We start from the raw sequence: 121,275 nt of genomic DNA on the forward strand, positions 1-121,275 counted from the left end.
GAAATAGAAGCTGATAATGCCACGTTGGAAGGCCAAGTATTTGACAATGACTTGGCAATCCTGCAGGCACTCATGGCCATAGAATACCCCAAGATAGACCTCTAGCACTAGCCAATAGCAATCGGTCTAGGAAAAAGAAGGAGGGTGTGCAATGCCAAAAGGCCAAGATAGAGCACTTCAACGAATTCAAAAGAATGCAGACCAAAGTGGTGGAATTGTACTTGACTTGAGAATGCTCTCAACGGAAGCAAGAATGGAAGAGGGAGAGAGACAGAGACAGAGAGCCACACAAGTTTTGGTGGGTGCAGAACCACCCTAATGTTCTTTTTCATTCATTTATATATGTGTTTGAGTATTATACATAACTGGGGTTAAGGCACAGTGACCTTTAACCCCCACAACCTCCCACTTAAAGGACAATGTTCCTTTAAGGGAGAACAACCAGTGAGCATACTATCCAATGCCCATCAATACACGACAATACTCAAACTGCTGACTAGGTAGACTCTTCGTCAGCATATCTACTGGGTTATCATCTGTATAAACCTTGACAAGCTCTATGCGCTTGGCCTCAAGCACCTCCCTGATGAAATGGTACCTGACCTCAATGTGTTTGGTCTTTGCATGAAAGACCGGATTCCGTGCTAGCTGAATAGCACTCATGGAATCACTATGCAATGTCGGTACATCTGTATGAATCCCAAAATCTCCCACTAGCCGATCAAGCCATATAGCCTCCTTGCAACCCTCTGTGGCTGCAACATACTCAGCCTCTGTGGTAGACAAAGCAACACACTTCTGTGCACGAGACATCCACGACACTGCACCACCTGCAAAGGTGAACACATAACCGGAAGTGGATCTCCTACTATCCACATGCCCTGCATAGTCTGAATCTGTGTACCCAAGTACACGCATGTCTCCTTTACCAAAGCAAATGCACATCTCCTTGGTACCCTTCATGTACCTCATGATGCACTTAACTGCCTCCCAATGCCTCTTTCCTGGATTAGCCATATACCGGCTAACAACTCCCACTGCAAATGCAATGTCTGGTCTAGTAGCTATCATAGCATACATAAGTTTCCCAACTGCTGATGCATAAGGAACCTTGGCCATCATGGCCCTCTCCTCATCTGATTTGGGACTATCTGTATGACTCAGTTTCACATATGGAGGCAATGGAGTACTCACTGCCTTCCCCCCCTCCATATTGAAACGCTGCAATACTTTTGTAACATACTCTTTTTGTGAAAGCCAAAGGAGTTTCCTACTCCGATCACGCGTGATGCGCATACCAAGAATATGACCTACAAGTCCCAAATCCTTCATATCAAAGGCCTCATGCAACTTGGCCTTTAATGCATCTAGCTCATAAGTATTCTTGCTAGCCAATAGCATATCATCCACATATAGTGCCAGGATTATTAGGCTATTATCCTTAGCCCTTTTAGTGTAGAGGCAGTGATCAATTTCACTCCTTCTGAAACCCTGGGACCGAATGAAAACATCAAACTTCTGATACCATTCTCTAGGCGCTTGCTTAAGACCATAGAGACTCTTCTTCAGCTTGCAAACTAAATGCTCTTTGCCCTTTTCTTCAAAGCCTTCCGGCTGCACCATGTAAATTTCCTCATGCAAATCCCCATGCAAGAAAGCTGTCTTGACATCCATTTGCATAAGCTCCATATCCTCTACTGCCACTAGTCCAAGCATGCATCTAAGTGTGGTCATCTTCACAACCGGAGAGAATATCTCATCAAAGTCCACACCCTTCTCTTGCTTGAACCCTTTAGCAACCAAACGGGCCTTGTACCTAGGCACATCATCACCTGTGACCTTCATTTTGTAGACCCATTTACATGGCAATGCTTTCTTTCCATGTGGCAAAGAAACCAAGTCCCAAGTCTTATTCTTCATAAGTGAACTCATCTCTGATTGCATAGCATACTCCCACTTGCATTGATCCTCACGCATCATAGCCTCTCTATAGCAAGAAGGCTCCCCGCAATCAGTAAGCATCACATAGTCTACCCCTGGAACAAACCTATCAGGCGGTCTAGACACTCTAGATGATCTTCTCAATGGCATTTCAGCTTGCTGTCCCACTTGCATATCAGCCACATTTGACTCATCATTTCCACTAATAGATGATCCATCATTTACCCTTGATTGTATACCTATGGGAGTACTTGGTGGTACCATTTCTTGCACATTTGGTGCATGGAGAGCTTGCTGTCTATCAACATAGGCAGGTGGATTCACATCCTGGAAAGTGATTCTCCTCATTTCCACATCCCTCATGGGTGCCTTATGCATCTTCTTCTCATTGAAGACCACATCATGGCTTCGTATGATCTTCTTTGCTTCTGGATCCCAGAGACGATAGCCCATCTCTCCACTTTCACTATAACCTAGAAAGATGCATTTCCTAGACTTAGGATCTAGCTTCTTTCGAAGCTCTTTTGGCACATGTGCATATGCCTCACACCCAAATATACGCAAATGAGAGTAAGAGGGCTTCTTTCCACTCCATGCCTCTTCAGGAATACCACCATCCAAACTCTTACTAGGTGATCTATTGATCACATGCACTGCAGTCTTCATTGCCTCAGCCCAAAAACCACCAGAAAGACTTGCATTGGAAAGCATGCATTGCAACCTTTCTTGAATGGTACGGTTCATCTTTTCTGCAACTGGATTTTTCTCTAGAGTACGAGGGGATGTAAGCTCCCTCTTAATCCCACGAGTATCACAGAAATGCTGAAAGTCATGAGAGAGATACTCTCCACCATTGTCAGTCCGTAGGCATTTAAGCGTTCTACCTGACTGATTCTCAACCAAGGCCAGCCATTTCTGAAATACCTGGAACACATCACTCTTCCGAGCTATAGCATAAGCCCACACTTTCCTAGTTGCATCATCAATGAATGTCACATAGTATTCAGCCCCGCCTAATGACCGTGTAAGCATGGGACCACATACGTCTGAATGCACCAAATCAAGAATTTCAAACTCTTTCTTTCCCCTTCTTTTATGGGCTGATTTAGTCTGCTTCGCATAGAGACAGTGCTCACAAAATTCAAAATCAGAGAAACTCAAATGCGGTACATAACCCAAATGGCATAAGAGTTTCATTCCATTCTGGCTCATGTGCCCCAACCTGCAATGCCACAAAGAAGTGCTTGGTTGCTCGGTTATTGCAACAACATGATCAAATACCCTTGATACATGTAAGGGATACAAAGTCCCACACTTGGCACCCCTGGCCAAAAGCATAGAGCCCTTCTGAATTTTCCAACTCTGAAAGCCAAAAGTGGTGTGAAAACCAGCATCATCTAGCTGACCCACTGAAATAAGACTCTTGGTCAGCTTAGGTACATGTCTCACATGTTTCAAAACAAATGCAGACCCATTTGCAAAAGAAAACTTTATGTCACCTACTCCCACTATGTCACATGCATAGTCATTTCCAAGATGCACACAACCTGTCTTTCCACTATCATAAGTGGAGAACCATTCCCTATGGGGAGTAACATGGAATGAAGCACCAGAATCCAAAATCCAATCCTGGGAATATGCATTATTTGAAGTGGTAAGCAACTCTGCAGATAAACTAGACATGAAGAGAACATCATTGTCACTATCACGTGTGACTGCATTGATCTCCTCGATCTTCACTTTTCCTTTGTCCTCCCTTGGACTCTCTTCCTTTTGATTTGCACCCCAATTTGCATTCTTTTTCTTATCCTTTTGCTCTCTTTTCAGCTTGTAGCAATCCTTTTTCATATGGCCCTTCTTGCCACAATGGTAACACTCAATGTTCCGTGCCCTGGATTTGCTACGAGACTTCCCTCTTTCTTGGGACTTCCCCCTGAATTGTGATCTGCCCCTTTGCACATTTAAGGCTGCATCCTGCTTGTTGCCATCCATAGACTTCCGTCTAATCTCCTCGGCCAACAAGCTACCCACAACATCATCAAATTTCAGTACTCCACCAGGTGCAGAGTTACTGACAGCTGTACGGAAGGTATCCCATGAGGATGGCAATGAACATAAGAGAAATATTGCCTTAGTCTTCGCATCAAAATTCATTTTCTGAGCCTGAAGCTGGCTGAAAATAATATTGAATTCATTCAAGTGAGAAGCAATGGAGACCCCTTCCTTCATCTGCAGCTCAAACAACCTCTTCATGAGGTAAACTTTATTAGAGGCAGTTTCCTTTTCATAAGTGGCACACAGTTTCTTCCACAAATCTTCCGTAGTCTGCTCATTTACTACTGTGAAATAAACTGACTCTGCAAGATGAAGTCTAATAGTAGACTTTGCTAATGCATCCAACTCATTCCAATCATCCTCAGACATATTTGCAGGCTTGGCTTTAATCCCTGCCAAGGGTTTAATCTGCTTCTTTTGAATAAGCACATCCCTTATCTGTTCTTTCCACAAAGAAAAGTTTGTCCCATCAAACTTTTTAATGCTGAAAAACTCCTTTTCAGGCATGGAAGAGGATGCCACGATGCAAATAAAGCAAAATCCCAAATGCTAGTGCCTGCAAGAGAGAATCACACCAAATACCAGGTGCACCCAAATGTGTATGCCACAATAGAGTGAAATATCGCCAAAACTCAAAGCTCAAAGCATCTGACTCATGTGCATATACTATGCATCCATATGAGCAAATCTGGCCCAAAAGAAAATGCTAATAAGTGCCAAATGACTCAAGCATAAACACTGTCCACTGGCATATGCATCAATAATGTCTCATCCAAGAGAGCATAGCACTATCAGTGCATCACCTGCAATGTTTCAAAGCTGTCCCTCAGCATAAAATAGCATCCATGTGCAAAGCGTCCATAAAAAATAGCATCCCACAAGGCAATTTGGGCCTATCAGCACATCCAACAAGGACCGCAATGCATCCAAATGGCCTATAAATCATCCACTGCAACCCAATGCATACCACGAATGAGCGCACATTGCTCAAACTGCAACCAGAGTGATCTACATAAGGTATGCTCAAGAAATCATAGTCCCACGGTAATGAGCGCTACTGAAAATAGAACCTGAGATGCTTCAAAACATGGGCGCCATTGCATAATCGGACTCAGCAAGAAAATCTGCAAATATCTTTCTTCTGCCAGAACTCCAAAATCCCAACCGATGAATGAGAAATGGGAGTCAACACTTATCCACTGCCATGTGGCATAAATCTAAGGTTTCAAAACCTTAGCATGAAAAATGCATAACAGAGAGACGAAATCGAATACACAGAGATTTATAACTCTGAAAATCCTCCACCGAATCACGCAAGAACTGATAGGTAGGGGTTTTTGGGCATCTGGAACGCAATGGGACAGACGGTTTTGGAAACCGTGGTCTCAATCACTGGGGCCAACACACGGACTAAAAAACGTTTTTGGAAACAGAGCTATCTGTAAACTCCACCGGAGTGCGAATGATGAGCAACATAGAAGTTTTAGGACCTCCTGAGTCCACCGGAACTGATAGATCTGCAAATGGTTGCTCTAAACTTGAGTTCCAACACCCGGGCAAAAAACGCAGGAACTGATACAGTGAGTCAGAAATCCACTGAAATGATCCCAGATTCAAGAATGAAGGTGTTTCCAAGCTCCTGAAGTAATGTGGACACCAAAAGCAAGCAATAGTTGCCTCTACAAGTCAATACAGAGTCTCTGTCATCGAACGGAACAGGGAAAAGCTCAAAAAACGACTTTTTCTTTGAAAGCTCTTAACAGGCTCTCAAAACCACTTCGCAAAGCCAAAGTGACTTTTCCAAAGGTTCCTCCAAGGTCTCTGCACACTCGGATGCAAGTAAAGTCGCCCACAAAGCTTCCCATAGAGCTTCTCCTTCCTCTCACAGAGCTGCTGAGCTTCAAGCATTCACGCACGCTCAGCTAGATCACCCGAGCTCTGATACCAGTTAAGAGTGCTCTCAACGGAAGCAAGAATGGAAGAGGGAGAGAGAGAGAGACAGAGAGCCACACAAGTTTTGGTGGGTGCAGAACCACCCTAATCTTCTTTTTCATTCATTTATATATGTGTTTGAGTATTGTACATAACTGGGGTTAAGGCACAGTGACCTTTAACCCCCACATGACTAAGCCCACAAAAGCACCTGAGGTCCCTGGCATGTATACATTAGCGATGACGAACAGCTCACTCTAGAAGAAGAAAAAGACTTAAAAGAATTGCTAATGGAATATAGAGATTGCATGGCTTGGTCCTATAAAGAAATGAAAGGTATTTCCCCTGAAGTTGCAGTACATACCAAACCAATAAGGGAAGGATCCAAACCAAAGGTATGCAGACCTTATAGGACAAATCGTAAGTATGGCACCCATGTCTATGAAGAACTATAAAAATTATTGGATGCTGGTTTCATTTATGAGATTGAGCATACCGATTGGATGTCACTAATTGTGATTGTTCCTAAGAAAAACAAGAAGCTTAGAATATGTGTGAATCTCAAGAATGTCAATGCAGCAACAATTAGAGATCACTATCCCCTACCATTGACTGAAAAAGTTTTAGAAAGCGAAGCAGGATCTGAAGTGTGTAGCTTCTTGGATGTGTTCAGTAGGGGTACAAGCAAGTACAAATTGCACCTCAAGATTAGACAAAGATAATGTTTGCCATAGAATGGGGCATTTTTGCATTCAGAGTCATGCCATTCGGCTTATGCAATGCCCCATCTACTTTTCAAAGGGTCATGTACATTGTCTTCAAGGAATTTCTCAACAAGTTCATACAAGTCTTCCTCGACGACTTGTACGTACACTCAAGAAAAAAATATCACTTGAAATGCCTTAAAGAACTACTAAAAAAATGCAAGGAGTATGGAATCTCTTTGAATCCTCTAAAATGCCAATTCTTGGTCACACATGGAGTAGTCTTGGGACACAGTCTCTAGACAGGATTGCAACGGACATGGACAAAATAAATATCATCATGGAACTTCCCCCCCCCACTAAATTCCAAGGCAGTCCAAGTCTTCATGGGCCATGCTAGATACTATAGAAGGTTCATACTGAGGTATGCCAAGATTGCAAGACCCCTATATAAGCTCCTAGTCAACTTCATATGGACAGATGAATGCGAACAAGCATTCAAAACCCTCAAGTGGAGATTGATCACAGCCCCTATTCTAATGGCACCAAATTAGGACATAGGATTTCATGTACATAGTAGCGGTTCCAATTATGCAGTAGGGAGTGTGTTATGTCAACCTGGCGAACACCACAAAGACTACACATTATACTTTACAAGCAGACACCTAAATGATGTGGAGGTGAATTACACCACAACAAAAAGAGAAGCCTTGGCAATGATCTACAACGTGAAGAAATTTTGACACTATCTATTGGCTACTGACTTTATCTTCTAACAAATCATCAAGCCTTATTATATCTTGTGAATCAGCCATGTACCATAGGTCGGATCACTCGATGGCTTCTACTGCTACAAGAATTCAATTTCGAAATCATGGTGAGAAAAGGAGCTCAACATTTCATTGCCGATCACACGTCACGATTAAGGAGAGGAGAAGAGCGAAAAGGAATAGAAGATAACCTACCAGATGCCTCATTATTTCAAATGGACATTATGCCTGACTGGTGTGCAGACATCATTGGGTACTTAATGGCAAGAAGACCATGTCCTAAAATAAAAGCAGTGGATGCCAAAAAACTAATTCTAAAAGCTGCACCCTATCAACTCATTGCAGGGAAACTATACAAGATGGGCAAGGACCAGGTTTTAAGGAGATGTGTGATGCCACATGAGATCATGCCAATCCTCAGTGAATCCCATGAAGGCCTACCTCAGTAGATCCACTATGCAGGAAGCTTTCTCATTTCTAGAGGCATAAGAAGAATATCCAAAAAAACATTTGGATGCAAGATTCTCTAAGATTCAAGATTTATTCCCACCTAACACAAAGTCACAGAGTGGGGGAATACGACATGATATGATTCTGGATCCCATATGCAAGAGGCAGCTAAGTTTTTGGCTGAAATTTTCAATCATACAAGAGTGAAAAAATTATATGTTAGTAAAAACTCTTACACTCCTTTGTAGAGCAAAACTATAAGATGGGGCTCAACACATATCGTTGCTACTAACCAATCATGTATCCACTATACATAATGGCAAAAGCTACATCGCCCATCTATTGGCCATTATAATTAGGTTTGCAATAGAGCAAGAGGAAGACTCTACACCTCTTTCAACACAAGATATAGAGGACTTTGAAACATTGATATTATCACCAGAATGGGAATTAGAGCCTCCACCTACTCTCAATGTGGATAACATGGATGGGCAGCGGAAATCCGAACACATTCTAGAGAATGACAATGTGGAACTCTGCCAAAGAATCTTGCAACTCAGTTCATATTGCTACCGCAACAGAAGGACTCGAGCATGGAAATCCAAGAGGATATCATGCCACATACTGACTTTGCAAATGAGCCAAATAGCCTCTTGAAGACTCACAAGTCACCAACATTGATGAATCCACGACTCTGAAGTCACAACCCCCAAATGTCTCTAGTGCCACCATACAACAGACTGTTGTTCAAGAAATAGATCAAAATTCCATATGGCCACATGGGAGTCAATTGTATGTCCAATACAAGCAAGGCCATAGCACATTCCAGATCATACAACATCAAAGTCAATAGTTACAACAATGGTCTCAATTATTTGCTACCATGGTGTTAGATGAGCAGAAAAGAGAAATGGAAAGGCAGATTGTCCCATCACTCCAAACCAAGTTGCAAAGTGCCAAGACTGAAATTCATAAGATCAAGGAAAGCATGGCAAAACAAATATAGCAATAGCTCTTTGCACAAAATGCTCTAGCATAAAGTAGAAAGGATGTCCAACAAGCCACGGTTTCTTTCCAAGAAAAACACATATAGCTATCTGATGACTTGAACACAAATGAAGAGGTCGAGTTATCCCTCTCCCAAATGCAAGTCACTTGTGATGATATCAAGAAGGAAATCATGCACTTAAATGAAAGATTACTACTTAAAGAGGATCAACTCCATGCCACAATAGACACAAACAATGAGTTGCAGAATAGCCTCAAAGAAGGTAAATATCAAATTCAAGCACTAGAGAAGGAATGCATGGCATCAAGGGAGATACTTGTGAACACCAAAGTAGAACTTGACGCTCAAGAGCAAGAGATATTCCAACTCCGCGTGCTTAACAATCAATTGCTAGGGCATCCAAAAGCAGCTCAATAATTCAAAAGTCTAAAGCTTGCATATACCTCCACACTGGGGTAAGTATAAAGACAAGTGCATAGAGTGGCAAAATCAAAAAGCAATGATTTCCAAGTTGGAACTTCAACTACTAGGTCAAGCCAATGACGATGCGGAGGGGTCAACACAAGATCTTTTGCTACAAGGCATCACTACACCATACCAAGAGCTTGTTGCAGTCCTCTAGCAAGAGGATCACGTATTGTGGAAACACTTACAAATCAAAATGTTACATGCGGTATTTGGTCTTGATTGGACTAGACCAGTAAGCACAAAGACTCTGCGAGATCTATGCCAGTAGATGGATGAAGAGGAGGAGAATGTGTTCTATCTGGCTGATGCAAGACTACTATATGAATGCTTGATGGGAAGCCCCCTCTTCGGGTAGTAGCCGGCCTCCTACCCTTACTACAACAATCACCAGCAACTTCCATGGGATATAACTCCCCAAAAAATCCAACATTAAGGATGTCAATGCCTACTAGAAGTGACAAAGATCTGCCAGAGAAATATGTGGTCTACCTTCAATCTAATCTCCCCTATCTTGCCACTCTCTATTTTGATCTTCTCACATCCCTCCCTACTAACTCTGGTACTATCCTCCATACCTTTCTTAGAAATCCACGCTAACCCATATTCCTTACCATGCCTCTTTTCCCATGCCTCTCAACACTATCACCTAATCCAAGAATCTAACTGCTATCATCCAATTACACCTAACTTTTTTCCACCACTTGGCAATCCATCCCTTGAGGACTATCAAGTTGCTAAATCCATTTGCCCTGCTCTCCCTCCACTTTCCACCAACATCCCTACTTCTACCTTCTCCAATTCAGTACTTGCTTCAACCTCAAGCTTTTCCCCTATAATCTCTTCCTCTCCCCCAACACCACATATTCCTCCGATCTCCCTTGAGTTTTAAATGGAAGACACCGTTAATGATTCCATCAATGAGCTTCAAGAATTGGATAATCCAATTCGCACACCCGCACGGGAGTTGCAACAAGATATATATAGGATTCCCATTCCTGGTAATCCCATTGGTGATTTTTGGAGGCAATACCTAGACATGTAGTCAAGAGGAGGATGGGACCTCTCCAAAATTTCAATGAGTATGTGCCAAGCACAAATCACTCTAGACATTAACATCAAAGTAGAGATACATCGTACTTGGCGTAGACCAAAGCAATGAAAAGTACCTCCTTGAATACTTACAAGCTCCATCTTCCTTTTGCACGCATCCCACATTTGATGCAGTACCCCATCGCGAGGCCATCGCTACCGGTGGAATGCCAATCATCATGATTCAAATAGTGCAGATGCTCCTCACAATTGGCCATTAATCAATAGAGACTCTAAAATCAAATGAAAAAGCTAGGAAACACTCATGAGAGCCTTGGACAAACATGCATCAATTATGCAAGGCAGTTTTTACAAAATACTCAAGGAAAGTGCAATATACAGTGAAGCCTTAGCAATAATCCTGGAGGTGTCTCTCACCATTGATGATCATTTGCCCAACCTTAACTTCAATCCAAATTAATAGATAAATGCACAAACAACAGGTCGCCTCTTTCAGAGAGGCATATCTCTTCAAGGGCGTTATGTGTGCTTGTTAGAAAAAATGGTTGATACTGGCTTCTTAAAAACTGAGCAAGCAATCTACGGTGTTCATGGATTACAAGGAAAAGATCAATAACAAGCTCACTCCATCTATCACCGCCACTATCTTTACCATATTCATAGGGTAAAGACAACTGTAGCACAACATCATCTATAGACTAAACCATAACTCGAGGACAAGTAATCAAATCGGTCCAGGGGAGTTGTTAACCCTGTGACAACAAGGTCCAAAAGTGTAGTCTAGGACAACAACGATGAGAGCATTGTGAGTGTAGAGTAGCGGCAAAGCTTCGCTTGTAATATATTGAGCCTAAAAGATGGTATGATGAACTTAAAAGGATGAGGATAGCCAAAATCCTCTCTATAAAAGATCCAATCATACTTGCAAAATTAGGATCTAGACAGAGAAAGACTAAAAGCCTACACTTTTTAAGGTCCCCCCACTTTGTGTAGAGACTCAAAGGTCCCCCCACTTTGTGTAGAGACCCAAAAGGTCCCCCCCAAAAGTGGAGGGACTCTTGTCCAAAAGATCTGAAGATCCTAGGAACAAAAGAGGTCCCACCACGGAGGTACCTACAGATTGTGTAGAGACCAACATATATAAATATCTCTCAATGGAATGAAGCTCCCACTCTTTGGGGTTGAGTGTTCAAGCTTACTATTGTATTCATGGGATTGATCTCCATTGCGCCCATGCTCTCTTACGCTATCATGTTCTAGCATGCCCTTTCCCTTACACTCCCTACCCTTGTACTCCCTCCTCCTCCTCCTCCCTCCTCCTCCATCTCATCCTCCCTTTTCCTCCACCCTCCTCCTCCTCCCTCCACCCTCCTCCTCCCCCCTCCTCCTCCACCCTCCTCCTCCACCACCCTCCTCCTCCTTCCCCTCCTCCTGCTTCCTCCTCCTCCCTCCTCTCTCCTCCTCCACTCTTCTCCCTCTTCCTCCTCCTTTCTTGTCCCTCCTTCTCAACCCTTACCCCTCGAATCCGTGAAGGAGGCTATCTCTCCACTCCTCAACCTTGGACTCCTCCTAAACCCTATAACAACCCCCTCTGAACCCTAGAACTCCTAGTTAACTCTCTCAACCCTGTCCCCCTTTTGAACCCTGAAATCCCCTTCTAAACCCTTGAACTCTTGTGGAGGCGAGAGAATCCATCAATCGTTATGATCAAGACCTCTTTCTCACCCATGCACATGTGAGATCTGCTTTCCATGCTTTAGCCTACACCTCTCACTGGAATACTACCCCAGGACCTATGCTACATTTGTGGACACCTATGCTACAATGAGCAACGATGTGACTATAGGTGACCAACACCCTCGAAACTTGCACTTGGGAGAATCAGTGACAACAGAGAGAGAGAGAGAGAGAGATTATTATTTTGAGCTACTATGTCTTTGAATTTTTTGAGGGAGGCAACAGAGGAGAGAGAGAGAGAGAGAGAGAGAGAAATTGTATTTTGAATTGCTATTTCTTTTTGTTTGAGGGGGATAGGAGGGGAAGAGAGAGAAAGAGAAGTAATCTATATATTTTGAAATAATATTTTGTTTGTTTGTGTGAGGGTGTAGGTTAAAGGGGAGAGGGGGAGGAGACAGAACAAAGAGAGGTAAAGAGAAGGGAGGGAGAGAGAGAGAGGGGGAGAGGGGAGAGGGAAGAAGAGCTAGAGAGAGAGAGAGAGAGAGAGAGAGAGAGAGAGAGAGAGAGAGAGTTATGAGGAATGATTACTATGTTTTTTTATGGGTGAAATATGAGAGGAAGAGAGCTATTGTTAATCATATGAAACAGGCAGGGACTTTGGACATGGAAAATGATAGATATTGAGGTAAATTACAATCTATTATACTAAAGAACGTCAAGGATGAGCATGGGGAATGGATTCCTCAGTGGAGAGAGGGAGCAGAAGGGGATCATAAAGACAAGGAGAGAAAGGGAGGGAGAGAGACGAAAAGAGAGGGAGAGATGGAGACAGACAGAGAGCGAGAGGGGGCAAAGGAGAGGGAGACAGAAAGAGAGGGAGAGGGAGAGTGAGAGGGGCAGATGGAGATGGGAGAGGTGGGTGGGGGGGGGGGGGGGGGGGCTTATTTTTATTGTTTCTATTTTTTGGGAAATGGTCCCTTTATGTAAGAGCATTACTAAATATCATTTTCAAATTTACTGTTCATGCTCCAACTTCCCGCAGCCTTCTTTTTCATCTTCCCAAGCATCCTCCCACACTCATGGCTTCCCCTAGAGATTTACCCTATCTTTTGCAAGCCACTCAATCTTGAATCACACTTGAGATCTTTCCTTCTTGGTTGATTATCCCTCTCTTTATTTTATTGATAGACTTCTTCATGAGCGGTCTCTCATTATGGCTACCTCCCCTCACCAATGGGTCCCATTGGATATTTTGAGATCTCTTGACTAGAGCGCTAACTTCAAGAAGACTCCTAGTAGGGCCATGGATAATGTCCCTCTCTCTTTTTATGAGTTCACTACTACCCTCGGGGATGCTTCGTCTTCTCCCATTCATTTAATAGAGAGAGATGCAACCCTTGCTATTCTCTTCACAACTAGCAATTTTGATGAGGATGTCCAACAACAACACAAGGGTCCTTTTGCATCCACAAGCAATGGAGCAAGTCTGTCCACAAGTGGTGGAGCAGTCGAGGTGAACCTAGACATACAACCTGAGGAGCATGTGTAGTGGGTCTCAGCGGTGACTCATGTGTCATGGGGTAGTTGAAGATATGCCGATGAAGTCTCCACTCCTAGCTACTCCTTGTGGGAGCAATGCAAAGCAAGAGTTGTCCACAAGTCACTCAAGTGGCGTCCAGATTGTTGCAATGCGGTTTCATGGGAGAAAGGGGGAAGTGGAAGAGGGGAGGGTAGAAGGAGGGAGTAGGAAGGGAAGGAGGAGAAGGGAGTGAAGGGGGATAGAGTGACAACCACAAGGGCACTATGAAGAAAACAAGAGAACATCCAAAACACTCTCTTGGAAGAGAAGAGGGAGCTTGTATTCAACTTGGTGCAAACAACAATGAAGACCAAAGTCAAACATTTGGTCTTTTATACATGTCACCTTTTGAAGGGAGGACCAACCCTTTTCCTTTTAATCACTCTCCCTCACATTACAACCAAGGGTCTTGTGCTTGTAGGGTGCCAAGGCATATTGCTATTCTTACCAACTCTCCTTACTGGCGGAAATAGCTGTTGGGGTAAGTATGATCAAGGGCTTGCTCTATGGTGCATGTGTGCATCTAGGGGAGTCACATGTGTGTTTATGTGTGTTGTAAAGGCACATCAAGTGCTATGATGTGTTTAGTGTGTGACCTAAGTGATGATGTAAGACAAAGAGAATCCCACTGATGTAGGGATTGATTCCCACTGATGTAGGGACTGATAGCCACTATGTAGGGAAGGTATTACCTTCTCCCCCTTTCTATAAAAGAGAGTCTTTTCTCTCTCAATCATATAGAGATTTCATTGTGTTCTCACACCTCTTGCAAGATGCATCTATTCTATCCTACAGGATCTTACAATTGGTATCAAAGCTCTAGGTTCTAGATCTATCCTAGCCTAGAATTAGATGCTATATCAAGCATAAACTACAAGTTTCTTCATCTTGTCCATTTTCCTCCTCCTTCCCCAAATATTTGAGAGCTTTGTTCTCTGCCTACAAACAACCATTTCCCAAACCCTTTGAGCTGCAAACTCCTCTTATATGGGCAAACTTCCAGCTGCAAGTATTTGCTAAAATTTTGACTGTACGTGAAATGCTAACACTCACACTCCTCTACGTACATTCATGCAATTCTGCCTCTGTACCTACCTATCTGCAAATTCCTCTAAGCCCGCATTGGAAAACACTAAGGGCAAGCTACTGCTAGAATCTGAGCTTATTTAGACAGCAGATGGAGGAGAAAATGATGAAAAACTAGTCGACTTTCAAGCTACTGGCTATGGCACCTGACGCAACATTGCACCTCTCCTTGCTGGTAGCCCTTGGTATAAGGCCCTTCTTCCTGCATAAAAATCCCCTTGAATAGAGCTATGAGCTATGAGAATTGCACCCTCCAAGTTCAGGTCTCTATTTTGGATAGTTTTGACAATGTTATGAGTTTGATGCTACATTAGATACTATTTTAGCATTTCTGATGTTTTAAAGTGATGAATAACTTTAGTACAACTATGGATATCGCTTTTCTTTTAGTTGCTACACCTGAATTTGCTTGGAATGCTGTCATTTAGCCACCTTTATGAAGCATGCAAGTGAAAACATCATTTCCATAATGTTTTTTGGTTGCAAGCCTTTGCTATTCTAAATGCTTGTATTTTGAAGCTCTTCAACTCTTTCTAGCCTTGTAAGAGAGTAGACACTGCCCATTCTGGGTCAGACCCTCTCATGGCTACCATCTTGAGTGTGGATAAGTTCAATGGTAAAGGCTTTTACACATGGCAGATGAAGGTTAAGTTTGCATTGATGAGGGAAAACCTTTGGGGGCTTGTCAAACCGGCTTCAACTTCTTCTTCAACAACCTCTAATGTTGGAGAATCCTCAGCTCCGACACACCTGGCAAGAGATCTTGCTAGAGAGGAGAAAGCCTATGGCATCATTGCTCTTGCCTTAGGAGATGACTATATTCATCACATCTCTAACTTAGAGTCTCCTTCAGAAGCTTGGCAAAAGCTTGACATTATTTTTGGTGCTAGCTCTCACATCTCAAATATCACTTAAGGTTGCTTTCTTTGAATTAAAGATGGTTAGTGGCACTCCTCCGGCTGCCATGTCAATCTTATGCAGAGTGTCATGACTCAACTTGCTTCTATCAACTCTCCAATCACTACAGATGATGCAATGGCAGTATGCTCAAAAGTATGCCTGAAGATTATGATCATGTTGTTACCACTTTGAAAAATCTTCCTAATCCTAATCTTAAAGGTCTTATTTCTGCTCTTCAAGAAGAAGAAATGCACATGGAACTTCGGAGAGGCAATGACACAACCTACCAGAGAGGCAATGACACAGCCTATGCCATAAAAATTCAAAAGGGCAAGTTTTCACCTTGCAAACATTGTGGGAAGACTAATCACCTCTCAAAAGATTGCTTCAAGATCAATCCATGCAAACATTGTGGCAAAAATAATCACCATGAAAAGTATTGTAGAGCCAAAAAGGAAGAAGCTACGAAGTCAGAAAGTGCCAATCTACTTTCATTTGATGAGTCTCCACATGATGAAGACTATGCCTTTAGGCACTTTGTCTTTTTGTTTATCATCACTTGGTCAAAATTTTGAGGTTCTCTGCCTAGAGTAGTACTCCAAAAAGAATATGTTATGTAAATCACCTCTGGTCACCATATGATGGAGACTATGTGATATGTGTTTTGACTATCCCATTTCTGTGAAACTCACACCCTTGGGAACCCTTGCTAGCATGAGATCCTTGCCATAGATTAATCCTTGACCACCATGAGATGGCATGAGAAACTATGAGACTAGATGAATCCTTGACACTGCAAGAGGCAATCCCTTGAGGGGGGTTTGTTGGGGTAAGTATGATCAAGGGCTTGCTCTATGGTGCATGTGTGCATCTAGGGAGTCACATGTGTGTTTGTGTGTGTTGTAAAGGCACATCAAGTGCTATGATGTGTCTAATGTGTGACCTAAGTGATGATGTAAGACAAAGAGAATCCCACTTATGTAGGGATTGATTCCCACTAATGTAGGGACTGATAGCCACTATGTAGGGAAGGTATTACCTTCTCCCCCTTTCTATAAAACAGAGTCTTTTCTCTCTCAATCATATAGAGATTTCATTGTGTTCTCACACCTCTTGCAAGATGCATCTATTCTATCCTACGGGATCTTACAATAGCGCTTGTGTTAACCATATTAGAGTGCTTGGGAAAAGCCTGGCATTAGGAGGTGGTCCTAGTTCCCAAATAGCGCTTGTGTTAGCCTCACCACTCCTAGTCTTAGGTGATTTGAGGCTCAAACTCCCTGAGCACCCTCACACCTTCACCTATTTGGGGTTCGAACCTCGTAGACAAGGCTCAAAACCTGGAGTGGCAAAGCTTAACTTTTATAAGACACCACACAACAACCCTGCACGTTGCCTGGAAGCCCTTACTTTGGAATATTTGGGGGACAAACTCCCTGAGTTTGAGCTGTACTCCTTTCACGGCTATTTTTGTTGGCGTAGCTATTTCCTGTGGATGTGGAGCTAAAAAGTGCAAGGCGCATGCACTCCTCATGGCCCAGAAGTGTGCATCTCCTTGTTCCTGGTATGCACCTAGAGCAGACTATGGGTATTTGGGGATTAAACTCTCTGACTTTGAGCTATACTCCTTCCATGTGCACATTGCTTGTAATCATTGATCTTGGTGTATTTGGGTATCAAACTCCCTTGAGCTTGTCCATTGAAGTAGATCATTTGTCCTGGTCACCTTTACTTACTGATTACCCTACATTTGGCAGTTGTACTCTATGGATGTTAACATGCCCCCTTTCTTGTTGTTGCTGATCCATCCTCAGGTCAGCCATGCTACAGGAGGTTGGTAGTGAGAACTGATTGCAGGATGGTGTAGCAGTACAACTGCCTTAATGTGAGGCGAGTGAGGTACGAGTGGTACTTCCAAAAATGTGTGGCATGCATATCCTCGTAAGTGGGGAGGTGATGCCTGTGAGATTGCAGATGCGGAGGTAGAGGTGGAGGTCCTGGAACTGAGTTGGACCGACGTCAGGGTTGAAGACAATCTGGTTGGTCAGATTGTGAATGCGGTGATCGATGGGGCAGTTGTGAGCAAGAAGATCGCAGAGAAGTAAGAGGATGAGGCAGTTGAAATGGACGGTAACGACGACGGTTAGATCTAGCACTGAGTTGTACGTGTCGTTGAATGACTGGAGGTGGAAGCAAAATCCCTCCTGCTTCATTTCTTTTGGAAATTTGTACTAAGGAAAATTGTACAACACATCAGGGTCTTGTTGTTGGAGAACTTGAAAGGCAGCCCAAGTCCAATGTCATTCCATGGGCATGTAGAGTGGGTGGATTTGACGATCGATGGGCGCATTGGGGTAGTAGCACCAAAATTTCTCTAGCTTCAAAAATGGGAGTCGCCAATTGGCTGTTGGCTGTAAACTAGCATCTGCATTGGTTGCGGGGATGGGGGCGTCGAAGGCGAGGCTGTATCCTCCTCTCATGTGCTTAGGATGCACATGACGCCAGTCATCGAACGACTACGCTATGAACTGTGTGAGGGGGTGCACCTCAAGAATTTCATAGAGTTGGAGGTGGGAGCCCTTGAGTTGACACTTCCAATGGTGCATTAGCGCACTATCTGGTAGCTCTTGGAAGGGCTACAAGTCTGGATGCCAATTAAAATCTTCAGGGGGAGAAACTAGCAGGGATGGTGGAGCTTCATCATTTGTTGCAAGCAACATGGGCTCTGGCTCTATGGGGCCTGCAAGAGTCATGGCATCGATGCTTTGTACAAAATGTGCTGCTTTGAGCAGCGTGTTGAAGGCTTTGTCAAGGAGGTCAACCGGAGCATTAGAGGAGATGGACTGGGAGGGTCCATGCTGTGCGGTGGTGGTGTTGGAGGCATTAGACAAGTACTCGGGCAATGTTGTTTGAGGGAGAGGAGGTTGGGCAGCTTGTTGGGTGATTGGGTGGGATCTTGGGGAGGTGGTAATGGAATATCTACAGGGGGCAGTGGTATTAAAGAGGGTGATTGCATTTTTTCCCTCATCCTCGGTAATTTCCTCTGGGTATGCTACGTGAATTGTTGAGGGTCGGTAGGTGGTGGATTGGTAGGCCGCAAGGTGTCCTTGAGCTTGGACTACCAAGGCTTGACTGTAGGTCTACATCCAATTTATGTCTGCATGCAAACTTGTCAGAGTGTAGACCAATGTGGCATGAGGTCCTCGGGCTTTGCGAGTTGCATCACTTCATCATCCGTAGGATAATTAAGGGACTCAATGATGATGCAGCACCAAGCTTGAAAATTAAGAAGAATGGGATGGGCGGATAGGGTTTGGAGATCGGAGGGGTGGAGAAGAGATAGAGAAGTGGGTTGAAGGTCAAGAGAGAAATAGGACATGGCTAAGATGGGGCAGCAATGGTCGGGATTACGGCAGAGAATGGTTTGGAGGATGTTAGGAGGAAGTGGAGTAGTGAGATCGAGGTGGAAGCTAAGGTTTTGTGCACAGAGTGCATCGAAGTGCATTTGCAGGGTTTGGGCGATTGTCCGTGGTGCAAAAGCGTACATGGCTAATTGTGCAGACACCTCCTTGTACATCTTGAACTCATGCTGCTCGTGGTCTTCCAACCCTGACTCCTCAGATTGGCCAGTGGCATGCTGTCTTTCAATTTCTTCTTGGAGGGAGAGCATGAGGTTCCTCTCGTGCCATGAGATCCTATAAGGAGCAGATCTGTTGGTTGTGGGACTCTTGTGTGTGGGCGTACCATTGCTCTTCTTGTGCTTGCTGCTCCAACATTGTGCACAGGGCTAATTCTACCATGTCCACCTGGTCCATGAGTGTCTGGACCAAGGATTCATTGGTGGCAAGGTCATCCTTGACTTTCGTCAGAGTGAGCTTGAGCTCTTCCACCTTTGCCCAGTATTCTTCAGCTCGATGTAGTGCGGCATGGCCCGCCACTTGTGCTACGACCATGGTCGACTGGCTTTCATGTGCATAGAACTGGGCTTGGATGAGACCAGAGGAGAGTTGTGAGGCTTTCTCTTGCCTCCTCTACAAGATTATGCGGGTGACCTAGGGTAGTTGTGCCATGGCTTCAAAGAGGTGCATCTCCATCATGTCCGCGCGTGACAACTGCTCGGCCATCATCTGGCTATAGCCACTTGTTGCCCTATATTGGGGCATGCTGCAAAATTGTAAGGCCTCCACTAGGCCTCCCATGGAGTGGAAGAGGTGCCAGTGGCAAAGGATGCTGTGTCCTAAGGGGTAGTGGAGATTGAGATGAAGAGTGCAGCGGGGGTGGTCGACGTATTTCAACTCTTATATGGAGGCCGATTTTGATGGTGTCATGGCCCTAGAGGTCTTCAATGAGAATAGGCCCTCCTTGCACAAGTTTGCCCTTATCTTGAGGACTTGCCCACTACAAGCGTAGTTGTCGTTGCATGAATTCATGCAATTGGCAGTCCTCATATTGGTTGAGTGGCTGACTTGTTTCCAGTTACACTTGAGTTACCAGAGTGGCACTTGGCATTGTCCTCGCTCTGTTGGGCCTTGTTTCTGTCTCTTCCTACTCGGTCTATATGGGATCGGTGGTGGATTTCTTGGCGAGGCCAAAGCCAACTGGCGGATGCTGACTTTTCAAGTAATAGAGGATGACCATGTACAACATGGGATTGTCGATGACATCTCTGTGGGTGCTGAGATCATCTCTCATCTGGCTACAGTAGTAGTTAGCCCAGTTTGTCTCCTAGAAGTTCACCATTCTCAGCAAGATATTGGGCACAACGAACTGATGATGGTCCGTGTGCTTCACTTAGGTGAGCCATTGTAAGGCTCTTGTTGGTCGCTCTACTTTAGGCTTGTGGATGGGGGTGAACTGGATGCAGCCTCTACACTTGTGGCGATCGTAGTGATAGATCATCTTTTGGAAGTCGAGCTTCTTTTTCTGCTTGGAGTATTTCTCTACACCACTGGCAGGTTGAATGCTTCCTGCACCGTGTCTTGATTGATTTGATAATGGTGGGGATTACCGGCTGTGTCACTCAAGACACCAATGTTGGTATTGCTTTCATACTTCTTCAGAAACTCCACTAGCCAGAGTCATGTCCAAGTGGCATGGAGACAGCCTGCTACTCTTCCCAAGCCTGCAGCCTCCACAACTGTCGGGTCTTGGAGGGTGGCATATGCTGTTGATGTGTGGTAGTGGAGGATGTAGTCATGACCCTCATAAGCGAAGCGCGAGTGGATCATGCAAGCAACTAGCTCTTGGAGTGATGCTTCTCCCAATGGCGAGTGCGCGCGAGTGCGCTTGTGAATGCACGATCTTGTACTCGCCTACGATTGGCGCCGAGGTGCATTTTTGTGTTCTCATGGGAGGCATGCCTACTGTAGCTGGCTCTTCTTGAGTAGCATGTCTGGTGGAGCTGTCTTCATCCTGTAAGTCCTCCACATGTCTTTTAGTCAGCATGCAAATTGTGGCAGAAGGGGTGCTTTGAGAATCTGATGGGCCAGTGGCCTCTGGGTTAGGGCGAGGGTGGAGACCCAGGTTAGCTTCAAACTCAAAGAAGTCATGTTTGGATTCCATTGCAAACAGGAGGGGCAGTTGCATGAAGAGGGAATCGATGGACAAGGAAGAATAGGAGGACATAAATTTGTTGGTTGGGATGTAGTAGAAGGGGGTAGGAAACTATTAAATTTATGGATAAATTTTGACAGAGTTATGGGGTAATAGCTATGGTGACGACCCGACGGGGTAGGCCTACTTTTATAGAATTCTATCCCCCCGACCGGCGGGATACTGGTATGGCAAAGGTCAGTGCTGACTTTGATGGCGATGGTCGGTGTTGACTTTGATGGCGATGGTTGGTGCTGAACCTCGATGGTGGTGACAGTCGGCGTGGAGTGTCCTAGGCCATGATCGGCATGGTACTGGAATGGCGATGGGGCAATACGATTTGGGATGGTGATGACTCGGTGGAGTACTGTGATCGTGACATTTGGTGCTGTACTTTTTGGCGACAATCGATGGCATATTTTGGAGATAGTCGGCGGCAAACATTTTGGCGATGGTCGATGTTGTACTGGTTTGGCGACAGCCGACGGGGTAGTGATTGTGTAAAAATAGGGAAAAGAAAAGGAAGGAGGAGTGGGGTGGGGGAAAATGTGGACTGAGCAAAGTGCACTTGTGCAGTGCAACGTGATGGCTGCTGGGGCAAATCCCACAATAAAAGCCTTTCTCATTGTCTCCCAGTTGATCTTTTCTTCCAGGGTGAGAGCCCTATACATTGACTACCTTGCGATCCATGCTAATGCCGAATGCATTGGCCACTATCTCAAGGTCACCTAGTGCACCAAAGGCTTCACAAACCTACTCAAATCGTTCCACGTGGGAGACCGGGTCTCCTTCTCCAAGGAACTTGGTCATTAGCTTGGAATGGCTATGGGCTTCTTGAGGGATTTGCCATACCTATAGGGAACACTAGGGCGGGTGGAGGTAATGTTGCCCCCTTTCCTAGAGCGTTCACCAAAATATGCATTGCCTCATCAGTCAACACTATTTGAGCAGCTGCCGGAGGTGATGTTGCTATGGGCCTGATGGGTCGATGGGCTGGCCTTAGGCTTGGCCTAGGTGGTGGTGTCCATGTAGTTGCTGGTGTCGGCATTGGGATAGAAGTACCCATGCCTACATTTATTGGTGCAATCGGTATAGACGGGAAGGGACGAACTCCCGGAGGCAGTGGGTTCTAGGGCATGGTAACACTGGTTCCATGCAGTGGGCGGTAGGGTGGGAACTGCAGTGCCCCAAAGTTGACGAAAGCTAGTGGGTCCGAGGCTGTTAGAGGGTCATAAGGCATTCCACCTTGGAAGTTCCTAGTATCCCCTCGACTCAGGTCTTGTCTTCGGAGCTCCCTCATCCATGGATCTTCATCATCCATGTTCTCCCATTGGGGGGGTCTGGCATAGGCGTAGGGACTAGATCAGTGAAGGTAGTTTCTGTCCTAGTCTGGGGCTCAGGAACTGTCTATTGCTGGCCTTCCCTTCCTGTGGGACATGCCGACGACGGGGTTCTCCATGTCTGTTGACTCTGTTCGTCCTAAGCGGCCAAATATGTTAGAGAATGTACCTCTAAGCCTGGATGCAACCAAAGGTGCAGGAGAGTTGGGAGAGGCTATACTTGTGATGGGGGCTTCTGAGGCCCTTAGACCCAAGGGGTCTAGCATCACTCCTTCAAGGCTCTCTGTTTCGTGTGAACTAGATGGAGTTTCTGGATGGGGACCTACAAACGAGTGAAGGCTCAGGATCGAGCTTTCGAACTTCCAGCTAGGACGAAGAATGGGCTGAGCGTAGCTCAGAGTGCTTTCTTCTGGCACAGGACCCTTTAGCAAAATCCTTCCGGACCTCAAGTGCATGTGGGATGACTCTGTCTAGGGACACCTAAGCTGAACTGAGGTTTTGGAAATTTCTATTAATTCTTTGGCTACCCTAGAGGTATCGCATCAGTCAGTGGGATAACTCTATAGCATCGGTCGGTGGGCTATGGGTATAGCAATGAATGGTGTAATATGGTTTTGGCAGCAGGCGGTGGCATAACCTTTCAGCAGATGATCGACGGAATAAGGAATTAGCACCGATCAGTGTGATGAATGTATCGCGACGATTGGTGGGATAATGATTGACACGATCGATCAAAAGGGATATCCCCACGAGCATAGGGATACTAGATAACAACAAGTGGCAGGATAGGGAATCGGTGGGTCTTACTTACATGCCAGTCAGTAGAATAATATAGTGACGGGTGGTGTGATGGAAGTAACATGACGGCGGAGGGGAACGATTATGACTACGGGCATGGGGGTGGGTTTATCGCATCGGCGACAGGTAGTAAGATAGCAACGATCGATGGGGAACCACTACAACATCGGTCAACGACTTGTCAGATTGATGCAGAAGTAACTCTGACATGCATTAACTCTGGGAGGTGGGGTAAATGGTAGTTAGAGGTTAGGTCAATGGGAAAGTTATATGGCATCGGGTCAACACAAGTTGACTGACGAGATCCGGTTAACGTGCTAGCCAGCGGGGAATCTGGTCGGTGCGATATGCTACAGCGCCGACTCGGTGGGATAGTCATACACAATTTCACTGACTAAGATTTGATGATTTCTAAGGATTTTGCAGTTTCTATTCATGATTTTTTGTGATGGGGGGGGCTACACTACCTAATCTACCTACTCAATGAAAAAAAACTTGAAAACAAACATTTTTTGGAAGCCAAAATGCAAAAACTCAAAAAAAGGGAGTTCTAGAACATAAAACTACTTCAAAACTTAATAAGAATACTTAGTTTTATTGTTTTTCGAGGTGATTAGACCACACATACACCTTAGCAATCAAGCCTACTAAGTTCCTATCAACTTGAAATGACAAAAAGCATCAAAGGCAAGCTCCCCATGCTCACAAATGGCATTCCTACAAGAAAAAATAGATTTTCATCCTCTCTCTCTCATCCAATCATTTGGGATTACTAAAAAAATGCAGTGGGTTTGGGATTTACTATAAAAAACAAGCACAATGGTTGTAAAACAAGCACGATGGGGATCTACTATTTGGGATTGACATTGAGCAAGCATAGTGGTTGTAAAACAAGCATGGTACAGATTAACTATTTGGGATTTACATAAAATAAGTGCAGTGGTTGTAAAACAAGCACGGTGAGTTTGGGACTTATCCATTTTTTATAGAATAAATGGAATACATTTTTGTGAGAATGCATTTTCTTATACTGTCTTAGTCGTCCACTACTCCAAGACACCCCATTATGTGCTCATGTGTGTCTAAATACATTTTGAAGATACTCTTGCCCTTCTTTCATCTAAGGGAAGCTTGCAACTGGAACATAATAGCTCCTACTAAATGAGAGTACACAAATGTTTGTGGACTCTTATGTAACAATTCATAATTGTGATTTCTCTTGGATGTTTTTTTGTACCATATAGATCCAACTACTACATCCCACTTCTCGTAGCTGTTCCCCAATGATCCTTAAATGCTTCCTCAACCTTGTTCTTGGCCTTGGTACATTGCAACAAAAAGTATGGGTCATCTTTCTCATTCTTCCCAGAGTTAGTAACAACTGCAAAGTTATCCCCCTCTTCCAGACAGTGAGTGAGGTCATCAAAAGACTCCCCAAACTATGGTGAGTCATCATTTGTCTCTCCATTTTTTGTCACTCCATCTTCATGTAGAGGGAAAACTTTAACTCTCTCCCATCTCTTCACAGTTGTAATGTCCTCAATTGTCATGATCGCTTGTGATGCACGCATTGCAGAGACAAGAAAGTTTTCTTGTGAGCTGGTTATTTGAAAAGCCCCATATGTTGTGCAAACTACAAGTTCCTTTAATGGCCTCACAATCATGTCTATTTCTCCTTCGCACTTCATTCATTTTCACTTCATGGAACCCTCTTCGCACAACACTATTCCTTAGGCTTTGTTTACTATATGTTGATTGTGCCCCTGTGGAGAAGTTGGCTATGAGCCATGTTATAGCATCATGGGTATCATTGAGCTTTTCTTGAGGGCATTTTAGTTGGTGATTGAATAGAGCTCACTTAATAACAATACCACATCCATCATGTTCCCCCTTGCCATGGCTAGACCTAAAGAAATTCCACGTCATGTTTAAACCAGTCAAAGATTTAAACTTTGAGACAAAGTAGAATCCATGGGTTGATTTAAACTGAGAGAAGGCACCATCTGACCACACCCAATGTTGTTTTATACTTTCTTGTACATGGGGATCATTATTTTTTAGCCATTCCCGATGCAATAGAAAAGCATGTTGCACAAATAAGGTGTCATGTTCCCTATCATCCAAAATGTAGAAATGGTATGTATTGCATTGACCTGGACTCTTGAGTCAGCAAGCAGATTGGCATCAATCGTACAAGGAACAAGAAAATGAGATTGTACATGATATGCACTAGAATTAATATTTGCTTGTTGTACTAGTGAGCACTTTGTATCTCATCTTGTTCTTGAAATGAGTAATTTTTTGCAAAATCTATGATAGAGAGTGTCAGGGAAAAATTTGGCAGACACTTCCTGAATTGCTTATCTTGCCAGCTAGCCGTGAAATTATGAAGCACATACTTTAGGATGGATTAAACCAAGTGCTCTACAAGCTCCCTCGACTGACTGCTCTTATACGATAGCTACCATCTCTTTTCTTCCAATCGTTCAAGATTAACATGTTCAAATCTCCTCCATTTTAGAGCAATATGGGGCTCTTCCCTCATTTCATTTGGGTAGACATCATATTGCCTCTTCTTCATATTGTAATCCATGCATGTGCCACAAATGCATTCAATGTAGTGCCACTCAGAGTCTCCCTTTGGATAGACTATTGGCTCCCATAGAGACCTTAGGCTACAAAACTTGGTCTCCCTCACAACACATGATGAGGACTCGGGTGGCCTACAAACTGCACATTCATCTATGAGACATGGGCATCTATCTTTATGGATCAAATCTCCAACAAGCCCAGATCTCAAGGCATTAAAAATTTCCTAGGCTAGGTTAAAGTCTATGTGTGTTTTACAACAACACACATTCCTGTCTTTGACTTTCCTAGGGCTTACATAGCTCAAAGCTCCTTTGCCCAACGAAAGGTCAAGGTTATGAGCCATAAAAGTGAGATACAAGTCCATCTTCTCACCCGACATGTGGAAAATGAAATTTTTTTGAAACCAAAACACAATCTAATCAAGCTAACTAAACTAGTCAAGCTACTAGAAAGCAAAACAATTTCCAATTTCAACCACTGGGCTGGTTTAGGATAGTAGACACATAATTGTACCAGCTTGGTGTTTTGACCACAGGGCTGGTTTAGGACAATCACACCACTAATCAAGCTAATCAAGCTACTAGAAACAAAACAACAACTAAACGACAATCACATTAACTAGCTAAATTATATTACTGTTCTAACCATCGGGCTGGTTTTGGACCATCATAGTCCAAGCATGACTAAACAAGCACATAAATTGAACTAAAACAATTTAATTAAGTACTAGTAAAATAGACTAAATTAAATACTAGAAAACACAACAATTAACCACCAGGCTGGTCATCAATCATTTTGGTGAAATATATATATTTATTTATTTATTTTATGTTCAATCATGGTGGTTTAGGGAAATCACATAACTCCTACAACTTGAACTAGCTCAGTGATATATTGCATGATGCTCCAACCATCGGGCTGGTTTAAGACAATCAAATAAGTCCAAGCTAGCCCAGTTACTAGTATATGACCTAAACCAGCTTAAAATTTAAACTTAAATAATTTAACTACTACAAAACACACTAGTTTCAACCAATCATTGGGCCTCTCCGAGAAGAATTTATGTTGTGTGATGCACTATCAACTTGCACTTTGGCTATTAAATTTTGCAATTTTGATGCATCTTGAAATGGAGATTCTCCACATGCCCTTCAATTACTTTTTGAATATCACCAAAGCAAAATCCACTAGTTTCTTCCTCAGATTATGAGATATCCTAAGAAGAAGGTACCACATCCACAAAATTCTCTCTCTCTATGACTAACTTTGAAACTCAAACATCAAAATGTATTTAATTCAACCTAGCATATTGAATCTCCAATTTTGGTCCTCAAATTATGGGTTGTCAAATACATCTATGAGTTACAAGTCCTCAAATCACTATTGAAAAGATGATCAATGTTTATCTTATACTTTCCCCAACTAAGGAGATTTGAGCGCTATCTCAATTTTTTTCTTCATTGATTAATAATGGCCTTCAAACAAATATCTTTGTCCCTTAATTAGTTCCACGTACTAGCTCATCATGATGAGGTTAACTTTGAGTTTCTAGGCAACTGAATGAATGATCTATTTTTGGTTCAACCTGAGAGTAGACTTATGGAGCAAGCACAAATCATGTAAGTCATAATTGTCCTTCCAATATTGAGTTTTTTTGTTAAAATGACATCTTCTTTTTAAGGGAAATCTTTCCAAAATGAAAGCAGCAAGTATATAAATGTTTCCATTTCAAAAGTAACAATACTCTAGAGAATAGTTTACTTTTGTTATGTGTTCTTCTTATTGTAATCTCTCTGCTTAAGTTTCGTGCTACACATATCCCATTATGTACATATGAGCATTGCAATTTGTAGAGACTTCTTTCATTGTTCCAAAATGAAAAACTTAAAAAGGAAAGTTGTTGAAATGAAGAATTAACAATTGGTGTAATTAATTATAGGGCACATTGCAAGGAGGAGTAGAGAATTCGAATTTATAAAAGGGTCACCCCTTTGTAAGCTTGATTTTGCACCATCATTGTATGTGATTTTGGGATTTGGTAATTTGTTGTGCCAGGGCTAGCTCATTCACTAGGACATTTTTGTGCAATTAGCATTTGCATCCTAAGGTATCAATGTTGAATTATGTACATGAATGTAGTGATCCCAAAAATTGGAAATACCATTTTGAAATTGCCCTAGGGTGACTCTTTGTTGCATACTTTTGAACATTATTACAACCATAACTATGAATGATGATGGTCATGCATTTCTTGTGAGAAATCAAGAACATTGCAAAAGACAATAATGAGTTTTGTAAGTGGATGGAAAAGTTTTTGTTTCTATCGCAATGTGATGGGAAGCATACTATGGCATAAAATATGTACTACACACAAAGTGCACCCTACTGCACTACTAAAATTGCACACTATCGCACTACTAGAATTGCAAGTGTACATTGTATCTTGTCAAACAATAATTTTCCCTTTGCATTTCAAGCTCATGAGAGAATGTGAGAGCACACATAAGAGAGACTTATAGTAATTCAATTTGAGATAAGGATATTCATAGAAGTAAGTGGATAGGGTTTGTCCCATTGGTCTACATGTGTCAGTCCCAATCGTGGGACAAGCTCCATGAAGGATAGATGCACTAGGCGAATAGGTCTCCCAATTAAAAAGAATTTAAAAAATATTAATTAATGGAAAGGTAGGGCAGGAGGGTGGTAAAACCAAGAGTCCCTCTATTTATGGGGGAAGGGCCACCTTCCTCTCTTATTAACGAGAGTAAGAATATAAAACTCTTTTACAATAAATTATTCACAACATTTCATGTAGCCTAGGAAAGACCTTATGGGTGGGTGAAATTTACAGTTGGAATCCCCCTCTTGCATGAAAAATTAAACCCTTTTGACCGAAGTTTAATTGGGCTATTTCCACTTTTTCAACTAAGAAATCAATTGAATTTATCCATTGAAAAATAAAGTCTTTTTCAATTAGGTTTTGCCTTAGGTCAACATATATGTATGAAAATTATTATTGATAGTGGGGCCTTTAGAATAGGTAGATGGGAAGGAAACTAATGGAAGAAGTAGGTGAAAGCCATTAGGGGGAAATGAATAATTGAACTCATTGTAATTGAATCTCAAGAATAGTGAAGAGATTCTCATCCTTCAAATAGATGTTGGAGAACTCCTTTCCACCATGTCATAAGGAATTGTACCCCATCATTGCAAGGCCATTTTATTTGACCATAAGGTGGTGTTTTTAGAGATAAGATGTGTTGTGAAACATAATTGTGTCAAATTCATATGTTTCTCTCTTTGGAATTAGAGTCTTGTGCATATTGTGGAAAGTGGCATCTATTGTGGTTGAGCTAATATGGCATGCAAATTTGGTACTGTAGCTAGCATTTTGAACAAGCGTCATTCCTTGACTACTTTTCCTACTAGCTGATGTCCTCTGGAGTTATCTCTAATCATGCATTCATCTCCATCAAAGATGACTCAGTATTTGTGTTCAATCATTTGCCCAACTGATAAGAGGTTCTTGCTGAGCTTCGGAACATAGAGTACATCTTTCACCAATCCTCTTATACCAGTGAAATTGTTCATAGGGACAATGCCTTTCCCTTGATCTGGATTCGGTGTATTCTCTGCCGTTTTGATGACGTTCGTCTATCCTTCTAATGATTTCATCTCTATAAACCATTCCTGATGTTTGTCATATGAGATGATCCACCTTTGTTGATGTACCAAGGATCCTGATCTCCTTGATCAACTTGGTAACTACATTCCCCTTTGAATTGCAATCCATGTCAAGATACAATGTTTTAGTCTTTTGCATATTCTCCCTTGTAAGAAACATATTCTCAGGTTCATTGGCATGATGACTATGACTTAAATGTCCACCACGATGATTTCCTCTTCCTTGAAAATTCCATCATTGCTACTGTATTGATTGCCTTGGTCGAACTGCTTCTTGCAGCAACCTCTTTCATAATGTTCAAACTTATGATAGTAGTTGCACTGAATGTTTGACACGTTGGTGGATGCATTCCCTCATCCTTGGAATCTTCCTTTATTGGAATGATTTCCTCTTTGCTAATGCTGATGTTGCTGAGGATGATGCTAATGCCGATTCTGACTTTGATGTTGACTTTATTGGATAACCACTTCGTTGAAATGATCTACCTCTACCTTTGCCTCTGCTTCTATCTGAAGCTATGAATGCTGAAATGACCTTTGCGTGCATGAATGGCTCGCATCCTGAGTTTTGCACCAAGTAGCATTACTGTAGTTCTTTCAATGTTGGAATTTGCCGTTGAATGGCAATACTCTGGACTAGATTCTAGTATCCTTGTCCTAGTCCATTCAGGATGACTTGAACCATTTCTACTAGATTCATGGTCTCTCCTGTTACTGCTGGCTGTTGTGAGTTGACTGTCAAAATTTGCTGTTGAATGGTTGAAACGTAAAATGCAATTCTAACACATACCATAGCATCAAAAATTGAATATGCTCGGAAACTCATGAAAAGACAAGAGGCAATCACTGGGTACAATCTCCCTCCTCAAGGTGTGTGGCTCGTGATCCCACACCAAAAGTATTTATAATATTAAAATAAGAGCATGAGCCATTGATACAAACATCTCTTGAACATCCCTTTTCCATACTTTTCTCTTGAGCATCCTTTTACCATACTTTTCTCTTTGTCACTCCTTTACTCACGTTCTCATCCAAATTTACATGCCAAAAGTGGAAAGGCTTTTAAGCACTCTTTCTTTAAAAAAATGTAATGACACTTGGCCATTTAATACACTTCATAGCACTAGCATGAAACCATGGCATTTAGCCTTTATTCCTTTGAGCTTGTTTACTCACATCTGTCCATATCATTTCTTGTACTCAATAAACCAATTCATCATTAGTCAAATACTTAGCACAATGATATACATAAAATGATCAGCCAATCATGCTAAGTAATGGTCTTAATAAATGACTTACCCATTAATGTGAGTATTTCTTAATGGCATCACCCATGATACTTATTAATGGCACATGTTTAGTTAGGCGTATCTGACTAAGCGTCTCTGACTAAACCAAAGTATTAAATAGAACCCCTGCCATGTCTAGTGCAATCCTATAAATACTTTACACCATTTCGAACAAGAGTTTTGAGAAATAATTTCTCGTAACATCCCTCTTGCTTAAGGTGCAATTGAGCTTAGTTGTGATTTTGTTTATATGAGTTAAGGATATTAGGATGGTCTCTAAAAAATTGCTCAGGAAACCACTCTGCAATTTCTTTTGGATAATTTTTCTTTCCTTTGCGCATTGTTCTTTGTTGATCATCTAGAATACAATCAGGCTCAAGAACTTCAACTTCATCCACAATTAATAAAATAACTAGCCCACGGCTTAATATTCATTATTTTACAATCTTGGCCCATGGCCACATAGAATACACTGTGCAACACCTCGATCGGTGCCTTGCACTCACTCTAATCCTTGCCATTTGTTCCATCACCTGTACTCAAGCCATTAATTATATTAGTTATTAACAATCAGTTGAACGAATCATCGAATCAACTGATCCTAATGTAATTATGCTCAAAGTACAATAATCAAACTTAACACTAGTGACATCAGTATTAATAGGGAATCCCCCACAATACCAACCATCTAGCATGGCAAATCATAGGCTAATTAGGCATCCCCAACTAAACCACACAAAGCATCCACTAGGACCCCCACCACGTCTGGTGCGCTCCTATGGAATACTTTGCCATAGTCATACTTGACTAAAATAAAATAATATCCAAAGCAAGAAAGATCAGAAATAGAATTTTCATAACATCCCTCTTACTTGGATTGCAACTGATCTCAGTTGCATGTTTGATTATAAGAACTGGTGAGGTTTAGAAAAGCTTGAAAGAACCGCTCAAGCATCCACTGAGCATCATCTCTCAGATGATCCTTAAACTTGATTAAATATCTGACATAAATATTTGTGTTTTCTTTTCAGATTATGATTAATGATCGGATTCAGATATCATCATTGAGATGGTCATAAAGTATCATTAAAAGATCTTAAATCCTCTCATTAACCAAGAGATAGTAAATTTCTTAACAGAATCGAAAGAGTAGATATTCGCCTGTGTGGATGGTAACCACCAGCCTAATGCTCCAGATGCATTGATTGCTGCCATCTCGAATCAATTTCTTTTGACCATTACCGACGATCATGCCCAAGCTTCAAATGATTTCTCTGCACTCAAACTCTGTGATCTTTTTCAATTAGAAGCCTACAATGCCCATGTGCAACAATTGGTCTATCGAGCTGGTATTTTTGCAAATACCTCTGCTGAGCGGCATTACTTGTACAGTTTACCTCATCGATTGGGTAAGTCATTTATGTAAAGACCATTACTTAGCATGATTGTCTAATCATTTGATGTATATCGTTATGCCAAGTATTTGACTAATGGTGAATCGGTTTATTGAGTACAGAAAATGATATGGGCGGATGGGAGTAAACAAGCTCAAAGGAATAAAGGCTAAATGGCATGGTTTTATGCTATTGCTATGAAATGTATTAAATGGCCAAGGGTCATTATATTTTTGATAAGGAAGAGTGCTTAAAAGCTTTTCCACTTTTGGCATGTAATTTTGGATGAGAACATGAGTAAGGAGTGACAGAGAGAAAAGCATGGTAAAAGGATGCTCAAGAGAAAGGTATGGAAAAGGGATGTTCAAGAGATGAATCCGTGACTTTGTATCAATGGCTCATGCTCTTATTTCAATATTATAAATACTCTTAGTGCGGGATTTCAGTGGTATCAAAGCAAGGCTATGCTCCAAGGGCTATTGAGAAGTTGAAACAAAGCTCCCTCGTGCTAAAATTTCCAAGAGAGAAAATGATACTGTCGTACCTTGAAAGTCCAAGTCAAGGCGATAATGCATAGTTTTAGTAGATAGGCACAACAAGCTTTGAGCAGCGGTAGCCAGTGTCAGTTCGTTCGAGAAGATGCATAGTCTTAGGTCTGCCATGTGTAAAGATAGATTCCTATAGGCTATACTATGTAGCTCTTATTATATTCAGAGAGCCATAGTCCATATACTCCCCGAACTCCAAGGAAAAACACATTGTTAGTTTTTAGATATACTCAGCAGTGCCGGTCTTGAATCATCATCTGTAATTGCAAAACTCAAAAGAGGGCTGAGTATTTTTGCCTTATCAAATGGCACGCTATCAAGTCTACAATCCAAATGTAAGCCATTGAAGGTCCCTTCACACAAAGGAGATATACATTTATTGCCCATATTTCTATTTGATGTTTACATATGGTATGTCTTGTTGAAATTGTTCAACTGAATTGGAGAAAATTAAAGAGAAGAAAAACCATATGGTTAGTTTAGATAACATGATGACATTCTTGCTAAGCAAGGGGGGGATACCTGAATCTAGCTAGAAATATATTTTTCAGCTTTGATAAATACTTTGTGATACTGCATTTATGAATAATGAAAAAGATGGTTATGCTAGGTGATATCTTGTATGTATTTTCTAGCAGAGCTGAAGAAAATACATATTGGATCACTACTAGCTACCGAGTTACATTAAAAAATTTTGGAGTGTGAAAAGACAATGGTGTACATGTATTTTTTCTACTAGCCAACAAATTAATATATGTTACTTATTGTTACTCTTATAGTCAAAAAAAGACTTACAGAGTTAAGTGTTATATTTGATATTGTTTCTCAATATCATACTAGTATGGGACTGTACAGATGTTGAGAAATATGAAAAATGTAATGCTTGGGCTTATGCCTCAAGTAATATAAGCATTGAATGAATGTGATATAGTAGAAATTATTTCTATGCATTTGACTCAGCTCCAGGGTGCTTTGGGGTAGAGGAGGAGGAGCTAGCCGACATGAGAGATATATGGATCAGTGGAGAGAGCTGACACAATATGGTTGGATGAGGGACACAAAGATCGTACACGATGTGACAGGAGACCATAGCATACACGATCGTGGTTCGACCTGTTTCAGCTCTCCTCAGGGGAGATCGATTGAGACGAGGCATCACCCTTGACATAGCCCGTAACACATATGGAAACCTCCCATGAAACATTCTAAAATTAATGCTACAAAACCTTCTATAATACAAAGAGGTGGACAAGAGAAAGTGACTTAGGTGCTTGGGAAAGAAAAGAGAAGAATCTCATAAAGACGATTCAGCATCACGTAAAGTACGAGGCCACTCCATCAACATATTTTTGTCAATAAAGGCAAAAAGTGCAATTGGATCTAAATATTAAAGATCAAGAAGGTATTTTCAAGCCACAAAGAAACCAAGCCATGAATTGGAAAGCACTTGGGTACAAAAGCAATTCAAGTGACATGAATTTACAACAAATCTCCTACTTTAACGGATGGTAGATGATAATAACTATACGAGATTTTTTTTAAAAGAAAAGAAATTACTTATCTCACTCTTGAAAGGATAAATCATACATTTGAACTGGATACACACAACTTTCATCCGTTTATATTCTTATACAATTAGTATCTTTACTTGTCTTCATTCCATTGTATTTATATTCATTACACCATCATGGGAGATCAACCACAACCACCCATGCTCCAAGAGCAATTAGATGCACTTTAGGCACAATTAGTACACGAGCATGAGCATAGGAAAAGACTGGAAAGGAAAGTCAAGATTAAGAACATTTAATCAGTGATGATGAGCCATCTGACTTAGACTCCAACGATGATCGTATTCTAAAAATAGTAAAAGCCATCATTAAAGCACAAAGTTCAAAGAAAGGAAATAAATAAAAAGAAAATCTCACATTCCAAAATTTTTATGTGCATGTACAATTTTATCATGGATTAGTCAGTCAGATGATTATTTTTTAGGAGAGATTTTCTCTAAAAAAGACAAAATTAATTGTGCTACAAATCATTTAGTTGAGAGTGCCCACTTTGGTAGAATGTCACTAAGCATAGTAGAAGATGGCCAAACACTTGGAAGTCTTTTCAGAGGCTTATTAAGAAAGATTTCCTTCTTGCACATTTCAAGGCAAAATCTGGGCAACAATGGGACATTTTCAAATAATGGTAGAGAACCTGTTCTTTGGGGCACAAAATCTAAATCTAATTTTGTGCCACAAAGAACAGGTTCTCTACCAAAGAACAATGGCAAAAACTTCAAGAAGAGAGAAATACAATGTTACAAGTGGAACAAGGTGGGACATATAGCAACTGAATGTCCAAAAAGAAAGAAGGCTTCAATGGCAAAATCACATATGATTAAGGACAACGCAAGAGGATAACATGACACCAAGCCGCTTCAAAGGTAAAGGTAAGTATAATTGTCATGCTCTTTTGAAAATGAAAGGTTTTATTAATGGTAAAGAAGTTGCTATTCTGCTTGACAGTGGTAGCATGCATGACTTCACCTCGGAAAGAGATTTGTCAAAACTAAACTTAGAGTCATCCCCATATCGCTATAAAATTAAGGCTGCTTTCACCAAGATGAAGTATAATTGCACTAGAGAAGTCAAGGATCTAGAGATTTCAATCAACTATAAAGATAGGCAAGACTTCCTAGTAGCATCCCTACAAGGACTTGATATTCATCTTAGGAATGCCCTAGAGACATCGGCATAATCCTAAGATAGAATATGACTCACATCAGATGTGGATTGAGAAGGACAAGCAAGAAATATGTCTGAAGAGATTTATGAAAATTGAAATCAGTCCTTTACCCCAATCATACACAAGCTAAGAGAGCAATTAGAAGATGTGAGAAAATATATTTGATTTTGGTAAATACGATGATAGCTACTCAACCAAATACTAAGCCTACTCACCAAAAGTTTCTTCTGATTGTTTTTTAGAAGATTTACCATTAGCAAAGAAGGGAACTCATTTTGGGGTCCTCTAAGAAATTCACTATTTACCTATTTTTGTTGCACTCAAAATATGGGAAATGCCATAAAATACGGATACTTACTGCAAAAATTTCAGTCTAGTACTCATGCTGCACATTAAATGCATATATAAAATACTTGATTTTTTGTGCAGAATTTGATGATTCTGACATCGTCAGCCTATTTAGAGCAAGCTAAAACCCCCAAATTGACCCTAAAGACACTGAAAACAGATGCCTGGAGGCCTAGAACACGATAAAACTGCTTGGAATAGGGGATTTGCACTAAAACGCGATTTGGCCAACTGGCACAGTGCGAGCTTGCCAAACTTGTGTGAGTTGGCCAAATCACGTTTTAGTACAAATCCCCCATTTCGAGCATTTATGCCTTTTTTTGGGTCTCCGAGCATCAGTTTTTTATGTCTCCAGGGTCGATTTGGGGGTTTTGCTTGCTCCGGACGCGTTGGCAATGTCAGAATCATCAAATTCTGCACAAAAAATCATGTTTTGAAGACCACGTATGTCAGACATAATAAAAGAAAAATATTTTGAATATGACTTATTTTATATTTTCACATGGTTTTTGGTATTTTTCCAATGTTATGTTGGCCCTCTTTTGATTGGTTCAGAGCCTATTTTTCTAAACCCTAAAAGGCTCCAAAATAAGCTCCCTTTTTTCCTAATGCACCTGGATTACCATGTTCTTGACTTGAAGATCATAGGATAGAAATCCTACTCGGTAATACTTCTCCTTTGCAAAGAACAAGTAGAGTTATTAATACAAAGAGGACTGATAAGGTCCTATAGTTCTCCTTATGGAGCACCTATCTTGTTAGTCAAAAATAAAAATGAAACCTATCGAATGTGCATACACTATCGTGCACTAAATAAAATCACTATGAGAAACAAATGTCCAATCACTAGGATTGATTATCTTTTGGACAAATTGAAAGGGGCCAAGATCTTTAGTAAGACCGATCCTAGATCTGGTTATCATCAAGTTTGTATGGTAGAGGAGGATATACACAAGACTGCCTTTCAAACTCAAACAGGGGCATTATGAATTCTTAGTTATGCCTTTTGGGCTAACTAATGCCCCAGCTACTTATAGTACAATAATGAATCAGATCTTTCTTAAACACCAAGATTCTATAGTAGTATTTTTTATGATACTTTGGTGTGTTTAAGTAAAGTCATTGAGGAGCATAAGGAAGATCTGGAGTTTAGTCTTTATATTCTTAAAAGAAAATCAATTATATATAAATCCTGAAAAGAGTAGTTTCTTTCAAGATCTTATGCCCTCAAAGAAGCCAACCTAAGGGCCTAGAAATGCTATCTTTAGAATCTAACTTCATATATTTGCTACATATTTGGGTCACATAGGATCAGCCGATGGGATTTGAGTAGACCTAAAGAAGATCGAATGTATAGTCACATGGCCTAAACCCCGAGATATAGATGAATTAATATCATTCTTGGGATTATGTTGCTTTTATAGGAAGTTTGTCAAGAATTTTGCATTCATTGCACATCCATTGACAGAACCTTTTAGAAAAGTTAAGCATTTTTTATGGACCGAGCGTCAAGATAAATCTTTTGCAGCTTTGAAAGAAAGCTCCTATGTTGCAACTACCAAATTTCTCTAGACCATTCTTTGTTAATGCTAGTGGATATGGAATTGGAGACATCCTTATGCAAGATGGACATCCTATAGCTTGTGAGAGCTAAAAATTAAAACTAGCAGAATGTAATTAAAGTACTTATGATAAAGAATTAACCGCAGTTGTGCATACCTTAAGGAGATGAATTTCTCATCAAAACAGATCGACAAAGTATCAAGCATTTGTTGACCAAGCCACTAATATCCGATAGGCGCATCAAATGAGCATCATTTATATAGATTTTTCAGCCCATGATTCAGCCTGGTAAAGAGAATGCAGTTGCTAATTCTTTCTGCAGAAAGCCAAGAATTAATCACATTAGCTGCTATAGAAATTCAACCTTTCGAAGATATGAAGAATTCTTATCAAGGGGATCTAGATTTTTTTGACATATGGAACAAATTAAAAAATAATAATTGAAATCTTGTATCAGAATCTTCCTGCAATGATGGATACCTGCTTTATCAAAAGAAATTATGCATCACTCGACCCTTTAGACTTTAGACAAATTGTAATGGAAGAAATGCACCAACCACCATATATGGGACAGAGGGGAGTAGTGATAGCAAGAGAATTTCATTGGCCTACTATAAGAAAAGATGTGGCAAAGTTTGTTGTTGAATGCGTTACTTGTCAAAAGATTAAGAGTTATAAAGGAAAGGCTCCTCGGTTGCTAATGGCTTTGCCTCTTCCTACGTAATCTTGAGAACAAATATCCATGGACTTCATAACATGCTTTCCTACTACAGCAGACCAAAATGATATGGTATGGACTATAGTGGATCGCTTTAGTAAGCAAGCCTATTTTATTCCATGCAAAAGGACTTTAGCTACCCAGCAAGTTGCACATATATTCCTCAAGCACATATTTATTCATCATGGCTTGTCAAAAATCATAATGTCTAATCAAGATTCAAAGTTTTGCAGTAATTTTGAGACTGTATTATTCCATAATCTAGGCATGAAGTTAGATTTCTTCTCAACTTTTCATCCAGAATCCAATGGGCAAACTGAAGTCACAAATAATACTATTCTGGATATGTTAAAAGCTTATGTGTGAACTCAACCAAAGACTTGGGACAAGTATATTCATCTCTTATAGTTTGCCTACAACAATACACCTCATTCAATAATAACTAGAAGAGCTCCCTTTGAGATAATATGTGGGAAAGTTATACTTATAACTATCACGAGATTGACCCATAGAGTTGAATCTACCGATGCATTTACTCATCAAAATATTCTTAAAGAGGTTAAAGAAGCCATAGCTATTGCTCAAGAGAAGTACACTAGACAAGCCAATAAGAAAAGGAAACATATGATTTTCAAAGAAGGTGATTATGTTCTTTTGCGAATTGAGAAAAGATGATTGAAAATTGTTGAGAAGTGGCCAGTCTTCAAAACGTCTTCATGTTTTAATGGACCATTTAAAGTAATTCATAGAATGAATGATCTTGCATATAGCCTTGAATTATATGTTCATTGGAAAATCCATAATGCCTCACATTAGCCTTGAAGCCATTCAAGGGACCTTTACCTACACACCCTATTTATGAAGAGGCTCCATTGATTGTTGAAATACTTGAACCAGACTGCATTGTTGATCATCAACACAACAAATCACTACCCAAAAAGGAAATGTTTATGTCAAATATTTTCTCAAGTTTAAAAACCATCCGAGAGATGATGCTAAGTGGATGCCTGAGTGGTTCTTTCAAGCCTTTCCAAACCTCATCAATTCCTATAATCAAACACGTAACTAAGGTCAGTTGCAATCCAAGCAAGAGGGATGTTACAAAATTTGTATTTCTAATATTTCTTGCTATGGACATTATTTTATTTTAGTCAAGTGTGACTATGGCAAAGTATTCCATAGGAGCGCACCAGACGCGGTGGGTGTCCTAGTGGATTCTTTGTGTGGTTTAGCTGGGGACACCTAACTAGCTTGTGATTTGCCATGCTAGATGGTCGATATTATGGGTGATTCCATGTTAATACTAAAGTCATTAGTGTTATTGCCGATTGGTGTTATGTTTGTACTTGAGTGCAATTATATTGGGATTAATTGATTCGTGGATTCATTTTATTGATTGTTAATAACTAATGTAATTAACGGTTTGAGTAAAGATGATGGAACTAGTGCAAAGGATTGGAACTAGTGCAAGGGTACTGATTGAGGTGTTGCATGGTGCATAGCATGTGGCCATGGGCCAATTTTGTATTTGATTGATATTGTAAACCTTGAGCAATATATGTGATAGAAGGAATAAACTATTTTTGAATAAAGTAAGCCCAAAGTGGCTTTGTAGAAAGAATGGGACATGATCCATTTTTTATAAAGTGAGCCCAAAGAGGCTTTGTAAAAGGCATTCAATGTAATCCATTACTTTTGGGAAAGGAAGGATACTTTTGGCTCCTTGAACTTCAATGAAATATTATAAATACTCTAGATGAGGAAGCGTGAGCCAGTCACTTACTTGTCGCTTTCTCATTGTGCATTGGTTAACTTCATTTCTCACAACTGGTGTTTTTTGAGCATTAAAAATTTCTCTTTTTCTGTTGCAGCTTCTGGTTGGGTTCATAGTCTTGCAGCTTCTACTCTTAGAGCCTGACTAATCCCATCATGCCTCTTTGTAGGTACTACAAGGGTCCTATATGGGCCTTAAATAAAGAAAACAAAGTGAAAACATTTTGTGTGACTCCGTTCCAAATGCAAAGTTCTGAGTTGTTCTGTATAAGCTAGAGGACATCTCCTGACTGAGGTGAGCGTCACTATTTCTTAGGAAAATCCAAGTTTTGGATATCTTTGTTAGGGCCTATTCCCATACCAGTTAGGGAGAACTAGTTAAGGCTCTTAACTGAGTGTCCACATAAGTGTGCATTCCCATTAGCATTTTTAGAATGTACTTAAGTTAAATCTACTACCTGCCTGTTAAAAATGTTTGTAAATTTAACCCCTTCAAAATAGGTACTTTAAGGAATTTTAAGAAGAGAAAGAAGTTGGAATGTGAAATTTTAATGGTTAACTTAAGGGTGAGTAGTGGGAATGATACTTAAAGCAAGATTCTTGTAAAGAAAATTTCATGGTCAGATCAACTCGGAACTATACAACATGGGTACTCATTTGATGGGTCTTGAAAAGAAGAGTCCATTATGACCTTAACTTTAAAGAATTGACTTTGGATCAATGACATAAACCATTTTATATAAGAAATACCCCAAATGTTTTATTTAAGACCACTTAGTGCATAACATAATGGGTTACCAATGGAAATGTAATTTCCATTTTAAGGTTAACTTTAACTTAACAAAACTAGTTATCTTAAACTTGCTAACATAACCTAAGTTGCTAGTGGGAAAAGGTCCCTAATCTTGATTATCAAGCTCTATCGATTCGTCTTCAGTTTGTCCCAACTACCAACAACCCAGCCGACTAATAAATGGAGTGCACAGACAGGCGAAGACAAGAAAGCAAAAGACGGACAACTACATCAAATTTAAAGCAAGCAACAGAGAAACACAACACAATAAGGCAACTACAAAAGCACCTACCTACAACTTGGCAAGAGGCAAAGCTCGGAAAAAGACTCCGAGACCACCAAACAGCTTACAGCAACCTATGCGCACACAAAGAGCAAGCATCAACCATACATCTTAAGCTGCAACAAGCCACAAATGACATAGCCAATGTTGTTTCCCATTTTCTTGAAGAGTGAACCATACAGAAGCATTCATAAGCTATCGAATTGAACAATCCCAAAATGAACTTGTTAGACATCGTTCCCCTCGCTACATGTCGACTTGATAAATCGTCAGCGTACAAATGAGGATACCAATGTCCAACTAGGCTCCATGCACAACCCTTGCAAGTCGATACACCAACATGAAGACGAGTTTACGCACACTGTGTCACCAGGGAACAATCTATCACCACACAGATATTGAGGCCATGAAATCTGCCTAAAGGAAATATAATGCTAAAGTGCAAAGTGCCCAATTGGGTACTATTGGAAATACATATACAAGGGGTTGCTAAGTGTCTTTGTGGATGCACTAATGAGGCAATCTCTTCTATCGAGAACCTTGGTCTTAACAATGTTGCCAGTCTTGGTTATGAGTGGAATGCTTGAATTGAGCAGCCATTAGACAATAGTTGTGGGAATCTCGCTTTAATGTTCTTGTGGACTATGCAATTGAGTAGAGCATGGTGCTCACTCTATATTGATCACAACTTACATGCGGTCAAATGCAAATGCTTCTAGATTTTATTCTGCTTTGAGGTGGACTCCACACCTTTACTTCATAGGTGTGACAAGTATATAGACAAGATGAATTTCATTCATGTGGCCTACCCAAGATGGTGTAGAGAAAAGGGGGTGAATTGCAAGCAGAGAGAGAGAGAGAGAGAGAGAGAGAGAGAGAGAGAGAGAGAGAGAAGAAGAAGAAGAAGAAGAAGAAGAAGAAGAGAGAGAAAGTAAAAGGGGGAGGAAGGAGAGAGCGAGAGCGAGAGGGGAGAAAAAGATAGAGAATTTCATGGGATAGAAATAGAATACTCCAATCAATGCATGCCCAAAAAAAAAGGATTAAATACTAAGTAAATTAGGATTTTTATCTTTGAAAGGCAAACGATTACTAAGGCCTACCCATTAGGGCCAAGCCAAAAAGATGTTTCTTGAGCTTCTAACACCAAATTTGCATTTGTCTTCAAAAACGCAATAATCTCTCCATATTGTTTCAAGATGTGTATGCACAATTGGCCCATCTATAATTGCCATGGCCCATCTATAATTGCATGGTAATTCAATGCCCAAGTAACTGAATGACTCTACTATTGATATGGGTTTCTCCTGGTAGGTGAATCTTGGTGGGGTATCCTTTTTAGTTGTAACCCGCATAACCAAAAGTTGATGCAATTGTGATGGTTTGGATCTTCTATTACCCCCTTGCTTTGATCTAAGTGCTTGTCCAATCACGTGGGCATCCATATTGTTGCATTCAGCACTTTGCATGTCCATCTAATTGCTACTAGACCTGCCTATTTAATCATTTTACCTTCATGTTTAGAATTTAGCTAGTCGCCTTGCCATTTGCCATGTTTCGAAACCGTATCTCAACATCCTTAGAGGTGAAAATGTTATTGAAGTTCATTATAAGATCAAGTCTTGGAATGCCTGCTTATTTTGGCATTTAGCATGGGATATTGATGCGCATGTAGCACTACACCTTTTCAGTTTGTTGTATCACGTTTCTCACAATCTCATAGACCCATCGGTCTTCCGACGACTTTAATAAATATTATTTCTTTCTTTCTTTCTTTCTCATTAAATTGCTTTGTGTGCTTCATCATGCAAATTCACTTAATGTTTCCCCTTGTGGTTGACACCATTCCCAAAGTATTTCTCTTGGCGTGGCATTTTAAAGGATTGCTTCGCATTAGGTTGGACTTCGTGGTTCCTTCTCCTTTAACATATGATCCTTATCATCACTTTATTTTCAAGCTCCCTTTCTTCTATTGACTTTGTCTTCATCACCTTATCCCTAACTTCTTTGCATTGTTGGTCATACTAACAATTGCATGGGAAGGCAAGATTTGGCTTGCCTATTTTCCATGTAATGAAACATGAAAATAGGCAAAGATTTGGCTTGCCTATTTTCTTTAAGGGCCATTTGAAAAATTTCCAACATCTCTTGTAAAGAGAGTCTCACTATTTGCTCTAAATAGGATTTCTTTTACCTTTCCCTCGTATATATTTGCATGTTCAAAATCCAATCAAAAGGATGGTGGGCATGTCACCATTAAATGTGGATACGCAAGCATACTAAAGGCAGGCATAGTGCTTTATGATCCAATTCTAGCTAGAGCGCATCCAATGCAAAGCAATGGACCAAAAGGAGGGCATGGAAGATGACATTAGCAGATGTAGATCACCCACATGGGGAAACAACTCCTCACACTTTGCGAATATTTTGGGCTATAAATATGTAATAAAAGCATTTCATAGCTTTCAAAACAAATGCAAGAAAGAACGTTTTTGGAGCTAGAAATAAGAAAATTCCTATAGACTATGGCCGTGAAAAAAATGGGTGTGTATGGATGCCTCGCATAGGCACTAGACTAAGCAATCCAATGGATAGATATGAAATGTGAGAAGGACGCACCGTAGTTCAAATGGTACGTAATATGCAAAATAAAGATGGTAAAGAAAGCTAGGTAGATGGTTGAGAACTTGCAAAATCCTACCCCACAAGAGGTGGAAAATGAAGAGCACACACTCCTCCATTGCCGAGTTTACATCCGTATCAAGGAAAAATACAACACTGCTCCAAGTCTCAAAACCCTCATAGAATAGCCAACTAAGGAACTGAATGTGTACCGACTGTTACTGGAAATGTTTCATGAAACACATTGTGGGTTTTGTTTAGAAGTGTTATAAGATTTTGATCGGAGTTTCACCTAGAAATGCACTCTATTGATAGATTGAAAATACAATATACATAAAGTCTATCATATATGGAATCTCTCTTACTCTCTCTCTCTCTGTCTCTCTCTCTCTCGCACACACACACACACACACACCATACATCGCGTGAACATAGTCACAAGCGCACACACAGACTATAGTGCACAATGCACACATGATAAAAAAACCAAAAACACATACACATACATAAAAAAGTGCATGTGCATAGACTATAATATGCAGAGCACAAACATGCACATAGAGAGTGCACGCTTTTTTTTTGTAATACTTTATATTAATGTGTGGGAAACCTCAAAAGAGATGAAACCCCACCATGAAGTACATGGGTTGAAAATTACAAATATGAGCTCATGACAAGAAGTCAGGAAGCCAAAAGAAAACTCAGATCTCAAGGAGAACCAGAGAGAGGCGCAAGGATTAAACTACAGTACATATACACATGATGAAAAAAACAAAAACACCTACACATACAAAAAATAGTGCACATACACAAACTATAGTCACACACACACAAACTAAAGAACCATCCCAATTTATTTATTTTTAATATCCCCATCCAAAAGGGATGAACTTGTTTTTTAAGATAACGTTTCATCTGGAAGTGCCATAGTTCACACGTTTTGTTGAATGTTTAGTCGCATTTTGACCTAACGAAACACATTTTTTGGTTACTACGTGCTTACCTAATGGAAGTTTTAGGGCATAATAACAAAGTTCTCGACCTCATGCTCGTGGTGTAGCAAGTTTCATATGAATATTTTTCCTCAGAATTTTTGGATGTAAGAGTCAATATCTATTTGACCAGTCCCATAGATTCTAAAGGGTCTCAAAAAAAATTTAATATAAACATATCATATCATCTCCCCCCACCCCCAAAAAAAAATAAAAAACAAAAAAAATCACTCCACTTTTCCTGGTTGTATTAGTGATATATTTCTTCTTCAACCCCTAGACCATCACGAGCAACAAATATGTCAAGCCGCACTGCAATCAAACATTCATTGACAGGTTGGCCGTTTGACCAATTCTTATCACATGTTTGTTTGGTCACATATAACCCCTAAAAAACACATCAATGCTAACATGACAAGGGCCTGGCCTTGGGCATGTGGACTAGAGAGGCTGACAAAGTACAGAAGGATATGATAGCCAAGCAGAGGAAAACCGGTTTTTGCATTAAAAAGGCCTAATGAGTACCTTAGCATAATGCTGGGACTAAGATCCTCATGCAAAAACTCCAGAATGGCAACAAAAGATGACTGCCCTTTGGTTCCGCAAACATTATGAGATCAAATGTGTTGAGAAAGAAGGAGAGATCAAATGTCTTGAGAAAGCAAAGAGACATGTAACAAGGAAGAGTGGCAAGGCAATATGTTCTCATTCCTCTGAGATGGTGACGCAAGGTAGCTGCTTTAACCTTCAAGGGGGTAATAAAGAGCAGCGTAGAAGTTCTTCAATTCTTTATAAAGGCCTGTAATTCGCACGTATTAGTTCAGGGGAGTTAAGCTTCACATAGAGGAATCGGTACACATACTAATCTCCAGCTGGAAACCAACATTACTATTTGCATTTCTCCCATATTGTATACTCAATAACCAGTCCCTTGTAGTTGTGGATCTTGAAAACAGTATGGATGCATCATTATATACAAGATATCTTGTCATGCCCGTTGTAGAAAATGATGATACATGTGTCATTACACCTTGGGAAACAAAAGCATCATGCCCCCTAAAGGTCACTTCCATAAATAGTCAAATCTGCATACATCCACATAAATGCATCCCATGAACCAGTTGTCAAACATTTGTTATACTACACAGAATCTTGAAAAACGTGTACCAGGGGTTGATCTCTTTACAATGGCTTAACCATGATCATTTGACAGAAGGCGTTTTGGGCAATCCATCTTACAATACAAGGTCTGCAAAGCAGTCCTGACTTGTCCGCATGCAACTGGTTTGCAAGCAGCTACCGAGGACATTTCCTGCTTTTCCTTATCTGATGCAATTGTGTAGGCCCCTGTAATAAGAGTAATAAAGCAGTAACTGCCACCAAATCCTTCTACAGCCTGATTTTGCAAATATAAGGGCTGTTTCTTAAAAAGTAAATAAGTGCCACTGCATGCATACGATTTCTGTGGGCAAATATATCTTCCAGCGTTGACTGGGATGAAGCCCAGGTGTTCCGTTTGTTCAGTGTTGTCAGATTTGCCTCCAAGATGGTCCAACAAGCCAGATCCGTTGCTCTCACAATAAAGATCGGTATTGGTGTTTAGGTACCTTAATTGTTGTACTTACACTCTGACCGTAGAAGCATTTGAACCTGCATTACCAGTGTTAGCTTCATGTGTACTACTCAAGTACACTGCATTGCAACAGTGGCAGCCATCATGGCTGAGGAGCCTCCAGGCAGGTTGCAGAAGAAAACAGCTGCCAGTCAGGCGCTAAAAGAAGCCAAATTACTTCCTGCAGCATTTATGACTTGTGAGGATGGCAGACTCTTGTCATACAGACGATAAAGCAAAGTAGATTTGGCCATCTGCGGGTCTGTCTCCAGGTATGCAATCACATCCCTCACTGTTATAGTGCGTAGAGATTTTGCAGGTTGGGTTGTGAGACAAGCCCGTTGAACAGCCCCCCTACTGGCTGTTGGACCTCCTGCTAAATATGTGAGACGTTAAACAGATAGAAGCATACTCAACAATAGATCTACCTTCTTATTTATGAATTCAATTATTGTGGATAGACCAAAGCAAAAAAATCCATGCACAGTTTTCCTCATGAACCAAACATACCAGAAGCCTTCCTGAAAACAGCTCCACTTGTGGGCCCCTCGACAGTCACCCTGCCGACTGCTTTAGTGTCTCCACTAACATGCTTTTTATCCATCTCTCTCCCACCAATATATCCAATGTTTGTCCCTGCATTAAGATCCATTGCTGTATCCGGTGTCCCTGCATCATGGATGCAAAAGATAATGAACATAAAAAACAGTTCTGCAGAAATACATCTGAAGCTAAAAGAGCAGGATTAGAATGGGTTCTGATTCAAACCTGAATCTCCCTCCCTTTTTTGCCGACCTTGTTCTGCCATCATTTGCCACTTGATAAGCATGTCATTCACACCAGCAGCTGCTCGGGCTGCCACGTTTGCCGCATTAGCCCTCTGCTTCCCTTCATCATCCTTTTGTGCCTGCAAAACCAGTTGTAATAGTCTGCCTTCCTCTTCTTCTAAAGCTGACATGTCGTTATTGTGCCAATGCTTTGCTAGCTGAAGTGCCCCAGGCTCAGAGAATTAAGAAAACTTACAACATAAATGCCTGCTGAAATCAAACCAGTAGCAGTCAACATGGTTTGCTGCCAGAAATACCTTTTTTTCCTTGGTACGAGCATCATCTCTAGCACTTTCATTCTGAGAAGCTTTTCCTTTTTCCTGAAGAGAAACCAGAGAGAAGCATATATTTCAGCCATTAATAATGCCCTTTTGTTTTTTTTTCATCTGAACAGCATCAATTGACCAATAATTTCTCAAGTCACAGGGTAATAACAATATGAAAGGTGGCTAGCAAAACCCACTCGCCCCCCCCCCCCCTCAAACCCCCAACCACCCCAGCCCCCCCAAAAAAAAAACCTTGCTCCTCAATTACAGTAACTCACTTATATGTACAGCGAGGATCTTGACCAGTTTCACAAAAGAAATGAAAACCAAAAGACTATCGGATTTCACCATAGACGGGCCACATTAGTACTGCCAGGCATTTGGAAGAATTGAAAAAGTTTCCAAACATTTGGAGTTTTTTCCAAATGAAATTTCACCCTTTAATTGTACATAACCTTCGTGCATTGTTTTTGTGAGAGGCACTAAGTTCACAAGGAATTTTTGGCAAGCCTTGTTCGGGAATTCAGCAGGAGGATAAATTTTCTACATCTTTCACCCATGGATAGATGATATAGAGTGAGATTACAAACAACTTAGTCTAGATCCTTTGAAGATGTACATGCATGATCAACAGCCGATGTGGGAGCAATCTCTAACTCTTGTAGAATTTGCTAATAATACAGTTCATGCATCCATAGGAAAAACCTCACTATATGTAAGACCTTGCCTTCATCAGTTATACAGGCAAAAGACTGGACTTTAACAACTGATTAATTTGTAAGGAATTACTAGGCAGCCTGTGGAGAAGTCACAGCACCTATCCAAAAGACCCAGTAAAAGCAAAAGAAGGGTGAAGATAAAGGGAAAAGGGACTTTTAAGTTGAAGGGAACCATCTATCCTTCTCAGATTTTAAAATGTGAGGCTGAAAACAAAAGGCAAGATTAAAAAAATTTATGTAGTTTTGGAATTTCTCAAGAAGAACAAGCTCTAACCCCCAATGCAAACAAGAGTGAAACTTTTAAAATAAAAAATCATTATCTCATAACGAAAGTCAAGATAGACCTAGACAAATTAAAGATAATCTGTAAGTGGACAGATCTTAAGACTCCCAGTGAGCTTAGATCTTTCTTGTGAATGTGTTCTTACTACTAGAGATTCATTCATTATGATGAGAAAGACATTTAATTTTATAAGATACGTTTTATTAAATGGAAGCAGAATCTTATATCAAGACTAGTGCTTACTATGCCCAATCTTTCTAAGTCTTCTGTGGTTAAGGCGATGCCAGTATGCAAATGATGGTTGCATAGTCAGCAATGTAATCCAGGAGACATGCAGTTGCTTATGAAAGAACACTGTTACTGTTTATGAAGAGGAGTTATTGGCAGTTATTCATGTTCTAAATGCTTGAAAGAACTATCATCTTGGGGCTGAATTTGTTATTCATACAAATTACCGACGTATCTAGTATTTTATGAGACAACCATTGCTTTGGAGAAGTGTATGTGGTGGGTGAATTTCCTTTTCACTTCCAACTTTCAAAGCCTAAGTTTATTTGTGTTTGTGTTTGTGATTGTAATTGTTTGAGAGTCCATGTTTTCCCAAACTTCATCATGGTGAACCAGTAGAGTGCCAAGGGACCCCGAAAACTCGCCTTTGCACCAACAAAGACAGATCCTTCAGTTTGTCAAATAGGTGGATATGATGCCGGTAAAATTGAGCAGGAAAAGCCAGTTAGAACAAGCCATGACAAGGAATAGCAAATGCAAGGAATTAAATTGAAAGAAAATCATATCAGATGGTCAAAGAATAATGGAGACCACAACCCCGAGACTTTGCTTCGATGGATGAGGAGTTTGGAATTGAGCTTTGCATTTGAGGAGCCAACTGAGAAGGCCAACTTTTCCCTTTATCCACTTTACAGCATCAGCTCTTGAGGCTCAAGATATAATTGAGATTCAGCATCACTTTCTATCTCCAAAACTCGAGGGATATGATTATGGAATGGGACACATTCAGGTGAGTCTGTTCAAGAAACACAGGTCAGATTTTTTTGACACTCTAAAAGGTAATACATATACCTAGATGAATCCAGGAACATTCCCAAACTCATCCTCTAAAAGCACAACATAGAGCAGTTTCAATCTCACGATAGTCACTCATAAGATTGAAAACCATAAACTCCATCACACATAGCAGGGACTAGCTACTATGACATCCCCACTGACGTCATCAACGCCCAACAGTGGGTGTAGACCATAGTACAAAAATATGCGCTCACACATACAAATCCACACACCCACACATACTTGAGCATCCATTTATACAAAGTCTTCGTACTGAGTTTCTGTCGGCACTCCGGAGGTGAGGGGCAGACTCAGCCATGACGAAGGCTAGCACTAAAGGAGAAGGCTAATCAAAAAGTAGTACAAAATCTCTTCATTCAAGCTACAACTGCTTGTGAAGTCTAAACGATTTCATTTAAGTCTCTCCCAAACAAGCATCTAAATCTAGCTGATAGGGCAACGCACCATTTAAGATAGAAAGAATTATTGCAATACCAACAAGCCGCAACTTGGACGAAAACTTCACAAGGTGAAATTTGCATGTCCGCTAATACGACAGAAGCATATACCTAGATGAATCCCGGAACATTCCCAAACTCATCCTCTAAAAACACAACGTAGTGCAGTTTCAATCTCATGATAGCCACTCACAAGATTGATAACCATAAACTCCATCATGCATAGCGGGACAATTTCTTTCAAAAGGTAATACAGTTTCTTTCAAAAGCTTGGATAAACAGCTAAAAACTATCTTGATGGTTTGGTTTGAGGGATAAAGGTTGAGATTGAATGTTTTAACGTCAAGACATCTCTTCATTCAAGCTACAACTGCTTGTGAAGTCTAAACGATTTCATTTAAGTCTCTCCCAAACAAGCATCTAAATCTAGCTGATAGGGCAACGCACCATTTAAGATAGAAAGAATTATTGCAATACCAACAAGCCGCAACTTGGACGAAAACTTCACAAGGTGAAATTTGCATGTCCTCTAATACGACAGAAGCATATACCTAGATGAATCCCGGAACATTCCCAAACTCATCCTCTAAAAACACAACGTAGTGCAGTTTCAATCTCATGATAGCCACTCACAAGACTGATAACCATAAACTCCATCATGCATAGCGGGACAATTTCTTTCAAAAGGTAATACAGTTTCTTTCAAAAGCTTGGATAAACAGCTAAAAACTATCTTGATGGTTTGGTTTGTGGGATAAAGGTTGAGATTGAATGTTTTAACGTCAAGACACTTGAAGATTTATATTGTTTCTAAAGTTGTCTACTTTCTATTCAATAATTTTTGGAGTGATATTTCATTCATACGCCATGCGGTGTCACTTATGAAGTATGCTTCCTTCATGCTAATGTAACTATCTAGTCTGGATAGCACCTAAGGGGTGAACTTTCTGCAATGAGCTTATTCAGACAGTACCCCTCTCAAAGATCTGAGAACCTCTTGAACGTTTTGCCATATAAGCATCTGTTAGTAGCTCCCACTGAAAACACAGCGAGTAAAAGCCTCGTAGTTTTGCCACATAACTACCTCATTCAACTTTTTTACTCGTTCAGATTCTATAGCCAGCTTCTTCTCCAATGCTTCCTTCGCCTTTTTCTTCATCAATGTAATACGTCTTTGGACATCTGATGCGACCACAACCTTGTGCCTTGCCCTTTCTTCATCACACCTCTAGAAAAAGTGAACAAATGTTTGATGTTTATCAGTAAAAAATCCACCATTGCTTGCTTTTAATTCATAGACTATTACTTCAGGTTTAATGATTGTCTACAAACCCACCTGATTGGACAGTTTTAAAAGCTTGTAGAGCATGTTTCGTAATCGCTCCTCTGTGGACTGAGATGTATAAGATGTCCAGAAACACAACCATAGAAAAGATTGCACATGTAAAAAAATAGATTTTTATACTACAAACAAATTCCAGATTGAAGAATACATTGCGAAACCATAACGGTCCACAATCAGAATATGACAAAAACCCAGTGAGTATCATCATGACCTACCATCGACAGGCATTGGTCCACTTCTTCACTAACAATACCAACACCGTGCTTTGCTGCTGCATTAAAATATTAAGTACCTCACATCAGCAATCATTATAAACGAATTTAAAGATGTTGGACAACATTATCCCTACTCAACGTCAAACGTGGTGTATGCACATATTCATAATTTTAAATATGTTTGCCATGAGATTTGTTCCTCAAATTATGCCGTAATATATTTTTTCTCACCAATTGCAGTTACTTTCGTACGCAATGGCCCTTTCTCTAGAAATAGGCGCCCTTCCTCTTCCTGTGCAAACCTTCTCATTGCTTGTGTAGTTCGGCTTTCCTCCTTTGGACCTGCCAGCAATTGTTCCTCCTCCTCCTACAACAAGCAAATGCATTCAATCCACTATACAACAAAAGAAGAAATTCATGATTCAAGGGTGTTTCTGTCCACACTCTGAAGCCATGACAAAGGCTAGCACTAAACGAGAAGGCTAGTCAAAGAGTAGTCCACATTCTCTTCATTAAGCTACAGCTGCTTGCGAAGAATAGAGCATTTCACTTAGTCTCTCCAAAACAAGCATTTCTAATCAAAAAGGCATAGGAAAGATGGCTGATAAAGCAGCATACTAGTCAAAATAGAAAGAATTTATATTAATAGTATAAGCTGCAATATGGACAAAAGCTTTACAATGTGAAAATTATATGTCTGCTAATACAACGAAACATATACCTAGATGAATCCAAGAACATGCCCAAACTCCTATAGTGTAAACTTATGCTCTCGGACAATCCACACACCCACATACCTTTGAGCATCAACTTATACAAAAGGTCTTTGAACTGTTTTTTTGTCAACACTAGGGAAGGCTTAGGTGTGACAAAGGCTGGCGCTAAAGGAGAAGGCTAACCAAAAAGTTACTCCATATGCTCTTCATTTCAGCTACAAATCCTTGTGACAACATATGTTCATTCGACAACACACTTGAGGAAACAGCTGAGAAAGAGCTAGAATTTGCAACCACCCTGAGTTCGCAATACACCTTTAATGGATTTGGTGTAGAATGTGGGGAGGGAATGAGGATGTGCTTGGCAATTTTTCACCAAAACGAAAGTTTGATTATGCAAAAATTCCATATGAGCTTTTTGGGGCTAAGATAAGGTATGTCGACATCAACAAAGACCTTGGGGCGTCCCCTTATTCAATAGAAAATATTAATACTCCACCAAAACTCCATATGAGCATTTCACAGCTACGAAGATGCCTGCCAAAATGAAGAAATACCTTGGGGGATGCATTATGCTCCTTACTCAACATAGAAATATCAGTAAGGAACCGAACAATTCAATGGGAAAGCACCTAAGATTGCAAATCTCTGATTGGGCATCTTGAAATAGAGGGGCCTTCTTATGAGTTTTAGTACATTCAGCATCAACCCACTATATTGCCAAAACTGATCCAGTACTTTTATACGGTGTAGAGAAAACTATTGTAACAGTCCCAAAACAAACAATTCCAACCCTTGGAGATTCAATCACCATCAATTTAATTTGGCCTAACCTCCAAACAGGTCCAAGAGAGCAAACAACCCCAATATTGTTCATGAACACGGATATCCAACCACCCCCATTTTCCACATCACCTACAAGGAGCAAGAGATTCATCTTGTGAATCCATCTAAATATCTTTGGATTGGCGTGTCCCCAATAACAACTGGCAAAAATGCTCCAAAAGAATGATAGTAGTAGGGTGGGAAAAATACTATTCTTTTGAGCACATGTGTAAACAAGCTTATCTAATACGATGGCATTTCAAACATAGTTACTCTACATAGTAACGCCGACCGCAACTTTAGCCACCTTGGAATGAAAAAGGAAGCACGAAGAGAACAAGAACAAGAGCAAAACGCCACATCATCATACACATCATTGTCCTCTTCTTTTTTATTCACTAGTTGTACAGGTCAAGTTGCTCTATGGGTAGAGCGCATTACTTCTAGAACAACTTGGGATGACATTGAAAACATACCCCACAAATAACTATCGTGGCAACACAAGGGAATGGAAACTACCAATACCTAATTATATAACCTTATGAAGAACAATATCGATGTAGCAGGGTAGCCATAAGGTCTTGGCATGGTAGTTTCATAAACCATATTTTAGTCCCAAAGACCCATTTGTAAAAGTTGGTCGTCTCTTGTATGTATATTAGGGTGTGAGGGCTTGTATATGGGTGTGCCGCTTGAGAAAGATGTAGTTTATTAAGTTAGGTTGGGGGCAATTTCTAGGGCACTTTGCTAGGAAGGGCACAGAAAGGGTCTATTTTAGTTGCCAGCTGGTTGGGACTAACTAGGCCAGCCAACCGGCTTGACCAAGCTCGGGTTAGCTGACGTCAGGTCCACTGACTTGACCAGGTCGGGTTAGGCAGACTAGCCTACCAAACCCAATGGAGTCAGGTTGGCTTGTCTGCAGCCCATCCTCCCCTACTATAAATAGGGTCCTTTGGCTCTGGTCTTCTCTATTGTGTGGGCATAGTATCCAGCCTATTCTTGAGATTTCTGATGTGCAGATCTACTTTAGATCTCAGTTATCCAAAGGCGCAGTTCAGCCCTTGGACCGTACCTTGTACTTCGAGGTTTTCTACGACGTTACATCTCTTCAAAATCGCCATTCTGATGTCATTCTTCTCATAAATCTGCTTTCTATTTCTATTCCAATATTCTGCTGCACTCTGACATGGTATCATAGCACAAGGTCGTGTAAAAGGCTTGGACCAAGAGAGCATTTGAAATTATGCAAGTGGCAGGGCGTGAAAAAGTCGATCCTGTCCAAGAACGTTGAACTGCACTGTAAAGCTGTAAGAAAATAATACAACGTCTGTGCTCAACAGATAATAGGATTTCGTACGCAAGAGAGAAAACAAGATAGTATGGAGAATCAAAAATTTGATTACTGTAGAATTGATACAATAGATGGGGCTGCCTCCCAACCGTGCGCTCCTGTGAAAGAAGCTTCGATGGCGTGCTGGAAACAGTAGAAGACGGAGGCTGGATGCTAAGAAATCAGGGTTGCTGTAGCCAGTGATGAAATGGGCTTCACGGGCTTGCTCTTATATAGCCACCAGTCGTAGTCGGTTAGGCTCAATTGGGTGACCGACCCAGTCCGCCCAAAACGGTCATCGGTCCCGAAATAGGCCACCGACCATATGATAGAACCGGTGCGCAAAACAGAGCAACTAGCCTACGGTCTCCGTTCGGCCCAGAGCCATCCGGGATCATCTGAGGCTCCAAACGGGCCCCGCAACCCGAGAGTGGGCTGCCCCGACAAATGCTCCGTCTACCCTCATTGCGGTCAGTCAAGGGATGCCTTCCCGCACTTGCATGTAGCCTAGTTGGCGGTGTGCCAACTCTATCTGAAGCCGTCCAACCATCAAGCCACACATGGCCCCCATCTGGTGTCCAAACCAGGACCTACCGGATAACCGAGCTACTCAAATGCCTTCTCCTCATATGGGGGACTTACAAGTAGAGTTAGCTGGTTCTCGCGTAGTTACACGAGAGTGGAGCATTGATATCTAACACCCCCCCTCAATGTCCACCCGCAAGTGAACTTACTTTTTCGACCCAATGCCAAGTCGATGAAGATGCCTCTCCAGCAAGTCTCTTTCAAGAGCCTTCTTGAAGATGTCAGCATGGAACACCGGGTTCTTTGCAATCGCCATGTAACTCTGATTGTCACACGATAACTGCGTAGGCTTGTTCTACACTACACCCATGTCCCCGAAAATCCTCCTCAACCACACTGCCTCGCAAGAAGCAAAGCATACAGATTTGTACTCGGCCTCGGTAGAAGAAAGAGCAACTGCGGGTTGCTTCTTGCTGACCCATGACACAACTCCAGATCCAAGTGAGAAACAGTACCCTGTCACTGATCTCCTGCAGTCCACGTCTCCTGCCCAATCCGAGTCACAGAATCCGGTCAAGATGTTGCCCTTGGTATAGGTGATGCCATAATCAAGTATGCCTTTGATGTATTTCAGCACCCGCATCCCTGCCCTCCAATGGTTCTCCCGGGGCTTATTGAAAAACCTGCTTAGTACACCAGTCGCAAAACTGATGTCCGACCATGTGTTGCACAGGTAAATCAAGCTGTCCACAAGCCTTCTGTACTTCGCTTCGTCCACCAGTGGTGATGAATCCTCGTTTGAGAGCTTCGCGTCAACCTCCATAGGGGTACCAACTGTCTTGCACTCAACCATGTCAAATGCCTTCAGTATCTCTCCAGCATACTTCAGCTGTGAAATGAAGATCTGTTTCGGCTCCTGTCAAACTTCAATCCCCAAACAGAAATGCATCCTGTCATTTCAAACTCTCTTCCTAGCAAATGCTTCGTCTGCGAGATCTTCTCTTCATGGTTCCCTGTTATGACAAGGTCGTCCACATAAAGGACCACGATCATACACCTGCCTCCTTCTCTGAAGATATACAAGTTTGCATCTGATGGGCTCCTCATGAAAGCGTTCTGCAGAAAGTAAGCATCAATTCGTTGGTACCATGCTCGTGGCACCTGTTTCAGCCCGTAAAGTGCCTTCTTCAGTTTGCAGACTTTACCTTCTGAACCGAGGATCTCAAAACCTGATGGTTGTTCCACGTATACCTCCTCCTTGAGATCTCCATTCAGAAAGGCGGATTTCACATCCATCTGAAACACGCGCCAACTTTCATGGGCAGCTAAAGCCAAAACACTGTGAATTGTGGTTAGTCGAGCTGTGGGAGCAAAAGTATCTTGATAATCAAAATCATGTACCTGTGCGAATCCTTTTGCCACGAGACGAGCCGAGCCTTGTACTTATCCAACGTGCCGTCGGACTTGTACTTGGTCTCATACACCCACTTGATTCTGATTACCTTGCGCTTTGGTGGTCGATCCACAAGGTCCCAAGTGTTGTTCTTCATTATGGAGCCATACTCCGACTGCATAGCCTCCATCCACCTATCATTACCATGTGCCTCTTCAAGACACTTGGGTTCATCAGCACGGATCACTTCTGTCATCAAAGCATAGTTGACCAAGTGTTCCTACGCCCTTCTTTGCTCCTCTAATCTCTTGGACCGGCGGTGTTCGGATGGTTCCTCCTCAATGGCTGGAGGTTCTCTGCCGTCCAAAAGCTGCTCTACCCACTTCGAGAATGACCGTTGCCGTTGTGGTTCTGCAGGCTCTTCTTCGTCTTCTTTATCTTGAATCCTTCCAAGCACCGTTGAGGGAGTTCGGTCTGCTGTTGGTGGTGATACTGGATGGATATCCTGGTCCTGGTTGTCTGGGAAGGAGGCATCCTCCTTCAATTGATGTGGCTGTTCTAAGAAGACCACATCACGACTTACAATTACCTTCTTGGTAACAAGGTTATAGGGACGGTAACCCTTCGCCTCTTCACTGTAGCCCAAGAAAATACACTTCCGACTCTTCCGTTCCCATTTGGTCCTGGTAGCATCAGGGACATGCACAAAACAGTCACATCCAAAAACTCTGAAATGTGCAGTTAAAGGTTTCTTACCAGAAAAGGCTTGCAGTGGAGTCATCCCGTTCACAGCCTTCGTGTAGCTACGATTCAGGATGTAAACTGCAATGTTACATGCTTCAGCCCAGAAAGTCTTTGGCAAGTCTTTCCCTTTCATCATACTCCGGCCCATTTCGCAGATGGCGCGCATCTTGCGTTCTGCTACTCCATTTTGCTGTGATGTATGTGGCGGAAATTTCTGCCTCTTGATTTCGTGACTTTTGCAGTAACTTTCGAATTCAGTTGATGTGAACTCTCCACCTCTGTCTGATCTCAACTTCTTCACCTTCCTCCCCGTTTCTTTCTCGACCATTACATGCCATTCCTTGAACCTACTAAAAGCCTCGTCTTTAGTCTTCAGGAAGTATATCCATATCCTTCTACTATAGTCGTCGACCAGCGTCATGAAGTAGTAGGAACCATCCAAAGCTTCCGTCTCCATCTTTCCACAGAGGTCCGTGTGAACGAGCTCTAGAGGAGCCTTTGCCCTACTGGCCTCTTTAGGAAAGGGCCGCCGATGCTGCTTGCCCATCAAGCAAGCTTCACATACATCGGGCAGATCTGAAATTTCTGGTAGGTCTGCAATCATTCCACTTTTATGCATCTTCTTCGAAGAACTAAGGTTTAGATGACCAAACCTCTCATGCCATAGCTTAGTGTTCGTCACATCCGCTCGAGCACTGAAAGCTGACAGTTCGTAAATGTTGTTGTGCCGTCTACCTTTAAAGACCAACTACCTTCCCTTGAAGATCCAGAATCTGTGCACCATTCTTATCGAATTGAACTTTGAGGTCCCGATCCGTGATCGCAGAAACGGACAACAAGTTCCTCTTGATATCTCGCACATAAAGAACATCGGACAACTGTTTTACAACTCCATCTGGCTTGAGAGCAATCGTACCTTTTCCTTTTGATGGACATTTTGCATCATTGCCGACTGCTACCAGGATGTCATTCCCTACCGACTCTAGAGAGGTATACCAATCCTTCCGACTGGTCATGTGGCGCGATGCACCACTGTCAATGATCCAAGGTTCATCCGCAGGTACATAAACTGCCTCCGTACAAATCTCCTCAATTGCTACGAACAGCTCTATTGGTGCTGCTTGCACGCTGTTGCTGGACTCTTTCTTTACTCTGTTCTTCTCATCTGCAATCTTCTTTCGGCACTCATTCAGCTTGTGCCCTATCTTGTTGCAATAGAAGCACTTGATCTTCTTCTTTCTCTTTTTATCATCAGAAGAAGATGGGTTACCAGAGTCCTTACCCTTACCTTTCTTTAATCCGGTCCAGAAAGCTGAATCTTCTCCAGTCCGCGTCTTTTGACGCATCTCCTCCTCCAGAAGCATCGCGCTGAAATCCTCAAAGTTGAGGGACGGATTTCTGTTCTGCATATTCAGCGCCGTAACAAGACCGTCGTACTTTGGTGAGAGAATCCGTATGCACCTTCGTGCTAGATTCTCGCTGGTGATGGTAATGCCAATCGCAGTCATCTGATCGCGCAGATTCTTCACCCTGGTGATAAACTTCTCTGCCGCTTCAGACTCACACAACTTCTCATTCGCGAGTTGAGTCTCCAGATTTTGAATCCGCGTCTGATTCGTGGTCTCGTACTGATTTTTCAAGACCGTCCATGTATCACAAATATCTGCCTTTCTATCTTTACAGATCACGGGAGTAGCACCTTTCGTTTCCACCCAGCCAATTCTGCCAAGACTTCAAGCAAGAGAGAGAGAGCCATATCGAAATCACGTAAATCCTCATTCTTCAATTCTCTCACTAGCCTGGACAGACCCCAAATCCCTAGATAGATCTAGATGCCACATGTCGTCCATATAGGGCCTTCCTAATGCAACATTTCACCCCTCTCTTGGGATGCATTTAATTCCTTGCCCCTAGGCACAATCTTTGCACTAGGCCCTTGGTCTCAGATCTATCTAGTCTGGTGCTATCAGCCCTCACCTAGGACCTTGACATTAATCCCTCCCGATCATTTACATAAAGCGCAAACACATATATTACAAAGATAGATCCTATAAGGGAAATGTCGACTGATTCTTCCGAGGTCATGCTACCTCGGCTAGAGCGTAACATTCCTTCCCTCTTCAGACATCAGCGTCCTCGATGATAAAGTCTGGGAACACTCTCCGCAACTGATATACGGACTCCCAGGTAGCTTCGGATAGAGGCTGACCATGCCATGCAACCAACACCGTGGGTATCTTCCGATTTCGTATTTGCATTGTTCCTCGGTCCAGGATTCTTGTTGGTTTGCGCCTTGCAATATCCTCTATCTCCTGAAACAAAACCACACCTTCGATTAGTGAGTCACCAGTATGTAAAAATTTCTTTAAACGTGAAACATGAAAAACCGGGTGCACCTTACACCCCTGTGGCAATTCTAACTTATAGGCTACACTGCCTATTCTCTTTAGAATTAACCACGGCCCACAGTATCGAGGTGATAACTTAGCACACTCTCCTGAAGTCAACGACTTCGAGTGCGAAGGAATTCTGAGGAAAACTTTTTCTCCTTCTTCAAATACTCTTATAGACCGATTTTCATCCGCATACACCTTGGCTCTATCCATAGCCTGACGGATATTAGCTCTCGCAAGTGCTAGCATCTCCCGCATCTGAACTACAAAGTTCGCGGCACTAGGCACTTTCTGAGGTACTCCAACTATAGTTGGATTAGCTGGTCTATAACCATAGTTCAGTTCAAACGGACTGAACCCAGTAGATGAATGTTTCCTATCATTGTAGGCAAACTCCAACAATGGCAACCACTTGTCCCATGTATGTTGCCTCAACGACACATATGCTCTCAGCATATCCTCTAAAGTCTGGTTGACTCTCTCCGTCTGACCATCCGTCTCAGGATGATCCCCACTACTCATTCCCAACTCAGTCCTTAGTGTCTCAAATACCGCTGTCCAAAAATGACCGGTAAACCTGACATCTCTGTCTGACACTATGGATCTGGGCAATCCATGCAGACGAAATATATGTCTAATAAACAAATCCGCTACTTGCGGGGCACTAATAGACTCTCTAGTCGGAATGAAGTGAGCCATCTTGGTTAGACGATCAACCACCACAAGGATAGAGTTATATCCTCCTTGTGTTGCAGGTAGCCCTACAATAAAGTCCATGGAAATGCTCTCCCACTTACTTAGTGGTATTTCCAAGGGCTGTAAAAGTCCGGGTGGCTTCACCCGCTCGGCCTTACTTACCTGACACGAGAAACATCGTGTCACATATTCATGAATATGCTTTTTCATCTTTGGCCAAAAGAAATCTCGCTTCACGAGATCATATGTCTTCTCGACTCCTGGATGTCCCGCACACGGGCTATCATGGCATTGTCGAATGACTCTCTGCCTGAGATCATTCTGACCAGGTACTACAACCTTGCCATTTCTAACTAGCATACCATCCCTTATGGTATATCTTGCATAAGTTTGGCCTTTTCTGGATGCCAGGTCATCCTTTTCATTTTCCCCGGGTTTTAACACATGAGCCTTAGGCCATAAGCTCTGGACAAACTCGTCCACTTTTTGAGTTTCTCTGATCTCGGTCATTAGAGCACTCTCTAATACCGTGAAACTCAGGTTGTGCATAATGCGAGACAACGCATCAGCAACCTTATTGTCTTTTCCTCTTCGGTACCGAATCGTTAAATTAAACTCCTGCATGAGCTCTGCCCACCTAGCTTGGCGGCCCCTCAAGTCAGGCTGTTTACAGAAATGTTTCAGAGTATCATGATCCACATCCACATAAAACTCTGAATCATACAGATAATGCCTCCATGTTTTCAAAGCATGGATAACAGCATACAACTCTAATTCATGAGTTGGCCAATTCCTTTGAGAGGGAGAAAGCTTCTTGCTTTCAAAGGCTACTGGCCTTCCCTCTTGAAGGAGGACTGCTCCTACCGCAATGCCACTTGCATCGGTTTCTAGGAACAACGGTTTCTGGGGATCAACTATTTTTAACACCGGTCCTGAGACCACAGCTTGTTTTATGGTGTTAAAACTTTCTTGTTGATTCTGTCCCCAAATAAAAGGTACTTTATCTGAGGTCAGATCAGTCAATGGCGATACTATTCCGGAATATCCTTTGATATGCCTTCTATAAAACTGGACAAATCCCAAGAATGATCGCAACGCGGTCAGACTCTGAGGGATTGGCCAAGTTAGTATCGCAGCCACTTTCTTCGGATCCATTTCTACCCCCTGTGGAGTAATTATGAACCCTAGATACTCAAGCCTAACCATACACAGTATAGTTTTCTTTTTATTCACGTAAAGACTGGCTCTCCTCAAAGTACTGAACACTATTCTTAAGTGTTCACAATGCTCAGTAACACTTTTACTGAATATCAAGATATCGTCAATAAAATGTACTACGAACTTTCCGATATACGGACGTAGTAAATCGTTCATAAGCATGACGAAGGTCGCTGGAGCATTGGTAAGTCCGAAGGGCATTACCAAAAACTCATAATGACCAAACCTGCTTCTGAAAGCGGTTTTATGCACATCCTCGGCTCTAATCCGGATCTGATGATAGCCGCACTTAAGATCTATCTTGCTGAAAATCACGGCTCCATGTAATGCGTCTAGCAAATCATCAATCCGAGCCATCGGATACCTGTGCTTAACATTGATATTATTTAATGCTCTGTAATCTATACAGAGGCGAAACGTATCATCCTTTTTCCTCTTTAATATCACTGGTGAAGCAAAAGGTAAGAAGCTTGGTTGAATCTGCCCCAACTTGAGGTATTCTTCCAGTTGCCTACGCACCTCCGCTTCTTCAGTAAAGCTCATTCTATAGGGAGGTCTATTTACAGGTTCTGCCCCCGGGATCAGTTCAATCTTATGCTGAACTTTCCGCTCTGGAGGTAACCCATAAGGTAGTTCATCCCTAAAACATTCAGAGAACTCCTCTGTTATAAGGTTAGCCAGCTTGGCCATCTCATCACTTTGCATAACATCAGTGCTAGCCGAAGACTCATCCACCGACTCTACCGATGCTGTGCAAAGGTATAAAGACTCTACTTCAGCCTTTCTGATTTCCATCACGGAAACCAACGGTCCCTGAGGTATATCTCTTTCACCTCGCAAGACATAAAGCACATCATTCATCTTGAATTGATATACGTGCTTTTTCCAATCAATGGCTGGATTCTTCCTAGAATGCCACGCCATTCCCAGGGCTATATCCGCATGAGCAAGCTTGGTTATTTCAAAATCAAGCTTCTCAGTATAGTCCTGAATCTGAAGCTCCAACTGGGTAACCTTTTGGTCCCATACTTCAGTTGAACTTCCATCAGCCATCCTGACTGTATACGCATAGTCAGATGGACTTGTCTTTAATTTCAGCCTCTTCACGAGCTTGGAGTTAATCACATTGTGAGTTGACGCTGAGTCAAACAACACAATGACATCATGACTGGCCACTTGCCCTTTCATTTTGATTAACTCCGTATCATTAAAGGCTGTATACCCCGTTGCTGCGGGCTTAGATAGGATGTTATCAGGTGCACTCGTCACTAACTTAGTAACAGACACACAGAACAAACAAGGTACTAACCTCTGAGAAGATCCCGCTAGCTGAATCTGCATCTCTTCCGCTCTGGGACTTCCCTGCATCTCCACGTCGCACTCTGAGATCACCATCTCAGCCATCCGACGATCTTTATTACGTGGACAATCTCTCCACTGATGAGGTTGAAGGCAACCAAAGCATAAGCCTTCTCTCCTCGCTTTTTCCCTTTGTTCCGGGTTCAAGGGAGACTTAGACCAAGCCCGGGCTGCCATTGGAGTTACTTTTCTCTTCACTCCAATGGTGGTACTTGGTTTAGGAGTTTCAGCCGGTCTCGCCTGCTTGGCTTGACCACTCGGCTGCGAACCACTCCCTCTACTAGCCCACTTCTTCTTAAACCCAGATTTCTTCGGATACCCATACTGGGTTCCGACCTGTGCAAACCCACTTGGCTTGCTGCCCTTGGCATCCTCGTAGTTCAAGGCTATAGCTATTGCATCATCTAGCGTGTTCGCGTACTTAGCCCGAACTTCCATTTTTATTCGGTCATTCAATCCAAATATGAAATCTTTCACTTGGATTGATTGAGGCAGGGGTTCGTCGACCTTCATTACACTCTCTCGAAACTTATCAGTGTATTCTGCCACTGATAAATTTCTCTGACGAAGATTCCTATATTGATCCCAAGCTCGGGATGCCTCGTCAGGAGGTAAGAAGTGTTTCCTGAACTCTCTTTTAAACCCCTCCCAGGTAGTGGATGCTATGCCATCTTTTTGTTGTTTAATCCACCACCGATCCGCCGCCTCACTAAACATATGGGTGGCCTCGCGGATCTTTTTGATGTCATTTCTGATCTCACAAATGGCGAACGCCTCGTCCCATTTGTGTAACCAGGTCTCAATGACATCGGAGCTACGGTCGTTCATCCGACTGAAATACTTTTCCGCTCTGTAATTAGCAATATTTGGCACTTTAGCCTTCCTAGGCTCGACCGTATGAACACTAGACTCCAGTTCCATTGGAGCCTTTCCCTTCTCTTCTCGAGAAGGTCTGGCAGACATACTCTGTAGCACTCTCCTAAGTTCCGATTGCCCTGCGTTGGCTTGTAATTGCTGCGCTAACAACTGTTGCAAGGCATCTTCCAGCAATGCAATCCTGCCAGATAAAGTGTGAGCTACTGGGCGCGATCCCTACTGGGTCGGCCGGACTCCTGATTCACCAGGGTCCCTCCTGGAAGCTCCTTCTTCTGCTTCCATTTGTTCAGTAGGTGTTTTGGTTTGGGGTTCTTTTCTCTTTTCTTTTTTTTTTTTTATAAAACACCCCTAGAACACTGTAATCAAAAGCTGACACAATTCAGTGTACTAACACTCTGAACCTAATTCCCTATACTAGGGAATACCTGCAATCTGACATGCACACTAATTACGTATTTGACACAGGCATATATATTCAATCCCGCCTTTCCCTATACTAGGGAAATTTCTGCAAATAACTCAAGTATACAGGCATAGTCTCAAGCACAATCTGTCCTTGCTACAGCATCAAATTTTATGCATACTTGTCACTTTTCACGCAAACGGAGCATCAGCAAACCAAATCAGGAAAAAAAAAAACATAGAATTGACAGAAGTGACAAAGAGCCTTCCTGGTCTATGAATTCTGATCGAAATTTGTCTGAAGGAACGAATCGAAGACTGGCACGGGTTGAGGTAGCCAGGTATCCCGAAGCCTGTGATACCAATCGTCAGCCACCACGCTCCTTTGCTCTTCAAAGATCACCACGCCTCCGTTAAACCCACGAAGGGTGTCGTAATATGTGTTTGCGCTCCAAGCCTGCACTACGCGACCAGACGCCGTCACATATCCTCGGGTGTCCGTCGTCACGGCACCCCTCTGGTTCGTAGGCCTGTCAATTAGTTACAGGAACCCCAAGTCCTTTCGCAGGCCCTTCAACCCATTACGGGACTCCACGTCATCTCGCCCGTCATTGGTTCCGTGCACGACCAGTCTGCGTTCCTCTCACAAATCTCACCGAAGACCTCCACGTTCCTGCGCCACCTACGAATAGCAAATGTAACCAACTACCGTCCGTCGACGTAGTACCAACTAGCTTCGTTGAATCGCTGCTATCAGCTCGTTCGTTCGTCGACCAGCCAGCCAATACGTTTCTTTCTTCCGCTGACTAGCGTCGATTCGTCTCTCTCCTACCTTCCCAACCTTGGGCTCTGATACCAACTATCACAAATATCTGCCTTTCTATCTTTACAGATCACGGGAGTAGCACCTTTCGTTTCCACCCAGCCAATTCTGCCAAGACTTCAAGCAAGAGAGAGAGAGCCATATCGAAATCACGTAAATCCTCATTCTTCAATTCTCTCACTAGCCTGGACAGACCCCAAATCCCTAGATAGATCTAGATGCCACATGTCGTCCATATAGGGCCTTCCTAATGCAACATTTCACCCCTCTCTTGGGATGCATTTAATTCCTTGCCCCTAGGCACAATCTTTGCACTAGGCCCTTGGTCTCAGATCTATCTAGTCTGGTGCTATCAGCCCTCACCTAGGACCTTGACATTAATCCCTCCCGATCATTTACATAAAGCGCAAACACATATATTACAAAGATAGATCCTATAAGGGAAATGTCGACTGATTCTTCCGAGGTCATGCTACCTCGGCTAGAGCGTAACACCATGCCTCCTCCGCTATGGTGACATGTTGAATTAACGCCATGACGGAATCACTAACACTGCAGATAATAGAACACAGCGCATCTGCATTTCTTCTTGTCCACGCGAGAATCTCATCCGCAGTTGGTACTATCTGTTGTCCTGCATTGGCGGATCCGGTCTCGCAACCGGCCTCACGTCCACCCCTGTAACAGTGTCCCAAAGCTCATATGCGCTTAGGATGGTCTTCATCTTGAACTTCCAGAGTGGATAGTTAGAGCCGTCCAACTTTTCGCTTTCGCCGAATGGTGGGATTCGCAGTCTTGCGGGCTCGGCCATCTCTCACAATCTGCTCACAAACAGAAACACACTACCAAATCTTCTTGCTAGAGTCCAGGCTATGATACCATGTAAGAAAATAATACAACGTATGTGCTCAACAGATAACAGGATTTCGTACGCAAGAGAGAAAACAAGATAGTATGGAGAATCAAAAATTTGATTACTGTAGAACTGATACAATAGATGGCGCTGCCTCCCAACCGGGCGCTCCTGTGAAAGAAGCTTTGATGGCGTGCTGGAAACAGTAGAAGACGGAGGCTAGATGCTAAGGAATCAGGGTTGCTGTAGCCAGTGATGAAATGGGCTTCACGGGCTTGCTCTTATATAGCCACCAGTCGTAGTCGGTTAGGCTCAATTGGGTGACCGATCCAGTCCGCCCAAAACGGTCGAGTGGGGGTCGGTCCCGAAATAGGCCACCGACCATATGATAGAACCGGTGCGCAAAACAGAGCAACTAACCTACGGTTTTCCATTCGGCCCAGAGCCATCCGAGATCATCTGAGGCTCCAAACGGGCCCCGCAACCCGAGAGTGGGCTGCCCCGGACTTGCCTTCCCGCACTTGCATGTAGCCTAGTTGGCGGTGTGCCAACTCTATCTGAAGCCGTCCAGCCATCAAGCCACACATGGCCCCCATCTGGTGTCCAAACCAGGACCTACCGGATAACCGAGCTACTCAAATGCCTTCTCCTCTTCTCCTCATATGGGGGGCTTACAAGTAGAGTTAGCTGGTTCCCGCGTAGTTACACGAGAGTGGAGCATTGATATCTAACAAAGCCGTTGTAGTTATTCAGAAGGGATATGAGAGAAGACCATGCCCATGCCCATGGTAGGAGTGTTTCTAGAACCAACCATAGAGCATGATTTGGAGGCATTGGCCGCCCCACAAGTGAAATGGCAGAGCAACAACAACGACAACAAGGGTAAGGGTAAGGGTAAGTGAAACTCTCCTTAGTCCCAATCCTCAAAGAAGAAGTCCAATGCATATCAAGATGTCTTGAACATGCAACCACTGTGGGACAAAGGGTCACATGCCCTCAGAGGGAGAAGGGTACCAGTTCTCCCAGATATTGTGCATTCCATCTCTGGGTTTCCTTTTGTTGTCATTTCATGAAGTTTGCAAAACTGGCAAGCTTGTTGAGTTTGAAGAAGATTCCATGGCAATCCGTTGTTAGCATTAGTGGATGATTGGCGTGGTAAACTATGTACGGTTAGTTAATATCTAAGGAGGTGAATTGTTTTGACACATGGCATTAGTGCACGCAACGTAAACGTGGAGAGGATTCTAGACGTCGCCATCTTCTACCCAACGTGCTATCAGGAGGAGCATTTGTCTCTTGAGACCTCATGAGAGTCGAGACGATGTCCAATGGTGTTGGCAACGTCGCATGATTGGTGCTCTCTGCTGGCAAGGCGTCTCACCTTCAACTCGTCATGACCGTGTGGTAGCATACCAACTTCTTCTGGCAGTTCAATATACATGTGTTGTTCAGAGCCATCTCGCTGACTGACGCTGAGCTTCTACACAGTTGTAAGCTTGTGATCATCTACAGCATGTGTTGCAGTCCAGTGGTCTGTTGGCTCTTCTATCATCTTGTAGATCGATTGTGTGTTGATTCTTTCCAGTTTATAGTCAAGCCTTTGTGGCTGATTCAGTTTGGTTGTGTACTCGACTGTGTGTCGAGTTGCAGTGTGTCAAGGTTATTAGTGATTAGACAGTGTGTCAAGGTTATTAGTGTGATCTTTGCAATCACGTGAAGAGTGGTTGCCTGGCATATTGTGAGCTGCAATAAGCCTGGTCAAGCTGAGCAGACAGTCCCTAAACTTATAGTTTGCTCTCTCACTCTGTTGTCCAAGAGATCATTTGAATAAAATCAATTTCAGTACTATGCGTGGAAGCTTTGTTTGACAGTTTCATTATTTTGGTTCTCTGATTTTCCAACAAGTAGTATCAGAGTAGAGTTTCCTGAGAATCTGTAAGTCTTGGTCGAGAGAGCTGAGGTGCTCATGCACTTGAGAGCTCGAGAGTTCAACTTGAAAAGAAAGATACAAAGGAGATCACCATGTTTCGAAGTTATCAGAGTTCCTAGTGCTCTCAAGCGATCACAAAGCACACGTAGAAGGAGAGCTTCTGCACTCGATGTACTTGCAAGCTTGTGTGGACAACTATTATTGCAGTAAAACAATGGACACATCCGGTAAAGCTACCAGAGGACTTCCCGACACCTCAATACTGAAGTTCAATGGTCGGAACTTCCCCTCCTGGCAATTATTCATACATCTCTTGTTCATGGAGAAAGGCCTATGGGGTGTTGTATCCGGCTCAGAGAAGAAGCCAGTGAACAATCAAGGTCACAAGAAGATGCAAGCATGGGATGCCAAAAATGAGAAGGCACTTGTTCTGATGGGGAGAGCTCTAGGTTTGGAATATTTTCACATGTGGATATCACAAAAACTGCTCATCATAATTCGACACTGCTTGAGACACTCTTTGGTTCTAGAGTTAAGAACTCTAAAATCATGCTCAAGCAGGAATGGTTCAGTCTGCAAATGGGTGAAGGAGAGTCATTGGCAACACACCTCAATCGAATGCAGTCAATCATCAAACAGTTGCAAGCACTTTCAGTACGGGTGGAAGATGACGACACAAAAGCCTTATTGCTTGCCAGTCTTTCTTCCAGGTAAACAGAGTTGGTGACTATCCTACATCTTTACTCCGATGATCTGAAGTTTCTAGAAGTCGTGTCAATCTTGCTGAGTGAGGAGAGCCGAACAGAGATGCAACAGGTGAACAACACTGAGCAAGCATTTCCTGCAAAGGAGAGGAAGAAGTCGAATGGCAAAAAGCCAGTGGTTGTCTACAACTATTGTGGCAAAGAAGGACATGAAGATAAGCATTGCTATAAGAAATCCTACGATGAAAAACACGGAAGTAGTTCCAAGGCGTGCATAGTCAAAGACAAAGACAATGAGGAAGTAGCCGGGTTCGTGAATGAAGATAATTTTATTGACTTAGGGGATGGTGGCTACCCCGATGATGATTATGCTTTTTAGGTCACAGCATTACATCTCCTTTTTGGCTTGACCATAGTTTGTTCACCCCTACTTCGTTTAAGAGGGGGATTGTTAGCATTAGTGGATGATTGGCGTGGTAAACTTTGTAGGGTTAGTTAATATTTAAGGAGGTGAATTGTTTTGACACATGGCATTAGTGCATGCAACGCAAATGTGGAGAGGATTCTAGACGTCACAATCTTCTACCCCCATGCTATCAGGAGGAGCATTTGTCTCTTGAGACCTCATGAGAGTCGAGGTGGTGCTTGATGGTGCTAGCAACGTCGCATGGTAGCATACCGACTTCTTGTGGCAGTTTGATATATATGTGTTGTTCAGAGCCATCTCACTTAGCCTCTACACAATTGTAAGCTTGTGATCATCTACTGCATGTGTTGCAGTCTGGTGGTGTGCCGGCTCTTCTATCATCTTGTAGATCAACTGTGTGTCGATTCTTTCCAGTTTATAGTCAAGCCTTTGTGGCTAATTCAGTTTGGTTGTGTGCTCGACTGTGCGTCAAGTTTAGTACAGTGTGTCAATGTTATTAGTGTGATCGCTGTGATCACGTGAAAAGTGTAAGTTGTCTGGCATATTGTGAGCTGCAACAAGCCTGGTCAGGCTGAGCAGACAAGTCCCCAGACGAACTTATAGTTTGCTCTCTGTTGTCCCAGAGATCATTTGAATAAAATCGATTTCAGTACTACGTGTGGAAGCTCTGTTTGACAGTCCTTTCATGATTTTGGTTCTCTGATTTTCCAAAATCCGCAACAAATGTCACCAGCAAGGTTGCGTGGGATGGCACGGTTGACAACAGGATCTGCAAGCTCTCCACTCTCTCTTCTATCACATGTACCCCTCTTGGTGGATTATGACACTTTCGGTACGGTCACCTGAATGTGGATACACTGCAGTCGGCCTTCCAAGAACACATGGTGGATGGCTTGGTGGATTTTTTCAGAGGCCCCCGTCACAGGGAAGGGCTCCCCTTTGATGAGGAGCCTTTTTAGAGTCTGTCAGCGGCTTTCCAGCAGACTCATTTGGGCCAGCCCATCATGCAGGGAGGAGTTTGAGCGTGAGCCACTTATTTGGCATCTAGAGGTCCGGAGGGACGTATGTTAGGACAGAGGACGTACATTGGATGGGCATAGTGGGACAATGGCCCGGCAAGGTCTTTCGGAGCCTGGAGACAGCTTCCTCGCGAGGAGCCAGCCAGGACAACCGCTTTCTCATCTGAGAGGGGTAGGCACCATAATGACAGAGATCAAGGCAGCGATACCAGCCTCTTGGTGGGAGGGCCTGCGCTCGCCTTGGACTCTGCATTGTTGGGACGAGCAGTTCTCGAGGACAGGGGTACCCCTCAGGGTCCGCTTCTACCAAGACACTCCTTTCTTTCCGCCATCGCTTCTACAGGGTGGGACCATGTGGCCTTTTACAAGCGAAGTCGGAGAGTGATGGTGGGTGACTTGTGGGGGATAGAGTGGTAGCGGATCAGAGTAGTTAGCCAACTAGGCAAGGCCTGGCACATTGACCCAGACACAGTTCTTTCGAGACCGGAGGGAGCAGTGTGGCACCTTTGGCTCTGGGAGGGTCGGACCCTTCGTGACTTGCAGTGGGACCTAGGGGAGTGGTTTTGGCTGGTGCAGTTAGGAGAGTCAGAAAAAGTGGAGGAGGTACCTTTCTTCTCCTACACGACCAACGCCGGTCCTCGGATCTAGTTAGAGGCCGCAGCTTGGACCTCATCGAGGGAGCGACAGTGGGTAGAGAAGGTCATCTCATGATTCTGGCCCCGTCTCTAGACCACCAGCATAAGACCACAGAAGATCTATTTTTTCTAGTTGATGGCTCATGGGGTACTCTCCTCACACCTAGCACTGCTTACCACCTTGAGACGGATGGACAGTCAGAAAGGGTGAACAAATGGGTGGAGGAATACTTGAGGCCCTTTTGTCGTAATACACAGAAGTCCTGGGATAAGTGGTTGGCTCTTACTGAATTTTGTTACAACAATACTAAACACCTTTCCATTGGTATGAGTCCTTTTGAAGCAATGTATGGATGATGCCGCCTTTTATTTCAGACATGGCTGTGAAAAATCAGCAAGCAAGAAGTGACTTGGAAAGAATGGATGGCCTTCTACAATTGGCTAAGAAGAATATGCAGTATACCCAAGCCAAGCAGAAGAAGTATGTGGATGAACACAGGAGGTATCTGTCTTTTGAAGGAGGAGATTATATGCATTTATGCCTCCAGAAGAACCGTTATGCCTCGCTGAAAGGTAACACCAACACAAAGCTTGCTCACAAGTATTACGGTCCCTACAAGATCATCCGCAAAGTCGGAGAGGTGGCATTGTTGGAAAGGTCACCTCCCCATTTGTAAGCCCCCAAATGAGGAGAGTGTGGGGAGGGAGACCTAGGGCAGGATGTGCCCAAAGAGAGATTACCTGGATGTGTGGATCTGGGACAGATCTGGAGCATTCATGGTTGGCGGGGTGTCCCAGGTAAAAGGCGCGATGACATCAGCAATGTACAGAACAGTACAGCGCTGCATACGTGGCTGGAGAGAGCCTGGCAGAGGGCAGAACCAGCAGGGAGAACAGGCGCTGACATGGCAGGGGATGGAGCAGCACATGGCAGCCCATATGGAGGGCTGGTTGGGCTGGGCAAAGCCAGCCAACCAGGCCCTATCTAGGGCTGGCCAAGGGCTCAGCCCCTGCATGGAATCGTGGGCCAGCAAGCCCTGGAAAAGAGAGCCCAGGAGGGTGATTTTGTGGGGCCAGTAAAGGGCCCTATTGGGGCTGGTTGGGCTGAGCCAACCAGGTCCGTTGGGCCAGCCAACCTGGTCTGTCCAGTCGGCCCAGATTGGGACAGACTGGTCGGGTTTCTCAGCAGGCCTTAGGGCCTATATAAGGAGAGGCTCTTGGCCTCATTCATTATCCAACTATCCAGCAATCCAGGAGGCAGAAAGGAGCAGCAGGAAGCCATCCTCTGGGCCTATATCCAGGAGATGAGAGGGTGCTTGAAGGGCTGCAGACTTAGCCAAGAAGGGCTGGACCTTGGCTGTCTTCTAGGGCAGCAAGGTGTTGAGATCATCATCTTCTGGAGCAGCCAGTCACAAGCAGGTTGGAGCAGTGGAACAGCTATCTTGGGGCCTACATTCAGGAGGACCAAGGGGACCTGTGTGCTGCAGACAAAGCTTGGCAGGGGCTGCCCACCTAGGCTGATTCACAGGCAGTAAGGTGGAGAAGAACACGCTGAACGGAAAGTCTACAGACGCTCGAGGTGGAGCACGCGGGCTCGATTCTAGAGATAGCCAGCAGTTTGGAGAAGGACCTTGTGGTTAGATTAGAGGACCACATCCACCAGATTGGCAGCTTAGTAGGATATTCTTTTGGAGGTTGCCTTTCAGCCTGTCAGGATTGCAAGTTTCATGGAGTGAGGCAAGGACTCACAGTGGTATCTTGACCCCGATCCTCTTCTCCTTGCAATGGGATCTTGGAGACTTTGGTTATATGGTGGTTCCCCTATTAGGTTCTTGCAGTGGGACCCAGGGGAGTGGGAATGGATTGATGAGGGGCACCGAGAGAAGAGCTTCCCCTTCTTTCGCTATACAGTCATAAATGCCCGGAGATTTCAGCTCAGCAGTAGAGGTTGGAGGCCCTCTAGAGCCCTTCATTGGGATAGTTTTCAGATTTCCGCAGTTGTGCAGAAAAACTTTTGGCGCAGGCTCTAGAAATCCCTCAGGAATAGAAAGATCACTCTTTTCTTTTGGCTTTCTATTCATGGAGGGATTGCAGTGAACCTGTGGAGATCCAGGTTCAGGGCTAACCCTACTTGTCCTCGTTGCCACATTGCAATTGAGTCAGTACAGCATTGCCTTTGGGAGTGCAGACAGGTGAGGACGATCTGGAAAGGTGTTGCTAGGATTTTTAGTATCTTTCATACAGCACCTTTCTATATGACCTAGGGTTTAGTAGCTTGGTTCTCTCTTACTGGCCATCACGTGTTCTTCGAGGGACATGATCCAGATCCAGCTCTCGTTGTACGACGACACTCAGTGGAGTGTTGTTCCCTCCAGGATATTCCCTTCACTCCTTTCAAAGCTGCCCATGCCTCAGTAGACATGTCTTGGGAGATTCTGGGTAGCATTGCAGCTTGGCATATTTGGAGAGCTAGGTGTACAGAGGCGATGGAGGGTATCCAGGTTCACCCTTCCCAAGCTATGGCCAGTATTTGGACTGACACAGTACACACTCTGATGGCCATATGGGCAAGCATGCAGAGATCCTCCAAAGCAACCACTACCAGGAGAGTTACTTTTGAAAAGTTTGGAGAGAATCTCCTTTCTTCTCTGAATCTCCCTCAGGGTTGAGGTGGCATTTTCAGTCTCCGCCTTGGTTTTTTATTAGCTCCTTTTAAGCTGTTTTTTTCCTCATGCATAGCATGATGTACTCCCGCATTTGAGCTTGCTCTCACGGCTTTCATTCATACTTAATGAAGTAATTTTCATGAAAAAAAAAAGTGGGATTGTACCGATTCATAAAGGGGGAAATAGCATGATGGCGAAGAATTATCAAACAATCATGGTATTCTTGAGCAAAAAATCACCACATAGGCGGAGGGACAAGGAGTCAAGGCACCATCCCAAGCTGGGTTCCGTCCCAAGCACTCAACGGTTGATCATTTGGTTGCCATAAGGGTTGCAACTGAAGGAGCCAAGCATAAGAAAGAAGTTGTCTACTGTTGTTTTGTAGACATCAAGAAAGCTTTCGACACAATCCCACGGAAGAAATTATGGGAAAGACTGGAAAAACTCAAAGTTCCTGAAAAACTCAGAGGGCCACATATCGACTCTATGAGAAGGTTTAAGCAGAACTAGCGCAACTGCTAGTAGCTGTAATAATCAGTGGCATAGGGGTTAAGCAAGGCTGCCTCCTCTCACTGACGCTTTTTGGTCTCTTTATTGATGATTTGGAGGGGTGGATGAGAATACACAGCAAAGAAGGTGTTCAGATTGCAGGATACACTTTGCTAATGCTTATCTATGCAAACGATGTGGTATTCTTCGCAAGGAGCAAGGAGAATTTGCAAGCACACAATGTCACAATAAATGTTTCTAGATTTTGCCAGGCGTTTCGTCTAGAAATGGGTTTTTTAAATGTATTTTATATGAATTATATATAATTATCTTCAGTTTATCTCTCTTTGTCTCTCTGAAACGAGCTCTCAAATACACATATACACATTGAGCACTCTCAAGACACAAGTGACAACCTGTACTAGGGCGTTTCGCACAATTTGACGAAACATTTCGTCTAGAAACGTTTCTAAGTGTTTCGCATGCTAAAAACACGTTTTTTGGTTACACTGCAGGGATGTTTAGATGCACTGAGAGAATTTTGTAAATACTCAGGATTGCAAGACTCACATGATCTCGAGGTGGAGAGGGGTAGGTGGGCAAGACCCAAGATCCCCACAGAGGAAAGGACCTGTAAAATCTGCCCCACGGGAGACGGCGGGAGAGGTAGAAAATGAGAAGCATGTAGAGCCTACACTCACATTAGAGAAAGATATGAGGCCAGCAGAGACAATTGAAAAATCTGTTAGTACAGCCAGCCAAAAAGCTAGGAAGCTATATACCTAAATGATTCCAGAAACATGCCCAAACTCATCGTCTAAAAACACAACATAGTGGAGTTTCAATCTCATGATAGTCACTCATAAGGTTGAAAACCATAAACTCCATCACGCATAGTGGAGTTTCAATCTCATAATAGTCACTCATAAGGTTGAAAATAATAAACTCCATCACGCATAGCAGAGACTAGCTACTATGACATCCCCATTGACGCCATCAGCGCCCAATAGTGGGTGTAGACCATAGTATAAACAATGCTCTCAAACATATAAATCCACACACCCACACATACTCGAGCATCCATTTCTACAAAGTCTTCGTAGTGAGTTTTTGTCGGCACTCCGGAGGTGAATGGAAGACTCAGCCATGATGAAGGCTAGTACTAAAGGAGACTCAGCCATGATGAAGGCATGCACTAAAGGAGCACTCCGAAGGTGAAGGGCAGACTCAGCCATGACGAAGGCTAGCACTAAAGGAGAAGGATAATCAAAAGGTAGTCCAAAAATCTAATCAAAAGCTAATTGAAAGAGGTATTGGAACATCCAAACAAGGCACGGGGTCGAGCACACAAGCTAGCCCAACACGTACTCACTACATAAAGTTTGTTACATTTTCTTTCACTGGTTGTACAATCATATCATATCATCTCTCTCTCTCTCTCTCTCTCTCTCTCTCTCTCTCCTCCCCCCCCCTAAGCACACACATAACTACAAAGAGGTTTGAACCAGCCATCATTGGGCACCATGAAGTTGAACATATTTTTCTCTACAGCAAGAGGTGAGATATCTAAAGATGCAACTAGTGGACGCAGTGGCTAGAATTCTGGTTCTTTAAGGACCTGGCGAGAAAGCCGTAACTGATGAGGTTGTAAAGTATTGCAAGGCTTCTCCCCTACCCCCAAGTTAGTTTTTTTGGTTAAAGATCTAGTTCATGTTGAAGTACAAACTGTTAAAAAGGAAGTAACTATAGAGTTTGATGCAAAGGTAAATAAAGCTGACGTTCAAGAAGAGATTAATGAACATACAGCTAGACGTTTTGAAGATCAGAATTGGGGGACTCCCTGAAGGACGGTACAAAGAGGACTCCTCTTTTAGTGATACTCCCTGAAGAACGGTACAAAGAGGTTTTGAACATGCAGCTAGACGTTTGGAAGATCAGAATTGGGGGACTCCCTTAAGGACGGTACAAAGAGGACTCTTTAGTGATACTTTAGCACCTGTCAAAACGGCCATGCCTAGTATTGATTGGACGGTTGACAAGGATGGGAACGTTGATGATGAAGATGAAGCCAAAGCAACCAGTACCCTACACTCTAAAGGCCATGCTATTATTATGCTCAACCCACGAGATCTACATGTCAAGCTTCTCCGACAATCTTACAAGTTAAAAGGGAACAAGATATGGATAGCTGAGGAACTCAAACGAGCTCAATTGAAGAATAAGGCAACAGAATTAGCCAGTCAAGGCTGCTAGGAAGGATGGAAAATGGGCAGTATACTGTGAAGGCATAGCATGTTGGAACGATCACCTCCCCATCTGTAAACCCCCATATGAGGAGAGCATGTGGGGGGGGGGGGGGGGGGGGAGGTGAACCTGGGGTCTGAGAGATGGCCACATTGGCAGCACCATGGCTGCCATGAGGACAGGGATCAGATAGAGAAAAGAGAGGACAAGGGTACCTGGCTGATCTGCAGAAGCATAAGGCGAAGCAGAGGACAGCAGCACGGACCCAAGAGGAGGGTATGAATGCTTCACTTGTACCACATCTCCACATTGTACTTGCTGGTGTACCAGCCCAGGTACCTTCACAATCTGGACCTAACAGTCGATCTGTGTGTGGCCCATGTGACAGCTCTAATCTCTCACTGTTTATCCCACCCTTGCCCACGTCCTCATCATCTGGGGGCTCACACGTGGGGAGGTGACTTTATTATTCTAAAAAGGGCAACTCAAGGTTCAAGGTTTGCAGAAATGCTACATTTTGACAAAGCAACATATTTTCTTGGAATGCCCTGCCTAATCTTGCATCAAAAGACAAGCTCAGAGTGTCATTAATACTCCAGATGCACACACTTTCTAGTATCTACACTTGTTCACATAGAAAGAATAGCAGATTTAGAAGTCCTAATTGTCACCAAATACTTGACGAGCAGAAGGTTCTTGGAGTGCCTTGCCTACTCTCACATTAAAGACAAGGTGAGAGGGGTTAAACATACTCCAAAGATGGGTTTTTAAAGGTGTTTGTCTAGAATAGCAAAGACAAAGCAAGTGAAGATAAATAATTTGCAAGCAGAAATTGAAAGAGAATTGAAGATGATAGACAAAAACATACTATATCTGCTAAAAGTCTTGCTCATGTTATGGTCTTAGCTTTAGACTGGACTTTCTGTTATAGTCCATCAGGTGTATCTTTTCATTGAAGGATAAAATGGCTACAGCTTGCCACCAGATCTCTCTTTCCAAGAAACCCAAAAGATGGGATAATCCTCTAAATGAGAACTGCATTTTTTTTCCCCATGAAAGAGACTTCTATTAAGTATGAAAAAAACCTGCGTGAGCAAGCTCAATGCGGAAATACATCATGCTAGGCATGAGAAAAAACACTCTAGAAGAGTAAAGAAAAACTCAAAAAGAGCAGGAGAGAAACCAAGGTTGAGGCTGAAAATGCCACCTCAACCCTGATGTAGTCTCTGAGAAAAAGGGAGAGCCCCTCCCTCCTGGCAGAGGCTGCCCGGGAGGACCCTTGTATGCTCGCCAAACTGGCCATGAGAGTGTGAATGGTATCAGCCCAAATACTGGTCAAGGTATGAGAAGGGTGGACATGTGATCCATCTAAGGTCTCTGTGCATCTGGCCCTCTAGATCTGCCAAGCAGTAATAAAAGCCATTATCTCCCAAACAGAATCCACATCAGCATGTACTAGTCAATATTGGGAGATAGGCACATCCTCTAAAGAACAAGGCTCAACTAGGTGTCGTCGAATAGAGATGGCCCAGGAAGCTTCCTGCCACTCAAAAAAATGTGAGGTCCTAACAAAGAGAGCCAAGCCACTGATCCCCATGTCATAAAGAAATGAGAGGGAATAAAAGCGCTGAGAATCCTGGCAGCCCCTATCCAAATGACTCTCGCATGTCTGCAGTCTCATTAGCAATAATGAATCGACTCCTCTGCAGACAAGCACCTCAAACAAGTGGAAATTGCTCCAAACTTGGATCTCCACCTGTTCACTGCAATCCCTCCATGGATAGAAAGCCAAAAAAAAAAAAAGTAACCTTTCTATTTCTTCGGAATTTCCGAAGCCTTCTCCAAAAGACTGTCTGCAAATCAGCTGACACCTGATAACCTTCCCAATGAGGGGCTCTGGAAGGTCTCCAACCTCTACAAATGATCTGGAACCTTTAGCATTACTGACCGTGTAACCAAAAAAAGGAAGACTCCTCTCTTGGTTCCTTGCAGCAATCCATTTCCACTCTCCAGAGTCCCACTGAAGATGCTTTATGGGGACTCCTCCAAAGAGGCACAACCTCCATGAACCCAAAAAAGAAAGACGAGGGCTCGGATCTATATGCCAAGCAGAGTCCTTGCCTTGTTCCAAAAAGCCTATGATCCTGACAGGCTGACAAGGCATGCCCAAAAGAATATCGTCTAAGGAAATAGAGACCCTGCCACCCAAGTGTACATCAAAAACCAAGGCATCCTCCTGTGGCCCCAAGAAAATGACCTGCAAAGGAATACCCATCATCGAGAAAGCCCCCATCCAAGGTGAACAAGTCACATGTCTGTCATCTGTAACCACCAATGATCTGTAACCACCCAATCATTGGGTAAGGCTGCATCTATTTGAAGTATCCTCCCTGCACTTCCTCTGAGATGGCTGACCAATTGCTATTTATGATCTTTTGGAAGCTTTTTGAAGGCCTTCTAAGAACCCACTGAAGTAGTTGGGCCTCTCTCCCACTTGGACCACTGCATATAATGAGACAAACCAAGCTGCCTACCATGCTCATCAAGTATACAATCATTTTATACGATAGGTTTCCTCTCAATCTCTTTGAGAGAGGAGGGAGGAACTCTCTGAAGGGTACTTCTGAGGCTTGACCAAGATTTCAGAATAGCAACCATAAGCAGGGAGGACGGAGATCTGAGACGGGCTGAAGTGACAATCCATCTGGTGCTGTCCATCCAGTCTCCACCTGAGGAGGGTCTACATGTCTGTCATCTGAATGCACTGAATGAAGAAATTTTTCCAAGGCTCATCCCCAGGCAAAAACCTCTAACCACAAACTTGCAAAGCAAGGCCTTGCATTGCAAATATGGGTCTATGATGTTGAGACCCCCTTCCTGCGTGGGAAGGATCGAGGTCTCCCAAGCCACCCTAAGAATAGTGTCTGTTGTGCCATCTAGCCCACTCCATAAAAAATTCCAAGCCACCCTAAGAATAGTGTCTGTTGTGCCATCTAGCCCACTCCATAAAAAATTCCTTATAGGCCTTATGAGCTGAGTGATACAATCCCTGGAACTGCACCAATAGGAGCAAACATACTAAGCCGTCGCCAACACAACCTGGTTGACAACCACCACCTTGGATGCGAGGTCCAACCTAGCCGAACTCCAAAAAAGGAGTTTCCTCCTGATACTCTCCAACACTGGAGCAAACTGATGTGAAGCCCATACCGACTTGGCATCCTATGTACCTGAGTGACAGACCCCTCTGAGTCCAGGTGAAGCCCAAATCAGCCCCCCATCCGACACTGATCCAAAAGCCATTCGACTTGTTCCAATTAATGTGAGCACTTGCTGCCATACAAAACAAGTCCAAGGCTGTCCTGAAGGACGTGAGAGTCTGAGGGGAGGCCTCCAAGAAAATAGCAGTGTCATTTGCTAGCTCAAAGTCGACAAGGTCCTCCTCCTGTCTCAGCGGTAGCCTGAGCCCAAGAATGTCAGCTCTAGACCTGAGAAAAATGCTCATTGCCTCAGCCACAAATAGGAAAAGAAAAGGGGCAAGAGGGCATCCCTGATGGACTGATCTGGATATCTAAAATCTATCTCCCCTGACCCCTCCTATAAGTACTTGGCTGTGGGCTGATCTACACAAGGCTGAAACCCCTCTGATCCATGCATCTGAAAACCCAAAATGATGAAGGGTGCCCTCCAAGAAGTCCCAATCTACCCTGTCATGCTTTTTCAAAGTCCAGGAGTAGAATGGCTATCTTTTGTCCACTCTGCATGGCCCACTCTGAAGCCTCCCAAAAAGACAAAATATTATCAAAAATGCTTCTGCCATGAACAAATCTCGTTTGCGTATCATGTGTAAGATCTAGAAGTATGGGATGCAAACGCAAGCTGATTGCTTTTGCCATGATTTTATAGCAAGTGCCCAATAACTTGATAGATCTCTACTATGACACTAAATTTCTGCACCCTCCTTTTGGGATTAGACATATGAGACCCTCTATAAGTGAGTCAGGCATCTCAGCGGAGTCCCAACACCCTGCAAGGCTGAGGTAATGTGATCCCCACTCATATCCCAAAAGGTCAAAAAGAAAGAAGGTGTGAGTCCGTCTGAACTTGGGCACTTCCCCTTGTGAAGGGTAAGAAGTGCAGCCTTGAACTCTATGTTGGTGAAAGGTGCATCAAGAGAAAGCCTCATATCTGGTTTCAATAACATAGGAATACACTGCCATATGACCTGTCTGGCATCTCGCTACCAGGATCTACTGAGAGAAGGGAGGCATAAAAATCAGTGGCTATGCGCATGATGGTATCTGGATCTGACTGTTAAACTCCGCCTAAGTCAATGAGCTGAGAAACACTCTCTCTACTATGTCTGGGGCCATGAGTAGAGAAGAAATTCTTATTGACTCTACCTCCCATCTAGATCCAGAAGGACACTCTCATGCATGAAGTGCATACTCTGCTCTCTAATCTATCAAAATTTGCTAGTGAGCCCTTGTTGAAACAAGGCACTCCTAAATCCAAGCATCATGCGGCCTCTTCTGCTCTTCCCTCCACAAGGCTACCAACTGCTGGTGAACACCAATCTCTCGTCTAGGAACCTCATGTCTCCTGGTACTTGCAGCCAGATGGTACAAGCCACTAATATTGGAGAGTGCATCTGCCATATGTGACAGGTAGGCACTCCACTCTGCAAGTGAGAGACCCAGATCTGCAAAGTTGCCTCTGTGAGGCCCTCCTCTACATAAAGGGCATCACGAATCCTAATACTGGTAGATCGACCTCTCAAGTGCGGCTCAAAACCATCATCACCATCGGAAAGTGATCCGAAATGGAAACCCCAAGGGCAATGCAAACTAATCCTCCTCTATCCAAGGCCCAATCATTAAAATAAAAACGGTAAATCCGTGCATGAATAGTGCGGCCTCCTATATGACCAGGAAAACAGGAGTGACTATGACTGAGTGTGAAAGTCATCATCAAACCAAGCATCTCTGCCACTGAAACTGAAGAGGAATGCATCCCAAGTTGCCCTCTCCAAGAAGAGGATACCACCTTCTCTGCCTCCTTTTTTATCTGAGGGCAACTCCACCATGTTGAAGTCTCCTCCAATGACCCACAAATGGTTGAAAACCATAAACTCCATCATGCATAGCAGGGACTAGCTACTATGACATCCCCACTGACGTCATCAGCGCCCAACAGTGGGTATAGACCATAGTATAAACATATGCTCTCACACATACAAATCCACACACCCACACATACTTGAGCATCCATTTATACAAAGTCTTCGTACTGAGTTTCTATCGGCACTCCAGAGGTGAAGGGCACACTCAGCCATGACGAAGGCTAGCACTAAAGGAGAAGGCTAATCAAAAGGTAGTCCAAAATCTCTTCAATCAAGCTACAACTTCTTATGAAGTCTAAACGTTTTCATTTTAGTCTCTCCCCAACGAGCATCTAAATCTAAATCTAGCTGATAGGGCAACGCACCATTTAAGATAGAAAGAATTATCACAATACCAGCAGGCCGCAACTTGGACGAAAACTTCACAACGTGAAATTTGCATGTCCACTAATACGGCAGAAGCATATACCTAGATGAATCCACGAACATTCCCAAACTCATCCTCTAAAAACACAACATAGTGCAGTTTCAATCTCATGATAGTCACTCACAAGGTTGAAAACCATAAACTCCATCATGCATAGCAGGGACTAGCTACTATGACATCCCCATTGACATCATCCGTGCCCAACAGTGGGTATAGACCATAGTATAAAAATATGCTCTCACACATACAAATCCACACACCCACACATACTTGAGCATCCATTTATACAAAGTCTTCGTACTGAGTTTCTGTCAGCACTCCGGAGGTGAAGGGCAGACTCAGCCATGACGAAGGCTAGCACTAAAGGAGAAGGCTAATCAAAAGGTAGTCCAAAATCTCTTCAAACAAGCTACAACTGCTTGAAAATCCATCACCAATCAAGGTGGGAAGGCTGATTTAAACACGGATAAAAGCTTCGTTCGACAACCCTACTGCAAGGAAAGGAAGGTGTTGGAAGGATAGGAGGTGGAGTAGAGAGGGGGCGGGGAGAGGCTGAGGGGAGGAGGGGAAGGGGATGAGACTCGAGAGAGAGTAGGCTAGGGAGGAAAGAAGGTGAGGAGAGGAGAAAAGGGGGCGGGAAGGGGGAGAGACTGAGAGGGGGCCGGGGAAGGAGGCGGGTAGGGATAGAGAGAAGGCGGGGGAGGGCTCAGGAGGGAGGAGGCGGGGAAAGGGCTGAGGGGGGGCGGGGAGCGGAGCGGAGGAGGCAGGTAGGGGTAGAGAGAAGGCAAGGGAGGGCTGAGGAGGGAGGAGGCGGGGGAAGGGCTGAGGGGGGGGTGGGAAGCGGAGCGGAGGGGGGGATAAGGAGGCAAGGAGGGGGCTGAAAGGGGGCGGAGAGGGGAGGAGGGGGCACGTAGCGGGAGAGGGGGGTGGAGGGGGCAGGTAGCGGGGGAGGGGGCTGAGAGGAGGCGGAGAGTGGAGGAGGGGGCAGGTCGCCGGGGAAGGGCAGAGGGGGGAAGCGGGGAGAGGTTGAGAGAGGCGGGGCTGAGAGGAGGGAGCAGAAGGCGGAGAGGGGCAAAGAGGGGGCAGAGGGCTGAGGGAGGGGAAGAAGAGGCTAGGAGCAAGGAGGCAGCCGGGGAGGAGAGCAGCTCTCGGATGATAAGACCCAGATTTGAGAGAGAGAACTGCATTTTTGCCTTTTCTCCTCCTACATTCCAATTTTTGATGATGATTCGCATGGCAAGACAAACTGTTTTTGTATAAATATTAGGGAAATCTGTAGCCTCTTTCATGAACTGAAGTAAATTCCAAATACATACATCTTTTCTATAAGGCAAGCATTCAAAAAGTGAACTGCACCTGACGTAATCCAACTGCAAAGCGGGCAAAAGTATGAGACCAGGTACCAAGGCCAGACGAACATCATTCAAATAAAACTTCACAAATAATTGATTTATTTTTTGGGGAAGGAAAGCCATGAAGAGGGGGCGTTTGCGTGGAAGGTGGCCGCAGGGGGGGCGGGGGCTAGGGTGTCCTTTTACCTTAAGGTGTCCTCCACTGATAGCTGTCATTGCATTGACGCCCCCCGCCCCCCCCCCCCCCCCAAAAAAAAAGAAAAAAAAGAAAAAGAGAAGAAGACACAGGCCTCCAAGTAGGCTGCCAGGTCAAGTTGCGTATTAAAGGTCAAAGGTCAACCAGGTAAGTCACATACACCAATGGACCAGGAAGGCTGCTGGTTGGTTCTGCTCTACAAAGAATAAGTCTACAGAAATGGTTGCACACAGATACTGAGATACTTTCAGGGTTTTGCTGCAACACTTAACGATCAGAAAAGTCGAACGCATCTTGTACATGTTCATGTAAAGCCTAATCCTAAAGGGCTCATTCTTTACAACTGATGAAGCATGAATATCAATTGAGATATCAAAAAGGCTGAAGAAACAATGTGAAGAAAACTCATTCACACACTCAATCCCAAAGCATCTAGCATACCATGGCAGAAAACATTGTCTAGATCATGCCAAAATCTTCACATTTTTCATTCATCTCTTAGGTAGAAGGTTCCCAAAGCATCTAGCATACCATGGCAGAAAACATTGTCTAGATCATGCCAAAATCTTCACATTTTTCAATTATCCCTAAGGTAGAAGGTTGATCATACAAAACATACCCTGAGGTTCACGCCACTGACGGCTGTTACATCATTCAGTTGATCAATACTTTGATCCAGCACATCACCAGCTACTTTTTGTTTTTTGCTGCAAGCACAAAAATTTGAATCCTAAATAATCATACTCGTAGGTTTCAAGATTTGGTGAGACTTTCCAAAATTGAAATTTCATAGATTCGTATGAAAGTATTAAATACTACAAAGATGTACATTCTCAAGCGCTTTGCATTCTTTGTCATATGTCTTAAAAAAGAAGAATATGCGACAGATAATCAAAAGAAATCTCCAAATTCCAGTGAATCAAATTTATGTAGTAATCTCCCCACAAAACAAACACAACTCAAAGACAGAAGGCCAAACACAAACCTCACATTTCAACTAGGCAAGCCCCAATCGAGAGATTTTAGAAAGACATTTCACCCACAAACTAAGAACACATTTGAGAGAAACCTCGAATTTTCCCTTTTTTTAATTAAAACCCTGCAAAAGAAAATCCCCACATCGTAAGTTTCATAGAAGGCAAAAAAAAAGAAAATCAAAAGTCATCACCTTAAGAGAACTGATGAAATCTCATAGGCAGCTTGCTATATATGGAAGATTAAATTTTGAAATGCAACGTCTAATAATAAGAAGAAAGGAAGCTCTACGAACCTGTGTGTGTCTATGTCTACATGTACGACTATGTCTATGTCTACAACCGGTCAGCATCGGCATCGACATGCATGCATGTGCGCGCACGTAGATGTGTGTGCGCATGCGCGTGTGTGTACATGTGCGCATGTGGATGCACAACATGCACATGCATGTGGATGCACGCAAACATTAACCAGTATCTTCAAGGGATATGACTTATGACCTATAGTTGAGAAAATATTTTCAATAGCCATCAACAGTATTGAAGAGTGATGGGTATAGTACCAATCACTTGTTATGGGATTTAGTGGGCTCTAAGTGCAAACAACAAAATCACCATCATCATAAACTAGACATCTTAAGATGAACTATTTCTTGGATTGTACCTCTTTCGTATTACAAAGTCTTCATATAAGCTAGTCGTCAGAAGTGCTCTTTGCTTGCTGTCACCAATTGGTATTTCTCCCAAGAAATAAAGAGGAGTCTTTATCAAATTGACTACGGTCAAAGAAATTGACTCTAGTTAACGAGATTAGTCCAAGAACTAGGAATGCATGCATTTCGCTAACCTCTAATGGGTTAAAGTGTTGGAACTTGTTTGTGCACTGTGTAGGACCTAAGAGAGTGCAAAAAGGACCCAAGAATGGGGAGAAAAGCACAAAAAGCAGGTCCCACAAGACCGAAAAGCATAGACAAATGGGCGCCTCTTTAAAAGGAGGGCCCACGAGATAAAAAAGGCACCAAAAGCACCAGATTTAAAAAGAAAACCTAAAAAGCTTGGCTTTTATGTAAAAATAGCTTTTTGCCAGGCCTAGTCTGTAAAAGAAAGGCCCCAAGCCTCCCATATTCATTCAAGAGTTGTACTTAGCTTCATGCTCTTCTCAGAGCCAATTGTACAAAGTATTTTCTATTGCAATAAAGACCTTCGGGGGTGTCCAGTCCTTATTTCTGGGCCCTAGTGTGTGTGTTCTCTGTTTCTTATCCCCCTCTCTCAGTTTATTTTGTTTCCTAGAAGAAATCTGCTGCTGCACCTCGTCAAATGAAGCTATAAGATGTTTTTTACCCTGCTATCTATGAAATTCGAAATCTATCTTGGTGATTATCTGCTGCAAACCAAAGATCCAAGCTACGTTTCTACCAATGGTGATTCATTTTTAGGGTTTCAAGGCTGATCACCAATTCGTTTTAGGGTTTCAAAGCTGAATACAGATTTGTTTTAGGATTCTAGCCCGGTTTCATTTGCCTTGGTAGCATCTGAAGCAAGAAACTCTAAACTCCAGTGTAGTTTCCTTAGAGACTGAACGAAATGGATCTCTGGGCGTCTCAAGTTAATGAGGAGCTCATTATTTGTGAAGCACACGAAATGATCATGTTAGAAGATAAACTAGCTAGTAACTGCAATGGAGAGACTCCACAAGCATTGGATACGAATCTGAGGGCTTGCAGGACAGATGGCTTATTATCTACATGTCTAGATTTCCCAAACTCAAGTAAAAATAATTGAACCTAAGCACACTTGCAAACCAAGTCCTTTGTCCACTACTTCCTATGAAGATTAAGTGGTAGCTAAGGAAGTCTACCCCTATGCGTTTGAAATCACCAAATTTTATAATGTATTGGAAGAAAGTATTTGCAGAATGAAGTCATCAAGTTTTATAATCTATTGGAAGTAAGAGTTTGCACAATGAATCAGATGTTTCTCAGCATTGTCTGCAGGCAACACGAGAGAATTGTACATGATTGCCATGATCCAAATGCTTCTTGGACACCACACGAGGGAGGCTGTCTACCTAACATGGTCAATTTGGCAGGGGTGACCCTAACCCCCTTTCTGCTCCATTTTATTGTGGAGGCCTTGGGCTACTTCATGACATCATGAGGGCTAGGCTTATACCTAGATGACATCATGAGGGCTAGGCTTAGTTTAAATGTGCCCCTTAGACCCCTTTCTGCTCCATTAGCCTCGGGCTGCTTTATGACATCATGAGGGCTAGGCTTAGTTTGGATGTACCTTCCGAGGAGAAGCTATTACCCTGCGAGTCTGTAAATAACACATCCCTGATTGTAGAGGGCTTACCTCCTTCTCTAGAGAGGGTCAGACTCCTCTTAGACTGATAATGCATGGCCGCAATTGACTCCAGCGATTGGCACAAGTCCTTTGGCGTATTTATAGAGACATAATGCTCCATCGCTTGAAGAGAGGCCCTAGGTTACCATTGGATCCCAAGGAGATGCACGGTATTGTATTAGGCCTGTCAAGTGGGTTATAAACAGCACTTGAGAGTATTAACCAAAAGTTTTTGTACTCAAACTATAAATAGTCCGTGGGCATGTTATTATGGCACGTGAGACACTAGGGCCTTGGTGGATGTTTATTCTTCCCAGTGAAAGGGAGGGCTTAGGCATTATTCATCCAAAAATGAACCTCCAAGTATTGTATTAGGCCTGTCAAGTGGGTTATAAACAGCACTTGAGAGTATTAACCAAAAGTTTTTGTACTCAAACTATAAATAGTCCGTGGGCATGTTATTATGGCACGTGAGACACTAGGGCCTTGGTGGATGTTTATTCTTCCCAGTGAAAGGGAGGGCTTAGGCATTATTCATCCAAAAATGAACCTCCAAGGCAAGTTGATTGTCTGAAGCTCATTGCTTAGACCCGTGGGACCTTCTTTTACAACAGTCTTCTTAAGGGATGGAGAGACATAGCAGCCTTGCCACAATCTCAGGCCCTGTCAACACCATGCAAATGATGATCATTCGCCTGCCAGCTTTCTAGAATTGGAGTCCCACTAAGAGTGTACTATTATGCCTTTACTTGCAGCAATCTACCTTATGTCTCACAGCATAGAGACAAGGTGAATGATATTTAATCATTCATAAGGCCTGCCCAAGATCAAAAAAGCGAAATAGAATACACTGGAGATGATGTGTAGGAAGACTACGGGAGATAAAGGAAGGAGAGAGAAGGGGGGGGGGAGGGGAGAGAGAGTAGAGAAAAAGGTGGAGGATTTAAAGGGAAAGAAATAGAAAGTGAGGAGTTGGACCAATCATAACTTTCACAAAAAGAAAATTTTGAATTTTAGCTTCTTAGAGAAGAACCTCCACTTAGACCTACCCAAAGGGCAGGCCAAAAAGGTAACTGCTGCAGAGAAAACAAATACTTGACTCTCTCCATATGGTACAAAGGTCACAGGTGCACAGTCAAAGTGGTCAGACTGTGACGCAAGTGGTGATGTAGTGACCCCCATCCAAGTAGACTAAAGGGAGCATTCACAGTCATCACTATGGTTGTAGGAGGGTCTGTTAGATTTAGGGACTTTTTGGACAGCAACCCTAATAGTGTGGAATAAACTTGACACTCACTAACTTCTCTTCAGAAACAGCAGCAAACTTTCAGATATTACATGAGTCATGACCAACATCAGTGACGAGATTAGATTAGAAACTTCTAATACCTGCTAATCATGACGAGCAGCTAGAGCCTAGAAACTTATTTGTCTACTTCAAATGCCTCACTGCTAATTTTTGCTGAGTCATGACACATGCGATTGAGAAAGCTCAAGAAAATGCAGTATCACAGTTTCATTGTACAAGTGGATTCCGCTGCCGAATTGAACAGAATCACTGGATCATATTCTTATCATAGCATATGGACTCTTTTTACATTGGATGGCAATATGGAGTCTCCTATGTTTGCTTATATACTACGACCCAAAAGCACACCCTTACATTAAATGCATATGGCTAAGATAAGAAGACCACCTTCTCGCTTGCATTGAAGGAGATACTTCAGCTTTCCTTTGATCACTTGAAGGCTTCTTTGGAGGTGTTCTACCTTGGGCAGTCACTGATATTGCTGGTAACTGCGACATATTACCAGGTATGCTGACTGGAGCAGTTCCAGTATTAACATTTGCAGTAATAACTGGTGAAGCATTGGTTTGACTATTTGTATTAGCTGCAACAAAACCAATATGTCCACTCAAGGAATTCCCAACCTGCCAAAGCATGTGCATGTGATCAAATTCACCACAAGCTTCCAAACATTTTTAAATGGTTCTAATAGATTACCTGATTTACATGTGGTAGGAATAAACATCAAGACTTAGACTGAGTTCCACAGAAAGAAAATTGTGTGTATGGCAAGATGAGGTTTATTAAAGCCACTAGAATTCTATGAGATTGCACATAGATTTAACCTTGACCACAGCTGGCACAGACAGAGGCAATTCCAACAAGATGATTATGATGCCCACAACGTAGCTGGCTTCATGAACAGTAATTTGTATTCTATCCAAAGTCATATGTCATATCACAAAGCAGAATACCAGTTTTTTGTGTGCATATGTTTTCCCTTTGCAAAAAGAAAACAAGACTCGACAACCATAATCTCCAAAGACTGTGACAAGGAAGGTTGAAAAAAGATCACTTGCTGACACAGTTAGAACCTGCATATTCATCCAATGGCTCAAAGAGAAATTCTTAGTTTGAAACTGACATGCTGAACTGGAGCGTGAACAGAACTTTTGGATGATGCAGGTGCTTCTCCAACAGGAATATCGGTTTTGTTTTGAAAAGCATCTGTATTTTGTGCTGAGTACTCCTTTGAGCTCGATGAAGAAAGAATAATGACATCAGAGGGCTGAAAAACACTTTCCAACTGTTGAGATGGATCGCTGGAATGAACCTGTATTTGACTTTCAGAAGCCTGATCACTTTTTACCTCCAGAGGCTCTTGTTTAATAGATACAAGGTTTTGAGATGCGGTGCCTTGAACAGATTGACTTTGTGTCTGCTCTGCAACCTGGAAATGTACAGCTTGTTGGCCTGCGATAGACATAACTCCACCACCCAGCATCCTTACCTTCTCATCATCCTCGCGCTTCTTGATCTCCTTTCGTAATTTCTGTTTTGCATACTTGGACATGGGCTTCAAAGCTGACTGTGTGGAAGCAGCATCAAACAATTGGCCCTGCCCTCCATGCTGGGACATTGGTACATGGCCCAATGGTTGCGGAGATATTTGCTGTTGCGATACACTTGAAGATTGCGAATTAGCTTGTCCAGGGCTGGCAGCAACCAAAGTCTGCATTGGATAACTTCCGGAAGAAGAGTGTGCCTGAGATGAGGGAAACCCCGCTTGTGCTAGATGGTGCTGGACTAACTGGGGCTGCTGCCTCGCTAAATGCATACTAGCCATGGTCTTATCCACTTCACTCTTCACTTGTTGCAGATTAAGGGAGCCTGAAGATGGTTGAGCTTGTCGTTCCTGCCACTGTTCTTGCCGATAGTTTGTATGAAGCATTTGAAGCGGTGAAAGATGTGAAACCCTTGGTTGCAATGGGCTGGTTTGATACTGCACAGTGGATTCCATGTTTGATTGCACCTGTTGTTGTGGTTGCTGTTGTGGATGTGCTTGTCCGAACTCTTGTCGGTTTGATTTTACCACATCAGAATCATGAGAATCTTGTACTTGAAAAGATTGTTGTTGTGGTTGCAGCGGGGTAGAAGCTTGTTTTGACTGCTGTTGCTGCTGCAATGTTTGTTGTGAGAATGGATGATGATGTTGCTGTTGCTGTTGCAATTCTGCTTGTGAAGTCTGCCTTTGTCCGTGCACTTGTGATTGCTGCTGCTGCAGCAATCATCCCATCATGATTAGAGCACAGTACAAAAAAGAAAAGAAAACAAGCAAACATGGAGTCTGTCGAAAAACCTGCCTTGAACTGCATTTGCTTCACAGTTTGTACCAGAACCTGATCTCCTACAAGCATCCTGGTGGTCCTAAGAAAATCTTCTTTAGAAATCTCGCTCCTCTGTAAACATAAAAAAAAGGTGTTATATCTGGCATCTGCACTAGAAAGCAACCCTGTCAAACAATAACCTCAACTAAAATTGGATGGGTAAACAGGCAACAGCAATTTTCCACTTGGCATGAATTACCAAATACTTTGGAACTAGCCAAAACAAAGAAAATGTGTGGGATTTAGTCAAAAATCAAACACACATGTTACCTACCCTCAGCTTTTGATACAAAGCCAGCAATTTTTCACCCTGTTCAGACTGAAGAGTGGGTAAAAGCATGGGCATAAGTGTCCCAAAAGAGATTGCTTGAGACGATCCTCCAGATCTTTTCATAGAGGCGGAATTCTGTCCTGTATCACCTTGTTGCTGGGTTGATTGTTGCTGATGTTGCTGCCGTCTTTCGGATAAAATCTCCTGCTGTTGTGCTGTGATTTGCTGCCACTGACTTGCTGGCTGCTGTAAAGCAGAACCCTTGATTTCTCCAGACACTCCTTGCATCGCAACACCTAAAGATGTTATTAGTGCAAATTAGCAAGTTGCTTGAATATTGAAAATGTTACATGTAGTCTAAATGCCCTCCCTTTATTGCCTGCAAACACATGAAATTGAAAATGTCACGCATAGTCTAGATGCCCTTGCTTCTTCCCTGTAAGGATGCATCTATGTGTGTGCAACCAGCCAGAAATCAGAGAGAGAGAGAGAGAGAGAGACGGCACGCACGTGCGTGCCGTGAGCAGCAATTATTGCAATGACTATAGAAACATATTAATATTCATTGTTCAAAGTTTACTGCGTATGTAGTTTTGACACCCCATGTGTAATGCTACACCATCATGTGGTCCGTTCAAGAGACTCTCCCTCCCCTACTAACTCAAATCATATGAGCTAAATAACATTGGGCTCAGCTCTATTTGAGCACGCTCAACTGTAATGGTCATGCATGATGCATCTGATGCAAAATGCAGCTCTCTCTCTCTCTCTCTCTCTCTCTCTCTCTCTCTCTCTCTCTATATATATATATATATACACACCTTTGTAAGACTAGAATAAGTCCAATCATACAAATTTAGAGTTTTTGTTGTTCTAAAGACCAAAAATCTACACAGAAAATAAAAGAGAAAATGAAATAGAAGAAAAAAAAGAGAGAGAGAAACAAAAACTTTTATGAAAAACACAAGGAAGACATACTTAGCAAGCAAAGCAACAATTATGTCGTCATCAGTGCCCAAGCATAAGCAGCTATACTGGGTTTCTAAAGACCCGCGGAGTCTCTTGGGCAAACCAAGTGCTTACTAAAATACGTCAAATAAACATGTAATGAAGGGGGAAAAGAGGCCAAGTTAGAGGCCCTTTAGGGGGGAAATGTGGAGGAACTATATAAGTCTCCATCCGCCCCCTACTATGTACTTTTTGATGTGACATCTAATCCTATCTACTCTCCCTTCCTCCTTCTTGCCTACGCTCACTCACTATCTCTCTCTCTTCCCTACTCCCTCTCCATCTCTCCCTCTCTTTCCTACCTCATTCTCTCTCTCTCCTACCCTTTCCTCTCCTTCTTCCCCTTTCTCTCTCTCTGCTCTCTTGCGGAGGCTGTCATCCAAATTCTCCTATACGCACACGATGTAGTACTACTATCCTCTTCTGCTACTGGTCTTCAGTGACACCTGGATGGACTTCAGGTCTTCTGTGATACACATGACTTGAAGGTCAACCTTGGGAAAACCAAGGTGATGATCTTCAACACTTCCAGACCCGCTATGCACCGAGAGCAGTTCCTCTTCGCCGGCGCCCTGCTGAGATAGTTGACTCTTACACATACTTGGGCGTTGTCTTCTCAGGCCCGATCTTCACGATGCGCCCGGCCATGCAAGCCAGGATCAGCCGGGGATACGCCACTCTTGCCAGGCTGGAGCGACAGTGCTACCACTCCCACTTCCAGGACCCACGGACCAAGTCTCTCCTTTTTTATTCTTTGGTCCGCCCAGCAGGCATGTACGATAGCCCTTGGTGGGGAGTCGACCTTTCAGACACAGAGTGGGCTCGAGTCGAGCGCCTACAATTACTGATGTTTGCTCGGATGATCCGCAGCAAACCATCGGTACCACACCAAATCATTCTAGCAGAGTTCGGCGCCTCACCCCTACAGCTTGATGCGGCTTTTCAGGTTATCACCTATCTCCACGGAGTCACGGATTTCAGCTCCTCCGCCGACGGTCGCCTCCGCCTACCTTGGCTAGCCCTATCCTCCTCTATGGCCTTATCCGTTGATGGGGACCAGCGATGCTCGTATAGTCGTCTTTCCAGTTGGTTCACACGACTGGGCCTCGACTTAGACCGGTTGCCTCCTTTTCATTACAGCCTCGACGCTCCACCATCTCCCCTCTCCCCCACTGACCAGGAGGTCAACCGGCTCATTCGAGCGGATCTGCTTCAGCTCCACACCTGGCGGACATGGTTTCTTCACTCCGAGCTTCTTGTGAAGCTCGACTTCTACCGCCGACACTGCCTCCAGATCTCACAGGAGGGCTTCATCACACCTCTGCGTTACACACAGCTTCATCTACCACATGTGCTCCGGATCTCCCTCGGTCAGTTTAGGGTCTCGTCACACCGATTACGGATCGAGAGCGGACGCGCAGAGGGTATCCCACGAGAGGACCGCCTTTGCCCACTTTGCGACTTGCAGGAGATCGAGTCGGAGGAGCACTTTGCTTTTAGATGTCCTATCTATTATGCCATTCGAGGCCGGTACCACTGCCTCTTCCGCGACAGATTCGGCTCCCTCCCACACATGCTGCAGTTCCCGGATCAGCGATGCCTAGCCGCTTTCTTACATGAGATGACTTGCCACCGAGATACCTCTCTCCAAGCACGGCGACACGAGCAGCGCACACAGCGTGAGGACACCCAGCGGCCTATCACTGACTTCTTCCAGTCACAGGATACCTCTTCTCAGTCTAGCCGACGACGCGGACGTGAGCGAGAGCCAGAGCCACGACAGCTGTGCCAGCGCACAGACTCACACATCCACGTCCATGACATCTCGTCTCTGCTCTCTGCCCGCCCCACTGGGGTTACCGTTGCCCTCATCCACAGGGCCACCCGCCGCCCTCGACGACCGAGCTCGACTAGGCCGCGTGACGTCAGAGGCCAATCATCTATCGCAGGGTTTTTTCCGACCTCCCATTTGATGGCCCCTCTATGATTGGTCTCTGACGATCACCACCTGCACATGTATACTGTATCTCCCCCCTCTGCCCCATTTTTGGTGCCCCCCCCTTCTTTTTTGTATCATCTGGAGGTAGACACATATTTTTTGTATCAGGACTAGACACACAGTCCTTCATAACCTCTTTTTTGTTGAAATGGTTGGCTGGCCCGTTTTGAGACCGCCACCGTTATGCTCATTGTATCAGTTATCTTTAGTCTCATAGACCTTCATGGTCTCCCGAAGACTTTAATAAACTTTCTTTCTTTCTTTCTCTCTCTTCTGCTCCTCTATCCCCCTTTCTCTAAATCTGTCCCTACCCCTTCACTACATTGGTATCAAAGCTCCGCTCTCTGGCACCTTGCTTCCGTTGGCTTCACCAACCCTGCATTATAGCAATCACTACACTGAGACGCCTACAAACGCAGCAAGGTACAACCAGCTCGTAAGCTGACAGACGCAAGGTCAACGACACCAGCTGCTACGTGCCTATCTAGGCCTATCCTCGCGTATTTCACAAGCTTCAAGCTGATGCACAAGTCCACGACAAATGTTTTTGGAGAGCCCCTCCTCAGCTAGGCTTCAGAGCATGCCAACAGTACCGTAAAGGAGCTGCCCTGCTGCCCTGCAAAACCGCAGGCCCAAGCTGCAAATCAACGTTTGTAACATCGCCCAAATACAGCAACGCACGAGAACCCTCCGACCAGAACTAATCTGAAACTCCACTGGTATCTGAAGCTTCACACAACCTACCCGTCACCACGCCCTCGAGCTGCCCGTCGTTGCTGCTGCTGCTGCTCCTAGGAGGCCTTTCGCTCCCGTCTCTGCTGCTCACACGCCACGTCTGCCAGCCCATCGCGGGTCTCTTGCATGCGCCCTCTCCGTCGCCTTGATTTCCGTCGCCTACCCACGCCGCGCCGCCTCCGCCTTCCCCGTCGCCTCTTGCAATAACCTTAGCCTACAAGGTTCTAAAACCTAGGTTAGACTTAATCCAGGGTTGGTTTAGTTAGGGGTTAGGTTTAGGTTGGGTTAGTTAGACCTACATTAGGTTAGTACTAACTAGGGTTAAAAAGAGGATTAGGTTAGACTAAGTCACTGTCCTAACTATTCTAGAGGTCTTAGGTTAGGGCTGTCCTAACTGTCCTAGGTGACTTAGGTCTTCCCCCCCCCCCCCAAAAAAAAACAAAAAAAAAGGGGGCAAAAACTCAGAATTCCAGCCTCTTTTAGGGGCTTTCCACAACCCTATTTAGGCTCATTTGGACTCCGTTTTCAAAGCTTCTTCGACGACCCTTCTTCCGAGCCTCTCCATTGACATTTTTGTGTTTCCACGCATTATCTCAGGTGCTTAGTATGCAGGATTTTGGTATCTAATTCTCCTTGCCTATATTCGAGCTCCTCTCTCCAAGGCCAGCCACCATGGCACCGAAGCGTGTCCCTCGGGATGTATCGCATGACACTGATGAGGCTGCTCAATATGAGCAAGTGCCTACCACAGTAGTTGCATCCACTAGTGGTGCAAATGTTCCTTCCACTCAGCCTCTCTCTCCTGCATTTCGGGAAGTCCAGGTGGCGCAGACGCAGTTTTTGGATGCCCTTTCCTCTATGCTCCAGGGTGCTTTCCGCCAAATAGGACAGGAGTTCAGCCACAGCCGTGGCTACGCAGGATATGGCTCTTGTCCAGATGGGACAGCAGATTGGTCAGCAAATCACATCTGCCATTGGTAAGCAACCCGCACCCTAGCAAGGGGACCATTCAGATAGTCATGATGTTTTGTCTACCCCACGCAAGGGTTTTATGGTAGATGCCCATGGTGCCTATCAGCATCAATCTTCTGGACCATTGTATGTACCCCAACTTGGGGATTATCTGGACATAGATGATGCATTTTCTGTGCCACAAAGCACCTTCTTGCAAGATGTCAGGCCATCTTTTGGCTCTCAGCTTTTTGCATCTATGCAAGCTGAACCATCTCTTTTGGGCCGACCCGTTGGTGTGCATCCGGCTAGTGCTCCTTTCACCGCACCAACGAGTATGCCTGGAGTTGGCTTGGCTTGGGTTTATAAGGCAGCCCACACCCCTGGGAGAGAGGTCAATCCTCTTCTCAGTCCTTTGGTATGCCATCATTCCGGAGAGATGCATTTAGTAGAGAGACCTAGCCCGGAGTTCATGCACCTATCGCTCCGCCAGCGAGCACATATAGCCAAACGCAGCTAGTGCATCAGATGGCAGCAGCTTCTACGCAGCAAGGGTTGGTGGTGGGCAGCAAGCCACTTTTGATGATATGTTGGTAGATTCTTTGCGTTCATACAGGGCCCTATTTGAGGCCATCAAACTTGAGATGCCCTTCTCCGATTATGTGAAGCTCAAGCATGATGATGCCTGCACTTCTGGAGGCTACACACACAAGAATTATGCAGCTAAGAATATGAAGGACAAACTCACAGTGCATAGGTTTAAAGGGGACACTCGCACTCCCAATGAGTTGGAGGAGTGGCTCACGAAGCTGGAAGACTATTTCCGCTTCTACCCCAAGTCTGAGGAGAAGCGCATCATTTTTGCAAGTATGCATATGCAAGACTATGCCCACACATGGTGGTGATACATGAGGGATTCGCCTCACAAACCAACCACTTGGAGGGGTTTCAAAGAATTGATGGTCACTACATTTGTATCTCCACTTGTATTGGATCAATACTTGGCTGAATTTTATGCCTTGACACAAACTAGTACGGTCCAAGAGTACTTGCAACATTTTTGGAGGCTTTCCCTGTTTGTGCAGGATGTATCTGAAAAATGAAAGCTGCTGCATTTCATCCATGGGTTAAGTTCTTCTCTCGCTGCAGATGTGAAGGCACGTAACCCTCAAACAATTGAGAGGGCAGCTCAGCTTGCAGAAGTATTCAAGCCTAAATATGCTGGCACGCACAGAAATGCCATGGGCAGCTCACATGCTATGGGGTATGACACTGAGTCGAAGCCTAAGTTTGCTGATTGGACTGACAAGAAATCTGCAGCAGCACCATTTCCTCGCTTTCCTACTGTCTCGGGTAGTAAGATGCCGTATGCCAGGCCTTCCAAGTATCCTAATGCCAGGCCTTACATGTATCCTGATGCCAAGCCTGGAGGCAAGCCTATTGCTGGAAATGAGCAGGCTGAGATAAAACAGCATACACGGGCAATAATGGACAGCAGAAAGAAGGCCAACTTATGTTTTAAATGTCAGCAAAGGAATGTGTGCAAGATGCGCAACAGTGGTACTGCCAAGCTCAGCATGATCATTGACCTCTCAGATGATGAGGAATTGTTTGAAGCCCCAGGTTCTTTGGATACGTCTCAAGATGAGATGGCAAATACACATGATGCAAATGAGACTCCTGACACTAGAGCTACGAAGGACACCGACTTTCCTTTTGATCCTGGTGGTGCTACTGCGCATGACACTCATGCTTCGCATTCGTATGAGATTCTGCCCACTGGTGGCATGAGAGACCGTAGGCCAACACTCTTTTCTATGGAGCATTAGGATGCGGTACCTTTTGATGCACTGAAGATGCAGGTGGTAATGCTCCCGTGAACGAGGATGAGGTTTATTGGGATGCCCAGCCAACACTTTATACTATTTCCATGCATGCCCTAATGGGTGCCAAAAGTGTTGATACTATCAGAGTAATAGGGATGATTAATGGCAGGATTGTGCATGTGTTGGTGGACAGCGGTAGCACCCACAGTTTTGTTAACTGCAAGACCTTACAGAGGGTTGGACTGATTGCTACTGAGATAGACCATGGGCTCAATGTAGAAATGGCCAATGGACAGCATATGATCAGTAGATCTTGTTGCCAAGATGCAAGGATTAAGTTCTCTCATGACTATACTTTTGCAGGTGGTCTCTTGGCAATTGACATGGGCCCAATAGATGTTGTCCTGGGCTGTGATTGGTTGCAATCACTGGGCAAAATCAGCATGGATTTCAATGCCTTAACACTCAGCTTTGTCCACAAGTATGAATCAGTTACATTGCATGGTATTACAGCTCCTGAATTGCAGGTCATTTCAGCAAGACAGTTGGCCAGAGAGCTCAAGAGGGGCAGCGCCATATATGCATTAAATGTGTCAATAACTAAAGAGGGTGGCACTCCCTGTGTTGATGATTGTGATATGCAGAGATTGCTCTCAGAGTTTGCAGATGTATTTGCTGATTTGCCATCACAGTTGCCTCCGAGAAGAGATGTAGATCATGCCATAGTCCTGGAACCTGGCAGTAAGCCAATCAATAAGGCCCCATACCGACTCTCTAAGGTAGAATGGGTAGAAGTGGAAACTCAAGTGAGGGACTTACTTCAGACGAGTTTCATCACTCATAGCACTTCTCCTTTTGCATCCCCTGTACTCCTCGTGAAAAAGAAGGATGGTTCTTACCGTATGTGCATTGACTACATAGACTTGAATAAGGTCACCATCAAAAACAAGTTTCCAATCCCCAAGATAGATGACCTGTTGGATGAACTCAAGGGTGCTCAGTTTTTCACCAAGATTGATTTGAGGTCCGGCTATCATCAGATTATAATGAAAGCTGGGAATGAGCACAAGATAGCCTTTCGCACAGAAAGGCGACTGTATGAGTTCAAGGTGATGCCTTTTGGATTGACCAATGCACCAGCTACCTTCCAAGCACTCATGAACAAGATTTTGCAGCCTCTCCTTTTCAAATATGTGCTGGTATTTTTTGATGACAACCTCATTTACAGCAAGGATAAGCATGAGCACATCAGACATGTCACGCAAGTGCTGGAAATTTTGAGGTTGCATCAGCTTTATGCTAAAGCCAGCAAATGCACTTTTATGGCACAAGAGGTTGAGTATCTTGGCACATTGTGAGCAAGGATGGCATTCGAGTGGATCCTGCAAAGGTGAAATGTGTTGTGGATTGGCCGCAGCCATGCAACCCTACTCAATTGAGGGGATTTCTAGGTCTTGCTTCGTTCTACCCACGCTTTATTCGCAAGTTTGCCAAGCGGGCAGCCCCTCTGACAGACCTTTTGAAGAAGGATGCTTTTATGTGGTCTACAAATGCACAGCGCAGCTTTGAAGACCTGAAATTCGCCCTCACTCATGCTCCTATGTTGGTATGCCCTGATTTTTCACGTACTTTCAGATGCCAGTGGCAAAGGATTAGGGGTTGTGCTAAGACAGGAACGCGGGGTAATTGCTTTTGAAAGCAAGAAATTGGATGCCAAGGAACTAGATTATCATGTGTACGATCAGGAAATGTTCGCTATCCTCCATGCTTTCGAAAAATGGCACCACTACCTGTACGGTAGCAAAATCAAGGTTAAGACAGATCATAGGACACTCAGGTATTTCCTTACGCAGCCCAACTTGTCAATGAAGCAGAAGAGGTGGCTGGCTAAGGTTCAGTCTTATGATTTTGACATCGAGTACAGGAAGGGTAAGAAAACGTGGTTGCAGATGCCTTATCCCGTATGTGGGCTTGCAGTTTATCTGCCATTTCTACCATCTACCAGGAGTGGATTCATGGTATTCAGGAAGAATGCATGCAGGATTCTAAGGCAGCTTCCATATTTGTGGAGTTACAGAGGCCATCGAGCCAGGGGCATGCTAAATTTAAGCTGCATAATGGGCTGTTGTGGTGCAAGGACAGAATATATTTGGTGCCAGATTCAAAGTACCGACTGCTGGTCTTACAGGAAATGCACTCATCTCCTATTGCAGGACATGCGGGTATTACTAAGACATATGAAAAGGTTAAACAGAGCTTTATCTGGGATGGCTTGTGGCGGGATGTAGTTAAATTTGTCAGTGAATGTTTGCCCTGCCAACAAAATAAAGTGGACAGCCGGTTACCGGCGGGTCTCTTGCAGCCATTACCTATTCCAGAAGGCAAATGGACTCACATTGCTATGGATCTCATCACAGGGTTGCCTTCCGCAGAGCGGGGATGGGATAGCATTTTTGTGGTGGTTGATAGAATGACAAAGTAGGCCCATTTCATACCCACTAAGACCCGTTATTCGACATCACAGGTTGCTCGGTAGTTCATCGGGCATGCTTTTAAGCATCATGGTTTCCCTCAGGAGATTGTCAGCGACAGAGGTGCAAAATTTTTGGCAAGAATTATTTACAGCAGTGGGTACTTCTCTTACACCTAGCACTGCTTACCACCCTGAGACAGATAGACAGTCAGAAAGGGTGAACAAATGGCTGGAGGAGTATTTGAGGCATTTCTATCATGACACACAAACGGGCTATTTCTATTAGGCCTGAGGAGCAAGCTCTATCTGCTATATTACATGATATATCCCTCTCTGAGGTGATAGATGATGACCAGTGATGCTATGTGTTTGTGATGAGTCAAATAAAGCTTCTCAACCTTGAGTTGTCTCTCTAAATTGAATGTATTTGGAGTCAATAACAGGCACTCTGCCCTGGGTTGTCCCCCAAAAATGAATGTATTCAAACTTTTTCTTCTTATGGAATGGTATGGACTAACCTGGAGCCTTTTCCTCTTTTGAAATACCATTCTTTTTCTCATAGTTCATAGCAAGTGATATGGCAGAATTGAGCGAGTGTGGATGGAACATATTGATCTCTGCCCTAAGCTTTAAGAAAAGATACACAAAGGTAGTAAGTGTTGAAGATGTTTGCTCTTGGATAGATTTTCTTTTAGATAATCTTTACATCACAATAGGTGATTCTTTGTTTCAACAAATTATAGGAATCCCCATGGGCACTAATTGTGCCGTCTTTTTAGCATCTTTTCACTTATGAATTTGAGTTTATGCAACGTCTTATTTCTATCAATACCTACCCTATCATTTTAAATAATAGCCAAGTTGGGCGTTTTATAGATGATTTATTTGTACCAGATGTTCCTGACTTTCAAGACTTTATGTACAAAAGACGCTTGTGCTTTGGAGAAGGAATGTGAACTGAACTATACTTCAAGAGGGGATTCTTGTGTTTTCTTAGATATTAGACTTTCTCAATCTACCATAGAATTAGAGGTTGAGATATACGATAAACGTGAACAACCAAAGTATAGTGGTTTACACATTATAAAAATGCCTCACATTGACTCAAATATTTTTGATTTGGCAAAATATGGAGTCATTTTTTCCCAATTCCACAAATTTTCCCGCCTTTGTACAACTAAGGAGTCTTTTATCACTCAATGTAGTAATTTGATCACTTTACTATTACACAAGAGGTATAATCCAAGGAAAATAATGAAAAAAGTTGAAGTCTTTTATCTATAGTGAATTGGCCTTAGGTATGTTTAGAATGATTGAACATAAGTTGAAAACAAAAAGTTTAGAGAACCGATGTCATGATCTTTATTATTTAGCCACCAAAAGTCAAAGCATAAAGCTGTTTTCTCAACTTTTAGCACTTTGCATCCATCTTTGTCAAATCTCAGCTTGAAAACTTCAGCCACTAGCTTTTTTATTCTAAACTTCAGGTCTGAATCACTCCTACAGAGTCGTTTAAAATCCAGCTTGAGTGCGAGGGGACATCCGCCTCCTTTAATAAGTCCCTCCAAAGTTCATGGACACTAGGCAACATGGCTTTGAAGCAATAGCTTGGCCATTTAGAGACATCCGTCAAAGTGGTCTCACAAGCAGCTGCAATAAATCTTGGCTTTTTTGGAGTTTTGTGGAACTTGCAAGCAACACAAAGAAAAGGGATACTTGGATTGCAAACAAACCCAAAAGACTTGCAAAAACTTTGGTGTTTTGAGATCAAATCCTTTTGAGAGACTAAGACAGGGGCGTAAGTTTTGGCAGACGAGTTCACTTCTCTCAAAAGACATTCTAAGTAAAACTTTTTGCAAATAAAAACAAAGTTATTGGAACATTTGTCCATATAAGAAATGACAAATTCCTATGGAATATATATATATATGTATATATATATATATATATATATATGTAGGACACTTGAGTGTCTTGATAGTGTCGATACTCTATATCAGACATGTCACAAGCTGTCTGAAGTCTTGTCCAGCTACTCTGCATTGTCTCTTTGCATATTTGCAGGAATCTTATTCACTTTTTCTATTAAGATTTTATAAACATTAGTATTACCTTGTGTGTGAAAGAGAGATCTATGTTGTGCCAGGACTTGCACGTGGTGGCCACTAGTACCATATCACAAGATGCTCATCTCGAACCATCTGACAGGATGCTTAGGTAACTTTCCATGATAACAGATATCACCTTTCTGTGGTGATGTTACCTCTCCATGGATCACCTTTCTGTGGTAATGTCACCTTTCCATGGTGAGGTACATTGTCCTAGTAAAATAATGGGAAAAGGTGGCATAGCCTAGATGCACAGGGCTGATGTTTAGCCGCTGGACGTACGCTGGAAGTAGGCTATCGACATGCCAACTGCAAGAAGAGCCTCATTGCTTGTGAAAATTCTGAAGCATTGCCTGGTAAGTGCTCCTTGATGAGTTATACCTCCTAGGCATCAGCTTGAAAGCTGTACATGCAAGAAGGACAGCACCTAGCTTCCATGATAGCCAGCCCATGTAGGAGCTGCCAATTTCCATGCCCTCTTCCAAGTAAGAGAGACCTTCCCCTACCCCATTTCTGTGTTTCCTTCTCGCAAGTCCATCTATTATCCAGCATCTTCTGAACGCTGCTACTGATTGTTTACGGAGCGGACTCTCTGGTTGCACTCCGCTTTGCTCCATTCCCTGTGGATAGAGCACTGACCAAAGAAACTTGTATGCAATGAGAGCTCCACCCATGCTGGTCCGATTAGCCCTCTTGTGGATGAAAGGCATGCAGGAAAGAGATGGTAGGAATGTACAACCGAAAGGATAAGCGCGCAATGTTTTGTGTCGCTCAAAAATGAACGAAGCAGCACAATCAACAATTAGCCTCCTATTTTTTTCCACCATCTAGCATGAGCCGTCTATACTTTTCCTAGAGCTCTTTCCTGTGTGTCAGGCCAAAAACCCACTGTCCTTGGAGTGGGAAGAATTCCCCGAACAGTTCCTGCCAAAGGCCGTGGGAAAAACAGTCCCAAGGGGCTGCCTAGAACTGGAACAAACAGTCCTGAAGAGCCACCTAGAAGATCCTTCATATTGAGCACATGAGGCTATCCAACCGGCTCGACATCACCCCCTTCCTCTCCAGAGGATAATGTCAGGGCGACAGTCGCCAGCATCACAGCGTGGAACATTATGGGCAGCGCGATGCAGAGTGAATTTCCACTCACTCGTGTTCCATTCCAAAGGGCACTTTTCTTTCTCTTGTGGTATTTGTAGACATGGAGTTTGTAGTTGTTGACGGGGAATTCGAGTGGGTATAAGCTATTGTTGGCTATAGGCTTCCTCTGACATGTATGCAAGCCATTCCATAATGTGTTGTTTCAGCAATGAAAGCCGTTCAACAAAGGTATTTGCATGAATGTCTCCGGTTGTCTACAAAACATTTGTAAATTTGGAGATCCTTCATTCAGCCTTGACGCCAAAAAGGCCAACATTTTATCACAAGCCCTAAACAACACAGAAGGTTCTGAATACTTAGCTTTTATCTTTTCATGAACTTTACAGCTAACGAAGAGACATTTTCCTGAACTTCCGACCTTCCTAAGGGAAAATTGGTACAATCACATGTGCAAACCTAGGATTATTTGCACTGATAGCAATATTTACCAAATCTGTACATAGCAAGATATCATGGCGTGAGTACGATTGAAACATTATTGCTTCTGAAAATCGTATCTCAAAAATTTAAGTTTTTAGGGGACCTTATATAAGCACAATGACCAGACTACACACTTAGGTTGAGCTTGTAGCATATAGCTGGTCTTTCCTCAGATTTTGGTTTTACGGATTGAAACTTGGATATGAGTTTCAAAATTCTGGTGGATACACTAGGCCGTCCTTGCAACATGAGCGAATCTTTCCACAGCATTTTACAACTGACTCCTATACCAGAGCTTCACTTCCTCCTCCTTTCGTCCCCCGTTTGAGATTTTCCCAGAAGCAGCCCTTACAACAGTGGACTGAGAAACCGAAGGCTCCGGTGGATACAATAAAAAGCTGCTGAGACGCGATGACTACTCAAAATAGCGAACCTGTTCCCTGGTCTGAGCTCGTACTGCTCGTCGGTTGAGTCTGCAAGTTGCTGGTGATACTTGGTTGGGGAGAGGACACGGGAACATGCGCCAGCTGCATAGTGGTTGCATTGCTCAATGGCACATGATCCACGCTAGTTACGCTTCCTCCGGCAGTAGCGCCACGGACGTCTCCATCCAAAGATGCGATATGTGTTCCAGGGACTCCCGGCTTGTTTTCATCCTGCGACAAAATCAAATTCAGGGAGCCTGGCAGGCTGTCGATTGTTCATGAGTGGATGAAATTTGAAGACAAAAACGGACATTACGGACCTCATCATCATCTAGAATTTGAAGAACCCCTCGATCCATGGAAGCGAATTTTACAAACGAGGGGAACTTCCTCCTTGTTTACACACAGAATCAGATTCATAACAGCGAATATAATACCAGCGATCGCAGCCCAACAGGACACAATCAAAACGTGTATGAGCCATAATGCCAAGATGTGGAATTCCTACTGGCTCCATTACAAAATTGCACGTGAAGTTCTGAGCTTCACTGCTCAAACCCGAGTAATCGAAGAGGATAAAAGACCCAATTGCGCCATATAACGCCAAGGTGCGTAAACCCTCCTGAGCTCAGACAATTTTCAATCCTCAAAGTCCACCAGTCACGGCGAAGGATTCAAGATGAACTGAACTACATGTTGCCAACATAAAACGGTTCGTTCACTTGGAGAGCTCGACAGAAATCAGCAGCAGTCAAAGAAGCCATTTTGGACGGAGATTGTGCGAATTCCGTCGTAAGATTCCATTGCAAAAACTCAGCAGACGAGATCAAGGGTTGAATCTGCTTGACATACATGCTCCTGTTTTCTGACAGCAGATCGCGTTGTTGTGATTGCAGCTTCCCGTGCTGTTTGCCAGTAATGGGCATGCTGATTTAAGGCTCGCCTCGAATAAATTAGGGTGATCCAACGAGATCTAATTCCTAAGTTTTTTTTAAGTCTCTTAGTGACTAATGTGTTCTTTAATTCTATGAGCTTGTTAGGTGGGTCGAGGTTTTTCCACGTATTTTCTAAAATCATGGACTTGAGTTCGTGGCACCTTGTGTCGGCCTTGCATGGGCACTTGCATGGCTTTTCGAGTCTTGTATGCACGAGTAACCTGACCCGTCTATGACGAGCTAGAGACCCGCTCTATCAGGTCTCAAAGTTGCCATCATTGATTGCCTTTAATAAAAGTTAAGGTTTCATTCATAAATCTCTCTCTCTCTCTCTAGCCTTCTACCTTCTCGTCTCGTCTCTCTCCCTCTACCCCTCTCTCTCTCTCTCTCTCTCTCTCTCTCTCTCTCTCTCTCTCTCTCTCTCCCCCCTTGTACACTCTCGCCTCCTCTCTCTCCCTCTACCCCTCCCTCTCTCTCTCTCTCTACCCTTCTACCCTCTTGCCTCCTCTCTCTCTCCCTCTCTCTCTCTCTCTCTCTCTCTCGCTCTCTCTACCCTTCTACCCCTCTCTCTCTCTCTCTCTCTCTCTCTCTCTCTCTCTCTCTCTCTCTCTCTCTCTCTCTCCCCCCCCTTTGCTCCCCCCCCTCCTCTTTCCTCTCTGGATCCCCCCCCTTCCCCCCCCTCCCTCCCTCTCTCTCTCTCTCTCTCTCTCTCTCTCTCCCCATATATATATATATACATATTATTTGCTTGTTTATGTAAATATACATATATTGCCTCTCTCTCTCTCTCTCTCTACCCTTCTACCCTCTCACCTCCTCTCTCTCTCTCTATATATATATAGTTTTTTTATAAATATAACTAAATTTATATATAAATATTATATTATATATCTTATATAATAAAATATATATTATCTAATATATTATTTTGTATAATGTAAAATATAATATAGTATAATGTTATATTATATATTATTCTCTCTCTCTCTCTCTCTCTCTCTCTCTCTCTCTCTCTCTCTCTCTCTCTCTCTCTCTCTCCCCCCCCCCCAGCCCCAGTTACTTCGTGTCAGCCTGCATTCATCTCTCACTGACTGCACGTTTGAATAGCGCGCCTCGCGCGAGTGGCCCGGGCCTCGAATGTGGCACTCTATTGCGCACCATGTGGCACTCTGCATTCCTGTCCATCAGTCGAGGTACGTGTCTACTGCGATGCCGCACTGTCTTTGGGCGCCATGTGGCTCTGGAGTCTGCACTCCTATTCTGGGCACTATTTCTCGATATTTTTGGGCACCTGTGGAGTCTGGACTTTGCACTCCTATTCCCAACCGCCAGCCCTGAGGTCCGCCACATCTGCCCGTTGCCGTCTTCTGTGCTGTCAGTGTCAGCCGAGTCTTTGCAGCACTGCCCGTCGCCACTGACTTGTTAGGTAGCCATTGCTCCATTGCTCTGTGCTCCATTGTTCCCTCTCCAACTCTATGCCACGTGTGTCTACCAATCTACCATGCAGTCCGCTCCCGTTCCGCCTCTTTTGCCAGTCTATGTTACATGGCGCCTTCTAGTGTTTGCTGCTGTGAGATGGCGACACATGGCATGACGACGATGATTGCAGCTCGATCGCCCGCCTCCATGTGTGCTCCTCTCCCTCATCTCACGATGACACATGGTCTTCAACTGCCACGTGGTATGTGCACTCGTGCCACCCTCAACCTCATTTACTACGCAACCACGTGACACTCTATACCACACATTCAGCCTGCCCCTCTTGCCTCTCTGTCTCAAGCCACGTGGCGGCCTCTCCCTCCACTCCCCAAACCTCTTATTGTCTCCTTGAGGGCCCGAGCCTCATCCCAGCGCCCTCCGAACCTACGCAATGATCCAACGGTGCAGATGTCTCCACAGCTCTCCACTCCCTCCAAACCTCCAGAATGCCTCCACTAGACCTCCACGCACCTCCCTTCTCTCATGTACAGGATTAGTCCCCGTAAGGAATATAAGAGATGTCGTGGCTCTACCTCTAATGATTTCGTACGCTCTGCAGCGAGTTGTTCTACAATCTGTTGGAGCTAGAGCTAGTGAGCAGGTCAAGGAGCAAGAAGGTGGGTTGTTGCATTCGTTCGTAGCTAGAGTGAGGTGTGTGGGGCCAACCAAAGAGCAAGGTGCATGGAGCCGTCTAGAGAGCAAGTGTGTGGAGTCGCTCTCGTTGTGCCAACATACAAAGCATGTTGCACATCACACCTCTTCTTCTTAGTCACCGCCTCTCATATGAGTCGGGCGATTTCTTGTTCGAATCTTGATGGGGGGATAGAGGGAATTTCTTTCAGTACTTTTTATATTTGTCGGGCAAGAGGTAAGCGCACCCATCCAAGCTGTGTCTGCCCTGAAACTCCCGCTCATGTTCGTTGCAAGGGCGACACAATGACGCGACTTTGGAGTCATGGTATGACCTTTGGGTCCAGTGTGACCTTTGGGTCACTGGGATGACCTGGACTCTTGTGTGGCCTGGATTCTTGAACTTCGAGGGTCTGGTTGCATGCGTGCAACAATCGCCCTTATGTAAAAATTAGTTGTCTGGTGTAGAGAGCCGTGCGTGGGCATAGAGGATGTTTAAACATTGCCTTCATTGTTTACACGTATCGCATGCGCCTACACTCGACTATTGTCTATTTTTTATGACACTTTTGCAGATCCTGCATTGCATGGAGCATCAGTTATGTTATTGGGTCTACGTATGTATATACATTTAGATATATGTGTGTATTCTTTGTTAGCATATATGCTATGGGAGTGTCAGGTGATAGACTAGATGTAGGGCGGGGGCACTTTTTACTAGTTGACAATAAGGCACATTTATGCTTGGTAAGCACATTGCGTGTGACCTACAGGGTGTGCTTAGTTAGCAGAACCCGATTTCCTTGCACTTGCATATCTATTCATCTTGACACTTTATGTCACATCACACTATATACTTCGTATTCATTCTCTTAGTGTGTTATGCACTTCTGTCTCTGCTTTCTGATCCAACAAGTGGTAACAGAGTAGCACAATCTTGCATGTCTTGTTACCCAAACCTTGCTTGAAGAGACTCTCTGCTTGAAAACTCGGCATAAGCATTCCATTTTTGGTTAGACACTTTCAATTATAGGTTGTCTACCTTCTAGGGCACGGCACAATTGGCTACAACATTGTCCTCCCAAGCTCATAGTCTAGATTCCAAGAGCTTGTTCCAACTTGCTGCAAAACTATTATTTTGTGCTGGCCATCGCCCAATTTTTGTTGATAGTCTTTACTTCACACAAGCCGTCGGCAAAAAGGAGGAGAATAAGCACCAAATTTGATTTAATCAGCCCGTCAACTTGGAGACATCAGAAGTGATACCTGAGTCCTAGCTTCCCTATGAAATCCCAGCAACAACAAAAAAGCATATAGTTAGTCCCTACCTAGTTACTAGGTCACGTGCACTCACACGCTTTTGCTTAGACACATAGTCAATTTCATGAATAATTGTGCCACACACTTTCATTCCACACTCTCAAAGCATGTGTAAAAATAAGCTCTCTCACAAACACACACAAAATGTCATACATGCATGCCAACTAATCTAATGATCAATGGTACACCATATGAACATGGATGTAGGTTTAGAAACAATGCCACCACTAAAGAGGATGCAAAGAAAGAGCCCACCGCCTTAGCACAAGACCCCCTCCAGAGTTCACATAGCCATCTACCTCCTCTCAACCACGATGACCACAGGCACTTGTGGTTCAGAGCAAAAGCTATGAGGAGGATTCTGTGCATGACATGGAAACCCAAGAAGAATAAATGCCACCCCAATCACCACCGGCCTACACAACCATTGACGAGGCCCAGTCCTTGGAATTTGTGTGGCCACCACTTATGCTCTTCCAATGCAACAACATCTTTCTTAGAGCAAGGGGTCTGGGAAGTTTGTATGAGAGCCTAAAATCCTTGGAGGACAGTCCTACAATGACTACATACATCAGGAACTTTCTCCATTCTTACCACTCGAATGATGCACAGGTTGGCAAGTACGGCACCATCACTGTACATCAAAGCCCACTCAACATTATCCTTGATAGTACAGTCATTCAAAGGGCCTTCTCACTCCCAACACAAGGTGCAAAATACCATACAAGTCCTGCTAATGCTAAATTTCTCAAAGCATAGCTGCTCCTCACCAAGGGTACAAAGTTCCATAGGGACAGGATATTACTTCGCACCATCATTAACCCTCGCCTCAAGGAAGCAGCACAATTCCTATCCATAATCTTGGGGGTTAAGTGCAGCAAGAATCGATCCCTTCCACTCCGTACATTTGTTTTGCTGAGTAGGAAGCTAAAGCAAGACAGGATCCAGCACTTAGTCATCTTCCTCACTAAAAAACTAGATGGTTCATCAGGCCAAAAATGTTAAATTCCACACTTATTGGTTGTAATCATCAATAAAGAGCTACAAGAACGAGAAATGACTCTGCCCCAGTCACCAAAACCTATTGAGGAGTTGAACATTCCCTTCTCACCAACATGGGAGCCGTCACCAACTTCTCCTACTATCACATTGGCAAATATGGATACCTGCTGTGAAGAAATGCCTATTCCGGAGGTCGGAATTGAGGAATTGCCCCACGAGATGCTACAACTCGGTGCACAACTGCAACCACTATATCTCCAACAATAGCAATAGCCAGAGCCTGAGGCTATAGCGGCACCAACACCACCCACTAATGCCATGCCAGTCCATGAGTCACAAGGGGAGCTAGTGCTAGATCACCAATATGAATAATGTACCCAAGTGAATGACTTACCATTGGAACGACCCCCAACAAGTACTACAGAATCATTAGGATGGCTATATGGGCACCGATTGTATCAACACTATTGCCGATTCTCATCACCGTCTGCCATTCTCCATCATCAAGCTAGCCAAATGCTCCAAATGTAAGAACTATTCATTAGCTTGGCCAAGGAGGAACATGCATGATGGAAAGACAGACTCACAGCAGCAATTGAAGACCAATTCCATGGAATCGCCATAGAGGTCAGGGCACTTCTGGTGCAAATAGATGAGAAAGAGGTTCAAGAAGTGCGCATGAACCAAGCTCTCCAAGCTCAAGAGAAGACAGTGAGGGATGTCACCTCCAACCTCCACCAAAGCCAAATATAGCTGACAGTAGTAGTACAAGCTACAACAATCCTACAGACCTCCTATGAGTACTTGACCTCCACACATGCTTAGCAGATGGAGGAACTGGCATAAGTTTGACTCACTCTAATCCACAAAGAAGAAGAGCTCCTGGATTGCTAAGAAAAGCTTGAAGACATGCAACAGTCTTTGGCAATATGCACATTCAGCATTGAAGAGCTTACAAGGGACTGTCGAATCTTAAAGGACCGAATTGCTACCGCTAAAGAGGCCAGCACTTCTCAAGTACAAGTCTTGGACCAATGTTCTAATACCACTGAAGTCATTACTCAACAAGCACAGGTCACCTTGCAAATGAAAAAGCTTAAGGAGGCATATACATAAATCTACCAAAAATATATAGAAAAAATGGATGAGATGCAATCCCAAAAGATAGTCATCTCCAAGCTTGAACTCTAATTGCTAGTGCACAACAATGAGGTAATGGAATATAACACCAATGAAGTCCCATACAATGCACAATGGTGGTGTACCAAGAGCTTGTGGTCGCTCTACAAGCGAAAGATCACCTCAAAGCACGAGTGCTTATCCAATGGAAGCAACTCCAAATCAGGATCATATCCGTTCATCCAACAATCAAATGGGAACGTTCCATACGGACCAAAACTCTGCGCATACTTTGCCAAGACTTGTCCGAAGTGAGAAAAATATCTTATGCATGTCTACACATGCCAAGTTTATAGCACTCAGGACGGATGCTTTCATCGCATATGTATGCCTCATGGGTAGTCCTCCCCTTAGGGTTATTGCTAGTTTGTTGCCATTGCTACGAAGGCCATCACTATTATTTGCAATGCATGACATAACGGGGACATAATTGACATCCTACCAGCAAAAAGAAGTGTCATAAGATGATAGGGCCTATCTCACATCCAACTCCGCATATCTAACCACTCTCTATGCCAACCCTTGCTGCTACCACCCTCTTAACCTTCCTTGAGCTCTAGTCTAACATATACTCCCTTCATTGTCTCTTTGCTCATGCCTCTCACCACTTTCCACTAACCCGACATACAAGCCCCTCACACCTAGCTTCTTCCCTTCCCTTGCTAATCCTACCCTCGAGGATTACCAAGCTGCTTAAATCATTTGCCCAATCCTTCCCCCCCTCCCCTCTAATTCCCCGCCACAACTAACACTCTTCCATATCTCTCCCCCATGTCCCCAAATTCTCTCCCTGCTCCATCATCTCCTCCGACACTACTTGTGCTGCCATCAGCAAAAAATGACCCAGTATTTGATTTTGAATATTAGGATCCAGATGATCCAATTCACACTCCCATGCCAAATTCCAATGATGGGTATGATTTTGATGTGATACCACTTCCTAGTAACCCCATCAAGGATTTTTGGAGCAAATATCCTAATATGAAAACTCAAGGTGGATGGACCTTGGACAACTTCCCTACTAACCTTCGTCAGCATCAAGTTAGTGAAGATTGGGTAAGCAAGTTGGATTTCCACTTATGGAATTTTGATCCCTACTTGTGGCCAATGCATGGTACAAGTCCTTTAGAATAATACTAGGTGCATAAAATCCTAGACATGGATCATGCCTAGGAGTCTCAAAGACTATTTAAGTAGAGATACGCTCAAAACTCAGCTCATTCTAATTTGTGGGTATGTAGTAGAAGTTGGAGCATAAGAATAGTCACAATAAATATGGAAATTAAGATGAGAGATATAGATGAAACTACCAACGCTCATGAAGTTCAAAAATTGACGAATCGAGATCATGTCTTGAATTAAAGTTTAGGTAATCAAGACAAGGAATCATTGTAGGCTTTGGGTTTTGATGTGCCGATGCTAGCATCACCTATAGTATTAAGACACAATAAATTAACATGAAAATGAGTGTGGGTCGATGCTAGCATGGTCCAAAGATATAAAAAGCATGTAATCTTAACTATATGGTTGCATCTATGTTGGAGATAAAGCACCAACAAGCATCATTTCATATCACTAGTCATAGACAACTAACCACTTACGTAGATGTTAAGATTTATTATTTCTAACAACCTCTCCAAATGCGAACATATCTACTAACATATGCAAATCTCTAGAAGTTTAATGATTATTTAAACTTCATCCTCCCATAACTTGAGATATCTATTTGTTATCTTCTTTATCTTTTATTGTTAGAACTCGAGCATCCTAATGCGGTTTATGAATCTACATCAAGTGATATAGACTTGGATCTTCTCATGGAATTTGAATAATTCTAAAGTCGTTAGGAAGATTTAGAATAGTTGAATGGGTTAATCCTCTTTAAGGAACTCCACATCATTCACTTTAGTGTGGTTATCTTTTGCATGGTTAGCTTGGGGTGCAATCACTTTGAAGGGGGCAGCCTGAATTATATGTTTTCTCTTTTGGGCTGGGGTTAGCCTTTTGGGAAACTCACCTATGGACAACAAATACACAAATGTTTGCATACCATGGTGGAATGGAGTCCACCACAAACAACCAATCATCCTTTGCCACTACCACACCGAAGAGGCCCGCGTCCGGCAATTCATCCTCCACCCCTATTGGTGCTTCACCCTAAGAGATCTGTGACAAATGATCTGCAGGTTGGTGCAATCGGCCTGCCCTCACTACAATGTCAAAGTCAAATTCTTGAAAAAGAAGTAACCACCTGCTTAATCTACCCCAATGTGTCCTTGGAATCTCTTGCATCTCCCATTTCCTTTTCCCTTCCTTTCCCCTTTGGTGTTTGTCCAAATGGTGTTGACTAAGACAAGCCAAAGCAATGTAGACATATTTTTGTGCTAGATCCTTGAATATCTTTCTTTTAGGTCTAGTGATTACCAGAATGCTTCCATCTTTGGATTAAAAGTTTGTAGAGACTGTGGATGACCCATTACCAAGAGGGGCATTTGCTAGTAGCTACCTTGTCATTATTTTTGCAATCTGCTATGTCATATAGAAAGGTGAGAAGTTGATTAAATGATAGTAGTCTAGGCGACACTTATTCAAAGAGATCCCATTTGTGCATGGGTCATTTTGAGATCAAATTCACTGTTTAGTTCAAAAGAAGCATCAAATGATTCTCTATCATAAGTAGCCAAGTTACGTGCATCTTGTGAATTTAAATGCAGATTTCCCAAGTCATAGTCATCCAAAAAATTCTCAAATGAGCTCAAAGTATCTGCATTCTTAAAAACACATGTAGGAGACATATTAGAAGTAATGGCTTCCATGTCCTCTAATTCCCCTTCTTTCATGGAATGCTCCACTTCCACATCTTTAAATAATGGCATTTTTTAGGTGCACTTGAATCACATAACACAAGTTATCGTGGATGCTATTGAGTTGAAAAAAATTTAAGCAATGATAAGTTCATCCCTCACATGGTCACAATGCTTGCGTAAAACAAATGCATCGATCTGATAGAAACTGCTAACTAACTCATAATGCACAAGTAGAATGAATGTGTTTTGTTAAGTTAATGGAAAAAATACCATTCAAATCTTTCCTAATTGTAGCATGAGCCCCCCTACACATGACCTTGAACCATTTAACATCAAAGATGATACTTTGAACTTTTCAAAAGCCACTCAGAGAATGTCTTTTATGATTCCAATATAATACATCTTGTTTGAAATGATATTTGTATCCCCGAAACTTGCTTTGTTTTCTTGTCAAAAGTTTGCCATGACTTCATGATTGAATGTATTGCATTTTACAACAATCTTCTCTACTTGAAAGTCATTACCATTGACCACATTGCACTGAATAAGCGATACTATTGAAATAATGAATATGTATGAGTACTACATAAAATAAAGATGCAAAAGGAAGGGACATAAACGTAGTATTATGCTTACAATCATAATCCCATGCAAATTCTCATTCTTTGTCTATTTGCCCCTCCTCACTTTGTTCGCCCTCCATGAGATTAGTGGGTAGAGTAGATGATGCTGGGGGATAAGGCCGTCCTTGGTTCCTTGGCCTAAAAGTCCACTTGCCATCCTCTCATTGTCTTTTGGCATTCTCACATCTTCCAATCCATTTCTTAATTTCTCCACACTTGTTCAAACCAAAGGTTTTAAATTTGTATTACAAGGACATGCTCGTCTTTCTTTGCTTCCTCTTACCTTGTGCAATCCCTCCCTCCACCCTTGGATCATCTCTATTGTCCCAAATTTGAGGCATGGATAGATTCGATCACTAAAAACTCAATATCATAAAATGTTGACTCCTCTTACACAAGCCATCCTTCCTCCATACTACCCTTTGGTCTTGCTGTTTGCCTTGCACACCCTTTCAACACCTTCATGAATATTTCTTTTAAAAAACATTAATTTATTGCATAGTCCCTATGTAAGCAACTTCATCCACTAGGTGCACGATTAAATGCAATTGGATATTCATAACACTTGTTTGGAATGACTTCTCAGTTGAGCATATAGCTTCAATGGCTTGGATCCTCATTGATTCACATGAATATTTTTTAATTTCCTTCGAAGGAGTCCTCTACATGGAGAACATTATACTCACATAACTTTGACATCATACCTCACAAAAGACTTAGTTTATTGATGGCAATTTTGACATCTTCAATTACACAACCTCGTAATGCAATTGGGAGCACATATAGTTGCACATGAACACTATCGTCAATATCAATAATTATGAGTCAAACATAAATTAAAATGCAAGAAGAAGCTTGAAATAAAATATTCGAACCATTTCTTCTCTATGGGTAAAGACACCCTTGACCGAATCCATATACCTGTTGTTTCATATTGGCAATAACTCTTTTTGCATATTTATCCTCTAATTTGGTAAGCCATGGGGCCTTCGGTAATATCTCCTTGCCATGTTTTCTCCATTTTTTGTTGTTGGCTGCAAGCTTCTCGTGAGGAGGGTCATCCTTGAATTATAGTCATAGTGAGTTGTCTAATTATTGCATTTTGGCATCGAAAGTTATAAGGATCTAATGTGTGGTCCCTCTTCAAAATTCAATGAACTTAAGGTCATTTACAAAAACATATGACCAAAACATTATGACTTTATATATGCACTCAAACTAAAAAGATGATGGTGAAAAGATATAGGTGAATCAATCATGAAACAACCACTAAATTTTTGTCATCATAAACAACCATGCATTATATAAGTACAAAAGAAACACATATACTTGATCCAAAAGTACCCTAAACATTGTGAAAACGTTGAAATAGGGATCCCCATAATAGCATCAATGGAAATATCAAAAAACCTATTGTAAAATATGCTCGCTTCAAAATAAACATCAATAAAACATTATTATAAGATTTGTAAACATCAAGATTTTTCTCAATGCTTTAGGGTTTTAAATCCAATTTGTAACATTTGGATGAAAATTTTTACTCACATTAAGGCCTCTACAAAGCATCATACCCATTGGATACATACATATATGGTAGATGCCCACCCATGTATATTTTTGTAACACATGCATGATGCATAAAAAGCAAGGAAATATGTATACCCAACCATGCAAATGATATTTGACCCAACATAAAACTTTAAGAGCACATGCATCTTACACAACTTAGGTTCTCTGTGAAGTATCGATACCCATTGAACATATACACATATGGGAGAAGCACATTGATGCATATTTTTGACAAATGCATGATGCATGATAAAAAGCATGGAAATACCCATGTTTTACCAAGGAAATTATATCTGATGCACATTTTGTAATACATCCACGATGTATGATTATAAAACATGGAAATAGACATGTTTTACCATGCAAATGATATCTGACCCACATAAGACATTACGAGCACATGGATCTTACTCACACTAATGCCTATGCAAAGTATCATACCCATCTGATATTAACACACACATATCGTAGAAGCACACCGATGCTCTTAAGCACTTACATGATAAAAATTAAGAAAGTATGCATGGTTTGTCGTGCAAATGTTTGAACCACATTATAATTTGCAAGTGCATGTATCTTACATTAAGGGATTGGACACACATTAAAAACAAGGAAATGTGCATGCCCAACCATGCAAATAATATCAGAACCACATCAAGCTCTAAATGCACATGGATACTACTCGCATTAAGGCCTATATAAAGTATCATACCCATTGCACACATACATATATTATAGAAGCACACTTAAGGCTTCAAAAAAGATGACGTAAGGCTTTGTAGGTCTGAATGGAACCATACATAGGATGGATTTTTGAACTATCTTCTAAATCCTTCCCAAGTTGTGTTCCATTTGGACCAATGTATCCCAACTTGTCCTTGATGCATCTTAAATTTTTGCCCAGGTAAGGTGCTGAATAAAAAAATGTCACCTGTTAAAATGCTAGGCTTTATATGTCTAATTGGGACCAAACCTGGTAGGATGAATTTTTTGAATATCTTATATATTCTTTCCAAGTTTTGTTTCATGAGGATCATTGTAGCCCAACTGCCCTTGGGCCTTGATGCATCCCAATTTTGTGCTCACGCAAGGTACGGATTTAAAAAACGATACCATTATCAAAATATGATAATTTCTAATACTAAATTGGAAAAAACCTTGGTTGGATGATTTTTTTCTCTATCTTGTAAATCCTTACCAAGTTTTGTCTCATTTGTAGTGTAGCCCAACTTGCCCTTGATGCATCCCACTTTAGTACCTAAGTGGGGTATGGATTAGAGAATGATGCCATCATTAAAATGTGAGGATTTGTATGTCTAAATGGAACCAAAGTTGGTAATATGATTGAGTTCAATATCTTGTAAAACCTTACCAAGTTTATGATGCACTATAATCTAGTGCCTAGATGAGGTATGGATTGAAAAATGACTCCATCTATTGAAATGTAAGGCTCTATACGTATAAATGAGACTAAACTTGGTAGGATTCTTGATTGCAAAATCCTCTAGATTCTTTTCCATTTGGCATTGATGCGCCCCAATTTTAGTGCTGAGGTGAGGTAGATTAAAAATACGAAATCTATTAAAATGTGTGGCTTTATAAGCAGGACCAAACTTGGTAGGGTTCTTGGTTTCACTTTCTTCTACATCCTTACCAAGTTTTGTTCCATTGGGTGAATGTAGCCCAACATGTGAACGATGCACCCCAACTTGGTGCCTAGGTAGGGCACAAATTTAAAAATGATATCTATTAAAATGTACGTCTTTGCAAATCAATTTTTTGGGGTAATTTACCAAAGGTAGACATGCCCTTGAGTCCCACCAAGTACCGAATTCCAATTTATAAATGCAAATGGACATACAAGTTTATTTTAACATTGATAAAAATGTCAGTCACAACATTGAAATAAACATTGAAAAATAGCATACATCGCGTTGAAATAAGCATCAAAAGTCTAGCCCAAAACTCTTTCAATGCTTGTTTAGACATTCTTTGGGGCAAGCTTCTGACATTTAATGGAAGCAAAGCTAGGTCCTACTGTTTCACCTGTCACTTTCAACCTACAACTTTCACCATTTGCACACCTCCTTCCTTCCCCATAACCTCAAGCTCTCAACACACTTGCTCCCACATATTGTTTTGGTATTTCATCTTGCAAGGCTATACAAAGAGACAAAGATAAAAAGAAAGACATATGTTTGCCTTTAGCTACTTTCAAATGCCCCTTTAGCCCCTTGCATACGCATGATATACATACAAAAAAAGGGTGGATTAGGGCTTCAATATGCCTAATCCACCCTACAATTTCCCCCCCAAAAACCAAAGCATCAATATAACCATCAAACAAGCTAAGTGTGACAGTGTCCATGAAAACATCCATAAAAGCATCAAAATTATAGGCACATCCACATAGCAACATTAACTTCCATGACTATGTCGATGTTATATCGACACTTTTAGTAGTGTTGCTAACCTCATTCTTTGACATTTAAGTTATCACAATGCACTTAGGAGTTGAGATTGACCATTGTGGTTGTGTGCAGTGTGATAGGTATATTGCTTGGACTATTATCCAAAGTTGATGACAAATAGTATGATTTCGAAGAGAGAGCTAGAATAGAGGTGGTCTTAGGTGCACTTAGGGATGAGATTGAGCCTTGTGGTTTTGTGCACTGTGATAGGTATATTTGTTGGAGTATTATCCAAGGTGATGAATAGTATGGTTTGATAGAGACCTATATGGTTATAAAAGAAAATTTAATACAAGAAGTTAAGTTTTATTGTGATCATTATCTTTTATCATGCTCCAAATGGATATAGCTCCAAAACTTTGGGATTTAAGTTAAGATGAATGGATTATAGGTCACAAATTTTGCCTCATAGATGATATCCCTCAATGATGTTTTTTGTGAAAAAGCCGACAAATCTATAATGCCCATACAAACACTAAGCAACCATGTTCAAACTGTTAGAATTTAAAAAAAAGATCAAACAAAAGATGCGTGTAGAGCTTGGAGATGAGTAGACCAATTAAGTGCTTGGCTAGAGCATTTAGACAAGCCAATCATGAGTTGATATTGGTAATCTTTAGAGGTTGCAAATATCAAGCGACTTGCTTCTCTCCCATACCATGCATCAAACTTGTGTAAAGGTAGGGACTAAAGAGGGGCTTTTTTGAGCTTAAAAGTCAAGAAAGTATGCACATTTGTTGCATAATAGTCTTAGATTTGTAACCATCTATATCTCCTCATGATAAGCAATTCACCTGATGCATGTAGGGAAGAGGATGGTGGGCATCTACATCTCTTTGTCATAAGAAGTTGACACCATTCTTTTAGGAAAAAGAAGAGAATCAAATTGTTCCTTTTTTCTAGATCACATGAAAGTGTTTTTAAAACTTTTCTATTGTTGATTCTTATCAAAATTTTGAATGTGTATAAGGTGTGTATAACTATGGACTATACTTCAATTATTGAGTCTTCTAGACATTGGAAAGGAGTAAGATGCCTCTTGACTTTCTTTTAGCACCTGCAAAAGACCTCCAACTCCTATTCTTATTTGTTGGCACTGCCTCCTTAAAGGGAGGGGAGTTAGATTCTTCTTTTGTGAATATCCACAAGTAATTAAAAAACAATGTTGCTTAGGTGACTTTTTATGTAAAACTAAATGAAAGCATAAGCTCTAAATAAGACTAAAAGGTGCTCTCATATCTATGCTTTCCAATATACTAGGAGGAAAAGCACATGACCTTTTGTACAACAATCTCAACTCATCACATTTGCCAGCACCCACAAGGAGCTATTCCATTGGCTATAATAAAGTCAATGCCTAGTTGAGCTAGTATTTTAATTGAATCCCCTACGAGGATAGCATTCTAGCTAATGGGCTATCCTTTGGTTATTTGAAGAACTTCCACACCCTTCTTATGAGGGAGCATGCACCGCCAAAGGATATGTATGGTCTTTACCTATCTTTTAAAGGGGGCATTTTGAATGATATGTTTTCTCTTTTTGGCTGGGGTTAGCCTTTTGGGAAATTCACACGTGGACAACAAATGCACAATGTTTGCATACCATGGTGGAATGGAGTCCACTGCAAAAAAGCAATTATCCTTTGTTCACTGTCATGCCAAAGAGGCCCGCATCCGGCAATTCATCCTCAACCCCTATTCGTGCTTCACCCGAAGAGATCCGTAAAAAATGATCTGCAAGTTGGTGCAATCGGCCTGCCCTCACTACAATGTCAAAGTTGAATTCTTGAAAAAGAAGTATCCTCCTGCTTAATCTACCCCAATGTGTCCTTGGAATTTCTTGCATCTCCAATTTCCTTTTCCCTTCCTTTTGCTTTTGGTGTTTGTCCAAATGGTGTTGTCGAAGACAACCCAAAGCAATGTAGACATATTTTTGTGCTAGATCCTTGAATATCTTTCTTCCAAGTCTAGTGATTACCAGAATGCTTCCATCTTTGGTTCAAAAGTTTGTAGAGATGACCCATTACCAAGAGGGGCATTTGCTAGTTGCCTTTTCAAGATTTTTGCAATCTACTATGTCATACAGAAAGGTGAGAAGTTGATTATGTGATAGTAGTCTAGGCAACATTTGTTCAAAGAGCTCCCATTAATTACATAAATTTGGTTTTTCTTTTAAAGATTCACAAGTGATGTGCAAGTGATCATGACTTAACTATGATAAAATGCCGTCGATGTTGATGCTAATTTTTAACACTTCTTATTTTGAAAATGTAAAACATTAAAATAATTTTTGAGTTTGACAGGCATCAATGTTTTAGCAGCATAAGCATCAGCATAAATGTTCAATAAATGTCCAAATAAACCTTTCACAACATAAGGAAAAGCGTCAATAAAAGCATTGATATAGGGTCTAGAATTGATAAACATCATTTTCAATGATCAATTATGGCTTATGTGTATTCTATGTGCATGGGTCATTTGGAGATCAAATTCACCGTTTAGTTCAAATAAGCATCAGATGATTCTCTATCATAAGTAGCCAAGTTCCGTGCATCTTGTGAATTTGAATGCAGATCTCCCAAGTCATAGTCATCTAAGAAATTCCTAGATGAGCTCAAAGTATTGTGAAAGCAAGAGATCAAGGAGGCTCAAAGCACACTGAATAAGACATGAGAGGGAGATAGCAAATGTATACTATTACAATCAATACAACATAGGCTTCTTATATAGAGAGAGCCCTTTGAATAGTCAACATCTGTGGGATCCTCTAATCCACATCTCTCCTTTTGGATGTCCTCGATCCACATCCTCACATCATGTAGTCCACATCCTAGGGTGGCTACTTTAATACATTCTCATACCATACCTTAGCCTCTAATATGTGCTCATGGCACCATATCGCAACACCTCCCCTTGGTGCCATGATCCATTGGCTACTACAAGGTGGTTAGATGTGAGTTACAAATCCATCACCTCCCCTTAGTGCATACATTGCTACTTAAGGTGGTAGAGTGTGGGCATTACAACATCAAATCCTCCCCTCGGTGCTTACATGGCTACTCTTAAGTGGTCAGGTTTGATTTACAAACGTGTGGGCTAAAGGTGGCAAGGATGTTGCTTCTCAATACATGTTATTCTTGTCATTCTGCTCATGGCTTGATGATGACTCCACGTAGTTCACCTGCTGGGTCTTCAATCTACAATCTTCTTCCTTGTGTCCCAGCTTCTTGCAATGGTGACACTTTGGCTTGTTCTTCAGTCTGCAGTCACTTTGATAGTGACCCTTCCTTCCGCAATGGTAACACTTCGTTGATATTTTACTAAACAATACTTGTTCTTCATCATTGATGATGCGTATTGATGTAGATGTCGATGCCTTCAACTCTCTTTCTTTTTCAAGAAAAGAGGATACACATTCCTTAAACTTTGGATCTAGGAGATTCTTCATAGTGGTTGTCAGTGCGCTATACTCTGCGGGCATGCTTTTAAGGATAATTGCAAGTGCATCTTTTTCCCCTACTTTTGCATTTATGCCTTCTAGTTGGGTCATAATGCTTTTGATTTTGTTGACAAATTGTACCATCGATTCATTAAAGCTCATGTGCAAACCATAGAATTCAATCTTAAGATGAATTTCTTGGTTTTTGGCTTTTGCACCAAACACTATGTTCAAATCATCCCATGCATCTTTGGCATGATCCTTGGATTCTATATGATAAATTATGTTTGGACTCAAGTGCAAACCAATGAGTGATAGTGTTGCTTCGTCTTTTTCCTTCCAGGCATCATTTTGTGCAGTGGGGTATGTCTTCTTTTATAGACTTCCAAAGCTTTTGATGCATCAAGAGATACCTCATTTGTATAGATCAGGTGTGAAATCCTTCCCCAATGAACTTCTCAACAGTTGGGGTGCATATTGCCATTGCAAAGGTCTTACCAGTTGAAGATACTTTCAAATCTGGCAGTGTCTAATTGCTAACAATGATTCTAACTTGATAGGCGCGTAGAGTTTAAAAAGACGATCACTTTTTGTTTTTGGAGCGTGTGCAAATTCT

General features: G+C 42.8%; 1 protein-coding gene across 5 annotated transcripts; it reads right to left on the reverse strand.

Annotated features, from left to right (window-relative positions):
• Window positions 1-45,490: 45,490 nt before the first annotated feature.
• Window positions 45,491-104,153, reverse strand: LOC147889930 (uncharacterized). Of its 5 annotated transcripts, none has more exons than XM_087390392.1 (15): window positions 103,527-104,153; window positions 103,215-103,437; window positions 90,107-90,399; window positions 89,809-89,904; window positions 88,590-89,723; window positions 87,854-88,089; window positions 83,457-83,544; window positions 51,705-51,840; window positions 51,474-51,529; window positions 51,250-51,306; window positions 50,998-51,141; window positions 47,380-47,442; window positions 47,064-47,193; window positions 46,806-46,964; window positions 45,491-46,668 (listed from the first exon to the last, which is right to left on the reverse strand). In XM_087390392.1, exons 1-15 carry the CDS (start codon window positions 103,563-103,565, stop codon window positions 46,448-46,450), a joined length of 3,075 nt encoding a protein of 1,024 aa, XP_087246518.1. In that variant the 5' UTR covers window positions 103,566-104,153; the 3' UTR covers window positions 45,491-46,447. The 5 variants fall into 5 exon arrangements, with proteins under 5 accessions (XP_087246518.1, XP_087246519.1, XP_087246516.1 ...); XM_087390390.1 differs by having other exon boundaries at window positions 45,492-46,668; window positions 47,064-47,202; window positions 88,590-89,720; window positions 103,527-104,151; XM_087390389.1 differs by having other exon boundaries at window positions 45,492-46,668; window positions 47,064-47,202; window positions 103,527-104,151.
• Between the last annotated feature and the right edge of the window lie 17,122 nt (window positions 104,154-121,275).

Source organism: Dipteris shenzhenensis, chromosome 19 (genome assembly GCF_047967505.1).
Source record: "Dipteris shenzhenensis isolate YYH24624 ecotype China chromosome 19, Dip_SZ_1.0, whole genome shotgun sequence".
Taxonomy (NCBI): domain Eukaryota; kingdom Viridiplantae; phylum Streptophyta; class Polypodiopsida; order Gleicheniales; family Dipteridaceae; genus Dipteris; species Dipteris shenzhenensis.

Bases quoted from the DNA above. Each gene is read 5' to 3' on its own strand.
- LOC147889930 (XM_087390389.1), bottom strand. From the start codon at position 103,565: ATGGATCGAGGGGTTCTTCAAATTCTAGATGATGATGAG. The intron at 51,841-83,456 runs GTATGTTTTGTA...TGCTTGTTGTAG, and splicing joins TCAGTGGCGTGAACCTCAGG to GAGGAGGAGGAACAATTGCT. The intron at 46,669-46,805 runs GTATGTTTGGTT...CATATTTAGCAG, and splicing joins TGTTTTCAGGAAGGCTTCTG to GAGGTCCAACAGCCAGTAGG.